This window comes from Anas platyrhynchos, chromosome Z, assembly GCF_047663525.1.
Source record: "Anas platyrhynchos isolate ZD024472 breed Pekin duck chromosome Z, IASCAAS_PekinDuck_T2T, whole genome shotgun sequence".
NCBI classification, from domain to species: Eukaryota; Metazoa; Chordata; class Aves; order Anseriformes; family Anatidae; genus Anas; species Anas platyrhynchos.
Genome location: NC_092621.1, coordinates 56,320,576 through 56,464,754, shown reverse-complemented (window position 1 = coordinate 56,464,754; position 144,179 = coordinate 56,320,576). Strand labels below are relative to the sequence as shown.

Here is a 144,179-nt window from a genome sequence, read left to right as displayed (position 1 = left end):
GGGAACACCGCTAGTCACAGGTCTCCAGCCAGACTCTGTGCCACTGATCACCACCCTCTGAGCTCGGCCAGTCAGCCAGTTCTCAGCCCACCTTACTGTCCACTCATCTATCCCACACTTTCTCAGCTTTGCTATCAGGATGTCATGGGAGACAGTATCAAAAGCCTTGCTAAAGTCAATGTAGATGACATCCACTGCTCTCCCCCCATCTACCCAGCTGGTGATGCCATCATAGAAGGCAATGAGGTTGGTCGAGCACAAATTCCCCGTGGTCTTCAAAGGAAGAGCCTTCTGCCTTTAAATATTTCCCCTTTGTTGATGGTACTTCCTCTGAACAGTTTTCTGATAGTTTAAGGCCACTCCGCAGACCAGAAAACCCAGTCAATAATTTTCTTGCATAACCTACTTACTGACTATTCATGATTATAAATTAATATGGTAGGATATGGAATGTTTCAGGTGAGTAAACACTGTATAAAATAAAATGAATTTGAAGAAATCCAGGACTTGTAAGCAGATGAGTCAGATTCATTCCATCATGAAACAAATGTGTCTTACTGGCAGAATCACTAAGAAGACCTGGGGAGCTAAAGATTGCCTTATAATGTTCTATCGGTCCTGACCTGTTGAGTTTGAAGGTAGAGAATATGGCACAGATAACCACCACTTGCGGTATTTGCCATAGTTGATTCCTTTGATAGGAAACTACTAGTCAAGTAAGATCAGAGAGAGCTTTCCTGGACATCCTGAATTTGGAACAGGCCATTGTCACCTGGAACAGTGATAGTAAGCTACTGTGCCCTCCATTTTGTAGACTAAGGATTTTAATGTTTGTGAGGGTGCCATAGCTGGCCCCTCTCTCGCATGAACATCTTTGTGGACTAGTAGGTGTACTGTAGTTTCTTTGATTTGGAAATTCTTCAGACACAAGGCAATCCTTTGTGTGTGAAAAAGATAGTAAAAGTCTGATAAATTTTTATTTATATTGCTCTTTTCTTCTTGCTAAGATCTACCTTAAATTATTGATTCTTGCTGTTCTTAATCAAACTTATACCAAGAGTCTAGATCTCCTCCTGTAAGGGAAGAATATTGATCTCTTCAGTTTCTGTGTTGACCCTGTAATCTTGACCTTCTTCCCCACCCTCTTTCCATTCTTGTGAGAACAACACTAATGTTCACTTTGATTGCAGTTGCTTTAAACTGTACATCTGGAATATAATCTTGAGTTACCATAGTCCCAACCCTTCTTAATACCAGATGTTGCTCGTCTGCCAAATGCTCAAGCAGCAGTTGTTCAGACCATTTGCAGTTCTGTGCTTCAGCCCACATCTGAAGTCAGTCTATGCACTGCAGAAAATCAATATTTCAGGAAGGTTTGCCTGTATTAAAGTCCTCAGACCTTCTCTGTTAGCAGCTCCATGAAGCTTCTGGCCTTTCTCTGAGATGTCATTAACAGCTGTCCCATGCCTTATGCACACATCCAGAATAAGATCAATTCCATAAAGAGATTTTAATAAGGCTACTAGAAAGCAACCAATACTTAGCCCCTTAGCTATACCGTAAAACTGCCTGCCCTGCCTTTTCTCAGACCCCCCATAGGCAGTTGCAGCTAACAGTATGGTTCACCCTGCTCTCATCTTACAGGAGAGATATGTGGCACAGATGCACCTGCCTCTGGCCTCTAGCATGGAACTTGTTTAGGGGTCTTTCTGCTCTTTTTGAACGCCATCACTATTCACGGTATCTAAGTTGGAGATAAGTTATTCCATTCTTGATTAAAAAGAATACTGACTTGCACATTAGAGCATCTTTCTTCACAATTTATTGTCTTCCACTGAATCCTCTACTTAGTCAAAATTGTACAATATGGATCAATTCAGATGGCATCAGTTCTGTATCTTAAAACTGAGGCTTACAAAGATTTTTCTCTCTCTTTGAATGTCCCATGACCTTGTCTGCCATTTTTAATGCAGCTAAACATTGTCCAGATGGTTTTAGTGCTAATGATCTTCCCAATGATACCACATAATGACCTGCTATTTGCAATATGTGAGAAACATGCTGCCTATCTCATCTGATCAAATTACTAATTTGCTAAATTATTAGCTTCCTAAGCATCACATTTTCCTATACCTAAATAACCTTCATAAATGTAGTCATGAAATAAATTAACTTTGAGGCCAAAATTATACAATAAATTCAGAGAAAGGGGAATAAAAAATCATTTTCTTGGCAAATTTCAAATTTCAAAATATGTACATGCAAAAAGTGCCAAAAAAAAAAAAAAAAAAAAAAGGAGTCAATGAATAATTTCAAAAATATTTAACTGTTTATCATCTGACAGGCACATTTTTTTTCAGTTAATTTGGTCAGGGAAACTTTACAGATGGAGTCTTTGTTTTTTTGCTTCGCCTCTTCATTTGCACACAGTACACATTTTTTACATGACTGCATTCTTTTCTTCTGAACATGAACATGCAAATAAAACTAACTCTTTACCCCCAGAGAAGTTTTGCAGAACCATAGTTACAGTTCAGACTGAATTATAACAACTAAATGGTTTTAAATGATACCCCATGTTCCAAACTAACAATAATCTCGGTGATGGCAAATTAAAGTTTCTATTGCTCAAAGCACTATTTAATTAAAGTAACTGCTCAAACTAAATCACCATAATTCAAATAGATAAATAAATAGATAAATTGGTTAGACTTTCTGGTGATTAAAAATTGGAACCACAAGTTGGAATTTTATTTTTTGCCTAAAATAATTCTATTTATCTTTTTCCAAAGCACAGGAAATTAGGAATTGGTTTAAAGCTTTACTGCTAAAATAGGACATGGTTGTGGACATTAGGAAAAAATAATAGGAAAAAAAAAATCTAGAGAAAGTATCTTGGAAAGCAAGGAACAAACATCTTATTAAATCTATCTCTCTATATATACATATAAACTGTTTGCACTTTCTTTCTTTCTTCCACCCCCACCTCCCAATATATTTTCTTAGAAATACCAGCATTGATTAATTTTTTGCTGTTATTGCATACTAGCATTATATTCAATCTTCTTATTCACATTAAGTTTTTCTCTACTTATGGGCATCTGCTTAATTCTATTATGGGGCGATTGCCTATGGCTAAGGCATCTGGATGCTGATGAACATTTATTTCACAAGAAAGGATCAAGCAGCCCTTGCCACTCAAGATAACACTCAAAAACATATTTTCAGGATTATTAGGGTGAAGTAATAAGGTGGAGCTATCGGAGGACATGTGAGGAAAAAAAAAAAAGTCAACAGAAGTAGCAGGTAAAACAGCAACAACAGCAAACAACAATAACAACAACAACAAAACACATTCTTTCTGTTTTGGTATATCCAAGTGTAATAAAATCTAAAGTTTAAGATAAACAAACTTGCTGCAGAGAGGCGGTTCTACTTTCAAAGTTTAAGTAAGGGACCTTTAGCAAACAAAACATGATTTGAAGGTTTGGTTTTCCTTTTATATATCTCCCATGTAGTTATAAGATGCTTCTTTAAGTATGCTTGTCTGTGCTCTTGAATAACCATGGAGATACTGAACCACCACTGTTGCATCTGTTATCAACATAAGCATATGAAAATTAAGTCTGTTTAAGTTAACACTTCCCACCTCCCCCCCAAATCATGTTGGGTTTTAAAGAAAATACTTATAATATTCAACAAGTACACGATAAAGTCCCAGTTCAAGGATAGACTTACAGCATAGGGAATTTCCTTTTTTTAAAAAACAAACAAACAAACAAACTATTGTGTTGTCAGCTATGAGTTGAATACACATACACACAAAAGCTACAGTTTGTTGGGTGTTTCTAAAGCAAGTAAAAATGTTAAAAAGCTCAGTTTTTGTGGAACTAGAATGACTTTCTATCTGGGAAATTTCTGAAGTCACTTATATATATATGGTATTGATGCAGAGGTAGTGCTCATCTGGTATTCTGTTCTTCCACCTTGGCAGTTACAAATTGGTACCTTTTCCCCGAGTCACCCCAAGCTCTCCAAATATAAGTGAATAAATGTACAATGTTCTTTATTTGCAGACAAAAGGTCTCGCACATGTTACATGTATATCTATCAGATCACCTATCACATGAGAAAACATGCTTCCCTTCTGAAAACACATATGTGGGAAAAGACTGGCTTCTGTTCCTACACAAACTTCTATGAACACCAGAGGAGCACTTCTGGACTAAGAATAAAATCCGCTCTCCCATATGGTCTTGCAAAGTAGGTGGCAGATGAGGAAGAGACAGAAAGAGTCATGTTCTCTCATGTTTAATTACCACCAAAAAGCTGGTGCCCAAATGCCCTCAGCTTCAATTCAAATGTTTTCTTTACTTCTTTTTATTGGAACAGTGACCCAGAAGCTGGGATTTGACTAAGACAAATGGTAGAAAGCCAGAGAATGAAGAAGGTTATAGAAAAACCCTTGTTTTCTATAACCCTGTTATAGAAAAAACCTTTTACCAATCGTAGACTCTGCCAAATGTAAAATCAATAAAATTATTCTATCTGCATTCCTACAGAACTTTATTCCTAATCAAAGGTCACCACTGTGAGAGTGGTGAACAGACAATAAACTATTATAAACTAAATAAGTTTCAGGGGAACCAAAATAATGACATGTCAAAAGGGTATTGACTACACTACCCTTCTGCTGATTCTGTCTTTAATGATAGGAAGCAACAGCTAATTATGCTTTTAGCATATTGCTTTTTACTATGTAAGGTTTTCAAGGAATTTATGCATAGAAAAGGTCAAAGCATTTTCTCTAAAGACAGGACTGAAGAAGGTCACAGTCCAGTAAAGAAATCTTGCTGCAGTGAATGATGCGTCCAGGATGAAAGCAAAGCCAAGTTTTCTTTCCAATATATTAAAAACACACTTCCAAAGGAAACATCTTCCTTTTTGTCTACGTATGGGTGAATTCCTACTAATAGTGTTGTAGTGTGTTCATTCTGCAAACTGTATTAAGAGCTAGAGACAATGACAAGTGTTCATAAACACGGGAACGCGATTTAACAATCCATGCTTTTGTATTATGCTTTTGTGCATGGAAAGGTAAATGGATTTGTAGGCTCCTATTGAATCTGACCCCCCCACCCCCCCTTTTTTTTTTTACCTGCAAAAAACAATGATTACGCAATAAAGGCAGTAGAAAGGCATTCTGTAAACTGAGTCACGCTCTCGCAAAAGGTCATCTTAGAAATTCCCACACTTACCAGGAACCTTCTACGAAAACAAATGTACTTGCCTAACAGCCACTGAATCCCCAAAACATCACATAATTTCTCATATCCATATTTTCCAGTGTTATTAATGCACATTCAATGAGCTTTGTTTGGGTTTTAAAACAGCCTACTGCAAATATCCCAGGGTTTCTGAGCAGTTGAATTCACTTGAAAGCGAATTCACAGATGCTTATATTCTTATTCAAAACTAAGTACATACTGATGATGCAGTATGGCCAGACATCCACACAGAGGTACAGAATCTTTTGGTCTGATAGAGATTTTCATATGTAATTTGGCCATGCTGAGTTTCAATGTTGAAGGGCCATGTAAAGTTGTGGTGCCTTACCCCTCCTTTCCATCGCTCCCCCTTTCCCCCAGCCTCCCCTCCACTAGTACCAGGAACAGAAAGCCAGGCATTAACAAAGGTCTTAGAAAATGAAGTAGAAGATTCTGAGATCGATAAGCAATTAATTGAAGGTGTAAAGGGAAAGTGTTAGCTACAGGTTTAACACAAAGAACTGATGGGAGAGTTGTGATACCGTAGGATATTGGACAGTAATTGGAGAACATAAGAAAGCCTGCTGGGGAGCTGAAATATTATAACAGGTTTTAAGTAGAAAATGGATAGGGCCTAATTTGTATACCATTGTTAGACAGGCCTAAAAGTAAACCTCAGACAGGAATCAAACCCCAAACAGGAACAATAGGGAAGGGAAATGTTCCTGGGAAACAGGGGCAAATTGATTTTTTCAAACTCTCAAGAAAAGGAGGCTTTAGATGCCTATTGGTGCTAACAGACACCTTTTCCAGATGGCCAGGAGCATTCCCACATAGAACTAACAAAGCCAGGGAAGTGTCCAAAGTATTGTTGAATGAAATTATACTGAGATTTGGTGTACCCTCACTAAGGTCTACTGACAGGGGACCACATTTCACTGCAGAACTGACCCAACAAGTCAGCAAAGTGCTGGGGATTGACTGGCAACAACACACTCCATATAGGCCGCAGGCAAGTGGCCATGGGAAAAAACATGAACCTTATGATAAAACAACAGATTGGTAAAATCTGTCAAGAGACCAATATGTATTGGTAAAGATAAGCCTCTGTTGAGATATTGTATGGAAGGCCTTACCAAATGCCATACGAAGGAGAAGATCTAATGCAAGGAGGAAACCAATCTTTGCAACATCATCTTATAGTTTGGGGCAAGCAACTAGAACAAATCAAAAAGAATGTTTAGGCATTAGACCTTTTAGTTGCCTCCCAAGGGGAAGTATGCACTTTAATAAAGATTAGTTGCTGTATGTATGCAAATGAGATGGGACGAATTGAGACTGATCTCTCTCTTTATATATGTATTTGGAAAAGACCAAGATCCTACATAAGGTAGCCCAAGATGACACCTCATAGGGTTTTGGAGAATAAATTTACCTGCTTTATAACCATCCCAAGGTTGTAGACAGAGTCTGATTTCCGCAAGTCATTTGCTGAACAACACAGTAGAGCTCAGAACAGGTGTCGTCAACAGACTTCAAGTGACTGATCGGCTAATTTGATGAGCTAATATGACTAATTATCTATAGCTACCAGGACTAACAGTTGGGTCCTTGTGGAGAAATGAAGGAGTGTTCAAATGATGATGTACTAGTTTTGAAGTCTACAAGGATATCCCACCAAGCTTTTGAAGGATAAATTCCATGCTAGGCCAATTGTAATGAAATTTTTCTATTATTTCTACAAAGCTGTCTCAGTTTGAAAATGTGAGACAGTTCAGTGTTGGGTAGTCATCTGTCTTAAAATGCTGAGAAGATGGGGCTGCATTCATTTCCAAACTGGCTGTCATAAAGGCCTTCACCTTTGCATTACACTGAGGCAGCGGTGATCTCAGCCTTATTGTATTTCCCTGCGTAATGTAGCTCCCAAAAGAGATCCCAAGGTCCAGAACAGACATGGAAATAATTGGTGGGTTGTAAGGAAAAATCATATTCCATTCTACAGCAACACCAGAGCTGTCTGGAGAGTTTAGGAGTCATCTGAAGTTATTTATGTTTGATTTGAACTAAGTAAGATCTTACTGAGTAAGTATTTATTAATAATTAATTATTTAATATTGCAAAACTTACTAGCACAGGTATTATGGTTGAGTTTGGGCCAGTGATCTTAATGTTGCCATGAAGATTTAAAAGGCAGTCCAGGGAAATGTCTTCCAAATATAGAATCATTAAGGTTGGGCCTTCAGAATCATCTGGTCCAACCATCTACCAACGTCACCCACTAAACCATGTCCATAAGCAACACATCCAACCTTTCCTTAAACACCCCCAGGGATGGTGACTCCACCACTTCCCTGGGCAAACTGTTCCAAAGCCTGACTACTCTTTCTGAGGAGAAATGTCTCCTAATTTTCAATTTAAACCTCCCCTGGCAAAACTTGAGGTCATTCTCTCTAGTCCTAACACCTGTGAGAAAAGGCCGACCCCCTAGATCCCCATAGATTCCTTTCAGGTAGTTGTATATGCATTACTACTATCTGTTTAAAACATCTGTTACTTTCACTCCTTATCAAGATGCAAGAGAGATTTCAGACAATGCAACTCTTCCACATCTGATTTTCTCCATAATTTTCATTTTTCATCTGAGACATCTCCAAAGAGGGCACAAGTTCATAAGAACTTCCTTCATTCTGCTATAGATAGAGTCTACTTACTGGAGATGATTATGCTATTAACATAGCAGCAATTTAAATTACCAGAAATATGTGTACCAACACTGGGGAAAAAGGCCACAGTATTAATGTAATTAATAATAATAATAATCATCATCATCATCTAGGTAGGAAATTAGTATTTGCCTAAACTGTCTGAGAGTTGTATGAGTCAGCTGAATTTCTGCTGATATTCAACTTACTGTTACACCAGCCAGGATGGACTATTTTATAAACAGACTTAAATAAACTCCATAGTGCAGTGATTACAAAAGTATAAAAGCCTTATTAAAAACGCAGATTAAATACATTGTTATTTAAATCTATTTCTGGAAGATGATGTTAATGTTCTCTTTTTAAGTACCAAACATAGTATTCACATTATTACAGAGCAGTCTTGGTCAGCCTTTGTAATTTTAATGAATCAACAACTGCAATAGTCTGAGTGCATGTGTATAAAAGGGGTTTGTAAGTATAAGTAAGCTCATGTTTCTTTTTCAGACTATGTTTTGCATGATTTCACACAAAACTGTGTTGCCATTGCCCATCAGACAGAATCCTGCCACAGAAAACAAAACAGGATTTAACTCTGCAAGGTATTGGATGACCAAGAAAATTATGTTTGAAATCATAAATGATTAAATTTTACTCAAAACATATTTTTTACTGATTCCACTACTAACACAGGAAGTCTCTGGAGCCAAAATGAAGAACATGAAACACATGGATTTCACAATGGAGGAAATAATGTGGTGCCATGTTTGTATTTGGCTATCTTACTACACTAAGGCACATATTTTCCTGACGGTGCAATGGAACGATTACAATGCAGTTATATACACTCCCAAAGTAATTACACAGCCCAGCATGACTGCATCTGTTCCCTCAAGAGACCTTTCTTGTTTTACTATGATGTTATCCTCTATAAACAGTTTTGGGTGAGACATTGAGCTAAATGAGGCTCATGAAATTGAAAAAACTTTGTACATAAGGAAAGAGGCTGGCCTTGTAGAAAAAAAAAAATCTGCTTAAAAAAAAAAAAAAAAAAAAAAAGAATAAATTATATCACTGTGATTTCCTCATCTGGATGAGAGAATGGAAGCCAGACTTTGTTGTAGACACAATGGCTCCCACTGGGATAGATATAAAGTCATCCAGCCACAAATGTGTCTCCAAAAGAGATGAAGTGATTGCTTCTCCAAAGAAGAATCCTTCCTATTTGCCTGCAAGTAAGAAATATGTGTGTTTTGTGCCATCCCTTTGGATATCTGCAGCCTTCTGTCCAAGATGAATCCTGAGGCCCTTTGAAGAGAGAACAGGACAACATTTTGCATCCTTCATTTTCTATAAGCCCTTAAATTATTCACATTCCCTACTAGCATTAGGAAGAACCCATTTCTGTTCCATAATTTCAGGGCTTTCCTCTAGAGTTGTAGTAAGTCTTCAAAGTGCTAATTTCTTTCACTTCCTCTAACCCATTGTTTCTCAATGGACAAGACCAAACAAAGGGCAGGTAAAATAACTGGTGTGATGCTGCTCATGTGCTGTCTATGGTAATTCCATAATAAAAGTACAAGAAGAAAAGAAAGTTCAGATCAGTTTCCAGAGCATAAATATTTGGTGTTAACATCCCTCCTTTCACTTTTATTCTTAAACTCCTACCTTAGCCCCTACTTAAAATGGCTTTCGCTTGCTTGACAAAAGTCCTGTGAATTCTCCAGTGAAATTAGTTTATTCTTTCTTCAAACTGAACTGAAGTTTCTGGAAAACCTGAAGTGATACTAAAGCCAAGAACTCCCTACAAAATGTCTTTGCATTTAGATGGAATCAGTGATTCTCTAGCATAAAGTGACACCTTCTTCTAAGAGTTAAATATTCAAAACTGAGATGTTTTGCATTTTTAACTTCCTTCCATAATAAGTATTACCATATTGATATTTATATTCATGTATTTTTTCACTCTATTTGTTCCATGTCTGATGAGTTGAAGCAAACATCAGTCTCCATTCCATACTTGCCTACACTAGCTGTTTATGTAGAAATATTCACTTGCTCCACACTTTGACAAATCTTGAGAATGTAAGTCAGTTAATCCTCTTGATCAATTTGGTGTTTAAAATCTGTTCAAAGTCATATATGCAAAAGCTAGCACTTGAGCTCACAGAGCCACATTAATGGTTAGTGAATCTACCAGGGGAGGTGCCCCGCTGGACACGCTGTTCACAAACAGAGAAGGACTGGTGGGAGATGTGGTGGTCGGGAGCTATCCTGGGCAGAGTGACCATGAAATGGTGGAGTTCTCTGTTCTTGACGAAGTAAGGTGGGGGACCAGTAAAACTGCTGTCTTGGACTTCCAGAGGGCAGACTTTGAGCTGTTCGGGACACTAGTTGGTAGAGTCCCTTGCAAGGCAGTTCTGAGGGGCAGAGGAGTCCAGGAAGTCTGGGCACTCCTCAAGAAGGAAATCTTAATGGCTCAGGAGCGGTCTATCCCCATGTGCCCAAAGATGAGCCAGTGTGGAAGACTGGCCTGGCTGAACAGAGTTGTGGCTAGAGCTTAGGAAAAAAAAAAAAAAGAGAGTTTTTGACCTTTGGAAAAGAGGGCAGGCCACTCAGAAGTATTATAAGGATGTTGTAAGGATGTGTAGGGACTGTGTAAAGATGTGTAAGGAGGACTAAGGAGAATCTTCATCCTTTACTGGATGCGGGGGGAAACTTAGTGAGGAGAGATGAGGAAAAGGCTAAGGTGCTTAATGCCTTCTTCGCCTCAGTGTTTAGCGGCAAGAACAGTTGTTCTCTGGATACCCGGTACCTTGAGCTGGTGGAAAGGCATGGGGAACAGAATGTGTCCCTCATAATCCAGCAGGAAATGGTTGGTGACCTGCTACAGCACTTAGACGTACGCAAGTTGATGGGGCCAGATGGGATCCATCCGAAGGTACTGAGAGAACTGGCAGAGGAGCTGGCCAAGCCACCTTCCATCATTTATCGGTAGTCCTGGCTATCAGGGGAGGTCCCAGTTGACTGGCAGCTAGCAAACGTGATGCCCATCTACAAGAAAGGCAGTAGGGCAGACCCAGGGAACTACAGGCCTGTCAGTTTGACCTCAGTGCCAGGGAAGCTCATGGAGCAGATTATCAGAGTGTCATCACGCAGCGCTTGTAGGGCAACCAGGTGATCTGGCCCAGTCAGCATGGGTTTATGGAAGGCAGGTCCTGCTTGATGAACCTGATCAAGTGCCATACTGGGTGGATGAGGGAAAGGCTGTGGATGTGGTCTACCTTGACTTCAGCAAGGCTTTTGACACAGTTCCCCACAGCATTCCCCTCAGGAAACTAGCTGCTCATGGCTTGGACTGGTGTATGCTTCGTAGCATATTCGTTTATTATAAGACATTGCACCTTTGAAACTGATGGCTTTAGTATTGTATTGCTACAAGGTGTTTCTCTGCCAATATTGGCCAGTAATATCATATAAGCTTGATAGTTAAGATTTTATAAGGCCACTTATGAGTTTCTGTAGCATGAAGTTCTAGTCCCAGAAGTGGAACAGCTCTTACTCATATGGCAAATTCAGAGGACCACCAAGCAAGCCAGACTGCTAATGTGGATGTGCTTAGGCAATAATGAGTATCTTGTTTTATATCTTTATATCTTGTTTAATATTGATGTATCAGGCATCATAATTTTGCAGACCCCTATTATTTGACACTCTTATAGAAAGTCTCTATTTTAGTTTTGCATACTGCTAGTAACACTTATGTGACACTAACCAAGAGCATGGAAGTGCATTTTGATGTTTGCCATTGAGCAGTATACAAAACAACGCTTATGTAGTAGTAATACCTTATATCACTGTATTGCAGGACAGATCACAAACAGAATCAGCTTATCTAACAGAGAGGCATAACAAATATAAATTCTTTTTGATTTAAAGATTCAGTGGCTCAGTGCCTGGATGACAAGAAGGATAAAGATCTCTTGATGTGACCTGTGTGTGACATGTGACAGGCAACTTTTTACATTTTTTTATGGGAAACAAACAAAAAAAAAAGCTAATCAACCAAAGATGGAAAATTTGAAAAATGACTATACCTTTATGGAAAACAATTAGCTGCCATTAATACAAATAGCAGATGTATTGTGTGTACTTGGTGCTCAATTCAAAGACACTGCGATGTCACTGGGCTTTAAAAGGAAAATCAAGACCATTTACTGTTTGCATATTTCGTATGTAATCAAAGGTTGAATACAATACAGAGATTCACATTCGCTGATATCTCTACTCAGACGAATGCTACTTGGTGATTGGCTGCAGTTGGCCTTCAAAAATTTAGTAAAATGATGCGTTTTTGAATGTACCAAACACAAAGCAAGTAATCAGTGATGACTATACACTAAACGATTTTGCAACTATAAGCCTGCAGTTATGTGTGTGTTATTCATTTCTTGCTTTCAATAGGCTGTTTCACAGTATGTACCTATCTGTCTCAAATATTTGTCATGTATGTTTAAGAATCTGGGTTAAATAATGCTAGTTTTCAAAACACTGAATGCACACAAAGTTATCCCGAGAAAGAGGTATGAAGAGGTAACAAGAGGAGTGAAGACTCCAAGCAGGGATTTTGGACTGGGCAAGGAATAGAAGAAACAGAAGAAATTTATGACCGAAACAGGGCAAAAACTGTTCCTTTTAGGAGTGGCGTTATTATAGAGCAGTTTGTGTCATGTATAAGTAGTTTATATTTTTAAAACATAGTACCCTTGCACTTCTGAAACAGGCCCCAAGCCAATCTTATCTGGTTTCAGATAACCATTATTAATCATCTCCTCTACTTCCAATGCTTCAGGAAAGAATAGGGGTCCATTATAATAGGTTTTATACAAATGGCTACTACAAAAATTCTCCAACTGTAAATAGCTCACACACGGAAATGGTGGGGAAAGAAAAATAATATTCTTTGTTTACTCATAACCATCCTCAACATAATTAGTTTAGTAATTTAAAGAAAACCCTGAGCTGGAGGAATTAATAGCTTCATGGTTATTCAAGTCATATGGCATGTGATATATTTCTTGATTACGGCAGGACTTGCTCCTAATATCTAAAACGTATTATGCCTCTGTGGCAATTAGGTATAAAACAGCTTCTGAGAAGTCTTTCATAAGCTACTCTACTTGTCATTAGTTCTTTAATTTTATGGTCTACGCTACTCAAATATGTGCATCATGATCACTGGCAAGAAAAATTCATAAACAGTACAAAGTCAAAGAACTGCATGTGAACAGTAGAGAATGAGCAACTGTCACACTGTCTCGGAAAAGATAAAAGTTATTGGGATCCTTAAACTCAGCTTTTACGTTTTTTTTTTTTTGTTTGTTTGTTTGTTTGTTTGTTTGTTTTTTGCTGTTATTTATTATTATTATTATTATTACTATTATAAAGGTAGCTTGAGGCATTACTATAATTATATGAACAGCAAATGAAAATCTTTGTAATCTCTTAGGACAACTACAAATACAATTTTATAAAGAGATGAATAGAACTTGCCAAATTCAATTTGTATAGACAACAAACAAGCAGCTGCTGCAAACAGCTTGCTGTCTGTTCATTTTCCATTTGCCATTTTCATTTAAAATGTTGTATGTCAGCTACTTTCTAGACAAATAACAGGTGCTTCTACAAAACAAATGGATGGAGCACCTGAGTAATTGCATACACTATGGAATTACACACAGCACAATAAATAAACAAACAAACAAACAAACAAACAAACAAAGCCCCCCCCCCCCCCCAGTGTGATCATTTTAAATTCTACCTGAGTAACTAGGTCTTTTTGTTCATATTTATTTACAGGAATTTGTATTTATTAAATTTGAGAAGTTACCTTATTATCCTAGATCACATTTAAAAAGACACTCTCTGTCTGTCTCTACATTACTGACTGTGACAATAAATCAAATAACAAAAGAATTCAAAATTCATCTTCCAATTTAAAACCGTACATATTCACTCTCAAAGCCTAAATTTACCAGCCCAGTTTTATTGATAGCTTCACTGTAAAAAAAAAAAAAAAAAAAAAAAAAAAAAAGGTAGGGGGAGGAGAGAGCGAAGCAGTACTAAAATGGTCTAAAACAAATCTCACTAAACCTCTGACATTACTGAAGAGAAACAATAAAACACTACCTATTTTCTGTTCACAAAACTCACAACAAAACCCTGAACAGATACCTAAGGATCAGGGAATTGGCCCACAAGGCAGACATCCTGGCGGGCGTCTGTTGTAGACAGCCAAACCAGGATGAAGAGGTGGATGTGGTGTTCTATAAGCAGCTGGCAGAAGTCACTCAATCAACAGCACTTGTTCATGGAGGACTTTAAATTCCTGGAAAAATGCTAGAAATACTATACAGCTCAAAGGAAGCAGGCTAGGGGATTCCTAAAGTGCATGAAGACAGCTTCCCAACTCAGCTGGTTAGTCAGCCTACCAGAGGGGGTGCCCTGCTAGACCTGCTGTTCACAAACAGAGAAGGACTCATAAGATGGACTGGCAGAGAAGAAGAACAGCATGACTGAACAGGGAACTTTTGCTGAGTGTCGGTGAGAAAAAGAGAGTTTATGTCCAGTGGAAGAAGGGGCAGGCAACATGGGGAGAGTACAGGGAAGTTGCCAACATATACAGAGAAAAAAACAGGAAGGTCAAAGCCCAGCACGAGCTCAACCTGGCCACTATGGTTAAGGATAACAAAAAATGTTTTTACAAATACAATTACAGCAAGAGGAGGAACAAGGAGAATCTTCATTATTTACTGGATGCAGGGGGGAACTGAAGATAAGGAAAAGGCTGAGGTTCTTAATGCCTTCTTTGCATCTGTCTTTACAGACAGATGTCTTTACTAGCCAGACCACTTACCCTTGGCATACTCAGCCTCCCAACCTGGAAGTCTGGGATGAGGAATAGAAGAAACCCCCCACAGTTCAGGTGGAAACAGAGACCTGCTGCTCCACCTGGACCGTCACAAGTCCATGGGGCCAGAAGGGATCCACCTGAGCTTGCTGAGGGATTTAGTGGGTGTGATTGTTGGGCCACTTTCCATCATCTATCAGCAGTCAAGGTCAACCTGAGAGGTGGACCATGATGACTGAGATGACTGGAGACTTGCTAATGTGATGCCCATACATAAGAAAGGTCGTAAGGAACACCCAGGGAACCACAGACCTGTCAGTCGGACCTTGGTGCCAGGAAAGGTGATGAAACCAGTGATCTTGAATGTAATCACACAGTATATGCTAGACAACCAGGGGATCAGGCCCAATCAACGTGGGTTCATGAAAGGTAAGTCCTGCCTGACCAACCTTGTCTTCTTCTACGACCAGGTGACCCATGTGGTGGATGAGGTGTTGATGTAGTTTGCCTAGACTTCAGCAAGGCCTTTGACATGGTCTCCCATAGTATTTTCCTGGAGAAGCTGGCAGCCCATCGGTTGGACAGATACACTCTTTGCTGGGTTAAACACTGGCTAGATGGCCAAGCCCAGTGAGTGGTGGTGAATGGAGTGACACCCAGTTGACTACTGGTCACCAGTGGTGTTTTTCCACTGGGGGCTGGGGCCCATCTTCTTTAATATCTTTATTAAAGATATTAAAATAAAGATATTAAAGATATTAAAGATATTAAAGATTATTAAAATTAAATTAAATTAATTAAAATTAAATTAAATTAAAGATTAATAAAATTAAAGATATTAAAGTGCACAGCTACATGGCTAGTGTAGCTGTGCACTGCATCAACAAGGTTCAAGTAATTCAGGTCAGTCCCTTTCTGCTTTTACTCCCCAGGTTTGGCTTGCAGGATCTTTTATCTGTCTTACAACATGCACTAACTTGCAAAAAATAAACTTGATCTTTCTCTGAACTGTATTTTTGGAATCTTTTTATATTAAAGACTTTAAAAATGAAAATATAAACAATTTTTCATTTTTTCTGCTTCTTCCTCTTCCATACTCTATTAGTACTCATTTTATAAGAGAATAATCTCAAGAAGTCAGTCTCTGAAAACACAAAAAGCTGCAAGTTTCAGATCTATGTTTGATCTGTGAGAGTGTGTGGGTAAGTTAGTTACACTTCTCACTTGTCAAAAGGAGAAAAATTTTAACCTCTCCCTATTTTTCCTAGTACTTGAACCTATTAGAATGATTATCACAACTAGAATGATTATCACAACTTTAACCCAGATTCATGAAGCTTTGTACTCCCTTACACTTTTCAGTGGAAAAACTTTGCTGATTTAAATGAGCCTTCCGTGAGCTGAAGTCTCACTCTTTCAAACTTCAAAACTTCAAAAGCAAAGAACAATCAAGGAAAGAAGTTGGCACTCCTCTGCAATTTTGCATCTGTTGTATTGAATAGTCTTCACATTAATCTGAATAATAATCCTTTCCAATTTGCTGATAAAGTGACATTAAAGGCAGTGACACATTCAGCTTGGCCCCACAATTAATTTTTTGGCACTTTAGAGTTAATGCATCATCTCTGCAGAGCCTCTTCCAATAAAGTTTTTGCTGGCAGCAGTGTCTGTCCTTGTGAGGCATTAAGATGGTGAGAGGAGTCTCATGATGTAAAGGACAGCAGTGAAATTGCTAGACTGTCAACCTGATGAGATCTTTCTGAAAAGAGCAAACAGTTCTGATTTAAATCCAGCTGGAATGTCATAGAGTTTATCTCACAACACATTGTTTATCTCACTCACAACACATTATGTTAATTAGATGGTGACAGCATCAGAAAAAAAATCAAAACAAACAAAATCTTTTCTACAGGGGATGGTTTAGGATAGGATAAGACAGTGACACATGAAAACCTCTGAACAAAAGTACATCTGTTATTTGGCAGATTAAAATATTAAGGATTTGTCCATATATTTGTTGTTGTTGTTGCTTGTTTGTTTAGTTTGTTTTTATCTCATATACATACGGTCTGCATAACCATTTATTGCTGACAAGTTTTCACAAAACAAAAGCCAGCATAGACAGTACCAGGCAAGGAAGAGCAGAACTTTCCTGTCTCCTTCTGTGCCTAATGGCAAACAAAGAACTGTCTCACTGAGTCAACAGAGTCAGAATGTGAAATTAGGGAAAGCAAGGGGAAATATAGGCTTTGTGAACTATAAAATCTGGAGTCTAAAAGCTGTCCATTTGGCTCAGTGAACTAATATTGTAATCTCTCTGACTGCTAGTGAATGCTCACCAAGTCAATGAAGAGCTCACATTGTCACCTGTGGATCAGCTAACAGCTCTTAATGTATGCTACAGAGAAATCAGATGTTACTGGAAAGAGTACTTGAGCACTTTACAATAATATTTAATTGTTTTTTAAATAATTTAAGATGTAAAGACAATAATTTAAGATGTAGAGACAACTACAGAATGCTGTAGAAGCCAGCAGGGGATGGGAAGGACTGAATTTGCTGGTGACCATGCAGAACATAAAACAAATGGAAATGTATCATGTTAACAGGGAAGTAGGTGAAGTAGAGAATGCCTCTTAAGGATTACAAGCCGCATGCCAGTAAGGGAACACAGTCAAAAGCAAGAAGGAAATGTACTGTTTTTTGAATCTGAAATGTCTCACTGCATGGTAGCCTGTGAGTTCAGCATCACCAACAGGCATCAGCTGCTTTGTCAGATTCTGTTTTCCATCTTCCTGAGCATGTGGTGTGCTCCCTATGAATATTTTCAACATGTTGATTCCAGACCAGCTGGCACAGTACTTGCTGCGTACTGAATGTGGCAGACATACAAAATTGTTTCCAACATAGTGAAAGGGCCCTCAGTAAAAAAAGTGGATGCTTTAAAAGAGGATTGTTTTGCCCTTCAATCCTTTTTGATAGTCAAGCAAGCTGTAAGTAGGAGCTCTATGGTTACCAATGGTTACTCAATGAATAGTGCACTGGCTCTAGAAAGTTTGCTGAGATTCTCCAAATGCTCTACCAGAGCATGTGCACCAATTTATTTATCACCCAGTTTCAATAAATAACTTATCTCATGAAGCAGAAAGAATAAAGTAGACTTAGGAAGATCTTATATATATATATACATGTATATATGGAATAAATAGAAAATTTTAAAAACACATACAAGCTCATTGTAATTTGTGCCATATACACATTAAGCACAGACTCTCTCAAGAGAGGTTTGCTGCCTGCCTGTGGCCCATATTCTTGACATCACAAGGAGGCTTCCAAGACTGGTCAAGCCAGGTGGTTACAGCTGAGGCCATGACAAGGAGACTCGGAAACATCAAAAGGGACTTTATATCCTTTGGAATGAGATGCTGAAGAGATCAGGAACACAAGCAGTGTTCTCATCAATCCTTCCAGTTGGAGACTGGGATCAGAGGAGGAGGCAGTGTACGGATCAGGTGAATGATTGGCTGCATAGCTCATGCCACAACCAAGGTTTCAGGTTCTATGATCTTGGCATGCTTTTGAGAGACGGAGCATTCTGACACAGGAGGGGCACACCTGACCACATGAAGCAAGAGCAGTTTGGGCAGCATGCTGGCTGGATTCACTAGCAGGGCTTTAAACTAGATTCGGAGGGGAGCAAGTAATATTGGGGGAATTCACATCAAATTGTAACTATGAATACTGTAATTCTGGATATGGCCATACTACTTGTTTGCAGAAGACAGGAAAGAGTCAGGACAGTTTTATAGAAACATGTTCTGTTGTATTTAGGAAATTTACTGATTTTGTAAACACAAACCACTACAAAATCTTAGTTAAATGGCTTATAAATGTGAAAGTAACTGTCAAAATTAATTGATTTTGTGTCTAAGGATAAACCATATGCCCTCCTGCACAGCAATGAAATTAGATTAGTTTCTGCAGAAGTACAGGAGTAAAATTCTCTGAAAAAAACTGTCCTCTATGCAGAGTTGATTTAGTGGGACAGTTTCTACCTTTTCTGACTACTTTATTATCTATTCTTCTGTACAGTAAGACAGAAACCAAATATCAGGGTGCAAAGACGATCCATACTCTAATGAACAAAAATTCCTTTCCATTTCCTCATATAGTCAAAATTTCAGTGACAGAACTGTAGAGCTGCAGAGAACATTAACCTTCTAGGAATGACCCTGTCAGACATACAACCACTAGGTCAGGTAGGACCTGATTCCCAGCACCTTTATGTGGCAGCATTAGACTGCAGTCATGAGGTCTTCATGCAGAACCAAATTCTCCATTATTTGTCTTTTCCTACACTCTAAATCCTGTCTTTCCTCATGTTTTTCCTTATAATGAATAAAGACAACAGGAATAGACAGAGAATTTGGAAATTTTCTCTTGCTCAGCCAAGACTTCAGCACTTACGTGAGAAAGAAGAGGAAATGAGAGGCAGATAGTAAACAGGCTGGGGAAGCTGCAACGGAACACATTCAGAAGAAAGAATGATGGATTAAGTCTTAGCATGGTACTCTACAAGTCATTCTTATAGTGTCACAAGTCTGTCTGTTGATAGTTACATAGCAGATCCTAACAGGATTTATAATATGTGGAAATTCCAAATTCAAATACATCATTTGTCCAATAAATTGAATTATAGTCTATTGGTGCTGCAGAATGATAGCTAGCAGAACAACTCATGCTTTTTTAAGCTTCTTAATGCAAGGGCAGAATGTTTGCCTACCCAGATTTTTAATATTTTCTGTATATGTTAAAAAAATGAAAAAAAAAAAAAAAAAAAGAAAAGACAAATTTATGTGTACCTTGGTTCCTTTTATTTACTGCTTCAATTTTCAGCTCCTTAACTGGGTTTTTGCTGTCACTGTCGCTCTACAGGTTTAAATCAACTGTCCCAGGTATGTGTAGTGGCAAGGCTTTTGTAGTGGGGGGCATAGGGGTGGCTTCTGTGAGAAGAATCCTGAAGCTGCCCCATGTTAGATAAGGGGCTGACCGCTGGCCAGAGCCAAGACGATAAGCGATGTCATTTGCATTTCTGTGAGAACAGATTTAAGAAATAAAAAAAAAGAAGTGATGAAAAACAAAAAGAGGTGATGGGCACATCACCAGAAAAAGGGGTAATGGGCACAAACGGGAACACAGGAACACAGGTTTGGACCAGATCACCTCTAGAGGTCCCTTCCAACCTCAACCATTCAATGATTTTGTGAGATAAAAATGAGACACTTTGCCCAGTGATTTTGTGCCTTCATTGGTGAAAACATGTAATTTTGAGAGAAATATAAGTTCTGTTCCAGGCTCTGGGAATAATACAATTAGAATCTAATTAGAGACAAGAATCTAATTAGAAAAATAAAATGGAAATAAATGGAAATTTAAAATATTATTCTATATTGTTTTTCAACATTAATTAATCTCTTTCCTGAGACGAGCCACACATGACAAAGAACTTGTCACAATTAGTGGCTTAAAACTCATCTGATTTGACTTAAGTTGTTCTGCATCACTCACACTAGCTCAGAACCTAAGCAGAAGAAATTTATGAATCTGAAGCTTTCCTGTTGTAAGACACTTTCTTACAGTTGAGATGCAACAACTAACAGTATGATGCTCTTGCCTCCTTTTTATCAGACCACAGCCCCAGTTCACACCCAGCACAGTTGGGTAATCAGTTAAAGAAGTGATTTCTGGTTCTTTATTGGACTACATTACTGTGTTACCTGATATACAGATGAATTTGAATTAACCATGTGCTATATTGTATAGGACAGTTTAAAATCTTTAGTGTCTCTAGGCAATGGAGTAAGACAAAAATGAGAAAACCCCTCACAGTTCTGATTCAGGTTTCCAGTAAAAGTTCCAGTCCCCTTTTCCGAAACTCCTCTTTGAATGTCACCACATTTCAATTCAATTCTTAATATTATCCCAGTGTCATGGGTGCACTTGGTTTCCTGCTGACCTTGTATCTGACTCCTAGTCTTACTGTAAGTTTATATTGCAGGAGTACATTTTTTTTTTCTTTAGAACTTTTTTTAAATCCTTTACTATTTTCACTGAAATACTTCAGATCTCCAAGTCAGATCTACAGCATGAAAGACTTTAGTCTAAAAAAGATAAAAGCTCCTAACTGTCACAAATAGGATTTTAGTGCAGAAATTCTTGGGCAACTTAAATAGACAATACGATGAGACCAGGATGGAATACTGTAAAGTATTTATTGCAAAGTATTGTAGATGCACTTAGAAAGAGTAATCTTTTATTTTTTTAAGGTGACAGCAGTTTCTCTTCTGAGGGCTAAATGTTTCTTTGACATCTTAAAGCATTATACTTTCTAAAAATATTTTTTAATTAGTCCTCTTGCCTACTGTCTGTAGGATCTCAGAGAATAGAATGTATATATATTAGAAGGAGGAAAATAAATCATTGTCTCCTGTGATCTTGATATCACTTTTATTAACGTGTAGTCTTAATCTCTCTCTCACGAAAGCCTTTGAATCACAGTTTGTAATGATGGCCTGATGACTCTTGTGATGAATGATTCTCACTGAATTCCTCTATTCTAACAATCATGTAGTGTGCTTCAAGACATGTTATTTGTTTTAATATACTTCCTAAATGTACTTGATTTCATAGAGCTATCTAGAATGAGTGCTTGGTTTAAAACAAACCACCCAGTACATCATGAAGTACAGACAAAAATCAGAACAGTCGCACACATGATAGAGACCTTCAGCCATCATGAGGTTTTGGTCTGCAGTGTGTTCCATGAGTGGTAGCACATTTTCAACGAAGCATTGTGGCTTTTCTCCAGTTCCCTAAAATGTGAATATACTGACTAGTAGAGAACTTCCGTGTGGAACTAAAAAATCTGGATGATATCACCAGCAGTAAAAGGTAAGGAGTTATGAGAAGATTAAAATATCTTTATGAGTTTATGGTATTTAACCTCTGTCAGTGTTTTATGGGTATCCAACCTTTTTGGTTTTTGCTTTTATCTAAGGTAGTTGGCTCAGAAATTGCAGAGTCCAAGAAATAGTTTAGCAATAAATAAATCCTGTTAAAATTCTTAGACCTCATTTACTTCATTAACTGACAACCATTCTTTATTTCCTCTTCATCCAAAGCAGCCTGAATGCAATAAAATTCCATGCATTCTACAACTAAAAACAAATTTAAAGATAACAAAAATAAAAACAAACAAAAAATGAAACCAAACCAACAACAACAAAAAAAAAATACAAACAAAAGGCAATGAAAAAACAACCCCCATTTTTTCCATTTTTCAGAGATTTTTGAAGAGGATAAGGAACTTTCATGAAAGGACAGAAAACCCTGAAAAGACTCTCTGGGAGTCCTTTCAATTATTATCTTTTTTTCATTGATGATTTCATTAATGGAAGAATTAGCTGTGTTTGAAGGTATGCAACATTTGTTCTTTTTTTTTCCTTTTTTTTCCAGATCTGTAGAGAATGGTTTACCAAGCTCTGCTGCAAGTGACAAGTTGATCGAGCTAGGAAAAAGAACATTTCATCAAGTCTTGGCAAAATAATTTTACACTCATTTCTACAGTACTAAATTTCTTCCAGTACGAGAGAACAACAGTTTTCCCTGCACTGAGGTAACTTATGTTTGTGTATGAGTTTCAGCATTGGTTCATTTTGATTTATACAATAATTTAATTTCCCTGTTATGAGAATAAACAAGGAAAAATATTAGATCATGGCAATGGACCTTTTGGTAGGAATTAATATAATACTTATATAGAACAAAATCACTTTTTACAAGTTCTCAAAAGAGAACTGTTTTTGTGGTTGGTTTTCTGCTTGGGTCTTTTTCCTTAGGCAAGTATCAAAAAATCAGTTAGTCTGATTATATAGAAGTCAGAATGTGTGCTTCTGAGGAATGGAAGGAATACTTATAACTACAGCACCCCTACCATCATGGTAGAAAAATCTGCTTACTTAATCAGTGTGCAAATTCTGCTGACAACTATGCTGACAGCTTTTTAAGTTGTTAACATACTTCGCAGAAGCGCATCCTGTGGTCCCAAACTGAAAGGAACTGGTCTTGAAAAAGAACATAATGAAACTGCATTATTGTTTCAAATATTACACTTAAAGTCATTTTTCCTTCTTTCCTTCATCTTTTTTCTATCTTCTCAGATTCAACCTGTTGACCTCAGAGTCCCTCCAATCACATCTATTCTACTCACACTGACATGGAAGAATTTGAAGAAACAGAAAGGTAAGAAAAACAGTCACTTGGGCATGTCTTTTTGCTGAAATCCTGGGGATATACCAAACTAAGTGACATCATGCACCAACATTTCTGAGAGGTGAAACTAAAGGTGAATGACCTGTTGATAAACTCAATCACAAGCAGTTGACAGATTTAATTATCTTGTCACCAGTTCAAGTGCTGCCTTATTGTACGTTTCACTGAAGCACAGGCTGACAGTAGCCAGAGGAACTGTGTCCCCACTTCTCCCATTTATCCATCATTAGTATTCATTCTGAGTTAAAAAAAAAAAAAAAAAAAATGTTTCTGGCACATTTATCCAAGTTGTCAGCAGAATTCCTAACATCTCTGTTACCTTCCAGGTGTCATGACTGCTCATTTCAAGTCAAGAAGCACTCATCTCCCTTAGTCATTTTTAAAAGCAGAGCATATTACATGCCCTGACTTTAATTTTTTCCCTCATGGCACACAAAGTAATTTCTCTTAGGCTCACAGTAGTTCTTCTTGTCTTCAATACTTATTACTAAGAGATCAGACTAAGAAGAGGAGAAAAAGAGTGTTTCTGACAGAGGCTTTGATACAAAGCCCTAAATTCTTAGATGTTCCCAGCTTCTCAAGATAAAGTACAATATCTGCACTTACTTGCTAAGCAGTAGTAGATGCACAAGCCCAGACATCAGAGATAACAAAAGCATCTAGAAGAGCTGTGAAAACAAACACCAATACAAAAACAAGGCATATTTGTTGTTGGTTCATAAAAACAGGTGGATGTTCTGTGTTGGCCAATAACGAAAAGTCCAATTACATTAAGTATCTAGGTGTAAGCAAGAACTGGAACTTGACAAACCTTCCCCTGAACCTGTTCTTTCCCACAGAAGGACATGCCACTGGGCACCAACTACACCTTCTTTAAGGTTCACATGGTACACGATATGCATCCATAATGATGCATCAGCAATATTCTGTTATGACTAAGTAGAGAAGAAGCTATTGTTTCAAACTAAGTTACAAAAACAGAAGATAGAGCAAGAGTAGCTTGGAAACAGAGAGAAGGCTAGTTTGAAGAACTGAAATTTTTAAGTAAAACAGAGAAAAGCTGGTCAAAAAGAGAACAACTACTCCAAGTGAGGAAAAGTCTGCCACTTTCATAATTTTTATCAGTGTAATAATTGTGAAGACTTAAAATTCCATTTATTCCATATGAAATGAGCCTATTTTCTACACATACTTAATGTTAGTTTGTAGAATTTGGCTGGTGTAGCCAGAAATCCACTGAAGATTATGAAAACTATTTTTAAGATTCCAGCTGCTTATGTATGCAAGAAATTAATCCAAAGCAGAATATCCTGAGCTTCATCCTTTTGAACTAGTTTTAACAGCCAAATGAACAGGTCTTGGAAAACACTATAGAAGCTGATTGTGCCCATTAAGTTTTACATGGACAGTGCTGCATATTCCTGAGCACAATGAACTGTTACTTTATCTATGGAGATGTTCCTCCAGAAGAGTATTCCTGTATTCTCATGTCTGAATAGAAACATGAGGACAGCATTGTGGTGCTTTCAGGGGCTGTATGAGAGAAGGATAGCTGTTCTTCAACTGTACATGCTGTATCTCTGGAGCTGCAAAATCCATTCTGAATACTTTTTTTTTTTTTTTAATAGAGTTTGTCCCATTTGAAATACATTTTTTAAAATAGTGTTTGCTTAGTCTTCATTCTTAAAATCTTGTGTTACCATTTTGCATATGTATATTAGCTATATCCAGTAACCTCATGAAACCCGTATGTATGTCATAGAAATTAAATTAAATCAAACAGAATACCTGGGCTTAAATTTCATTATTACCACAATGAAATAGAACATTGCCAGAGTTAACCCTCTGCTTAGAATACTTAAGAGACATGACACAGCTCTAAAGAAAGGGAGACAGTGGTTAGGATACTTTGGAAGCCAGTCAGAGACAGTTGATGATAATCCAACTACAAAGCAATCTGTTGGGTCCGACATTAACTACCCCAACATCTAATAAATCCCAGTACCATTAAAGTACCCAACAGAAATCATGCAATAAGACTACATTTATGCTACATCTCCAGGGAGTGAGCCAATGTCTGAGTGGTAGGGTGATATATAGGCCCAATTTCATTTCTCTGTATGGAGACTTGGCATTTTTTCTAGAGTAGTTTGCTTGTGGTTTGGGTTTGATACCTACTCTGTAGTCTCTATGTGGACATTCCCATGTAGTTCTTAGCTTCACAATCTGTAAGTCCACACTGGCCTGTTCACAAGTTTATCTGATACCCAAAGTAAGCTGCAATGATCTGCTTCAGTAACTTGCCCAGTATGTTTTCTATGTAGATATCTCATCACTCTTCTTCCATAAATACAACAACAGTAATATGTGACCATAGAGTCTTGATACAGCAAAGAAGGAAGCAAATATTTAATCATTACTGTTGCCAAAGTCTTTGGTAATGGTGGTTTTTTGTTTGTTTGTTTGTTTTAATAATAAAAAGAAAAAATTCAAGTGTTGAGGTACTTTCGAATGTAATCTCTCTCTTTTTATTAGAGACCACATTGTTAACTAGCTCTAATGATTGAAATCACATGACAAAAAATTTTGCCATTTGACCCATTTTAGAAAAACTCTCTATTGAGATCCATTACATCATTTTATGCAAGAGTAGCATTTAATAAACAAATAAAATTACTAGAATGGTCTTTTTTTTCTTCTTCTTCTAAAACAACAGTATTTAAGCTAGTTCAGTATTGACAAGCTTACATCATGCCATATCACAAGTGAAAGCAGATACACACGTGTAGATTCCCTTCTCTGACACCCAATATAAAGCGGCATTACATTGAGAAAAACAAATGCAACATTAAAACTGTAGAATCTTTTCTTTGTCAAGGATTCTGGAGAATTTCAGGGAAAGTAATATGATTTTCTTGATTCTCAGCTGACAACTGGGGATACGAAAGAAGACAGACCTTAGTCATGCAGTAAAGATGAACAGAATTACACTAACAAAGGTGAGTTCTAATGCTGCCCACTAGTAGAAATGAATGGATTTCTATTTCACTTGACTATATTTTTATACTTCCTTGGACTGTGAAGTAGCTTATTGTCAAGAAGCATGTTCACTGAAAACTATCCAAGGAAAGCACAAATAATACTAAAAGCAAACAACAAAGCAAAAACAACCCTAACAATAAAAAGGAGCTCTGTCCTGTTACATCTCCAGCTTAGTTCTCTTGAAAAGCAAAATTCTCATTCTTTTAGTGAAAACCACACCCTGGTTTCTGAAAGGTTGATTGCAGTCTAACTGCTTTCTGGTACATATGGTCAGCATCTGCCTTAGTAAACAATGACTAAAAAACTTTTTTTCTGTTAATCTTTAAATAAGTCTGTCCTCTTAATCTCAGTTAGCCAAATGGAGACTAACCTTACCTAACCTTATGGATATGAGAACAGTTATAGTGCCAGGTGTTACTCTGTAAACTTCAAATGTAATCACTCTTTGAACAAAACTACAAAAATTTCAACTATGGTCTTAAAAAAAAAAAAAAAAAAAAGATGTTATACGTGCCCTAGCATACCAAAAAGATGGTCTGTATTGAAATTAATACAATATTGATTCCTCAATAAATTGCAGAGTTACACTGTAGGAAGCTTTTAAATAAATAAATAAATAGTTTTCAATATGCCAACTCATAAAGCTTAATTTGAACAAATCTCTTTGTGTCATAGCAGTGCATCAGTGATACAGCAGCACTTATCAATTAAATTACTTCTCATTAAATTTTTAAAAAGAAATGAAAACACAAGAGTTAAAAACTTCAGTACACCTAAATAACTAAACTTAATAGATACAACTTTAAGACAGTACATAATTTATATATATAGGGAGAAAAACAACAGGAGAATACCTCCCATTTTTAATCAAATGGTATTGAAAGAGGAGGTGAGGCTAGGTACATCCATGACAGATGAGAGGAGAGGGGGCAGATCATCCTTTGGCAATGTACCTGAAAACAGTTTCTGCTCTAGTTTAGTTTCTAGACAGCCCTCTGTCTCCACTGACCACCCAAGGATCCTGGGGAGAATTGAAGTGCTGTATAACCTTTATGGCGTTGTCCCATTATCAGACCATGGGCAATCACAGGTGAATTTCTGATTAAAGGAAAGGGAAATTCTACGTTCCCCTAAGTGGTATCAAGTGCTCAGTACCGAAGCCCAAACCCATAAAGTCCATTCTTCCTCCAGATGATAACAACATAATTTGTTTTTCATAAGCAGGTTCTTGCTGATATTTGATTTAAACAAAGAATAGAAAAGCAGAGGATAAAAGTGTGTCACTTCCTTGCAAACCTAATTCTATTACTCTGCTTTCTCACTGTTGTTTTGACCAACATGTTTATTATTTCATAGAAGAGGAGTACTTATAGTAAAAATCTGAAGGAAAATGACATTTTTTCATTGTTTTTGTAATTGAAGTTATTGTTTTGCTACAAACTTGCAGTCTTCCTTATTCTTATTTTTTGTCCTTGTGTGTTTACATCCCTCAGGTTTGGGGTGGAATAAATCATCAGGTGGAATAGCAGGTGAGGAGGAGAATATTGGCAGACAGATGATAATGCTGCTTAGCTTTCTGCACAGGAGATGCTTTTCTGGGCAGCACATTGCCACCTACCAGCAGCTTGGCTGAGCAGCACATTCCTGTGTACGGTTGAAGCATTTCCAACTGCACTGAAATGCAATGGGAACGGTGGAAATAACATGCAACACTGCAAGCTGCACTCAGCAAGTGCAGATGGAGATCTCCCTGGGCTCATGCAAAATAAGAAACTAAGGGCATGAGACTACCACATGAACTAGAGAAAGCCCAAATTTCAGCATCAACACTAAAAGGAAATTCAGTCTATCTTCATGGTGGTTTTGTAGCTTTACTTTTAACACCTTTCCATGCACAATCACTGAGTGCATTTGAGAGACCAGTAGCATTAGGGTTTTTAAGTAGTTGACCATGTTGCAAGGAGTAGTCTGATGCTTAGCAATTGTTTAGAAATTCAGACATAATTAGGCAGTTCCTCCAAATATACTGTTGTGCAGCAAATTGTTTAGGAGAATGCAGCTACAACAAAGAAGCTTCCAGAAAAAATCTGAAAAATCTACCTGGCCATGTGATGAGAAATTCTAAGCTGCATGAGTCTTTAAAACGTGACCAACTTTTATTCCTTTCTTGCAGGGAAATAAGAAACTTTTTCAGTGTGCTCAGTGACCAAGGTGTATCTAGTTAAGCACATGGTTTCATAAATCCAAGCTCTTGAGGTGCTAGCTATTCTGAGAAAATAAGTCTTTGGAAATTTCTTTATGAAGTCTTCAATCTGAAAATATTTTATCTAAAAAATGTTACTTTTTAAAGTCTTCTGTGCATGAGCAGATTGACTATGAATCTCTTTTGTCACACCTGTAGAACTCTATTTACCATATATAAGCTAACAGTGACAAGCACTCCTTTGCTCTGTTCTGGGCTAAGAGCCAGCTGAAGTCAGCTGCAAGCAGCTGGCTTGGCTCCAGTGCACCTTACACTCTTTCCCACCATTGAATTATTACCAAATTCATCTTCTTAACAAGTCATCAATCCTTCACTCTGCTGCCCTGTGCTGCCCTGAGAAGCTGTCATCAGCCCAAGCTTTTCCTGTTGGTCTCTGCACATTCCCAAGTCTTTCCATTTTTCTTCCCAGCTGTGGATAACATATTGAAGAAGGATCCTGTAAACATCTGTGTCAGGTTTATCATTCATTTTAAATGAAATACTGTTTTAGTATAATAGCCAAGCTGGTAAACTCCTGACAGACTCTCTGAGATGCAGTTTCAGCACTAAAGCAAATAGGGAAACCAGAAGCTTCCTTATCAATTGCATTCTATAACAAAGAGAGAGACGAGAAAAAAAAAATGTTTTAACAGAGGGGAGCTTGCAGAATGACAGGCAAGTGGAAGAGAATCTACTAGGAAATGCTACTACAGGAGTGTCTAAAAATAAGTATTTCTATTTTAAGATTGAAAGAAAGCACAAAGTACTGCACGACTACGTCCTTTTGTGCAACAAACGTGCCAAAGATCTATTTTTTGATGTATTTGTTTTTTAAAGCAAATATTTATACAAATAAGAAAAATTGAAATATTGAAGTGAAATCTGCAGCTTAGGGGTTGAACAAGAGCAATTCAGTCCCTTATCTATAAGAACTGATTCACTGTCCTGGAACCGCCTCAAAATCCCAGTACATCCTACGCTTTCTTCCTCTTAATTGAGTAGCAGCAATAGTTTAGACCCATGGGCCATCTAGGTCGCAGCCAGAGAAAGGGATATCCAGTGCTATCCAACAGTCATTTGCAATATTCCACAAAGGAAAGAGCAGCCAGCCAACAGACAGTAGCCTGGATTTGGTCTGTAATTCACACTGATTAAGGGTACAACAATGATGACCTCTGTCTGATATCAACTACAGAACACTGACATCACTGTTCTAAGCCTTAGCTTTCAGTTTGAGATGGCTAGACAATAGCTGCTGAGAAATACTATCAGCTAAGATAGTATATCTTAACATACAAAATAACTTTAACTAAGAAGCAGAAAGATTTCTTGGATTTTGGCAGTCCTGGCTACCAACTTGAAAGGAAATTGTAAATATAACAAACACTCAGGATAAGACCTGAGTTTCGTAAGAGGACTGTAGATTCCAGCCAGATATTTGATTGAAACAAGGAGCATCCTTCTATCACTAAGTTTCGTTAGCTAATAAATTTTCAAACTCCTATCAAGCTGATGCAAGTCACACACAAAACACTGTTTTTGGTGGCCTTCCTTAAGCACAAGGGCGGTTTCCCAGATAATATTCCTCACAGCCTCCTCATCGTCTAGCACTTATCTTCTGTTTGACTTTGACTATGCTATTATAATAAAATGCATTGCAGAGCACTTTACCATTAAGCTTTAAGTCTGTGAAGCTTATTGCAATGATCTTTTTTGCTTGTGTTAAAGAACCATGCCAGATTTAAGAACATGACATCTCATGGCATGCAACTTGTCATTTGGAACACAAATGCATGTCACCGTATGTCTGGTCCAGAAGACAGAAGTTTCACATGGTGAAACTAGTAAATTACCAATATTGCAAGATGACCTCAGATAGCTTCACTGCAAAACACTCCCTTTCAGTAGACTGATTTAAGTAGTCAGAAACAACTTTCAGAGAATGAACCACCAAAATAAATAAAAGCCTTTTGTGTCCCATATAACTTTAAAGAACCAAGAGCCATATCAAACAGGTTGCACATTTTTTATCTCAGGTGTTCCTTGGTAAAGAAAATATACCAAGTTTATATTATTTCCATAAAAGGTCAGCTTCAGTGAAATTTCATTTCTCCAAGGCTAAAGAAAAGAAAAAAAAAAAAAAAAAAAAAAAAAAAAAAAAAAAAACAGAAAAAGAAAAATTAATCCAGGCAAAGTTTAGCTACAGTTGCATATTGTACACAAAAACTACTCTCCGCCTCCCACCCCTACATCCACCTTTTAAAAATCAGCTTGCCAGTTGCTATCTCCAACACATTCCTTGACAGTTGAGGCATATCTTCTAATTTTTGCTACTTTCTGAAGCACTGGACATGTGCCATTTGCAAGTACCTTTTAAAATGGAGTTCTCCAAGGACAGCTTATACAGCATGCATCCAAAGTTTTAATAGAAGTAAAGGCAAAGACAGCTATTTGAGAACAAGATATGGGTATTGATCCATTAATAGAGTTTTAATCTTCACATAGATTATGATTAGACATTTTTCCTGTTTTAATAATATATTACATGAAGAATGGAATAACATTATACTGAAAAAGTACATTTGCTTCCAATTTGATTAAACGTAGTCTGTCAAAAATACTTCATCTCCTCCAGTATTCTTCCCCTTAAATTTTTGTTTCTTTTGTTCTTAATAAGCACAAAGCCAAACGTTAGTGCCCTGAAATCCTTTAAGAAATGGAAATTCAATCCTCAGCACACATGCTTTTGTCACACGTTTCTGGTTTTATTTTATTACAAGCCACAGCACCAACACAAAGCTCGAGTACAAGCACAATATTTCATGACTGCTGCAAAGTAAGCAACAAAATATAAAAATCTGTTTAGTAAAAAACTCGAGCAGTGTCTGCCTAGCTATAGTGGTGCTTCAAATATCTTCGGATTAGTGCCAAAGTAGTGCAGTATATGATTTAACAAGCATTTCAAATGAAGTGTTTATTTCATTGGTTTTTTTATTTCATACACCATTCCCCCTAGATCTGCTAAAACATTTGAGAAACAGTAAAATGTAGTGGCAGACACACTAAGCCATACAACAATCTACTGAGGACTTTCTCAGACAGAAAGCTACACAAGGAACAATAATGAATAGCAAAGAAAAAAAAAAAAAAAGAATATTGTAGTATGTTCAAGGAGCCAAGGATGTAGGCAGAAGAGGAGTGATCTTTTGGCATAAGGAATAAATTTAAGAAGCAACAGCTTTAGCTTTTACATCCTGCCTCATCTGAACCAAGGCCTGTTGGACACTGTAGAAAAAATTCTTTTGATGTCCACAGGTTAGCAGTACTTTGCCTGAAGCCATCCAGGGGTGAAGCCTGATTTCTTCTTTGCTCAGGCTGCCAGCACATAAACCTGAACAGAAAAGGTGAGGGCCATCAAATTAGAGCAACAAATTTATTGATTCCCAGAACACAAAAGACAAAATACCAGGAATCTTCAGTAGAGATGTATCCCAAAGCAAAGAAGTAGGAGGAACATATACTGTGGAAGTGCTTATTTCACCCTTTCTTTTTCCTCCAAACCTTGTAGATTTACACCACACATAAAATAAGAACAATGATGCCTCTCTAAGTATGGGAATGGGAAGAGGGAAGGCTGCTAGGCACAATGGTCAGGAATGTGATTCCAAAGCCAAACATAAACACCTATAAGTTTGTGACAGATCATCTAACCAGACTGCTTCTGAGGAGTGGAAATAATAGAGGCTATCTTATAGAGATGCTTTGTAGTATTGATAATTCTCCAGGCTCTTATTTTTTCTTCACAATAAACTGCATTTATTAATGTTTCTGCATTTGCTCTGTTCTAAATTCCCTAACCACTTGCATCTTTTCCTCATGTAGGGTTCATTTTGAGGGTTCACTTTCTTTCTTTCTTTCACATACACACACATTTTTAAAAAAATGCAAACCACAATGAGCTGAATATTAGTTGGACTCTAACTACAACTCTACTAAGCTAGTAGAGTTTTCTGTGCCTACCAGCAATTGACATCCATGCCTTACTAGAAGTACATAATCTACAAATTTCATAGGCATGAGTAAGAAAGATGTCAGCTGTCCAGTTGCCTGCCTGTATGAATGGCTCTTCCCCTTTGTATTCTTTTTCAGCAAGGTTTTTGACCCATTCTCATCTACTCTTCCTATTAAAAATGATATAGAGGAAATTTGTTTATTCATTTCTGACATTTGTGGGAGTCTTGTTCATTCGTTACTAACAAAATAGAGCATGATTAGTCATTAGCATGTTGCCTAGCAATGGCAACAAAGAAAAAAATGAACCTCCAGTGCTCTGCAGCAGGCACAGTCCTTTGAAGTGTTAATATTAAAATTTCTGAGAATGCAACAGAGTTCCTGTGCCAGACAAACAAACAAACAAACAAACAAACAAAAAAGTGAGGAAGAGGCCTGCAAAAATGGAAACAGAAAGAGGGAAGGGAGACATTTCCTCAGTTTTCCTGAAATTTTTAATTGATATTACTCAATCAGTTGTTAGCATCATTATTTTTAATTGCTATTACTAACTATACAAATTAAATACATTATTTTGCAAACACACTAGTCCTTCTCTGAGAATGTGTTGAGAACAGCCCTGAGCAGGAAGCACCTCTCCTATGAAGACAGGCTGAGGGAGTTGGGGTTGTTGAGCCTAAACAAGAGAAGGGTCTGGGGGGACCTTACAGTGGCCTTCCATTACCTAAATGGGGCCTACAGTAAAGCTGGGAAGAGACTCTTTATCAGGCAGTGCAGTGAATGGGACACGGGGTAATGGTTTCAAATTAAAAAAAAAGGTACATTTAGGTTAGGTACTAGGAAGAAATTATTTATTCTAATGGTGGTGAGGCACTGGAACAGGTTGCTCTAAGAAGCTGTGGATGGGATGCCCCTGGAAGTGCCCAAGACCAGGTTGGGTGGGGCTTTGAGCAACCTAGTCCAGCAGAGGGTATCCCAGCCCATGGTAGGGGATCAAACATGATGATCTTTAAGGTCCCTTCCAATACAAACCATTCTATGTTGATAAGACAGGTGGAAAATTTAACCCCTTAACTAATACTCTTAAGCATTGAGTTTGGCTCCTAAATTCACTAGGAGAATATGGGAACAAACAGACAGACAAACAAACAAATAAACAAAACCAAACAAAAAAACACTTTGAACAGTCTTTCTTGCCATTTCACCTTAGCTGCAGTGACTCTGAATCTAAGCATAGTCCTGTAAGAGTTAGGAGGAGGTGGGAAGGAATAAATAAAGGAGCAATAAACAAGATAGCACTTTACTCTGAAATTAATTCAGATCCTATGAAAGAACAACCTTCACGTGACAGACTTCTGGGTGCCATAAAAAGGTGGTTGTTAGAATATTACAACAAATTTCCATAAGACTAGAAGCTTTGTGCTATCTCATTAACATGGCTAAAAAAGTAAATATCACTCCTGCAGAGGTTTTAAAAAATGTTAAACAACAATAACAATGAAGCTATGTTTCAAAAGAAAAAGCCAACCTTTTTTTTTTTTTTTCTGTGAAACAGATGCTAAGCTTTCCAACAAAATTTACTCAAAGAAAACAACCTTTTTGTTTTGAACATTAATTTATTAAATGCTCTTTTAAGGTTTTAGAAAATAAATACTTAGTGATCAACAACATATTTCAAACATATGGCTTAATTAAATCAAATTGATTTGTAATCTTACAAAGATACTAAGGAATAAAACTAGCTCCTTAGCATTTAGAAAGGTCGTTCTTTTTTCCCCTGATTAAAACTCATAATTAAATTACAGCAGCTATGTTTTTCATCAAGGAAGTAGTTAAATTACTAATTTTATATAAATACATTACATGCTAGCTCAATAAATTAGAAAGAACAAGGATAATCTGGTTAGAATCCAATTCAGAGGAAACTGTGGGCGGATGGCCATTTACATGAGAAAGCACAGGATAAATAAGGTTCATAAATTATTCACAGCTCACCAACAAAATTTAGGGCATCAAATCTTTTTAGAAATTAAATGAGAACTGCTGGCAGAGTGATTCAATTTATTCCCCCTGAAGGGAGAGAAAAAAACAATTTCCAATCTCCTAATAATTCTGATTTCTTTATTTTGTCAAAATTACCCTAAAAAGGAACCAGTGACACATCACACTGTCACCAGTACTGGTATTAACCGTCTTGCTACAGTTCCGATGTTTCAAGGCAGATAACATACGATTTTTTTGATTAAGTCTTTCATTTAATTAATGAATAAAAATGGCTGGTATTCCATTTTCTGTGTGAGTTACTCACATTAAATGGAATTTGGCCAATTCAAAAGCCAAATTTTTTTGCAGCTTTAGAAAACTGCTGGTAGTGAAGTAACAGTCTGCAACCCTGTCAGAAAAGCAGTCTGTGGTGTGCATCAGAACATTCTAACAAGCTGGTTTTTAAGCTGTTCCTAAATCTTCCTCTGTTCAGGATCTGAATCTACCACTATTATACTAGTGAAATGCTCCAAATTTAGGTGTTATCTTAAAGCAGAGTAGGGCTTTTCACCTCCAGAATCTTTTTTTTTTTTCTTCTTTCAAAAGAAGAAGAGCAAGACTTTGCTCTCCCTCCTTCCAACTAAGCTAAGGTTCTTGCTTCTTGTGCCGCAATAAAAGTTATGATTGTAATACATACACCATAGATGTTTGTTCATTGTCCTTTGTATTATAAAACAAAGAGTTTTATTTGAGGAGCAGGTGTTGCGAAGGTTTCCTGCTGAAGTAAGGAGCTGTATAATGCTTAGCTAGACACTATGAAAATTCCATTGCTTAATGTAACAAAAAAAGAATCCTCTCCCCTTCCCTCCTTCTGCATCTCAGTAGCCTCTTTTGTTCAGAAAACACAGCTGCAAAGTTCATGTAACCATTTTCTGATAAGTTGTTAAACTAGTGTATCAACACCCTGCCTTCCTGTCTCACGCTGGGCCAACATGACCAAATAAAGAAAGAAGTTGAACCACAACGCCGAGGAAGACTACGGCCTTCATCTTCACGACCACCAGAGGGACAGAGACGACCCCCTAGCAACAGTGCGCGCAGTCGCAGAACATACCCGGACGTGCTGCGTAATCCTGAAATCACCAAGATATAAAAAGGGACCCTGGGGGGGGGTGAGGTGCGCGCCGTTGGTGGAGCCGAGACTCCCCGGCCGCCCAGCGCTGTTTTGCTTGCTGTTGCTTACTCAATAAATTCCTTTCTATTATTAATGCAATGCTCTCTGAAAATTAATTAAGAGGGAGCTTATAACAAATTTGGTGCCGTGACTCGGATGAAGGCAATCTGATTGAAAGACCTTCGGAGGGGGCGCCCCGCTGATTTCAGCGGCCTTCGCTAGGACTACTTTCATTCAAATCCTTCACCGACGAACCCTAAATTCGGCAGCAAGCAAATAAAGCCGGCAACCCCTAGTAATCTTTGTGCACGAAGACCGAACGAAGACTCAGGAGTGAGTAAGTATAGGCCGGTGATCCGTTCGGTTGGGGTTGGGTATCCTGGAGCGTAGCGTTGTGAGACGTCCAATTGCGGACGAAGCGAGTGCGGACCCCTCGGTAGTGCGGTTCCCACATCCCGCGAGGGACTGGGCCACGAAAAGGGGGAAGCGATTTGTGTGTGTGTGTGTGAAGGCGCTCCAGAAGATGGGACAGAAGAAGAGTAAGCCTTCTGGTCCCATGGGCAGGGTAACGTCTGATGTTAGGTTACCCTGGGATTAATGATTAAAAATTGGCAGGATTCCCCTTTTAGGCGGGGAAGCAATAAAGTAAAAATGATACATTATTGTGTTGAAGTTTGGGGTGGTAAACAGATTCGAGGAGACCACCTTTACTGGCCTGTATTTGGGTCCTTTGAAGATTGGGTTTGCCAGGCCCTAAATATTTATGTAAACTCAAAGGAACCTTTTAGTTTGGAAGAAAGTGAATATGGACATTTGTGGATCAGCTTGGAAACTCAAGCCGATTTATATCCTCTAAAAGAAAAAGGAGGGGATGGGAGGCAGAAGAAAAACCGAGAATTAGAGATACCAGCCCCACTGTCTCCCTATATTTCACCACCACCACCTGCAGCCCCTCAGACTCCCGGGCTTCCTAATCTGCAACCCCAGGGAGACTCTGATAGCGACTCTGACTCTAGCGTTCAGGGACCAGTGACTAGGAATATGTGGCTGTCCCCATTAACTCTGGGGACGTCCAAGATTTTAAGAAAGAGACAGGAGGAGGGTAAGCGAGCTTTAATGGCAACTGGCACAATGTTTCCAGCTGCTGAGGGATAATTCTAACTGGAATAGTAACTGTACATTGTATATTGTATATATAAAAGCCCAGGCATTTTTGTTAAAGTGTTCTTTTATACATATGTTAATATGTAAATATGAAAATATAAGAACTGCCATTGAGGTGTATGTTTAAGGGAACAAAATTTTCCCAGGCATATTATCGGTTCATCAGGTTTAAATGTTCCCAGTGTAATTGTCTACAGGCAGTTAATTTCCAGTGGTCTGATTTTACTTGTGTATCTATATATTGTGGATTTTGGAGGGATTGGGATTGACTAGTAAAGAGCTTCTAGGAAAACGGTGGAATATTAACCACTGCAGATTACAATAGGAAAAGTTCAAAGCAAAGAAATCCCGAGGAAAAGCCCCCTAGGATGTATACTAACACATTGGAGGGATATAGTGGGATAAGAGGGTACAGAGAGTAAAAGAACCCTTATTAAATATTGTAATCAGTGGTGGCCACTTTATAAACTAGAGGATGGAGCGGAGTGGCTCCTAAATGGAAGTATTAATTATAACACCATATTACAGTCAATGTTGTTTTTGTGGAAAGAAGGAAAACAGGATGAAATGTTGTATATTGATGTTGTTTCAGCATCTTGGAGGGAAAAGGTACGGAATTAAGTTGGCCCCTGACTGAGCCTTTGATGTCGGCATTAGAAAAGTAAAGGCTAGAGAAAGATAAAGTACGTGTTAAAAGGTTTGTTGAAAGTGTTAAAGGTATTCGAAGTTGAATGAGCAGGGAAAGGTGATGTAGGCATTATCTAAGTAACAGTCTAGAAGTTTTGGTATATTTGCATATTTGCTGTGGTGTTTGTTCAGTTTCCCAAGCATCGGGGAGGGGGCAACAGCCTGCTCCACCAGGGGCCTCTCCAGCGGCCGCAGGGGGGCTTCAGCTCCAGCGCCTGAAGCGCCTCCTCCCCCTCCTTCTGCACTGACTTTGGTGTCTGCGGGGGGGTTTCTCGCTCTCCCAACTGCTGTTACTTGTAAAGTATCAGGGATTAAATTAACTAATGAAACCCTAAATGTGATGGGGGTAGAAGGGACTGGGATAACAGTGCCACTTTTGGGGGATACCAAGCTGAGACTAGGGGATAAAATGATCACTGGGCAATTATTGTATGTATCCAAGGCAGAGACTAACTTGTTGGGAAGGGATTTGATGATTAAATTGGGCATTCAACTAGTAAATTGTTAGACTGGAATAACAGTGTTATTAATGGAGTGCTCTCTGGCCCTGAGAGCAAACATACATGTATATTCACCTCTGACTGGAAAGACCCTGAAATGGGGGCGGAAGCAACAATATAGGTGAACAATTTTACCTCAGGGGTTTACAGGGCCACCTATCTATTTGGGTAAATTCTAAAAAAAAAAATATTTTGGAGCAATTACAACTTCCCAAGGAGGTATTAATGTTACAAATATGTGGATCATTTTAAGGAAAATCGATACTCTCTGATGGGAGAGAAATGCTGAATAAAGTGATAATGAGGCAAATATTAACTGTTTTACATCAGAAGAGTCATTGGGAGGTGCAAGCAATGTGTGATGTTGTTCTAAGAAAGCATGTCTGTGTAGGAATATATACTTTAGGGAAGCACACATGTAGAGGATGTACTATATGTCAAAAGGTAAATAAAAAGGCCTTCTGTAACCTATCTAGAGGGGGACGGGAGCCAGGGCTTTGACCTTTCCAAAGTATACAGGTAGACTTTACTGAGTTACTTGTTTGTCCTAATTGACCACGTGACTGAATGGGTGTAAAGCTTTACTGCAAGGATCAAAGCAGGCCTTAGAGATTGAGTGGGATTTTCACAGCCCCTGGCACCCCTCCTCTTCTGGAAAGGAAGAGTGAATGAATGGTGAAATTAAGAAACAACTAACAAAACTTGTGCTGGAAACTAAGGCTTCTTGGGTAAAATGCTTACCCCTTGCACTGTTAAACATATGGACACAGCCCAGAACTGATGTAGGAATTTCTCCTTTTGAAATGCTATATGGTATGCCCTATGACTTGGAACTGCCACTTGATCACCCTCAATTCTAATTAAGACTTGGAAAGAGACTGCTTTAACACCACGATGGGGAAGGCCCCTATGTTGTTTTGCTTACCACAGAAACGGCTATTCGAACTGCGGAGAAAGGATGGACGCATGCCAGCCGTGTGAAAGGACCAATCCGGGAAGGTAAATGGGAGGCAGCTCCAGGCCCTGACGACTTGAAGCTGACACTAAGACGGACTCGATAAGTATTTTATATTATCTGTGTATCGTGGGAAGGGGAGGAGGCCCTGTTTCAAAGGCTCCCTAGTAGGTTCCCCTGAAGAACACTGCTGCTGCCAAGAAGAACCGATACCTTGTAGTTCGCTGCAACCGAACTGACAAGCGAGGCAGAGAAGTGAAAACGGTGGGGGACTGAGGGGCCGACAATTTAGATGGGCTCCAACCACCTCCTACGATACATGGGAGTCAGTATCATCGTTTTGGTCAGCTATGGGTCTGCGCATCCCCATCAGCCTTTTAAATGGAGCTTGATCAGATGGAAGGATCAATTCGTCATCCAGCAAACAACGACAGCGGGTGCTCCCAGTTTCCGCATCACATTATGTGACCTGGTGTCAGTGCAGCCATGCTTTAACCGATCAGGATTTTATTTCTGCCCAAGTTCTAACCCAGGAAAGGGGTACTGTAATTACCCGAGCATGTATTATTGTGCATACTGGGGGTGTGAAACCATTGCTATGGACTGGACACTCGGGGCTGGTCGGAATAAATTCTTACAAGTGGGATATGGGCCGCAAGGTTGTAACCAACAAGCAGGTCCCCGTTACAGGTGGTGAGGGCATGGTATAGGGTATACAGGAACCTTCCATGGAAATAAAGAAATTTGCAAGGTTCTATATATAAATATAACAAACTTGGATGATACTAGCTGGGTACTAGGAAAAATGTGAGGTGTCAGATTTTACAAACACAGAACAGATAGGGGAGGACTCATACTACTGAAAAGGAGGATGCTGATAGGCCCCAGGCAGTAGGACCAAATGAGGTATTGTCAGAAAATGTCCAGGGAATCCAGCCTGCGGAAAATACTACACTTCCAACCCTCGGCAGCCCTACGAGCTCAGGTAAAGCCGAGAATGATAACATAGCTGAGAATAACATATGGGGGGGTCATGAATGCCAGCTACAAATTATTAAACAAAACAAACCCAAATGTAACAAAACACTGTTGATTATGCTTTAGTATAAGGCCTTCATATTATGATGCTATCGGGAATCCTGGGGAGCCCTCCTGCACAAACGAGAACAGCCCTCTACATTGCAGTTGGGGAAAAGACATAAGGGTAACACTAACACAAGTCACTGGAGGTGGTAGGTGTGTGTGCACGGTTCCTAGTGGGAAGTGTCACCTATGTAATATCATGGAGAATGGAAAACAATCAGCCAAGTGGTTAATCCCAGCCAACAACGCTAGGTGGGTTTGTTTGTGAGTGGGCATAACTCCTTGTCTATCACTAAAACTCTTTAATGTGTCTCGTGATTTCTGTATACAGGTGATAATTATACCAAGGATTCTATACCACCCTGAGGATTATATGTACACCCAGACACAGTGGCAAGGCATCATCTGGAAAGATGGGAACCATTCACGGCTCTAACTTTGGCCACCCTAATAATCCTGGGAGGAGCTGGAGTGGGGACCAGGGTAGCCTCATTGGTTAAACAAAATCAAGAATTTGCTTCTTACACATTGCTGAGGACGAGGACCTGACCCAAATTGAACAATCCATCTCGGCCCTGGAAAATCTATCAGGTTGCTTTCAGAGGTAGTGTTACAAAATCATAGGGGATTAGATTTGGTATTTTTTTTACAACAGGACGGGCTGTGTGCAGCCCCGAAAGAGAAATGCTGTGTGTATGCTGATCACACTGGAGAGGTAAGAGATACAATGGCAAGACCCAGGGAAGGGTTGAAAAAAAAAAAAAAAAAAGGAAACGGGAGAATGAAGCCCGACAGAGCTGGTACGAATCTTGGTTTAATTATTCACCTTGGCTTACTACTTTATTATCAACAATAACAGGACCTTTGTTGTTCTTAATAATAGCACTAACTTTTGGACCATGTATTTTTAATAAATTGAATGCGATTGTAAAGGGACATTTAGAAGCGGCACATCTAATGCTTATACGTGCCAAATATGAGCCAGTAAGTACTAACGAAGAAATCGAGGAAACATTAGTTCTTAGTAGTCAAGCATTGCAGAGATTCAATGAACAAAATGAGTAACTAAAAGAAAAAGGAGGGATTGTAATACATACACCATAGATGTTTGTTCATTGTCCTTTGTATTATAAAACAAAGAGTTTTATTTGAGGAGCAGGTGTTGCGAAGGTTTCCTGCTGAAGTAAGGAGCTGTATAATGCTTAGCTAGACACTATGAAAATTCCATTGCTTAATGTAACAAAAAAAGAATCCTCTCCCCTTCCCTCCTTCTGCATCTCAGTAGCCTCTTTTGTTCAGAAAACACAGCTGCAAAGTTCATGTAACCATTTTCTGATAAGTTGTTAAACTAGTGTATCAACACCCTGCCTTCCTGTCTCACGCTGGGCCAACATGACCAAATAAAGAAAGAAGTTGAACCACAACGCCGAGGAAGACTACGGCCTTCATCTTCACGACCACCAGAGGGACAGAGACGACCCCCTAGCAACAGTGCGCGCAGTCGCAGAACATACCCGGACGTGCTGCGTAATCCTGAAATCACCAAGATATAAAAAGGGACCCTGGGGGGGGGTGAGGTGCGCGCCGTTGGTGGAGCCGAGACTCCCCGGCCGCCCAGCGCTGTTTTGCTTGCTGTTGCTTACTCAATAAATTCCTTTCTATTATTAATGCAATGCTCTCTGAAAATTAATTAAGAGGGAGCTTATAACAATGATGTAATCCTTATTTTTCCACATATACTATCAAGGCTTTATTAAATTAAATCTTATGATTAATATGGCAGTTACAGAAAGGAAGCTGCTGTCATCATACAAGGAAGCATTTCCAGAACCATTACTCTCTTCCTCCCTGCCCTGCCTTCTTTAAGCCCTTTCCTTCTTCATGCCCACACAGCTTACAGAATCTGTCTTCAATAGCTAGTTAAAGCCAAGAAATATCTAAAAGGGAACGAATTGTACCTGCTTCTTCAATGCCTGAAGAAGGTGCAAAGTTCTGCAAAATCTGTGAAGTGTGAAGTATAGGAAGGTATTTGAAGCACAAAATCTGTCATGAAAATGAAACAGGCTGAAAAGGCTTTGTTATTTTGAGGCACCTCACAGGACTAGTCAGATTAGTGAGTTAGTCCTGCACAGAAGCTGTTTGATTTGTTTAGAATGTAGTAATTTCTTACCGTATTTACAGTACCCCCAAACCATGTATTTCTTCTCTTTCTTTTAGGAGGTAAATAATGGACAGAGAAAAATGGCTTCTCCTTTCCCGTACAAACTAAGCCTGGGCCATAAAAACAAAAACAACCACAGATTTTACAAGTTTCTGAAGTTGTGTATTTTTTAATGTATTTGTTGTATCTGCACATACGGATTCGGTATTTATGTACTTGCAGACTGTTATGGTTTAATTTGACAATTCTCATCTTTCAAGTGGAAAATTTTTAATGATGTGTAAAAGTCAAACATAAAATTGTGAACAGGATGGGTTTTTTGTTGTTTGCTTTTTTATTGTTGTTTTATCTTTGTTTTTGCAATCATTTTTAAGCAGGTTTCTTGAAAGAATCTTCCCTTAGTCCTACCCATACTTAAAAAGGTTTTTCTATTTGTCAGTGTTTGCTTCATTTAAACAAGCTGGTACCTAGATTTTCTAGTGCACTTCAGCACACTGAAGTCATTCTGACTTCAAAAATTAATCTACCTGCCTGTCTATTTCATGAGTAATTAGTTACCAACTACTTTTATTTAGAAGCAAAACAAAACAAAACAAAATGTAATGTGTGCAATGAAGTGACCTGGATTGTTTTCTGATAGATAATCTATGCAAGTAGATTGAGGACAGTATTTGCCCTAGACCTCCACTGTAGAAGAGCAAACTTGGCTAAGATACAGGCCTATGGCACCAGGTTTCATATTGGTCTATGCAGATTATGAGGTATTTTATCCTACAGAAATAAATTACTGTTCTAAATCTTCAGAGTACAGAAGAACAGATTGGAGTGCAGTTTTGTTACATTCAACAATAAGCAGCCCCATATCATTTTAGAGCATCTAACGAGTTTTTCCACCCTCAGCCTTTGACAAAGATTTCATTTTACAGACTTTTTACCTGTTGAAATCTTTTGGATACAGAACCAATGACTTGATTGATTCTTCTACTGATTTCTTGTGTAAGTTCATCCTTTGTATAACAGGAATAAAAAAAGATGAAGCACATAAGAATTCAGCCTCACCTTCACAACCAAAGTAGATTGTTTGCTGACTCTCAATGTCCGATATGGACTGTGTGGATATTTGCCAGGCTAGACTTAAACAGCAGAATATGAAACGTCATAAAGTCATATTCTGTTTCAATTTTTCCTCTTCTCAAAAGACTGACAGCAGAAGGTGGTCAAAATAATGGTATTTAACATGATCAAATGATTGCATCTGAACTTCCCAGCTAACCTTCTAAAGGGGCTAGTGCAATCTTTGGTTTGGGGCAGAATACAGAAAAAATAAATAAATTTTATTGAAAATTATCAGTGCACTTATGCTGCAGTCACTAACCTTTCAGATAACTGAAAACCCTTTCCAAATTGTGGAAACTACGTTAAAATACTTGAAGTCTTCATGGATTCTTGCCTGCTAGCTGTCTTAATCTCTGCTAATACAACTGTATACTTCTAGGCTACTAGCCCTGCTATGGAATGTGACAAATTAGTATTTTAATTTGGGACAGTCACAATAGCAGCTTCCACTGGCTATATGTATATTTGGTAATCATCATTTTCAACTCAGATAACAAGAACTGGAAAAAGAGTCAACCGCTCTGAGCAACCATATATTCATGATATGTCCATCCCTGGAGATATTAAAACTTGACTGGACAATTCACTTAAAAAGCCACTCTAAACTGATCTGGCTTTGAATATGACAGTTAACAAGATGTCTTTCAAAGACCAAATTGTATAATTCTGATTTCTGTTTTGTACAAGTCCAAGCAAACATTCCCAGCAAAGACATAATTTTTTCCACTTACAGGTTTGGTACTATAGAAATGGAATGTAGGAGCACACATATTGATGTGATAGAAATACAGAAGTTCCTGTATTGTGCCTTGAATTGGTGTTACAGCAAGACCACAGGGACAGACTCTGAAGAGTTGAAGACTTCTAACAATATATAAAGGCAGTTCTCAGTGCTTTTATATTCTAACATATGATGTTTGGGTAGATATTATTTCCTCTTTTCATTTTCAAAATGCATCATTTTTCTCTACTCCTGCACAGAATTTGATACAACATGGATTTTAAGATATTTTATCTGCTGTATCCTAAACAAAAATTAATTTATTCTTTTCTATGGGTAGAGAAGGAAGGAGATGACACTGGCCTAAAGCACTTGACTTTGCCCTGCATCATGTAATATTTCAAAATGATGCAATAGGAATTTTCTTCAGATGGAATCATTCTGTCATCTGGTCTTAGCCTCAGATGTATCATAGCATCTATCTTCAGTTCTCAAAAATGTCCATGTAATCCCAATGGAACAATGATCTTTGAATCACAGAATAGCAGGTGAGACTGGATACAAAAGAGCCTTTCAGCTTGTGCTCACCAAAAGTGTTATGACTATATTTCACAAAACCATCTTCATTACTTCTTTCCTATTATGTCCATCTCTAGCCTCTACCACGCCCACAACTCTTCCTCTTACTACCACAAACTCCGTTTTGAAGCCAGCCTATTCTATCTGATCACAACTGATAAGCACTGGCTGTTGACACTTGTCTCAGCTCAGCACAATGAGAAGCCAATGACAAGATAAAAACAGATCTGTTCGAGAAGCAACTCAGATGATTTTCCAGTGGTACAAACTACAACTAAATATACACTCTTCCTTCAGTTGGAAAGACAAAATATATGAGCCAACCCTTGACAATCACAAACATGAGCTTTGAACTCGGCAACCAACACTACCCTATTAGCTTGCATATCAAACACATTTCCAGGGGTTCATAGACAGAGATCAGAAAGCCAGTCTAATAAATATAGTTCTTGCCTTTGAAGTTGGAAGTGCTGAGGCCTACTTTGATTTATTTTTGCTAACAGAAACTGCACACGTTGTTGAAAGGAAATAGTTTAAAAAAAAAAAAATCAAAATAACAACAAAAAAAACTGCTGGACTGCTGCTGGAAAGAAAACAGAAGATTACATGTATATGATTGATTACTAGCCAGCTACAGTACATTGCAGAGCAGCCATAACAATTGTAAAACAAAATAAAATCAAGATGCATAAAAAAAAAAAAAAGAACAGACACTGTCAGAAAATAGAAGTGATGGGCATCAAGGGTTCACTTATTCCTTGATGTTACAAGTGATACTGATGCACAGCATCTGGAGCATGCGCTGCCAAGTTCCTGCTATAGTTTGAGTAGAGAAGATGAAGGTTCCCCTCAGCTGCATTCACTTCCAAAAATGTATTTATATATATCTCAAAACACTACGGAAAAATAGAGCCAATTATTCTGAAACAGAAAGGCCATGTCCTGGCTCAGTACCCATACAAACATAATGGATTATCCAGTTGATTTTAAAAGGGCTTTAAAATTTATGCCGCTGTTCTCCCTCTATTTTCTACAAAATTTTCTCTGCAAAGGTTTGCACTCAGCTTCAGGGTGGATATAAAATTCACACCACCTTATCTCCTTCCCTCAGCTACATCTGAAGCTGTGCTTAAAACCATAAATAATCCCATCAAGATGACTATTTTACTGCAGGCTTTCAAACCTTCATACACATTTTAGAAAACAAGGACAACCTGTGTATTGATTACTGTTTTGAGGTTCCATTTTGTATGGACCTAGCCAATTTTTTGGAAGGGTCCTCAAACCAGCTGCCCAGGTACACAGAAAAAAATCTGCATGGAAAAAGAAAGAATTCTTTGTACACTGTCCAGCCAGTTTCCTGCATTATCTGCTCCCTTGTGACACCTACCTGCTGTTGCTTCTTTACTTTCTGTTCAGCATCACGTGTTCTCTATCTACTGACTGTCACTGTAAACGAAGCAAGTTATATATTTTTGAATGACACTCTAATTTTCAGAGCAAAACAGTCAAACTTAGGGACAAGGCTGGTGCAGGCCAAAAGTAATATTCCCCCTCTGCTGTACAGGTGACAAAGCACTGGCACAGGTTGTCCTGAGAGGTTGTGGGGTCTCCTTCCTTGGAGATCTTCAAAAGCTGACTGGGCATGGTCCTGGGCAGCCTGCTGTGGCCGGCACTGCTTGAACAGCAGGTTGGACAAGATGACTGCTAGAGGTCACTTCCAAAGTAAAATAGTCTGCAATTCTATGAGATGTGAAATAAAGTAGAGAAGAAAAAAAATAAGTCCAATTTGGCAGGAATTTTGGATGATCTTCTATTTGTCAGAGAGATCAAAGTAACTGTTTACTATAAGTGATCAACTCTGCACTAAGGCAACAGACAATAGCTTGTAGGTGTTGGCTTCGTAGGTGTTTTTGTGGCTTTCTCCTATCACTGTCTATAACCAGAATAAGCATTTGCATGACTATATGAAAGAGGATTTTTTTGGTTTTCATCTTCATCATTAAGAAAGAAACCACTAACAATTTACAGAGATCACAGACAAAGGAACTAAATGACAGATGGTTCTGATTTTTAAGCGGCACAAAGTACCCCAAAACATTGGAAAGTAGAATTTACAAAAGGCCTGGCTGCTCAAACTAATGCTGAAATTGGTAAATTTCAGTCCCACAACTGATCATTCACCTGTGATACTACACATAGCTTTACAAGCAGCACCCGCTTCAGGTACAGTTTCAAAGAAGCACATTTCAAAAGTTTAATATCCTTTACTCAGGATTCATTTTGCACTGTTATAATTAATTGTGTGTGACCTGTACATAAGCTTAAAAGGTTCTAAGACATATTATCGACAGCTATGGCAGGCACAGAAGATTCTGAATATTGCACATTAGAAACTATTTTCTCCTTACGTTTACACCTAAATTTAGCAGATTTGTTTTATAGAAAAAGTTTAAGTACATGCCTGTTTGTTGAGAAGCCTAGATTACAATTTTTTTCTTTTCCAATCTTCTGTTGCAGAGGTGGAACAAAGCGGTTGGTTGCTTCCAACCTTACTGAACTGATTCCATCTGTTTACAAAGAAAACAGCTTCACTTTTTTCCTCCTGGATGAAAAACAAGATTTTGTTTATAGCAGAATGGCATAAACCATCTGCAAGGCTCCTTCAGATCAGTGGGAGTGATTTAACTTCCGTTCAGTACAGCTGTAGATCTTGTACAAACTTAAAGCTGCTTTCATTTACAATTCATAAAGGATTGACCCCAGTTTTCCAGATGGATGTATTTGCTGAAAAAATGTGTCACAGTCTTCAAAGGCTGTGATTTTGCCATAGCACACACTCGTTCAAGTTATGACCTATTTTATGCTACTACCAGTTCATAATAATTTAAATAGCTCTGACTAATTTAAACAAAGCAACAATAACATTAAAAAAAAAAGCCCTCTCAGATGCCATTAGTATTTATGTAAGGTATCCTTCAGCTAGTGTATGTATTTTGATAAATAGATTTTTCATTTAGTTAAAAGAAATATTAGGGTACCCCAGTAAAACAAGCCAAAAGTGAACCCATGAATTTGCAAAGTTGCTTTATAATTTGTCATTTCTGCTATTGGATTTCAAAACATATGTGGTATTTGACAACAATAAAACAAAATTAAAAGACCTTATAGTATACTGGGAATTATGCACTGATGATTGTATATATTCTAGAAAACAGCTTTATTTGTTGTTTTCATAACTACACACATTTATAAAACAACAGCAGAGAATCAGGAGGTAAGTACTGATATAAATATTTAGGTGTATCTCTTTAAATAAAAAGCAATTAGCCTTGATAGTAATTTTGTTCTTCTGTCATATGTGAAATGTTGACTAAGATAATGGATGTCATTCCCATATGAATCATTATACTTACATACTTACAGAGGAGAAAGTTTCTTTGTTTTAGAGATAACAACACTAAATTGTGATCCTACTTGCTTAGTCTTTGCAGACCATTGAATTTAATCAGAAAATTTTGTCTGACAATTCCAGATATTTAATACACATACTGCTGAGAAGCAAAAAATTAAATAAACAAACAAACAAAAATCTGTAAGATCACTAGGACTACTAGTATAATATACAAAACAAAAAGTATAAATATAGTTTTAGGATGAACAAGTAGATGTTTTACATTAGTACGTTTGGATGTCGGCATTCACACTGATCAGTTTAAAATGGCTTCTGTCAGAGAGGTAGAGATAAATGAGCTTTCCTTAGTTGGCAATCTTGAATCTGAGTATTAGTCACTTTTTCATTTCCAAAGTCATTCTTAGGGAGAAAAAAAAATGTTTTGTTTATTTATATATTCAGCTGTTTGAGACATTTATGCATTAATATAGAAATTTATGCGTTAATATGGAAAAAGCATTATGTTTCAAACTGAATATGTGTATGTAGAAAAAGCAGTAGGAAGTTTTTATGATTAGAATAATCAGCTAAAATGAAAATAAAATCTGTAACTAAAAGAAACCAGCAGAAATCTTTGAAAATTGCTACGTAAACTGGTCTGGATGGATAAGTCTGTATGCCCAATTAGCAAGAGGGCAAAGTTCTGATATGGACATTTACTGACTTGCTTCATGGAAACGCTTCTTCTTCAGCCAGCATACTCTCTGGTGTTAGAAAGGGCCAACTGCAGTGTGCTGTTTGACACCTATAGCAGTAACACTTTGGTATAAACATAAGCTATCAAGCCAATAGCAACAAAAAAAGTTAAATAAAAATTCACAGGAGATAGTACATGCAACCAGTGCTTTGATGTGAATTTTTAGTTTTAAGGCCACGGTAGCTGATAAAATGTTAACAACAGAGCTATATGATACAGCTTGTAGAGTGACCCAGATAGGAATAATCATATTTTATGACACCTCTCCATCCCCACTACCTCTGGAATATAGGGTAATCCAGAAAGTATTAAGAGACCCATTTGAATTTCCTCTCTGTCACAGTGAAAATCACAAGGTACTAATAAATATTATATCACAGCCACCCACTATAAGTGTTACTATAACCCAAGGCACTGTATGTCCTTCTCTACTAGCACCATAAATAACTGATTATGACACTCTAGGGAAGGTGGGTGGTTATTTTCAGTTATAAGTAGGATCCATGTTCAAAGAACAGATTACAGATAATTATGTGTGCATTTATCTCTATTAATTATTCATTAATAATTATGCATGTTTATGTCTCCTGTCAGCTCAGCCAGCAAATCACTGTTTTGAAGACAGTCTCATCATAAGACAGCTAGAAGCAAAATGAAGGCTTACACTCCTTCTTTCAACAAACAGACACTATGCATTTTGTAGAACCTAGATATCTTCTAAATCAAAGGGTGTTCTACCTTACTGAAGTTTCACCTTCACATTGTAAAATGCAAAAAGCTGAAACAGGAATATGACCAAAAACTTACATGCTTTCCTGATATTTAAAAAATAAAACATCAACATACATGCATATGCAAAATAATAACTACCAAACAAACAAAAACACTTATTATGAATATTTGAAAGGGTCAAGCCAAAGAATTACTAGAACTTGACAAAACAGTAACAGTCCACAGTCACTTTACTGCAGAGTACTGAATTTCTTTTTAGATATCACTGAAAAGGAATGAAAAGGAATGAAGGGTACATCTGTCTTTTTTCCTGTTGGAAAGAACAGAATTTTTTTGGAGCCATAATTACTAGAAATGAGCAACAAAAAGGGAACAGGTCCTTCATATCACTCCCACAGTCATCTATGCCACAGAACCACAAGTTCCAAGTCTGCGCTTACCAGCAGTAGCTGTAATGATAATCAGCCTCAGAATATTGCTGTGTCAGGACAGAACTGAAAAATACGATGATTCAGCAAATCATGAAAAAGTTCACTGCTCTGTCAAGAGAATGTGACAAGATTTCACTGTTACATACTTTCCCATCTACTTCAATGATAATGTACATTTTAAAAATAATCTAGTTTATATTAATTAATACTAATTAAATATAAACACTTTACCAAATCAGAGCTATTGCTAGATAAATTTATTACATAAAACAAAGTGTAGGCACTTTGTAGGTACTGAAATCTCTAAATCTTGTTAACAGTATGCACTGAGCATGTATGGTGAACGTGTAACAGGAAACTCTGTACCACAGCATGCCAGAAGATGAAGCATCTTATCTGCACAGTCCCTTCTCAAGCTGGTGAGGGGCCTGGAGAGCAAGTCCTATGAGGAGCGGCTGAAGGAGCTGGGCTTGTTCAGCCTAGAGAAGAGGAGGCTCAGGGGTGACCTTATTGCTCTGTATAAGTACATTAAAGGAGGCTGTAGAGAGGTGGGGGTTGGCCTGTTCTCCCATGTGCCTGGTGACAGGACGAGGGGGAATGGGCTAAAGTTACGCCAGGGGAGTTTTAGGTTAGATGTTAGGAAGAATTTCTTTACTGAAAGGGTTGTGAGGCACTGGAACGGGCTGCCCAGGGAGGTGGTGGAGGCACCATCCCTGGAAGTCTTCAAAAGACGTTTAGATGTAGAGCTTAGGGATATGGTTTAGTGGGGACTGTTAGTGTTAGGTTAGAGGTTGGACTCGATGATCTTGAGGTCTCTTCCAACCTAGAAATTCTGTGATTCTGTGATTCTCAGGACACTTCCCCAGCTGGCTCCAAAGGCAGAGTTGCTCATGGAACTGCCACCTAGGCTGGCCATGACAAGGTGCATGTGGGAAGATAATTGGAAAGTCCCAACATGCTAGTCTTGTGATTTCACTACTGAATTAGACAGTGAGAATCTGCTCTACAATTGTGCACTTCAAGCTTTATCTTTTAAAACTAATCTGAATGAGGTAGGTTTTTGTTTTTATATTACCCCATCAGCTGAAAAGAGTTTGATCAATCATTCTATCACGCTGTCCTAACTTGGAAAACCTTACCTCTGCAGTCATTTACACAGAATAAGCAGATTCACTCTGCACAGACATCAACTGACATGATAGTTCAATCTCATTTCTCAACTTTTTTTGCTGGAAACAGTCTCTTTGTACTGTTGAAGAAAATTCCCCTGGAATATACTACTCAATTTTATTCAAATGTACTGTTACTTTTCAAGCATTTCCAGATAAACATACCTTCATTTTAAAAACAGCAACATAGTAACACAGAACACACAAAAGAGGAAGCCGGTGCGTAAAGGACATATGCCTTCAGTTATAAACCGAAATGATAAAGTTATGGGAAAAAAAAAAAAAAAAAACTTGCAATGCTCTCTTCTTTACTCCACACCAATACATGTATAACTGATTAAAAGGGAAATTTATTATTTCTGTAGCTTCATTTCTTCTACTCTGTTAGCACAGAATTTTGTTTTACTTCTGTTATTAACAAAAATGCTTAAGAATAGCAGTATTTATTATACAAATCCTGTTGCTTAGTGTGTTTTCTAATACATTTACATTAATTAGGAGGAATTTATGCTTGCACAGAAAATTCAATATATCTTTCCCTGTTGCATTTTGTGTCTCTTAATATCTCTTAGTTTTCCTCCTCCTTTTTCTTCATTTCCAGGAAGTTTCTTGATCTTTGACTTTAAGTCAAAATCTTAAAAGTTTTGGCTCTCCTCATCAAATCATCATCATCATCTAGAAGAAACTGAGAACCATAGCTTGCTTTAGTTTTTTGAAAACATTTTGGGGAAGGAATGGAATAACAATCATTAAATATTTGTAGTCATCAATATAAAAATAAGCTTTGTTTCTACTTCATTTCTCTCATTCATTCTTCACGAATCTTCACCCATCACCACCACAACTAATACTTCATACTAACAGCAGCTGCTTAGCATATTCTTTTCTATAAACTTCTTGTGGAAAGCTTTACCTGAACCTTGTTATGTAACTTAACATCAACTTTTCCTCACAAGTCCATTTAATGACATTATTACTTGCAGTCTTGGAAGCAGAAGGCAATCTAATCCTTGTCTTTCGGTTCTACTCAGTATTTTCCCCAGTGAACACCTAGTCTGAGTACAACGATTTACAAATACTGAGCTAGTGTCTTCCTACACCTCCCAGTTTGTCTCAGAAACTATCCTTTCTGAAGGTCTTATTGCCTGGCATAGGACGCTTGTGCAATTGCTAGGCCGTCCCTTGTGAAAGCAGTAACTAATGCTCTTCTTTTAAGAAATGCAGCATTCCTCTGAGTTAATAAATACAACTTACCTTGCCTGAAATTCCCTTCTTTTAACTATTCTTGCCATCTTCTCCCAAGTCTGTAAAGCAACAGAGGCCATAAGTGAAGGAAGAAGAGGATAAAACATGAATGGAAACACAAATGGCAGTCACACACTGTGCAAGCAGAGATGCACTTTTCACACTGTGGGAGGCCTCAGTAGCTGTTCAAACAGCAGGGTCTGAGTAAATCTCAGCTAGTCTGCTATGAAGAGAGCTATTACTCCCATTTCCAGGGAATTATAGGCTACCTGGTATAAGAGACTAAGAAGCAAAAGAGGATGATGTCTCGAACTCTCAGCAGAAAAGGTTGTAGCCACATTTTAAATTGGCCTAGAAAAGAGCATCCTGCAAAAGCAGGAGAGCACTGTTCCAGGGCCAGCCTCCTGGAAACCATCTGAGACATCTCTGCATCTGTGGTCCTGCCAGTGGGCAGAAGGGAAGGCCTTAGCAACACCTTTCTCCAAACACCTTTCTAAAAGGTTCTGCACATGCAAAGTAATGGCTACTGGCTTATAAATGTCACAGCTCTGAGGGGCCGTGTGTGCACCCACCACCATCACAGACAGACCAGAGACATCACTGGAACCACGGGCAGTGATCCGGACCTTTCCCTCTAAGTCTATCGCCCTCTCTGACACTCTCTCTCCCTCATATGTTGTGGGCCATTCAGCTCTTTGGAAAATAACAAGGTGTAAATAGCCCCCGTTATAAACAACTTTCAATCAGTTTCAGCCAGAATAGCTTCTGCTGTCAATAAAACTTTTCAATCAAACGTTTGGTGTAACATCACCTTACCGTTGCCCAAGGGTACTTCGAACATCAGCACTCACCAAGAGGATCATCCAGGACGTCCCCTCTGGGCCTCCACACCTGGGCTGCACCTGCCAGACAAGAGCTGAAACCCAAAGGGAAAAACATCAAGATGGCCAGCTTGCAGCCCAGTCATGCTGAAGTGGATATTAAAGTTGTGTCCTGTGTCTGACAAGACCAAAAGTTTCTTAAACAACAGCATACCTGCAGGAAGAGTCCCCAGTTAAGTGTCCTGCTGCACAATGTCAATTCTTTGCCAAATATAAAGAGAAAAACAATATATCTGAAGCAGTGTGTCACTAAATAACCCTAATTCAGAAATCGAAAACCAATTTTAAAGTAGCAAGTAAGTCTAACGAAATTTCTGGGTTTTTTTTGAAACAAGACCTACAAGAAGGGTTTCCACTCAAGATAGCAAAGCAAACTAAAACCTTAATTAAACAGCAGACCTAAGAGAAGGAAATAAAACCAGCCCAAAGACAGGAAACTTGTGTAGGTTACCTGAATCTTACCTGAAAGGTTAGAGGAAAGGAGGTAAGGAATCACATGGACTCACTGGAGATGTTAAAAATAAATGGATCCAGGGTATTTTGACAACTTAGCCTATTTTTTAATGTGGTTATAGCTTGTTTTGTGATTACCTGAAATACATGAATACGGATATGCATGAGATTTTATGCCAGACCTCCACAAATCCACAAATGAGTTCACTGTGAACTTCTACAGAAGAATTTTTTTTCTTCTAATAGAGAAAATAGTTTACTAAAAATAAATTCAACTGGAAAATACATTACACTTCTGAAGATCTAGCATGTTGGAACTTTGGATTTCCTGTCAAATGTCATTGAAGCATGAAACAGTAAGATTTGAATCCTGTTTTAATTGAAAATATTGCTACAATTTCAACCAGGAAGCTGCTAACAAAGCTTTCATAATAAAGATTTTAAAACAAAATTGTTTGTTTCTAAACTCTACACATGCACTCAGTTTTATTTTGACTGAAAATGTAATTATATTCTTAAAGTCAAGAATTATATTCTCTTAAAACTGAGACTACTGCTGAATTATGCCAGTTATACAGCCATTTCAAATTCATATTGAGCTTTTTTTTTTTTTAAGAGAAAATAAATACTTCCAAACAATCCTTTGCTTCAGAAAATATAAGCACCCTTTCATGATAAATTTATGTGTGTGTGCATGTACAAACACATATATGCATGAAAAAATAATTCTTCCCACAGTACTTGTCTTCAAGAATCTCACTGATCAATCCCTTATTCTATCATGGCAGCAACTAGGAATTAGTTTTACGCCTTGCAGTAGATGACACCTTTTGTGTTAATCATGCTACAAAGCTTAAATTTTATAGCTAATAACTAAAATTCAACAATGTGAGGGATATGCTAAAGGCCACTTCAAACTTCAGAACAGCAAATCTATTTTCTGCTCATGGTTAAGTATATTTACATTTCTGGAGGCCTGAATAAAGAGGTCCTATTTACACAAAGGGTCAGCCATTCCTGAACTCTGCATATTGAATGGCATATTTTCTTTTGTCACTCATGGTATGGGTACAGGACAAACAACTCAAGTTCAGGATTTCTACAGATATTCTTTACTTTTTGCAATGTGGAGGTGTGTCATTTCTCTGTTGTTAATGTTTTTAATTCAACAACCTTCTAAGCAAAGAGGAAGTTGTTACATAAAATACAAGGACAGCAGTAACATGAAACTACTTAAATTTACAACTGAATTATGTTGTGATATTATTGCACACAGACATGAATTCAAGCAAGAAAATGACACATTTAATAAAGCAAGATGAATAAAAATAAAAATAAAAAATAAAATAAAAATAAATATAAAATATAAATATAAAATTTGCAACTTGTCGTGACCGCACTTGCACTTCCTCTCAAATCACTTTTGAAACCTGTTTTCATAACTCAACCAAAACTCTAATCTTGACTTCCAAAGCTTGAAGTCATTTTAAAGAACAACCAACAAATCAAACAATGAACAAACAATTCACAAGAATCAACTCACTTAGTTTGCTACACTGTCCTGGGTTCAAATGATATGACTGAGGTTGGGGAATTACACATCCAATATTGGTATACTACAATTTGAACTTTTGAATTTTTTGAATTTTTGATTTTTTTTTCATTTTTGTTTTATTATTATTATTATTATTATTATTATTATTCCTATGGCTTCACAAAGATGGAAACAATTTTGTTTCAAGGAAAAAAAAAAAAGTTTTTCTAGTTAGAAAACATTCTGGTTTAGGCCACTTACTTATTCACATTACACTAAAAGGGACCTCAGCATTTCACATGCTTCATTTCTCAGCACTATGACAGGAAAAGCTATATCTCTAGGTAGTCCTGACAATGATATTTCTAGAATTCTAGTAGGAAAAACTCTAAAAACTCATGGTCACATGTAGCCCATTCCTGTATGATTCCATTACTTTTTTATATATATATTTTTTCTCCTAAGGTGTTGTCTGAAGTTCTTTCTTTCAGTTTATATCTGTTACATATCTTAAAATACATTGCCCAAATCTGAAATGGACACCTTTCTCTGTGTAGCAGACTTTTTTATGGTCAAATATCTATGTTTCTAAATATTCAGAATTTTCCTAAACTTCTTGGACTAAGCAGCTGCAATTCATTCACTTGTACCTAGCAGATAAAGATTTCTAGATCTCTGATCATGTTCATTTGTAGCTTTTGAGACACTGGGGATCAACTATCTGGGGGCTTGGCCAGAGTAATTCAGTTAAAATTCAAAGCTGAACTTTGAAAAAAAGCAATGCTGAGCACTTCCATTACCAGGGCTATAGCTCTGTTCATTCATCAGAGAAACAAATTTGCTAAACATTCCTTCTCTCAGTTAGTTTTTTTCTCTAGTTAGTTTGTTATTAAGCAGATAAATAAACAAATCTAATTCTTGTATATTATTCTAGCACTGGCAATTAAATAATTTCTTTCACATTTTTGTGTTTTGTTTTGTTTTTTTTTGTTGCTGTTCTCAAAATCATGTTATTTTAAGTACATTCCATTTGTTCTATTTTTCCTATTTTTGTCACTTTGTTGACTTCTTGATTGGACAAGTCTGTCGCTAAAAATGAAGTTTTCAAACCATACACCTTCCTTGTTCTTGCTGTATAAAAGTTGACCTACAGTCTGCAGTATCTAAATGTTTTATTTTCCACTTTCTAGTTAGGGATTAAATTCCAGACCTCCTGCTCTTAAATTTTCTTTGAACAGAATGATCCCTCTGGCGTTATTCTCATACAGCACATTTCTGAGTTCCTTGAAATCACCTGTAACCCCTGATGACTCTCATGGAAAAGCATGCTTATGTGTTAAAATATGTATGCTCAGAGACAGCTAGATAAAGAAGCCCACTTTACCATGCAACCTTAAATCTGTGTGTGTGTGGTGGTTCTACTGTGCTAGGCAGCCAAACACCACAACCGCTCTCTCACCCCACCCCCCCAATACAGTGTGCAACAGTGTTATCCACCTTTTCTAGGATGCATAACTTACAAGCATCACCTGCTATTAACAAGTAAGCAAACATTTTCAAGCTTGACATTTCTTACAAATTGCTATAATTGTCTCATACGCAGAAACAGAGAGAAACCTGCCTCAGTTGTTCTGTTCATGCTCTCTAATACAACAAAACAAAACTAACCAAGCATTTAATTTTACCATTTAACAAATACACTACTTACAAACACAGAGACCACAATACTGGCTTGTGAAATCAAACCCGATCTCGTGCTTGATTATTTATGTTTCAAAATCTGTCTTCCCTACTGAGACTCTACAGAGAGGTTCAAGTCATTGCAAGTTCTAGTGGAGACTATTGCCTATTCATTTGAAACCACATACGCATATTTCATCTATACAGCTAAAAAAAAAACACCCATGAGATGGTAAGGTCTTGCTGTTTTATTACAGGGCTGCCTATGAATCAGTCGCTATACAGACAAAAAAGTTTCAAAAGTCTTTTATTATCTCTGAATCAGAAGTGATCCAAGAATCAGCATTTTCTCATTTATCTTCCTTCACTGAACATAATCAGGAATCCTCACTGATCAACAGAATTATTTTGCGTAGGTTGGCACATCTGGAAAAAATGGATTGCATCACTCTTCATGCTGATAAATATTTTAAATTACAAACAAACTTTGGTTATCATACTTATCCACTTATCCAAAGCATAGAGAAGCATAACTAGAAACATGGGAAAATGATATGCATAAAAGCAACAGACAAATGCAGCAAGCATAATTTAGGTGATTTAAAATGTAAGGATTTGGACCTAAGAAATATTCTGCCAAAAGTCTGTAAAATTTGGTTTTATTATTTACTGAACTATAAAATACAAAGTTTAGAAATGTAAATTTTGCACAGTGCAGATGACACACGATGTGAAAGTAAGCAAGTCACTATCACATTCCTTCAGAGACTGATGACGTCTAGTTGCATGATGAATGTGCCTTAGGGAGGCTGTGGTAAGCTCTCATAGGACTAACATGAAGATCAGTGTTTGCCTTGTGGCAAGCAGGTGTTGGAATAATTTGTTAAGTTTTCCTTTACGAGCACTGTGAAAAAACAATAAGGCTATGCAAAGGAATAGTAAATGTTGTGAAAAAAAAGGAAGCTGATTATGCTAGGTGAAAGGCCACAATCTCCTTTAAGCACCTGCAAGAACAACTGCAAAAATGCTGATGTTTATGAAGTAGCCTCCTGGGACTATAATGAAGATGTCAAAACCTCAGGCGGGCAGCCTTTCTTTAGTCCCCTTAAACCATCTGTGGATACTGTGTGGAGGGGGGGATGATCTCACAAACCATGTAATCACAAATTTCGTGCCTTTTAGTCTCTTAAAACAAATATAAAAACAAAGATCAAAGCCACCATCTAGACTGTGCTGATTGACTTTCTGAAGAACAGCCCAAAGCTAGCATAAGCAAGCATTCAGAGTTCTAAACAATCAGTATCAAAAAAGACTAAACAAGAACATGTTTATCTACCAAATATCTTCTTGTATCCTTTTTCTGTTTAAATCTTCAGCCAGCTGGACATTCAATTTATTGAAAGCATGCCTTCATTTACTAAGAACATGAGTATATTCTTATGGATATGAAAATATATATTTATAGACAAAGTAGAGAGAAAATACATATTAAGCTGTACATAAAATGAGGCAAATGGCTGAGAAAATAATGTACTCAGGCAGTGCATCAGCTGGTTATCTTTATTTTTTCTTTCTTTTTTTCTTTCTTTTTTTTTAAAATTGAAAGTTTTTATTACAACTTATTACATAGCTTGTAAAGTAATGTAAAATCTCTGATGTAAAGTCTTATATTTCATATTGAAATGCAAAGAACCTGGACTTAAAACTACCACTTAAAAATGATATTTTTATGGAAACTTGAATCCTATCACTGTTTTTGATTCGAAGTGTTCCGAATCATTATTTCTCATAATTACATGCAAATTAACATCTCATATGAACACATGGATTTCTATTTTATTTCATTAAGAGACAGAAAATAGCAATCACAAACAAAAAGTAACTGAACTCTTTCCAAAGTCTGAAAGTCTACAGACAAAATTTGCTTTGGTCTTTCAATAACCCAAGCACTTGCCCAAATTTTTAATCTTTCTGGATCCTGCTTCTCTGCAAGTCTTCCAATGTTTTTGCTAGACACAGCCTGATTTCATATGGCAATAAATATTTAAAACAAGAACAGACCCAAAAGCACAGATTTCCTGCAACAGACACCGAGATTTAACTCTTAGTTTTTCACTAATCCAGGAGCTCCAAACATCAAAAATAATTTACAGCCTTTTTTGTCTTGGTCCCCCATTAGCTGTGCTAAATGTCCTTGGCATCAAGAAATGAAGTAGCCATTTGCACACTGTAGTATCCTTTGAATGGTTGTAAACCAATAACACATCAGGAAAGCTACGGCTTTGCATCATTAGATTTATTGAACTAGCAGGGAACCATTCTGTTGCATGACTGAAGTCACTATTTGACTAAATAAACATTTAATGGATTTTAACTAATGTTTCATGCCTACATCACAGCTTACTACTATTGCAACTATACATTTCAGTCATTTTTCTTTTTTTTTTCCATAACTGCCTCTGATTTTCTTCAGTCTAAACAAGACAAACTATAAAAAGGTCTTGCTCTGCCAAACTGCCAACCTGCATTGGTAATTTACATATTAATAATTACATACATAAAATAGTAAAGCATTACTTAACACAATTCATTAACAAAAAGCAGTTTGCACGTTGCCAGAGTTGAACATCACACCAGAATTGCAAGACCTGTCACCTTTACATTAATATGCAATGCAGGACTTCAGCAGGTGCTCTACCTCCTGAAAGCATTTTCATGAACAATTCGTCATGAAAAGTACTCTGATGGAAATATAATTTGCAATAGAGACCAGTGAAAAAATCAGATGTTGTCTCTGGCAACTGTACCAAAATTTCCAGTCACTTGTATGGGTCCAAAAAAAAATCAAATCCAGTTCCATACCCTCACGTCATATAAAAAGATAAACTTATTAAGTACTGTCCATAAGGATATGAGTGTTTTTATCTGCTTTTCATGAAAAACAAAGAAAGAAAAACACACGCACCCTATCCCAAAGTATCACCTCTCTTAAGGCTTGAAATTTGCTTTTAATTGAAGTTTTAACACATCTGTGCTCCATTCCTACCTCATCTCTGTGTGCCAGTGGTGTCCATACAGAAACACATACTTCATAAGAGAAAAAGAAAGATGATGACAGTTCCCTTGATCAATTTTTAGCAGGCTCCTCTAGGCAGCTGTAGCTTTAATCCCTTCTTGAAAAGGAATTGACTACTTGCTAAGTAACAAATGAAAATGATCTGAGCACTGGGGTGTTGTTTTGCCCTTTGTTCCTAATATGCTGGAGAAGAGGGAATTTTTTTTAAAGAAGAGTTTTCCAGGCCTGTGGAGGGGCAGAGTCAGAAACTAAGACTAAATCTGTGAAGAAGTGCATTAAACAAATTTCACCCACTATGAGGGTGGTGAGGCACTGGCACAGGCTGCCCAGAGAAGCTGTGCATGTCCCATCCCTGGCAGTGCCCAAGGCTAGTCTGGATGGGACTTCGAGCAACCTGGTCTGGTGGGAGGTGTCCCTGCCCATGGCAGGGGTTGGCACTCGATGGTTTTAAGGGCCCTTCCAATCCAAACCATTCTGTGATTCTACAAATTGTTGGAACTGTACTGTAGCATTCCAGCCAAGCTTTGTGTACTGGGTACACATGGTAAGGGTTTGGCTGCAGGGGTGAGCAGAGCCCAGCAGCTGCCTCATGTCAGAGCAGAGCTAGCTCCGGCCGGCTCCAAAAGGTTCTGGCTGGTGGCCAGAGCTGAGCCAGAAAGTTTAAATCACGAATTTAAACTTTCCACTTACCACAGCAAACTTCTATGCATGTCACCTGTTGGTTGCTTAGATCTCTTCCTGATGCACAGTAGCGCAAGGCTCAATTTTAAAAAGTCCCTTATTAGGAAACCAGGATGAATGTGACAAGGAGGGAACACTATCACTTCATTCTTTCTCTAACTATCTCCCATTCTTCACTTCTAGGGCAGGAGGCTCAATTCACTACAGGCAGTAAAAAAAAAAAAAAAAAAAAAAAAGGCAATAGGCTGTAGCCACCAGGAAAAAAACAGCTATGATGGAAAGCCTTCAAGGTAAAGCATTAGCTCCTAGACCTTTTTAAGTCCAGTCAACTGATCTTGTCATAAAATGAAGATGAAAGACATGGTCAATACAAATTCAGAAAATGGTAGAACAATCTGTTTCTTCAGACACAGAACGTCTGCATCCAGCTATGGTTTACAAGTAATCCGATGTGCACAGGAGGATCAGATGGAGCAGTCAGTTTACTGCAACACTACTTTTCTCAACTTACAACTTTGTAAGTGCCTTGTTTTATCTCTGCTTGTCAAGCCTTTTGTACCAGGTATGTTTTTGTACCGTGCCTTCTGCCTATTCAGGAGAAAGCAGAATGATAAGGACAATATGTTTGCTTGTCTACTGCATGCTACAGTAGACAAATCATGGAAACCTTAAACCTGGAAGTTAAAATTTTCATGAACGTCTTAAAAACAATAATAGGAAACTTTTTTAACAGTTGCTATGATCAATCTAAGCACAACTTTTAATTTCCAGACCACTTGTTTTCAATTTTTCATTTCTAGACTATGTCTTTCTAACTTTGGGATGGGAAGTGGTCAATAAAATTAAAAAGAATCATGGATGGATTGAAGATGAATTAATACTGATGAAGATATATTTGTATTAACAGGCTGTGAGCTGTGTCTATTTTCAGATTAAAGGTTGCTATAAAAAAACGAAGCCAGCATAAGTTTAAAGCCTTCAAATATATTTTGGGTATTTGCATAATTACACTTGCAAATTAAAATTCCACTATTAAATACATATATATACAAGCACACCTTTTTATTACTTTTTTTTTTGTTTTTTTTTATGGATTGGCACTGGACATTTTCTGTAACAAATCTTTAAATGACATTTAGATGTAGAGCTTAGTGATATGGTTTAGTGGAGGACTTGTTAGTGTTAGGTCAGAGGTTGGAGTAGGTGATATTGGAGTCCTCTTCCAACCTAGATGGTTCTGTGATTTTGTAAAATATGATTGACCGTGATTTTACCACACTTATTACAAACAAATATCATGCCAAGCTTATTACATCAAAGCACATATCTTCGTTGAAGAAGATAACCACAATGCAATTTTAACATTTAAATGATAGTACCCAGCACCTCAATTAACCTAGTGCTCATGGCACTGAAAGGAAAAAAAAAGACAAAGGAACTCCATATGCATCTGCACATTTCTTAGCAAACAGCAAATTAATTCTGAGTGAGCAGTTTTGAAGTTAGATACGTCGTGCATTTGTGTCTCTTGGTAAGAAGTCAGTTTCTCTCGTATGCATGGTTAAGCTACAAAATAAGGAATTACCAAGCACCTGACCTGTTGTATGTCCACACAGATATGGAAATCAAGCTGAACTGTTTGCAGTTTCTATCTTTTCTAGAAACCCTAACAGAACACAATGAGGATAACACAGGTTTAATTCCTATTTTCCAGACAAATGGCAGTCCTCCCTCTAACACAGTCTATACTTACGGGTTTAGCTTTAGACAAGTGTACTTCAGAGAACTGAAAGGATTGGCCATCTTAATGGTAACAAAGGAATTTCTCAGAATTACTGACCACAGAGATTCAAAGGAGCAAAGAGTAAGAAAAGATTTTGTAATGGTTTGTGTTCTCTAGGAGACCACAATCTCTTTGTCCCCTCCTCCCCCACACCGCTATAGCCAGAATTGCAAATGGCTCTGTAAATGTTAGGGAGAGCTTTTCTGAAATCAATTCTAATAGCTTTGAATATAACTATAATCAGATTTTGTTTAAAGCTCTTGATATGTTCTTTGCACAGGATGGCTATCGGGCACATATAATTGAACATTATATAATAAAGAAAAAACACATTGGCTTTTTGTTCTAGGCACTAGTTTCCATGGACTACTTCTCATTGTATATTACCATTTTCATAAAAGCAGCTCCAAACAGTTGCAAAGACTTATATACGTAGTCATTTTTTTGCAACGCCCCCAAGCTTTAACATTTCAGTTGTTCAGAATCTTACTGGCCTATGCCCCTTTCCCCAACAAAGGAAATAAGGGCACAAAAATAATTTCTCTTCTTGTTTTCTAATGTCTTAGAACAACACATATTCTACGTACACCTGAAAAGGCAACAAGTCACCAAATTTCAGGAAGCATAAAGCATTTAAACAGGGAAGTCATGCATACACTATTTGGCATGTGTGAAAACCAATCCATTTCAAACATTCTTATCTGTATGGAGAATTTAGGCACTTCAGAAATTCCATGCAAATGGTCCAATACTGCTTTCACCAGGTTCTCTCTTAAATAATGTGAACTAAAATATATGTTAACCTCATTCATCTCCAGAATCACAAAATTGGTGCAGTTTACTAAAATTTTGAATGAATTCTCCAACTATTTCCAACACTTGCTTGGAAACAGAGCTGAGAGTGACACCTTACCAAATATGTTTCATTTAGAAAAGATTAGAAGACAAAACGTAAGTTTACTTCAAGGAAGTACATAAATTCATAAATTTTAAATTAGTTAGAAATATTACTACACACAAAAAGCAATATACTATTTTGAATAAATTCCTGGTGCATTACTAAGTAACTTTAGGTAAAATAATGTTTATCTAAGAGAAACACGGAATTGCTTTACAGGCAAGGAGTAACCTAAAGAGGGGAGGCTTAGTTGAGATATAAAGAAGAAATTATTTGTTCTGAGGGTGGAGAGGTACAGCAACAGGTTGCCCAGAGAAGCTGTGGATGCACTTACCCACAGAGAAGATGTGGAACACTTCCCCACCCCTGGAAGTGTTCAAGGCCAGGCTGGATGGGTCCTTGGGCAACCTGGTCCTTGGGCACCAGGGAGGTGTCCCTGCCCTTTTCAGGGGGCTTGGAACTCAATTATCTTTAAGGTACCTTCCAAACCAAACCATTCTATGATTCTGGGGTTCTCGCATCCTCTTTCCTTACTACCCTTTTGGAAGTCAGTACTCTTCCAGACAGCTGCAGGCCCTCTTTCCACTTACATTTCTTGGAACAAAAACAAATTTTCATGTTGAATTTATGTCTCACTTTTGAGTATTTGGGCTCCTCAGTGTTGTATTTGTAAATATTTCATTTCTCTGAGTTTGCCCTTTAAAAACCAAGGGCATTAAAGATCTCTTCCTGTTTACCCATTTAAGTTAAAGCAAATCAATGAAGAATCATAGGATCTAAAGTTCTTTTGTTTTTTCCTAAAATTTTTCTTAATCCTCAATATCAGGTTTGTCATGGCAAAGAAATCAATGAAGATACTGGTTGAATGTAAGTACCTAGGCTATTGGATTATTACTACCATTTTTTTCCCCATAATCCATATTTAGAAAGCTAAAATGTCATATATTACTAGAATGAACACTCCTATCTACTTTTTTCCCTTTAATACTGTTAGAGAGATCTACAGTTTCCAAAAACTACCTCATCAGAACTTCCTTAGTATCTCTTCCAGACTTCACTGACTCAAGAAACAATGTTATTGACCACACATCTTAGCTTCCTTTCTATTTTCTCTGAACATCATCTTAGTTTTTGTGATTACTTTCGTTAGTTAATCTATAGAGCTGGGGTTCAAGCAGATCAAGTTCCTATGTCTAGACATATGTTCCTATGTCTATTAGACTTCCCCCATTCCACACGAACACCTCTATAGTGGCATGCTGACCACAGCTAATTAATAATCAAATCCATTCTTCAATGGAGTTACATATCTGGTTATCCCTATTATCGGTATTTATATCTTCCTTTTTTCCTTGCCATTTCTCCTATTACTCTTTTGCTATTTTTACTACATTTGCCATTTTCTTTTTTTAATTCTTCTTAAGTACTAAGTTAGTTTAAAAGAATTCATTACTTCTTCCGAAGTCTCATTTTTGACACTTTCTTTTACTATTTTTCCACTCTCAATTTGAAGATTACACTATTGCAGTGGAATCTATCCATCATGAAGGGCTTGATTTCGTTGAATGTTACCTTGTAGTCAGGTATTCTAAATGAATCTTGAAGTGATTTTTGTTTCTTTTTTAACTTTTATTTATTTATTTATTTATTTAAGGGGATTAAAATAATTTCACCCATATAGCCCCAGCACCTTTCCTAATCTTGGGCAATTACTCGTTAGAGCAAATAATTGTCATTTGTTCCAAGTACCAGTCTTTGCTAGTAGTGACATTGTTACCAGCTTACCGTCCCCCTCCACACTAGACACCCAAAATTTTCTTTTTAAGTGAAAGAACATCCTTCTAGAGAATGGAAGTTTTTACCCTGACATCTTTTAAAGCACTGCTCCTTTATTTCCGTCTTACTATTCTAATCTTACTAATTACTATTTAACCCCCAAACTACTCTTTCCCATTACGTTTTTGTTTGTTTGTTTTTTTAACATAATTTGCAAATTGCTTTCAGCAAAGCATTAAGGATAATGTTATTTCATTAATTTAAAATTAGTCAAGGTGATTCTCATGATATTTTCTGTTGTTCTTATGCACAAATTGCAAAACACAACTTTTATTAGCCTCACACTGAATTACTTAATTACAGGATGAAATTATATTCAGTAATAACAACTAAAGCACTTAGCCCTGTTCAAGAATGAAGTGAAAATCATTTAGATTCTTGCAAGTGGGTTCTCAGAGTTCCAATACATTTTTAAAGATACTTTTATATCACATAAAACGCATTCTTTTATATGATAGGACAATCCATAACAGAAGAAAATCAAGATCTTCATCCACTACAGCACTCTTCACTCTGAAAGAGAATGTCATGCTATAACCATTACAAAGAATTTCATTATTCTCTCAACCACAGCAGCCACCCAGTGGCTACTCTTTTTAATACTCAGACACGCATAAAACCAGGAATTTAGGAGATGGTCAGAACCTGCAATTTTCAGTGATAGCCTCTTGCATTAAATATTCCTTTTATGTGAAAGAGGAAATAAAGCCATCAACATTTTTTCTTTGGAAGCAGACTCTACACAAACATTCAGAAGAAGAGGAAGAAGAAAAAAACAAAGATATGGATGTAAATGTTGTGAGGCTCTTTTGTCATTACTGTTTATATATATTGTCTGTTTGCTTTTCTTTAAATAAGAGACTGTTAATAAGAAGATATATTGTTAATAAAGTTTTAATAGGAAAATATTTGTGAGATAGGCTATTTTTTTCTTTAAACTATAAATCTAGAGAGAAAAAAAAAGTTATTAAATGGAAAAAAGTTATTAATGGATGTTAAAAGTATCAAGAAATTTAGACCAACAGCACTGACAGATGTTTCTGAACTACATTATAACTCGTTATGAAAGTTTTGCAACAGTTCTCGATCTTGCAGGAACATAAGAGAATTTATTTCATGCCTTATTTAAGTGTCTTTTTGCGTAGGTGCCAGAAAATGGCTTCATATCCAAAAGCTTGCCTGTTTTTTTTTAACTGTATTGGTCTAGCTAAAAATGTTACTCTCCCTGCCATTTTTGCCTTGAGGATATCCGTAAACCTTCACAGTTTCAATATTAGTGATTATTAGACACTTTAATATTTATAAAGCAATTATATACAGCCAAAGAGGAACTTAAATAATAAAATTCATTTAAGATGACAAGAAGCATGAAGTTCTTCATCCACATTCTTATGATCTTCCAAATACTCTACTTGAAACCACTTCTTTCCATTTTCTAAGTTCCAAGTTTAACAAAATCTGTGTACATAATGTTTCAATAATGAGGAAAACCTCTATAAAATTCAAAAACTATAACAAATATAAATTATTATCAATGAATAATGCATGTTACTACCAGACAAGAAGTGACAGACGATTACAAAGAAAAGAACCAATACACTTTGTTGTAAATGGCATCGGTTTCTGCTGTGCATACCTAAGTATGTTGGAAGATATATACTTATTGTTACAGGAGTTCCCTCCAGCAATCTTAATATTTGGAAACTGCTATAGTGCACTCTCATTTCAATTGAATGAATGCCATTCTTTGATATTCCTGTATAAGAAACAGAATCAGGAATGATTCTTTGAAATATAAACTTGTGTAATAATTTTGCATTCTTTCACGTTATTACTAGCCTCTACAACTGCATTACTTGTGCTTTCAGTAAACTGATAAAAATTTTTGCCATTTCATCTATAATGATAATGATCTCTAGGAAACAAAATACATAATTAAAAAATCATAAGCTGACCTTCAATGTATGTTTGACCAAAGTTTGGAATTTCTCTTTGAACTGAATCTGATAATTGTGTTCTGTGCTAGAGACGATCACGTACAGTCAGGACTATGCTGCAGCTTCCTTGACACAAAGCTACACAGTCAGTGTCACCAGTCTTCCATACATGTATAAGACAAGCCCACTTTCTGCATCAAGCTGAGTGAAGGTCTACATGAAGTCTTTTAGCAGCACCTACAGATTCCTGTTTTTTTTTGTTTGTTTTGTTTTGTTTTTCTCTCAGAGATAGCCACTTCTTTTTGTCACATTTTCTGCTTACTTAAATTTCTTTTTCTTCTCCACCACTATTTGCCCCCAACTTCAAGTTGACCCATTTATTTCTGCCCATTTTTCTTTGTAGAGGGTTCAGAACCTCTAACTGAGAACCCAGGAATCAAACATTTTGACACACCTACTTGTTGGTAGACAAGTTTGACACCTGGAATTTACTATATAAATATAAATTCAGGTTGAGGAACTGGTATGTTCTCCAAAGCAGATTGCAGGCAACACACAAAAAGTTAATGGAAATATGTAATTTCTTCATACATCATCCCTTCTGATGGAGGAAAGTAGTTACTAACTTGTCTTATCTTTGTTCAACTCCTTAACCTGTAACTATTTGCTCTCAATAATTTATATTTGACCTTAATCACGTTTCAGTTCTAACTTCCAATGAATTCTGATAGACCATATTACTGAAAACATTTGCTTAGTGTTTACATCATTTAACCAAGGCTACGGTCGATAAATATTAGCTAGCAGTAGGCCTACAGTCCTAATTTTTATTTTTATTTTAATTCCTTCTGCTGGACTACTGTACTACCTGAAGCTATGACTTCAGCTTTTCCACTGCAACATGCTTAGCCACTGACAGACTAGGCTGTTGTATGGATAATACCCTTGCCAGAATTTTAAACCCTGCCCAGTGAGATTCAATTTTTATTGGACATTGGAATTAATAATGAAATCAGTTCTTAACTGAATTTAGCAAATCCCAAAGACCTTAAATTCTCTAATACTTGATTTTTTATTTTCCACTTGGAGTTTCTGAAACAAAATGAGAATAATATTAATAAAGTAGTGGAAGTAAACAAAACCAAGCATTAATATTGGATTAATATTAATGATCCAATTAATGGAGCAGTTTGTCATTCACTGATGGATCATCAGATTAGCCATAAAACATGCAACATGTTACAAAGAAGGGTTCAACATATCCACTATTTAGAATAAACAACTGATGTAGTGTATGCCTCTGTATCTGATGTACGTAGTGTGTAAGTGAATGAGAAATTTGGAAGAAGCAATAAAGTAGAGTGAGCCAGAGCACAAGACGGTATGAGAGATGAAGAGGGACAATGTGACTGTGTAAGAAAAAGACTTGGGCAAGCACACAAGACTAAGCATGAAGAAGCACGTGTGAGAAAGACAGAGCAAGAGAGCACGTGCCCATGACTGAACACAAAGGAGCATACAGAAGACTGACGGACAGCAAGTGAAAGGGCAAGAGCCAAGACAATGAGAGACAGCAAGTGAGCCAGAGGTAAAATGAAGAGAGTGCATGACAGAGAGGCACATGGGGGAAGGGGTGCACACCCAATGATGGCATGAGAGCACAACAGAGATACAGAGCGCAAGGTCTCTTCTCTGGTATCTCTTTTCAGCACATTATAGCATCCAGATATTTTCTCATATTAGGAAAAATCAGGCAATCCAGTAAGCCTGAATGTTACCCACATGAGTGATCACCACTCAAACACTGTAACTTCACATAGCATTTGGCATGAAAGGCAAATTACTGGTTTGGAAGGTGGGGGGGTTAAATCTGACAGGGAGCTAACACACACACAAGTGAAAGAGGAACTCTTCACACGCTACTTTCGTGTACAAACAAGAATTTCATCACAGTGGAGCAAAAACATATAGTAGCAATAGCACAGGTGTCCTATGATCAGCAATATCAACAATAAAACCACAATCTTACCAAAGACAGGAGAGAATATTTAAGGTTTTAAAAACAGAGTCAAAAGTTAGTAATTATTTAAAAAAAAATGACTCACCCACTCACCTAGTGCATTTTAAATTGGAGAGCAAAGTTAGGAGAAAGACAGCAGCTGTCTCTTTCACCAATTACCTGCCAGTGCTAAAGATCTTAGACGGGGTATTTGGGGTTAGTTAGGACAAGCAGCTTAGGGGAAAGTTGTCTGGTTTCAGTGTATGTGCTTCCTGCTCTCTTTGACAGAGAAGACTGACCTGATTTATTTATGTTTGCTTGCAAGTGGAAAGAACTGCCCACTGAAACACAAATAAAGGAATACAGTTTCCGCATTTTCAGGTATGAGATGCTGTTTAAGGTAATTTAGACCACAGGACAGAGGAGTAACACATAAAAAGAGTAAACAGAATAATACAAAGATACATTAGCATTATGATAAATTTAGGCAGAGCAAAGAAATCAGAACCTAAAAACTTAGAAGTTAACAGCACAGTAAGATTCAACATTTTGGTGGTGGACTTACTAAGAAAGAAGTTTGGATTAAGATTCTGCTTTGCACATTTGGAATGATAAAAAACAAAAAGGTAGATAAAAATACTATTAGTTAAATATTTTAATTCACACAGTACACAATTCAGCATTTGGATTCTGCATTTGAATGAAAAGTACTATTGAAAAATACACCCAACATCCAACAATATTAATTGGATTAAAACTTGACTGTAACATTAAAAATAAATAAATAAATAAATAAACACTTAGTAAATAGCCTTTTCACAATGGAGCCACAATTTTAGTCACTGTGAGATTTATTTATGGGTAGTCTGTCAGTGTCAGGTCAGCTTGTTCTTTAAATAAAGGGCCTTATCAAAGGATACCCTAATTAGGGCTTAATGTCCTTGAAGGGAGGAACATTCTGAAAGACTGTCAGCTCTGCCAAGGATTGTTAGCCATTCCCTCTAGTCCTATCACTAGTTACCCAAGAGAAGAGACTGACCCCCAGCTCCCCACAAACAATCCCCAGACTTTTCTGCAGAGCATTTGAATTTTAAAAATAAGATTTTCTTGTTTTCCTAATTCACCATAGAAGCTAATAGCATGTTATCTTACACCAGTTTTTAGAAAAGATCACGTACATGCACAGAAAAGGTGACAAAAATGTAATGTCAATCTATCATAAAGGTTTTTAAGATTTCATCTAACTTGACAATTGGTAGATTGCTCACCTCCTGAGAAAAATACCTGATGTCAAACATGTCAGTTCTCTTAGCAATAATTTTCAACATGCGCACATCTCTACTTATTTTAAAAATAGTTTATTTGATGGAAAAACATTTTAATATTTTTCCCCATTATGCTAGAAGAAAAGTTTATTCTCCGTGGACTTTCAGTCATTAACAGAAACAACCACTCTCTAACAAAATTTTATAATAGCAATTTGAAACTATTATCCAATTTGTTTTGTATGTCATGAAGTGTGGATGATCTCCTCCACAGGTTATGTGGCAACAATGAAAACAAAAAGTTCCCCAAAGTTTTCTAACTACTTATCCAACTTAATCACATTATGATTTTGTATAAGTGGAACATATTAACCAGGCTTTGAATGCAGAATTTAAAGAAAGTACTACATTCGCATCCACAAAATGCAATGCAAAACTAAATTTTACTGCATTAAGAGAACTGCTTAGTCTATCACTTCACAGTTCAGAAAAAACATAGAAGACCCAGAACAGAATCTTGATGCACTTCTGTTTTAAAATGCAAGTCCTGACAACCTGACAATGTTTCATGTAGCCCCTTTATCTCAAAAAATATATAATAATAATAAAAATTAAAATTAAAAATCTTTCTCATATGAAACTTGAGCTATCCCAGAATGTATTGTTTCATTTCTAGCACACATGAAATATAACAAGATATTGCACTTTGGTTGCCTTTTAAAAACAGAAGCACAGCAGAACTCAACATTATCCATAATCCTTTCATTCACATATTTCCTCTCACCTCTTTCATTTTTTAATCAGAGAATTGAATTATTATTGGCCTTAAAAGGCTGATACTTTACCACATCTTGCAAAGTACAAAAGCAACTTTACCTTTTCCCTGCTGCAGCCTGCCTTTTGTTCTTCTTAATCTTTAGATTAGTCATTTTTAAAATCTTCTCCACTGTGAAATCAAATAAATACAATTAGATAACATTTCATTTACTGGGGCTAGCATACTTTATTATATTAACATCATGCTCAAATTTTTACTCTAAAGTTTATTTTAAAAAATCCATTATTTCTAATGATAAAAGAACATATAGTGAAGGCATCCAGCATCTACCACACTGTGTTGTGTTTACGAGGCAAGGTTTTGGCAGAGATTGCCCTCCAGACTGTGGAGAAGACCACAGTGAAGCAGTCCTCCTGCAGACCACGGAGGCCCCTGCAGCAGTTGGTTGTGCTCTGAAGAATGCTGCTGCCCATGGAGAGCCCACACAGGTGTTTTTTTGGCAGAACTGTGGCCCAAGTTGGGCCCATGTCTGCTGCTGGAGGACTGCACCCCACTGGAGCGTTCTTGAAGAATGGCAGCCAGGGAGAAAGGGGAACTCGTTAGGAGGAAGGAGGGACAGAGGCTACCTGTTACGAAGAGACCACAACCTCCACTGCCAGCCTCTCGCACCATTCAGGGCTCAGGGTGCTGAGGTGGAAGAGCTGGGAGTGAAGTTGAGCCTGGGAAGAAGGAGCAGGTGAGGGGCAGCTGTTTTTGTTTTGTTTCTCACCATGCTCCTCTATTTTTACTTGACAATAAACTATAATAAATTTCCCCTAGTCAAGGGGTTTTTGACCATGATGGTAACTGGTGATTTCCATGTTCTTATCACAGGTTAGGAGCTTTTCCACCCTGCCCTGTCAAGGACAGGGTGTGGGAGGCTGGAGGAGGCTAGGTGGGCACCTGGCAGTTGCCACGGTCAAGCTGTTTTACTGGTAAATAATATTCATGGTGTATTTGGGTGACCCCCGAAGAGACACTCCAGAATACAGACCCAGGTCTGTATTTCCATGAAAAATACATGCCAAAACAAGCTCATTTTAAAAATGTTACCCCCTTTGCAGAAACATACCTGTCTCTAAAGGGAAAGAGGAAAAAAAGAAAGAATTAAATGAAGCATTTGCCCTGCCAATAACCATTATTTATTAATGGCAACACCTCACACATAGTCTGAATTAATCATATTGCTTACAGAGTTTGCATTTACTGCAAGGTAAGTTTTAAATTTTTATAGATGGTTAAAATAAAAATGTATCCTAAATTCTCAGAAAATTGCAAGCACAGAGGAGTAATGACTCTAAATTTCTTTATGAGCATTACGTGGGCAAAAATATATGCTGGGTTTTGACTGCGGATTGGATTCTCATTAGAGAGAATACTTTTCTTTTTTTTTTTTTTTTTTTTTGAGCAGAATAATCAGGGTGTATTCTTATAGCTCCCTTTCTACCTCTACAATTACTTTAAAATGTTGTGAAGACTCAGCTTCTCAGCACAAGCTAAATAGGCAGTTCTTTGCCAAGATCCCTGTCCATTGTGCATTCATGAAAGCAAACATGAATGCCATTGATCCCAGCAGGAAGGCTTGCAGGCTTGACACACTCTGTGCCAAAGCAAGGGCTCTAATTAGTGATCCTTCCAGCTGGACAGTAAAGGCCTTACCCTTCCTTAGGGAATAATAAGACAGGCAATGTCTGAAGTCCCCAAGTAAGCTTTATAGAATAGGGAGCATGCAGAGAACTGCATTAAAGGCACTAAACCAGCCGACACAGGTGACCGAACAGTGAACTGTGCACTTGGCAATGAACAGAAAAATGCCTGCTACACAAGCATCATCTGGTCTTTGGTTCCTCCTGTTTGCCTGAATTACTGTCAGAATTCAAAGGACTGTAATGGATGGCGCAACTATTTAAAAGAAAGCAATAGATTTGTTGCAACAGTGATAGTTTTGAATATCTTCAAACCTTTTCTTCAAAAACAATGCTTGTTGACAATATAACATACCAATTCATAACATCACCATTCTTTGCAGAATAATGATAAAAAACTCATTAGCAGTAACAGGTTTTGAAAAATAGGCAGCATGTGTAATTTCAGTACTTCAAAACTGTTAGCAATAAAGTCACTTTTAATTATATTTCTTTATAAAGAAAAATTATCTAAAGGATAAAAAATAAAAAGTCCTTTCATAGTAAAGATTACTAGCACTAGACTGCAAACACTGTAACCAGAGAAAAGCACTTGTACATATATGCAAAGTGTACATCTAGGTTTCTGTATATAAAAGATCTTATACAACTTGTTTTATTGCATTGCTACTTCAGAATTCTGACAACCACAATATTCAAAATGAGAGTTTCACTGAAAAAGCAGGATCTACTGAAAACAGTGGCTTATTTAAACATACTTTACATATAAGCGCATGAAATGTATAAAGAAGCATTGACATCTTGAAAGATTACAATGCCAAAAATTGCGTGAAGCTACAGTAGAAAAAAATCCAAATGGTATATGCATACCCATTGTATACGTCAAATATCTATTAACAAATTCCCAACGAAGATAAATTCCTCCTCTGTTAAAAAATAAAAATAAAAAAATCCTAAGTTAACACTTTTAAAAATAAACTAGAACGTACAAGTTTACACCTTTCTAATCCAACCACATTTGCTTTTTGAAAGCAAATGCAAATTCTAAAAGTGAAATATTAAAAGTATTTAAAAATGAAAATTTTTCATTTAGAATTATCATCCTACCTTGAGAACTGCAGTTTCTTTAGCCAAGCAAAATGCTTGGTCCTTCTGATGTTTGTTCCATTTTCACATCAAGTGGATATTAATTTTAACTACTAGCTTTCACTGAGAATCTTTCATTCTTGAAGAGATATAAGAAAATTACTTATTGAAAACAAACAAGTCTCATTTCAAGCTAGCAGCTTATAGCCAATAGTTTTCTGATTTTCTACCTTTTGTTTAATACTGGTTATTCTTACTTGCCTGAAAGACTGCCACATTTCTCTTATCAGCAACATTATTATATTTTTTCTAAAAATAAGATTAAAAAAGAGAGGAAGAAAGGCTGTAAACAAAAAGCTGTAGAATACAAAGGCAGTTACAAGTTGGCTTCACAGCTCCTCAAAATAAATACTGAAGGATTATGATTCTGTAACCACAATCAGGATCTTTTTTTACATCAAAGCTAGAGAAAAAGTAATGATATTAGCGCTTTGGACTCTAAATGGAACATACTGTTATTGCTGGGCAATAACTGTCCTTGTGCTGAGTGACAAAAAAAAGGGGGAAAGGCGCACTTCCCCTCCCACATTCCCCGTATATCTCTAAAAATAAAGGACAGGTGAATATTCAAGGTGAAAATCAATATAATTTTTAAGAAAGCCAGGAAGCCTTTAAATTACCTGAAGCACATTCTGTGCTCATTTAAAGAACATTCTGTATGCAGGCTGTAGTAAGAAAAGTATCTGCAGAATTAAGCAAAAGATCAATGAACAAATTTTCAGTGTACCACAAACACAAAGAATCCATAATGTAATAGTTATAAAACAATTGACTTTATGATTGTTTAATATTATCACAGGCTCATAGAGATGTATATTCAAGGTATTAAAAGGTTGAATTAAAGAAGGTCACATTAAAGTGAGGACAATAGCTCTGAATCTCAAAAGATTTAGTCTAAGAACGTGTTGGAAAACTAGAGATTCGTAATAGTTTTTTCAGCCTGTTTTAGCATGTTTTCTAATACCATGAAGTCTTATGACATATTTAAAGTCAGTTTAAAGCTTATTTTTCTTCATCAAGACAATAAAGTGTGTTTTTCCTACATTCATGCTATCTATAGCACTTTGGTTTGCACTTCTGGATGCAGCGCGGCTAGTATGCATTTTCTTCTACATTCACTAATGAGGTGGTACAAAAATAAAAATAAAAATAAAAATAAAAATAAAAATAAAAATAAAAATAAAAATAAAAATAAAAATAAAAATAAAAATAAAAATAAAAATAAAAATAAAAATCAGGGAATAAATTAGGAGACTAAAATGCAACCTACAGTGAGATGCAATCTACAGGTGGGGAAACATAAAAATTGACAAGTATGTCAGCGTAAATTGATTGTTATGCTCTGGTAAAAGACGTATTCAAGTGGAGAGAATATCTGTCCAGGCTTGGAGTCAATCATATGCAGTCAGTAGAACCTGGCTCAAGCAACAAACCCAGTTTCTGACACTAGGTCCTTACTGCTTCAAAAATGAGCAGCTAGGTTCATTTGATGCTAGACACTGCCCCTCTGGTAGTCTACCCAGGGCCTAGAAGGGACATACCTCCAATCTCTAATGACCTAATAGGTGGGCTGGCAGGAAACTGGCAATCCAGAAAATGACAGGTCCAAGTTTGAGGTTTGATAGGAAAAGGAAGGTTTTGAGAGCTCTCGCTTTGTCACAGCCTGCCAGTTTTCTATGCCCAGGAGAGAGCTCTACTCTTTTTCTTCTCATGGTTTTATTCTCAATCTGAACACATAGAAACTGGCTTCAAAGTCTCAATTCTCCCCACACTGTGATCAAATAAATGAAGTAGTATCGAGGCTCATTCTGATCTCTCCACTCTAATTTATATACCAGAGCTCTCTAAATGGCATCTGACAGACAAACTCCCTCTGCACCCATGTCTCTGGCTGGACAGCAATTCAAATTCAAATAATAATAATAATTAATAATAATAATAATAATAATAGCTCTCTGTCTTTCCTTCCTTTTTTGAAAACTAAGCAGTTATCACAATGACAAAGAGAAATGACTGCCCTCCTTAAGACATATGCAAACAACCAGACGACTGATGATTATAGAATTTGGCTTACAGAACCTTAGTAACCAGTCAGAAGAACTGCCAATGGCATATACATGTATACAATTTTACCGCATGGCATCAACTTGTACCCACCTCTGACTGCCACACACCTTAAGTTAGCACCACTCAGTCTGCAGGAAGGGGCTGTTACCTGCAAGAGTAAGACTGCCTTTAATGTTAAATGTTTAATGTCTAAAAAACACACTACTGTGTATAGAACTTGTTGGAAGTCTCTCACCATACATAAGAAACTTAACTAGCTTAGAAAACGAGCCAACCTTTCAGACTTTATGTTTATCCCTACTACTGAGAGCAGTACCACCACGATGAGGCAGAGCTGAGAAGCCTGCATGTGTGGAAAGAAACCTCACTAATGTACTGCACGAGCACGAAGCTTTACATACTGCTCAACATGAGCATTAAAATAATGGTGTGCTTTGCAAGCCCTATAGTTTTTAACAAATAAAAGAATCTGAAAAGCTGAGTTAGTAAGTATTTTAGGAAAGACTTAAGTGTTAAACATTCTGTATTACTGAATTAAAGCTGAAAGGTTCCCATGTTATCCACTCTGAAAATATCCACTACCCTGCTTTACAGCCTTTTGGAGGCTGTTTTCAGCTACGATGGGGGAATAGACCCCAGCTAGACCTCACACATATCAGACAAGCCTCAACTCCAATGCAAAAGGAGCTGTCTGACCACCTACTAAGGCTCACGAAGTGACTAAACACTTCCTTGACAAGTGCCAAATGCTGATCTAAAATTCCAGATATAAACATGTAGGTAACATAGAGCCACCACTGTGGGCTCTTTATACATACAGCAATTACTTTTTTTTTTTTTTTTTTTTTTTACTAATTCAGACACCTTAGCAATTACCTAAACTATAAACTGTAAGGCTCCCACAATCTATTCCCTTTAGGTTTATTACTAATTTTCATTTGAAACGGAACTCCTGAAGCAATAAAACTGCTAAGCATTCATATCTATCTTGAGAACAGTAGTTTCCTAAAACTACTATGAAAGAGCCCACTATATGAACTGCACTGTTCAAACCTTACATTAACCTACAGGTTTTGGGGATTTATAAAACTCCTTGCAGAAGAGCGTGCACCATTTGTACACTTGGCATGGATTCTGCTATTCATTAGAAAAACTTTATAAACACTGAGTTTTTTCTGACACCACAATGATCATTCATGTACATACACATATACACGCATGCATATAAAATGGGTGAAACCTATAATGCTTAAAAATACAAGAAATTGAATGTACTTATGTGTATTCTTCATGATGTCAGCCAGGTCCTTAGAGGTATACTGACCAGTCAAAAATAACAGTATTTTTTACAGTGCTTATTAATAGTTACATCAGTACAGACTTCTAGAGAAGTTTCATGGTTAAACTTCTGACTTTAAGATCACATTTTGGTTTTTGCTTTTTTGTTTGTTTGTTTGAACCGTTCATCTGGTCATGCTGAAACTGAAGATCTGATTTCACAAATTCAACTTTCCAGATGCCTTAAGAGCCAAGAGTTAAATTATGGATAGCCTTGCTGTCCGCTATATTATGCATATATTGAAACAGCCAGCCTCTTAATTCGCTGATTATACAGGGAGTTAACATCCCCTTTTTTTGCATGGAGTTACCTCATTTGGATACTCACGTTGTAGTCACATATTCCTCATGTTTCTAGCAGAAATACTTTATAGACTAGTCCTTATAGGCTGCTTATGAGAAGGACTACACGAGGACCTACATGAGAAACCAGAAAACCATTTCTCTGCCATGCCATCTTGCAGGAGGGAGGAGGAAAGCACCACCACCAAAGAACACCTCAGCTTCATCTCCTGTTTTCTAAAACACTGCCGCCCCCCAGAGGCAGCGGTTCGCGAACTGCATCTCTGTCAGCTAAAATTTGCAAAATTCGAGCAAAATTTGAGCGCCTGAGAAACATTGCTGGGCGTTTTCGCGTTCACCGGTGCAGACAGAGTTACCCTTGATAACACATATTGGAAAAACAGCCTCCGTGAGCAACATCACACCGCAGGTTAGACATGGTTTGTTCCCAGGTACTGCCACCTAACCGCACACAGATGGGATGGCTGCAGCTGTATTTCTGCCTCTTTGGGCCCCGCTATTAGTTATGGCAATAACGGGGTGTCACGGCGAAGAAACGTGTCCGCCCCGGGACTCGAACCCGCAACCTCCGGCTCTGGAACCGCCCCGCCCCGCCCCACTGCCCTCTGCGTGCGCACCGAGCGGGGCTGCCAGGCGCATGCGCACTGGGAGCCTCCACCCCCCCCCCCCACACACACACAGAGCCTCATGGCCGTGGGCGGTGGCCGCGCATGCGCAGTTGCAGCCGGGGGCAGCGCTCTGGGTGTCTGGTGCCGTGGGTGGTGTTCCCACTGGATCGGTCTGGGCAGATACACATGCAACACAAGTAATTCTTTTAGAGTACAGCGAGGGGTTAAGCCATCACCTTAAGTCTTATCCTGTCTCGATTCGTAGAGGCTTGTTTTGTCTCTATTTTGAGTTGTAAGCGACTTTGCTACCAGCTCGGTATGCGAAGATACATCGGAGGATATGCGTCTCTATGTAGCTGCCAGGACCCAAAACAGGCTCCGCCGGTGAGGGCGGGGTGGGCGTGCGCATGCGCGGTGCGTCCGCGTGAGGCCGGCCAGCCCTGTGAGGGGGGTGGGGGCGCGGCCGCCATGGGGAAGCTGAACGTGGCCGTGCTGCGGTACCTCAGTGGGCAGCACTTCAGGGTGCTCACCGCGGTGAGATGGGGACAGGGGGAGGGGGAGGGGAAGGGGAAGGGAAGGGGAAGGGGAAGGGAAACGAAGGGAAGGGGAAGGGGAAGGGAAGGGAAGGGAAGGGAAAGGCGCAGCTCCCCCCCCTCCCCTCCCGTCCCCTCCCCTCCCCGCTGATGCCGCCGGCCGTTCCCTCTCGCCCCCCGGCAGGTGGAGATGGGGATGAAGAACCACGAGATCGTGCCTGGCAGCCTGGTGGCGCCCATCGCCAGCCTGAAGCACGGCGGCTGCAACAAGGTGCTGCGGGAGCTGGCCAAGCACAAGCTCCTGGCCTACGAGCGGACCAAAAGTGAGTGTGGGGCCTGCGCTGGGAGCCTCATCACGGTTCTTCTGCGCCACAGAAGGGCGGTAGCTCGGTACATTCGGGTGTCCAGGGTGTTTGTGAGCCCCGTCTCGCCTTGGGGCTAGCTGGGGAATGTGAATTCCTTCAGCAACAAGTGGTGTTGCTGGTTTCTGAAATTCATGGATTCGTTCGTCCGAATTCGTGGATAAAATAAATAATTGTTAGCTAAGGTAGTATTTAAGTTCACATAGGGATCAACCCAAATGTGTTATAGTCTTATAGCAGACAAACTAGAGCAGACTGCAAAAGCCTTATACCTTCAGCCAGTCAGGAACGATCACTAAAGTAGTATTTGTTCTGTCCCATTCTGTTAGCAGCATTGGATTTCCTTCAGTCTTGCACTTGCATCTGGCTTTGCAAGCACAATGTGGGAGTCTTCATGAAATTCATCTCCTTTTTGTCTCCATTTTTCAGACCATTAAGGTTTGGTTTAGGTCTTTAAAACAAAACTGAATCCTTGCCGTGTCTCCTAAGTAATCATCTTTCAAAGTAATCCTATGCAATTTGAACCATTGTCACTGCCTGCGTTACCAAGGGGCTAACAAAATGTCTACTTTTTATCCAGTTAGTTTTCAAAAAGCTTGCAGGAATTTAAACTTACTGTCAAGTTGGGTTGATGCTAGCCAACAGTGAAAATACTATTTGGGTGTTGTGTACCATAAGCAGGAAAAAAAAAAAAAAGAGAGACCAAAATGAAACTTCTTTTAAAAGAAACACATGCGTAATATGGAATTAAATGTTGTGTAATTTATTTTTACCTAGCTGTCCAGGGCTATCGGTTAACTAATGCAGGATATGATTACCTTGCCTTGAGAACTCTGTCTTCCCGGCAAGTCATCAGTTCTGTTGGAAACCAGATGGGTGTTGGCAAAGAATCAGGTAATTTAAAAAAGTGTTTTCAGTATATAATTTTTTTTTAGAAGAAACGGGTCTGTATTTTTGCTAATTTGTTGGTGAATTTACTTTTGGGCCCCGGTATTGGTGAATTTACCTTTGGATAGTCATATCAATTAATCTGTCAAACACCAAAATTTATGGTCGCTTCAAGTTCTGTGTGAGTCTTTTGACTACATCTGATTTTTTTCACAAGTGTTGTTCCACTTTGACCACTTTGTACAATTCTTGGATGGCTCCTTAAAAGGTATTTTGCAAACAGGTGACAGTTGTCTTGTGACTTGCAAAGAATTTGGAAGCCTTCTGTCAAAAAGATTAACATCAAATTTTTCATCCCACCTAAAAAAAAAAAAAGTAATATACAGTCCAAACTATTGGAGTGCTATCTTGGTTTCTCATGCTCATATGTTGATTGTAATTTGACACAGCATGTCTTTTGTCATTAAAAAATGACGAAAAAAAAAAGAAGAGGATTATTGGGGACAAATGGTAAAAATGAAACATAGCCAATTGCTAACACTGTTTTAAAGTAAGAGGTACCTTGAGTTTTCTGTCCAGTCAAGAGAAGTCTTTTCTAGTGTGCCATTAAGTTACTTCTTATCCCCTAGTCTGAAATATGTTTCAGATCAGATGGATGGTTCAACCAGATGGTCTTGGAGGTCTTTTCCAACTGTAATGATTCTATGATATTCTACTAGTGGAGCAGCATAATCTCTTCACCAATGATTTCTTCTTGTTCAGATTTGTAATACATAATATACAAATTTGTTTGTCTTTTCTGTTAAAAGAAGTGTAGTAGACTTTGCCATTCCAGAAATAGTTACAAGAAGTCAAGTAACAGATTTCTCACTGCACTGTTTCATTATATACCTGTCAGATACCATTTATTTCTCAGATCTGTGCTGCTGTTTTTTCTCCTAGATATTTATATTGTTGCAAATGAAGACGAGCAGCAGTTTGCAATGAAATTGCACAGGCTTGGAAGAACTTCCTTTCGCAGCCTGAAAAACAAGCGTGACTACCATAAGCACAGACACAAAATGTCATGGCTGTATTTATCCCGGCTAGCAGCAATGAAAGAGTTTGCCTACATGAAGGTAGGTGGTTGTTTGCACCATATTAACAAGGATGTAATAGTCTGGAATGTACTTCTCAGATTATCTTCTCATCACTTCGTATTTGCAGTGTATGTTAGGATGTATGCTTTTTATTTGTTTGTTTCTAGTGGACTTAAAGTATACATTTCAAAGAATGACAGTGATAATGCATCTTGTATACTTTCAAGTGATAAAATCAAACTTTGCCATGGAAGTCGTATGGAACTGAAGCAATTTCCATAAAATTTCAGGTGAAGCTGTCCAGTCATCTGAATCTTAATAAAGGCAGTGAATAAACTATCACCATTTCACTTAACCTTGTCTTAGAAAAAACAATGGAGAGAACTTTCCTATATGCTAGTGAAAATTCGTGAAGTATCTACTAGTATTTTAGTCTTGTCAATTTAGATCACGTCCGCAAACATAATTACGGAGTATTTGTTAGGTCTGTAAGCGGTGAGTTTCAAACTGGGAGGAGAGCACACTGAGAGCAGCCCTGCAGAGAAGCACTTGGGTGTTCTGGTGGATGAAAAGCTTGACATAAGCCAGAAGTATTTGCATACCAGAATGCCAACAGCCTCCTGAGATGCATCAACAGAGGAGTGGCCAGCAGGTGGAGAGAGGTGATTGTCTTCCTCTGCTCTGCCCTTGTGAGGCCCCACCTGGAGTGCTGCATCCAGGTCTGGGACCCCCAGCACAAGAAGTATGTGGAGCTGTTAAGAGTGGGCCCAGAGGAGGACCACAAAGGTGATCAGAGGGGTGAAGCACCTCTCCTGTGAAGAAAAGCTGAGAGTTGGGGTTATTTAGCTTGGAGAAGAGAAGGCTTAAGGGAATGCTAATAGCAGCCTGCAGTACCTAAAGGGGGCCTACTGGTAAGCTGGGGAGGGACTCTTTTTCAGGGAGTGTTGTGATAGGACAAGGATTAACAGTTTTAAACTAAAATAATGGTAGATTTAGATTAGATATGAGGAGGAAATTCTGTGCTCAAGATGGTGAGGCACTGGCACAGGCTGCCCAGAGAAGCTGTGGATGCCCCATCCCTGGAGGTGCTCAAGGCCAGGCTGGATGGGGCTTTGGGCAGCCTGGTGTAGTGGAGGTGTCCCTGCCCATGGCAGAAGGGGTGGAACCAGGTGGTCTTTAAGGTTCCTTCCAACCTGAGCCATTCTGTGAATCAAGTGAACGATTCGGTAAATACGGTTAGAGCAAGCTAACAGAGCTACAAAATACTATGGCCTACCTTTAGTTAATCTTTAATGTAGTGTAATGCTGGATATTAATATTTAAGAAGAAACTTTTGCCTTACTGAGACTGAGTGTGGATTACCTGACCAGGCCAAATTGTATTTACAAGAACTGTGGAACCTTTTTCTAACACCCTATTCCCAATTATCTGCTGGTAGTTTCTTAAGCTAACAGACCAGATACGATTCTGCTGTTTTTCTATCCCGTTGTGTTTTCCTGCCACCTGCAGGATAACTAAACTCTGGAAAATACAGAAGCATAGTTAGTAGTGAAAGTTCAGATTGCTCTTCCTCCTTAAGCACATGATTTGATTTTTACAGTTAGCAGTTGAATAATGTGTAGGATGCTGCTTCCACAATGGTGCTTAACTGCTTATCTTATATTTGTAGTTTGTCAGGTATGTAATGTTTTCTTAATGGTTATCTTTTATTTTTTCAATATGTTGTCTCTTTCCAGGCTTTGTATGACAGAGGATTTCCTGTTCCAAAACCTGTAGACTACAACAGGCATGCAGTTATTATGGAACTCCTTGATGGCTACCCTTTGTAAGTTTGGAAGCTTGAAGTCTGTTTTACAGAAACCCTAACAATGATAGGTTCAGTAAGACAGCAGGGATGATGTTTTTCCTTGTCGTGTGAGTCAGTTCTGATCATGCTGAATAAAGCATGAATAAAGTCAGGCCCAGAACGGCTAGGGTTCTGCTTCATTATACTTGGAGAAATCGGTGAGAGAAGGAAAACTAAAAAGATACTCTCTTTGTCCAAAGAGACTGGTGAAATAGACTTATTTTTTTTTTTTTTTAAGTACGGAATACATCAGAGGAGCAATGTGATACAGAGGTTAGTTCTACAACCATTTTCTACACAAAAATTTTATGTTCTATATGTTATCTATTCAATGATATTCAGTATTGAGTTGTATATCCTTCATGTTCTGAGCTCCAGTTCATGATCCATGATGTGGTAAAGATTCAGGTAGGATTACAACTTGTACAACTTGCCATTCTAGAACTTCTGTGTTGATTTTTTGGGGGGGTTTTGTTTGTTTTATTTTTTATTTTATGTATTTGTGTGCATTGAACGCTGTTTTTTGCTCAAGGAAGATTACTTTTCTTCAGTTTTTCAACATCCAGAAACATGAAAAAATGTTGAATTTTGTATGTGAATGAATGGCTTGTTTTGTTTCCATAGCAGAATGCAAAATAGCTATTTGATACTCTATATAATGTACAGTAACAAAGGTTCAGTGTAATTAGTCCCAAAGTATACAGTTGAAGAGTTACATTGAAGAAGTGCCTTTTAAGACTTTATTCTATCCCGTTTCCCCGCCTTTGTTAAATAGTTCCATATCTGTCCTGTAGACAGAAAGCTTTAAAGTTACATGTGAGCATTGCAGGTGAGGTTTACCATGCTATCCCAGTTCTGCAGTTTTAACTAAGCATTTCCTGAAGGAGATGCTGTACTAGATGAGAATTTTTTCAGGTGATCAGCATCTCAGAAGATACCAGTTTAGATGACTTCCAAATTCAAAGAACAAATGATATATTTTATGATACAGACCTCTGGCTATAAGAAATGTCACCAATTAATTTTGCTGTTAATATGAAAATATTCAACAGCAGCCTATTACAGAGCTGCTAGAATTCCATTGTGTTTTGTTTGTATGTGCAACTGATATGTTCTCATAACACTACAGTGTTGCATTCAGGCCAAAATATATCACAAAATAGCTGTAAATGACGGCTTCTTGACAGCTGTATAATAAGACAGCTGCCTATTTATTCTGCTTGTAAAAATAAGGTGATGTCTATTCTGTGCACTTTTGGGGCAAAACATATACTTTGCTTTTATTCTGGAGTTTATGCTGGAGTATATTCTGGAGTGCTTTAAGCTTTTTTTTTTTTTTTTTTTTTTTTTTTTTTGGCTTTGCCTTATCCCCAGCTTAGTCTTGAAAACACGTTTTTTGTGAGGCATTTGAATGGCATTTGAATACAAGAAGACCTAAGTTACCTAAAACAATCCAGACATAAAAATTCGCTGATCCTGAAAAGGCTGTCGTGGTTTAACCCGGCCGGCAGCTAAACACCACGCAGCCGTTCGCTCACCCTCCCCCCTCCCTCTCTGGGACGGGGGAGAGAAATGGAGAGTGAAGCCCGTGAGTTGAGATAAAGACAGTTTAATAAGACAGGAAAATAATAATAACAAAATAATAATAACAATAATAATAATAATGATACAATGGTGATAATACGAAAGTAATAGTATGTACAAACAAGTGATGCACAATGCAATTGCTCACCACCCGCTGACCGATGCCCAGCCTAACCCCGAGCAGTCCGGCCCCCTCCCCCCGGCTAGCCACCCCTATATATTGTTTAGCATGACGTCAGATGGTATGGAATACCCCTTTGGCTAGTTTGGGTCACCTGTCCTGGGTCTGTCCCCTCCCAGCTCTTACTGCACCCCCAGCCTGCCCGTTGGCAGGACAGAGCAAAAGGCTGAGATGTCCTTGGCTTAGTATAAGCACTGCTCTGCAACAATTAAAGCATCGGGGTGTTATCAGCACTCTTCTCATCCTAAGCCAAAACACAGCATTCCACCAGCTACTAGGAAGAAAATTAATTCTGTGCTAACTGAAACCAGGACACATTGTTTAAATTAGGCAGCATAACCATCATGTTTGATAAGAGGACAAGAGACAAAGGGCTTTAGTTAAAACGAGGGATTTAACCTGGAGATAGGAGAAGCTTTCTCCCCATGAGGGCAGTGTGGTGGAGATTGCACAGTATGTTTCCATCCCTGGAAACTTTCAAGCCCACATTGGTAGAGCTCTGATTAGTCTCATCTAATCTCAGAATTGACATAGCTATGAGCAGAGTATTGGAGTAGTAACCTCTGGAGATCCCTTATGACTCAAATTGTGACCCTGTCATTCTCTCAGATGTAACTCATATGCCTTGTCTATATTTTTAAATTAATTCCTTCAGGGTTCAGGATATTTTCTTTTTTATTTAACTTTCCAGATGCCAAGTACACCACATCGAAGACCCTGCTGCTGTCTACAGTGAATTAATGGATCTAATTGTAAAACTTGGCAATCATGGTTTGATTCATGGGGATTTCAATGAATTTAATCTCATACTGGATAATGATGATCATGTCACTATGATTGATTTCCCTCAGATGATATCAACATCACATCCAAATGCTGAATGGTACGTACAAATGATGTATGCAAAATAAACCAGTTAAGTGCTGATAACAACAAATAGTCAACATGATTTGTTTTCGTAAGCCTGCTTCAAATTCTTTTTCTAATGTTTTCACCATACACTACAAATGCAATTTGTTTCATGAATGAGTAGAAATCTCCGTAGGATAAATGTGTAATTAATTGCTTCTCAGTTAAAATTATTTCTTTCAATTAAGAAATGAATAGAAATAATCTGCATTTATGTATGTATACCTACACGTGTACTTTTTCACTTGGAGTCACTGATGGTTATTAATTTTCAAATAAAAGGCAAGAAAGTAGAGTAAAAGTTTGTCATACCAGTAGACTTAATTTCCTTGATTATTGCATTTTTACAATTCTGTATTTTTTAAACAGGTATTTTGACAGGGATGTTAACTGCATTAAGGAGTTTTTTAAGAAACGCTTCAACTATGAGAGTGAGCTCTTCCCATCATTCCAAGATATCAGGTAAAAAATGCCAGCTGACTCTTAGTTCCCCCATGTTATGGTAGTTACGTTGGTTTTCTGAGAAAAATGGATGCCTCTGAGAGATGATTTTAGAAGTGAACAGGGGGAAAAAGAGCCTAACTATGCAATTTGAAATATTTTTGTCATTCTTACAGTAAAAAGGATCCATACTGTCTTCATTAGCAGTTACTAAAAGTGGTTTCCAAAAACTGAAGCACGTCTTAAAATCTGCTGTCTCCTTTGTCTTACCTCTTGCAGCTAGGGGACAGAGATACATCCAAATGCCGTAAATGTTACAGTGACGCAGAATTAGTTTCTCTGACTCTTAAAACCATATTTAACAGTCCTGGGGTATCAAGTATTAACTTAGTTTTTAATTTTAAATTTAATTTTCAAAATGCTAGTACATGTGGTGACCGCCTCTTCAAATATTATCTTCAAAGTTCTCCTACTGTAGTTTGTCCCTTTTGAAAAGCAAACTATTTTCTCACATATTTTAAGAGCAAAGCTGCTTCAGTTAAAAGGGTTTTATATCACTCTGAGCCCTTTCTCAAAGGGGAATTGTCTGTGTGTGTGTCCTTCATCGTTCTGTTTGCACAAGCATAATTTAAGTATTATATTTGTTAAAATCAAATTGTTTGCTTTCAGTAAGTGCTGATTATGAAGATGGAATCATCTTGTATGAAAGTCTGGTTCTGTCAGGCTACATTCTGCTAACTACCCAAAGCCCTGCACTGTAATATGTTACCTATGTTCCAATGGAGTATACTCTTTTTGTTAATAGCATGGTAATTATAGTCTAACTTGATAGTATTTTTAATCCAAAATACAGCATAATGATTTGATATATTAAAAGAAAGCTCACTTCTATTTCTTTCAGGAGAGAGAGTTCTCTTGACATAGAGATTGCTGCCAGTGGTTATACAAAGGAAATGCAGGAAGATGATGAGCTGCTTTTCCCAGAGTGCTCTGATGAGGATGATCATACCACAGAGGAGAGGGAATTTGTAGAAGATGCTGAAAGTAACGCCAACTTCCTCAGCCAAGATAAAGAAAACAATGCAGACTTCGTATATGAAGTGGTTTCTGAAAGCAGAACCTCTGAAGACTTGTATCACAGTGAAGATGCTGAAGCCACAGAAAGTAGTGAAAATTCACAAGGACTGAGTATGTCAGAGTTGAGTTCAGCCTTAGAAAAGGTTGAAGGGCAGCCTGTGCTTTCGAAGTCCAGTGAAGATGCAGAGAGTTGTGCACTTGGTTTTTCTGAGCACAAAAGAATACCTGACAATGCTGCTGAAAATCAGACAGAGGGCAGCAGTGATAAGGACAACGATGAATGCCCTGATCTGGTTGACTTGTCAACTTTAAATAAGGAATTGAGACCTTACAGGTAAATACTTATATTTACTGTCTAGTGGTGTGGTGAAATTTTCTTCTTTTTTCTTTATTTCTAGTAATAATGTGAGTAAAAGTTTTTTTTTTTATATTACAATGCTGCTGCTGCTAAGTAGTTTTGACAAGTGAGTTTATAATTAGAGTGCTCTTTCTCAGCCTCTGCCCCTCATTCGGCTGAAATTAGCAAGAACAAGCTCTTTGGAATATATTATTCAAATATATTTTACTGAATGTCATACTATGTGGCTTTTAATGCCTTTACTGACACACTTGGAAATTCCTTCTTACCTTTAAGCTAACCCCTTCTTATATAAAATTCAAACTATTAGTTTGCAAGCTCCCCGTGTACCTGAATGCATATATAAAGTTCATATACCCTGCTTTCTTTTTGAATTTTTCTTTTTTCATGAAATTCTACACCTAGGCAATGTACAGAATCTGAATTAATCTTTTTAGTGTTCTGAAGCTTCTTTGTCTTACACTACTTTGTGTAGTATGTATGTGGTTATTGCACTATAATCCTTCCTGTCATAAAATGTGTTTTTTGAAATAGTGTTAATATTTCAAATGTAAGTGTTCTTTCTGTAGTACTCAAATGTTCTGCTAGCACTTTTGATTGTATATCAAAAAAATGACTGAAACATGATGCTCATAAAGAGAAATGATGTTTATCTCACTGAATGGAATAAAACACTAATTTACATATTTTAGAAATGAAGACAGTATGGTTCATATTGCGGAGCACAGAACAAGAACTAAAAGTACGTCAGCCAGCAGTGTTGGGAGCTGTTCAACCATTCCACCGGTAATTATTACTGCTACTGTCTAGTTTACTCTGATACCATCTTAGGACGTAGCTGTTGAAGATATTTTTACAAATACCTAGTTAGCAGTAACTGTCTTTAATTGATTACTACTATGTACATCTTTGGTTTGTAGTTCCATGTTCACAGAAAATAGGTCTGATGCTTTCTACATGTTTACAAGTGAATTATATCCAGTGCTGTACTTCATGTGTTGTTCTTTGCTCTTTCACAAAAGCTCTACTCCGGCATTAGCAACTTGAATTTCATTTCTGTTGCTAGAAATCAATTCTGTTGCCCATAATTAATGTTTTTGTATTTTAAATTTGCATGCTTGAGTAAAGATTTAACTTGGCCTTTTTTCATCTGTCTTTTTAACACATCTCTTACCACATTTCTGAAACATATATATGAATTCATTGTAGTCATGGTGTCTTTGGCAATATGAATTTGACTTTCAGCATTACATAAATCAATACTTTGTGGCAGAATTTTACATCTTTCTTCATCCCTACTCAGTATACTATCCAGTATGGCTACCTCTATCACATTTTAAAGAGTGTATCTAAATTTTAAATGGAAGAAAGGCCAGTTTTATGCATAAATAAATGTGTTAGGGAACAGCATGTTTGCAAGTTGTGTAAAACTTTTACAGGACTTCGTGTGAAGGGAAGAGGGACTTTGTTAGTCATCCCTTATCATCCCTACAATTCTTATTGTAGGACATGGCCTTGTGCCTTATTAAGGAGAAAAAGAATTAGCCTTGAATTATGAAATGAAGTAAAGAAGAGCTAGGATAAATGCTAGGATAAATGCTAGGAATCGCCTGGCTTCTGATCCATGCGATACATATTTTTTCCCTTTCAGTTTGCTAACCTAAATGTGTAGGATTTCTTTTGGAATCGCCTATAGATCCCTATTTGAAATTATATTTCTGTACACCAGTAGGTGGTAGCAGTGGTCACTCACTGTAGAAACCTTCCTGATTGTTTAGCGAACATGTGTTTTTTCTGTAGGCAGACACATCAAACTTGTTAAAATATTCAAATGGCATTTAAGTACCTAATATTATGTTCTAAAAGAAAGATAAAAGCAGAAGCAGCTTTCAAGAGATTCAGCCACATAAACATCCTGTGTCAATTTACTTTGTGTAATCTTTCCATTTATATGCTCTTACGCTAAGTAAAATGTTTCTGCCCATTGTTAAATCTTATTTGAACTTTTGAATACTAGAACTAAAGAAAGGATATGCATGATGAGCTGTTTGTAACATCAGAACGTGATTGCAAAACTAAAAACACAAAAGGCACTGCAGTAAGACCCACTGAGCTTCTTAGAGCCAATGCCTGTTACTGCTTCTAGCACTTCTCTGTTGTTTATATAGCTTTCTCAATGAAGAAACACATTAAAACATAAGCAGGTTTCCAGATTAAACACACAGAAGGAATTCATATGGGCATGTATAAACAATAGCAGTAATAGCAGTAGGTGCAGTCATAGCTGGGTGACTGTGCCAAAAAGAAAGCCTTATGAGTTACAGACAATAAGCTATTCCAGACAAAATAAAATGTCTTGTTGTGCTTGTACAAATCTTTGTAGGGACTGCTGTAATTTAATTACAGGAAATAATGCAAACTATGCAAAAATTTAAATAATAAATGATAGATTTGTTTATTCATTTTGCTTACAGTCAGGCTTAGGATGATGGAGAGACTAGTGAGACTTGCGTGCTGTGGTTGAGCAGTAGTATTTTGTGCATTTACATTTTTGCATAGTGAAAATATCTGGTATTTGTATTGCAAAGTTTCTTCTAGCGAGCCTTGTATGAACTGTGAAAGAAGTCATCTGTCCACTGAAGTGGGAGAAGTAGAGAAGCCTTCTTTCAGAGCTCTGCCTATAAAAAGCAGAGGATGACAATTGTCTTACTGACAGAAGAAAAAAATCAGTGGCCCAGTTTAAACTAGTTCTTACCAGCTTTCCTCAGGAATTTCTTCTGGAATATTTTTAAAGAGCATTCACAGATTTAATTTCCAAAATGCTCTTGTTTAAATACTGAGTTCTGCTAAGCTTCCGAGGAAAGAAAGACAGATCTTATACTACTCTTTTTATTCACATTTTTGATAGTCAACCTGCATGTGGTAAAGCTTAGGAAACTACTATTCAGGTGAATACTATGTAATTACTACAGCATTCTTACTGAAATCAGGATTGGGTACCTGGATTTATTTACTACCTTGTATTTGCATAATTTAGTTGTATTAGTCACAGCAGTTTTTAAACAGTGCCAAAATAATTCTTTCTGGTTCCTGACTTAACTACCAACTTACTACTTAATGTGCTGACAGTATCATAAACAAAAAACAAGGCAAGAGAAATTGGGGTAAACGCAAAAGAAATGTTACTAGATTGTGGGGTAATTTTGCACCAGCATGTACCTCATGCTTCTCTTAGCCCTGTCCTCAGGTGGAAAAAGGGGGAGAAAACATGATGATGTAAAAAATATTCATGGGTTTTGATAAGGACAAGGAGATCACTCCTTGTGCTGGAGCAAACTCTCTTGGTCCTTTTTCTACTTACAAGATGTTTGTCAAATCTCCAAGCACAGGACATTATCATTTTTGCTGAAGGCATATGTTTTGCACTGAAAAGTACTGGTTCATTATGATTCCTGAATGAAAGGCACCTAAATTCTGCAAGATATCACCTAAGATGCTTTTTATTAGAGCTAATGCTAAAAGAAAAAAAAAAATAGCACAGGTGATCATACACCCCTTTAAATGCTGGAGCCCTGACCCGGACTCCAAACCACATAGCTATACCGTAGACCTTGTCTGTAGCAGAGGTTCTCCCCTTTCACTCAGTTGAGATAATTACATGATTTTCTTACAAAGAAACAACTCTGCTTGCTCAATTTCTGCTGTTGAGAAGAGGTGAAGTTCTTATTATAACTTCTTTCTGCTCTGCTAAATAAAGGCAAGACCACAGAGCAGTGGTAATCACTGGAACCAGGCGGAAGCTGCCTGCAGGCTCCTCTGTCCCAAGGAGCTGGCTGAGTTTGCCCCAGGCCAAGGGATTTGTGCAGCCCCACAGGGGGTTCTGGGGCCACACGGTATGGGCAGCACAGCACAGGGCAGGCCTGGGCAAACTCAAGTTAACCCTGGTGTGGATCACCAGCTGCTCAGCGCATGGTGGTCTTCTCGACAGGTTCACTACCACATGTTCATGTTAGTACTGAGAATATAGTATCATTATGATAATGTTAGTACTAAATGATGTTCAAAAAGTTCTGATACTGAATCGTTTGTTTATTTGTAGGAACTGGTGAAAAGGAAGATAAAACGTCAGCTGACAAAACAGCAGAAGTCTGCTCTGAGGCGACGACTACAGAAAGGAGAGGCAAACGTTTATACCAAACAACGTCGAGAAAATATGCACAACATTAAGTCAAGCTTGGATGCAGCTAGTTTCTGGGGATAATTTATCATAGCTGCCACAGAACATGAGAAAACTCACAGTACATACAGCTAAAACAGTTACCTAATAACCAAGCATCCTTTTATACAGTGGAGGAAAAAGTTCTTAATAATACCACGTATTTTTGGAAACTAATAAACATCATGCTGGTTCCTCTGGTTTTGTTTGCATGATTTTATTTTGTGTTCCTAGTTAAAAATATTGACTGTAACTTAAAATAAATTAGTAGTACTAGGTAAGCTCATTTAAGTACAGCATTTCCAGCAGTATCTTGTTTTAGGTCAATTTTACTGTTTTTGTATAGATTAAGAATCTTCTGATGTGCAGAGGATTCCTCTTTAAAAATTTTCCTTTGTTCCTACAACATAAAATTTAAATCTGAAATTCTGCCCTCAGGTTACAAACAGATATTTGTTTGATTTAATTAAAAATCAGAAGGAAATAAAAACTGATAGCTTTTAACACTCTAAAATTTCTTTTGAACCTGTACAAGGATCATCTTTGAACCAAGCAATTCTTATTGTTTTTCCTTTCACTCCAAGGTCTTGTATAGATCTTGAAAAGATCTATAGATAAAAGGAATAAATAAGTGCTGTAGAGATCTGGCAGTCCCTCAGGTTTTGAATTTGGCTGTGCAGTTAACAATAAATTTAATTCATTTAACAATTTACAAAAAGTGGTGGGCATTCTGAACTTCTCTTTTTAAAAAATATTACCATGTATTTTTTTTATGTTATTTTGGGTCTCTGAAGACCTAGAAAAACAAGTATCTTGATGTATCTGTGATTTAGGTGAAGAGCCTTCCTAGAGACGTATGACATGGTAAAGTTTGTCATCAACCCATAGTTTGCAACGTTTTAAATCTTTTACTTGGCTGGGGAAATGAGGAAGTTTGGATTTGAGGTTGATTTTTTACTCACACCTGATACTATCTATATTCTACTTTACCCGAACTGAAAATCAGCTTTTAGTCTATTGAGAATTACAGCCTCTGTCCTGTCTTGCAGCATGCTCTGCTTTGAAAGTTTTCAACTTCTGTCTTTTTGCTCTTACAATAAAAAACCTAGTCTTAGCTAGCAGCGGTATACATTCTTAAAAGCATGGCAGGCCGGTGCAGAGATGTAATAGATAAGTGTTTCTTTTAGCATCAAAGCTGCAGGAAGGTCTGGTGACAGAAGTAAGGAAGTCCAATTAAATCTTAAATGTGATTGTTATCAAGGTATGTAGGGCTGTTTCCTGATGCAAATAGCTCTTTTTAGGACGGGCAGAAAAGCAGCCTAATTGAATTTAATTTTATTTCCATTTTAAATGTAAAGGGAAAAAACATATTTTTATGTTTCTACACTCTTATCTGTTAAGGGGTTGCTTCAGTGACTGCTTAATAAGATTTCAGTTGAAGCTCTTTGCATAAGATGTGCACGCACTTTTTGGCTTCTAATTTAGAGCTTTTCACAGTGGGTGAGTTCTTTCTGGTGCATGACCTTAAGTCTGTCTTGGTAATGGGTTCCAAAAATATACAAAGCCTGTCCCATTTGATTGTGCTCCATGAGAATAGAAAGGATGGAATGATGGAAATCCATGCTGTTTATTTTCAAAATGTTCCTTTAAAGCATCCATTAACTCTTTTAAAGGTATTCTAATGGATGGCTGTAAGTTATCATTTTCATTTACTCTGCCAGACGAGACTTTTCAGAGAGTAGAGTAAGTGAGGGAGTTACAGCTTAATATATCTTTATTAAGCCTTTTTTTTTTTTTCAAAGCAGCAGAATTCCTGAAATATCTGAAGTCATCAAAGGTCGCCACAAAGTTTACACATGGAATGAAGTTTAGAGTTCTCTTTAGAGTGAACTTGGGAAGGCCTTGGGAAGGCAGAGGTTAAGACAATAGCATTATTGATTATCTTAGCAAATTCACCTAGCAAGGAATGTGCGGGTAATAACAAAATGGGTTTTAAATGTTTTAGTAAACAAACACAATGTTAGTTCATTAATTTGTAAACAAAACATGAAGATAAAGAGTAGATACACCTTGTGCATTGCACACTCTATAAATGAAACAGTATGTACTGAAACTTGCAAGTGACAGAGATAAAAGGTTGCCTAGCAATTTTTCACTGCTGCATCTTTAAAAAGAAAAAAAGAAAAAAATAATAATTTTTCTTTGGGAAAGACTGTACAGTAATTAAAGAACACACATCCTTACTTTTGGATTTTTTCCAAATCAAAAAGAAGACTTTACTGGAATTGAAATAAAAGTAAGCTGAGCAAAGCAACTAGTATGTACAGTTTATGGCTCTTACACAAATGTGTGTGACAGCAATGTATTTACATTCGTGCTTCAAGCTTTTGCCACTGCATCTGTGTCTGTCTTGATTGGAGTGCCTCTTCAGACCTCTGCATATCCCACAGGTCCTTTTAGATGTAAACAGTTTAATTCACTGGTATTTTAATACATTTATTGTATAGGTAGTAAGGAAACTGCTTTTCAGGAAACCAGATTCAAATTGGGTTAACCTAATATATCACAAGTTTAATTTTGCTAATCGGATTAATTTTCTATTTGCCATTAATATCCTTCTTCTCCAGTTACATAGTTACAGGAAGAAAAAAAAAAAAAAAAAACAACATACTTTTTATCGAATTTGTTGTTTTTAAACAAGAGCCTGCATGCTGCTTTCAGGCTATCACGTTTAGTATAGCTTTACATAAGTATTTCCTTATATTTGCAATCTTTTCCATAATTTGAGGGTTTGGGTGAGCAAGAGAGTCTCTTTATTCGTTTGGTATGAACCAGAGTGGTCTTTGCCTCGGCACATCGCCAATAAACCGATGAAACAAACTTCTTTCTGGTGATTAGCTTCTCTCCCTGGCCTGTAGGTGGGTGTGTTTAGCAGAAGGAAGGAGTAGGAATGCGCCTGTCAGCCTGCCTTTGCAGCTAATTAGCTCAGCATACAGCAAAGATAAGCAGTCCGGGGAGGTGGACCCTGCGGAGGGTCGTGGGGTTTGAGGCAATGCCTGATTGGGAGACGTGGGGAGATTCCTCAGGAATCCAGCGCATCAATGAGCTGCGGAAAGTTGGTACAGGACTTGCCTGACTCAGGCATGAGGGCAGCGTGTGGCTGCTTTCTGGAAAAGCAGAGCAGAGATGGACAGAACCTTGGAGTCTCTGCAACTTGTAATTGCCCAAGTTCTGCCTCATCGAGACCCTGCCCTGGTTTTTAAAGACTGTAAGTACCAAAGATAATGATTTTATTTCCCTGATAGTGAGTGTATTTAATTCAAATGTCTGTTGTACCCAACAAATTAAGAGAGAGAAGTAATTAACATGCTTGTACATGTATTTGTGTGCATACCACAAACTATCATTATTTTATCTTGCCTATTTGAAGGCAGTGTTGCTGCTTATTTTTTAAGTTTGCATTTCAGAAAACTGATTCACAACTTTTACTTAGGATATTTAATTACATTCTAGTAACATGGTAAAAACTTTACTGCTTGACAATTTTGGAAAACTTTATGCCAACTCTCTTTCTGTGGTTAGTTCGTCCTATAAATTACCTTTCTTAACTGTAGTACTGCAAAATATCAAATATTGCAATCTTTGTGTTTACACAGATAAAGTGCAACAGGCTGCTTCTCAAACATAAGACGTTTTCCTGCAAGTATATGGAATGTGATTTCCCTCCCCCCCATATCAGACTTGACTATGGATGCACTTTTTAAACCTGGCCAAAACATTTATTCTCTCTTTCTCTCTCATTTTACAAACTATCCCTTGTGAAATGTTCTGAAGTACCTTTCAGTAGATGGCACATAATAAACTGGCCTGATGCATCCCTTGAAACAGAGTTCAATGCAACTCACATCATGGAAATATGAGTATTTAAATTTGAATTTATGATTTGAGTGGGGCTATGCATGGAACAAAGTTCTATTTAATTAGTAATTTCTTAGAAAATACATCCACAGATTTCATACAATGGAAAAAACCCTCTTCAACAGATCAAATGAAACAATAGTTAAATTCCATTGTTCTCAGTTTTCTTCACAGGTGAATGAGATCTCTTGATCTCGTGCCCCCAGATCCGGTCCTACATAAACAATTTGATTGTAAAATTAGTATTTTGCTGGGTGTCATTTCAGTCTGAATTACTTAGTCAATCATTTAACATGCAAACAATGCTGGAACAATGTTAGATTTTTAGAAGGGAGTTTTATTTATTTATTTATTTAACATTCACGTCTAATTGTAATCTCCTGTGTGACCTGAGGCACACTGCAGAGACATTTATTTAATCTCCACTTCATTCTTTTGTCAACAGCTCTGTTAGAGTTAATAAAATCAGTCTCATACAGTCAACTGTTGCCTTCTAAACTTGCTGTAAAAGGAATGAAGACTTAAAGACATGGCTAGTGATGGACCCAGGGGAAAAACCCATGTACATCTGCATTAAACAACTCCACTTGCCAGATTCTTATGCTCATAGCCACACTGAAAAGTCAGAGGCTGACCCAGTAGTTCCCTGGGACTAAGTTGGATTTACTCTTGTAGAAGGATGCTACTCTTGTGTGAATGTAGCATAAGGATCTGTCCCAGAGCTTAGGAGTCTGACATCTGTTTCTCAGGCCACCCTGCAGGAGGTTTGTATGCTGCTGGGTAGGTTTGTATTACTGTTGCAGTCTTGGGACCTCGTGGAGCAGTCTGTGAATGTACACACATCACAGGAACAAAGAATTTGATCGGGGTGCAGTGTGGGGGGTGGGCTCGAGGAGAGGGGCATTCCCTTTCATAAGTTTCCACTGGTAACCAGTTCCTGCAGGTCTACTGACAAGGCTTTTATTGAAAGTGTATGTACAAGCTGCTTGGACAATGCATTTGTGACCACCCACAGATCTAAGGGAGGGAGAGATGATTAAATAGAAACAAAAGTGCGAGTGGATTCGAGTAGGTTTTTTTTTTTTTTCTACTTTAGATTTTCTGAGGTATGAAAAGAATTTTGAAGGCATTCTAATATAAATTTAACCTATACAGGCTTGAAGTTGCTGTGAGTGTGTGCCACTAATTCTGACTGGTGACAGCCATTCATAGTGCTTTGTCTGTAAGTCAGATGAGAATTTACATGCATTCTTTTTATCTTCAGCAAAAAGTCATCTTTAGATCTAGGTGGTGTCCATCTCTGACTTTTAATCAGATTTAAATACAGCAAGCAAGTATTAGACTAGAAAGGACATAGTGTCTCATGTTTCCCCATGGGACCACGTCCACATCTCTTACAAACGCATTACTTTCAGACCTTATTGGAAAGAACAAAGTAAGAATGAAGTCCATTCAGGATCTACTTTGTTGCAGCAGCATCTACCCTTTTCACGATGTGGTGTGACTCAGTATGTCAACAGGACTGAGTTTTGCTAGGGCAAGATGTCAGAGCAAGTCTGCTCATCTCTGCTCAGCACCACATACACTTCATACACTTTTTGTTCCCATTCCAACCTAGGGGTCTTGGCTTGCACTGTCCCAACACTTTGTTCTGTTGGGAATGTCTCCACAGAGGGCTTTCTTCAGCAGCAGCAGGGAGAGACAAGATGTTCAAAAGTCCCTGCCCTCCTGGGTGCAGCTTGCAGGAGCAAATACAGTGAGTGGTGCTGTGCCTGCTGCAGCAGTGCTCCTTCTGGGCTAGCGTCTGCCCAGCAGAGGCAGAGATGATGGGATTTGGGAAAGATGCAAGATCATGGCTGGGTGCCCTGGCAACAAGACAGCAGGGATAGTTTGTTTCTCACAAGTCCTCCCTGCCATGAGAATGCTTCATCCTTATAGTGGTAGGCAATCTTTGGCAGAGAGCAGGGGTCTGAGCAAGGCCCCGTGGTGCAGGCCTGTCACCAGCCCACCGATGGGGGACGGGGAGCAGTGGGCTGCAGAGGGGCTGGCAGCTCCAGCAAGAATGGGACAGGCAAAGACATGGAGGAGGAAGGCAAGAAGAAGGAGCCCAGTGCTCAACTCATGCTACTGCAAGAGTTGTGTTTGCTTTTTGGTGTGTGTGTTTCCCTGAACTGTGCGCTGTATGTAGCTTCCATCCCAGGTAACACAGGAATCCTAAAGATAATGCTTTCTACCATGCAGACCTAATTAACCCCAGCACTGGTCTAATCCATATGCTGACCTTATTACAACTTTGTTTTCATATCAAAAAATATTATGGTATCAGGTAAGAGTTACGATATATCTTGGAAAAAAGCTAAGTACTTCCAGAAAGTCTTTTTAAGCCCTGACTTGAATTTATGGTTCCTAGCTGGATTGCTGCTTGGTTGGTTTGTGAACATTTAGCAAAGTGATTTTACATCAGCTGAACAGCACTGTGTCTCCATTTCTTTTTACTGGTAGCAACAAATTGCACATTTTCCTTTGCACGTTTTACCAGCAAAGATTTCAGTTCAGCAATAGATGGACAGATTAGACTGTAGAGTTTTTAATAAGAAAGTATGTTAACTTATGGGGAACTGTCCATAATTTTTAGTAGAATCAGCCCAGCTCACTTATCTTCATTTAACATTGAAATAGATTTGTCAGTGGGTACCATACTAGCTCTCTGATACAAGCTTTTAAATTGAAGTGCACTATAGCCAGAGTAAGTCAGTTGCCTTTGAGAAATATTACAAGATTAAAAGTTTTATCAAACAAATAGTCTTTTCCTTTCTAGATTAATGTTATTATTACTATACTATTCCTGTGCGAATCAGTTATACTTCTGATTATCACAAGAGATTGACCAATTTATAATTCTTTATTGCTATCTTCAGATATTGACATTATACCAAAATTCTTATCATTTTCCCATGTAATGCTACATAATGTAGACCAAGCCAAGCTGTTCGGCAATGATTAACAGTTGTCTTCAGACTATCAGCTTAAAAACACCTGACTTTAGTATGCCTACTCATTCTGTTCCAAGTGATAACCTGCTTACTCAATTCATAACGCTGCAGGGATTGACTTTTTGCATCAGTCCAACGGTGGTGTCAGTGAAACCCTCCCAGTCTCTACCCTTCCTTTCCCTAGCTGCATCTAAATCTGCTGTGACTACAAACATACCAATGGTTCACAAAGCCTACACCATTCTCTGAGCTGCTTACCTCCAACATCTTCTTCTTTCTTCTTTTACTTGGTAACACATTCAGAATGGCTCTCATCCAGTTCATTTATTTAATTTTATTTTGTTCTTTTTCCAAATCCTTGAAGTCTAGGAACTGTCAGTCAGTGCTGTATCTAAGGTTGTCATTGCCAATTAAAGATGTTGCTTCTCACAAGTGGAATCTCACCCCACAATCAAATCTTCTTTTCCTGAAACAACATCTTTCTACTTTTTGTGCTTTTTAAGGTTTTTAGACAGAATCACCTAGTAGTCCACTGCTAGATCAGCTCACTCATATAGCATCCAAATCCATCATGGAGAAGGAAAAATGCCCCTGAAGTCCTCTCAGCATATTGTTGGTGTCCCAGTACATGATACTTGTTAATGTTTTTATATATATTTAACAACATACCTAATTTAATTGGGTTTAGTAAGGATATGGGGCTTTTTTTTTTTTGTACATATACATGGAGAACAGAATAGTATAGCACAGGGAACAGAATAGAATAGCATAGGGACCAGAATATCCTAAAAAAATCACTGCTAACATGCTAATACATAACATAATATATATGATAAATGCATAGTAAGATCATGGGAAAATTAATTGATATTGCCTACTCACATTTGTACCTTTTTTTTCCTAAAGCTATTATTTATATGTTTAAAAATATGCAAAATAAATCAAAAGAGAAGCAATAAAACCTTCCCTCAAAACAGCTGGATCCCACTCCAGTTGCTGCTTTTTTTTTTTTTTTTTTCTAGAGATTTAAACAGTATCTCTTTGCTAGCCTGAGCCCAATTTAACAGCTTCCCTAAGATGTATGCATTAAGTTACAAGCCTTAATAGGCTGCAGCTGGGGAAGGGTGCACTTGTAACTTATGAACTTTGTTTAAACGATATAGTTTTACTGATTATGTGCCATGGCTTGATTTAAGACATGTAAGGGAACTTTACTAGCCTCTCACTGAAGAATCTTCTTTAATAGATTTCATATTACATATTTCTTTCATTCAAAAAGCTTGTATTTTTCTTCTGCATTCACGTATTAAATTAAATCCACGAAGGCAGTTAAAAGGACTTTTAGAAACAGCTGTTTTAAGTTTTAAAATGACAAAGTAGGTGGTTATCTTGTGTGTGTGTTCTTTATGCTCCACTCTCTCGGCAGTGAGACGTTGTCAAGTATATGACTCCATTCCACTTCAGTGGCAGAGTCACTTGGCTCCCACTCCGATTTGCCCTTCCAGTCTTGGCCAAAACACCCCCCTCCCAGTTGGCCAGCCTCCTGTTTATGGCATTGTTTGTTTGCCTTGGTTGAGGTGAATGCCTAGCCAGTATTCTTAGCAGTAATTCACAGAAACCTGGAGCTATTTTTTTTCTGGCATCAATGCAGTGCAAACTTACTGACATAATCCAAGTTGGAGAGTTCTGTTTTCCACTTAGAATGATATTTAATTTGACTCACAGATTTCCTTGAGCAGAGGCAAGACAGTTGCTACTGAAAGGTGAGAAATTGTCTGGAAAACAATGTTGTGTTATAATAAATGTGTTATCATTTAATCCTCTTTCAAACACAGTTCACATCAAACTGTATTTCTGAACTCTCAAAAGAGCTCAGGGTTCATTTAGGGTAAATGCAGCTGTATAACCCACATATTCGTTGTTCCACAGAACTCGCAGCCTGTCCTAAATTCAAATATATATATATATAAATAAATAAATAATAAAAAGTCCTTAGAGTCTAGGAAAACTTCAAGATCTCTACCAGGATTTGCACTTAGGGACAGCTTCATTTGGTACAATGCTCAGCCCCTGGGCAAGAGGCTTTTCCAGCTGAGTAAAAAGCAAAGTAGAGAAGAAAAATCATCTTCTCACCTCGTAAATAGGCATTACAGCCAGCATCAAATAGACTGTTGTGGAACCATTAATATTCACAGATGGGAGAGTACTAAAGGAGGGTATATGGAATTCTTGCTCTTGAACTTGGTGATGCACATACTACTATGAAACTCTAACTGAGAAAGATCTGAGGTATAAAGTGGATAAAATATTGTCTGAATGTGGTCTTGGCATTGCCTACAACAAAATCAATACTGTTAACTAATTCAGCAACTGACAGTGTACAAAATAAATTGTTTTAAAGCATGGATGATTTAATCCTGAAGAAAATTGTTTGTCATTGCATACAAATACTATAACCATTATCTTAAAAACTCAACCACATCATAGGCATCTTTCAAAATACAAAAGTCAATTACAATGAGAATGTCCTTTCAAAATGAGACATAAATTACAGTATTCTGCTGCATTAAACCATGAATCTTGTTGTTTCATTTATGTACTTCTGAAAATTCTCATTGTTTTCCATACTGCATTTTTAGACTTAAGCCAGTTGGATGCCAAATACTGATATACAGCATAGAGATTGAACAACATTCTACCTGGAATGTTTAGAAATGAAGGCAAACAATGCATGTGATTACAGGAAAAATGAATATTGAGATATCTTAATACAACATTAGTAATCATCATATTAGTAATCATTAGTTACTATCTTAGAATAGTAACTTAGTATATTTGATTGTGCATCTGATCATATGTATACAATTTTCACATCTTCCTAAACTACTACAAATCCATGTGATACATAATGAAGGAAAAAAAATAATAGTGGCTGTTAGGCATAAATAAAATCTTTTTTTTTTTTTTTTTTTTTTTTTTAGTAGAGAACTGTTTTCACACACACAGAATTTTTACAAGTTTAGCTGAAATTGTTTTAATTATATATTTGAAATTGATATGCTGTTTTAATTTCATGATGATAAACATACTGATTCAAGCTAAACAGTTGAGTAAAATAAAATTAATTAAATCAAAACATAAAGAATTCTTGGGGAAAAAAAAGTTTGAGGCTTTGATATCATGGCTGCATTCTGTAGTTTAACCTGATGCATCTTCATGTTCATCACTGTTTTGAGGTGCTAGTTTTGGCTAGGATTGAAAAAATCACAGCAAAAACTGCAGTGATAATTTGATGCTGCCACTACATATATACCACCAAGTATTTCCTGCTACCATCCTCACAGCTAAGCCAGGTTTTATGTTTATCCAATTCAGTACAAACCCAGGCACTTTTAATTACTTAATTACAGAGATATCCAGCTGCACTGTGGGATAGGCACATAGCTTTCATTTGACAGAAATTCTAAACAGAATAAAAATGATGCTGCTCAGCTACTGTTTCTGTGTTAGTCATACATGTATTAGTTTAATCTACTAGCAGCTACTCACTGCTTAATAGTCCTCTGGTAAAATATTGCTTTACCTGTAAAATTTGAGACAGCTCAAAGCATGTTTCAGGATTTCAGGAAAAGAAGGTAAATATATTTCTGCTGGTATATTGCAGTGAAAGTAGATACCTCTCTATAGCTCTAAAAAGTCTTTTGAATATTAGTTTTCAGAGTGGAAACTTTCAGCCAAGTGAGAGATGCAGGCTGTCCAAATGCTGAATTACCATCAAAAGGACTCATGAACAAGAATGGAAATTAAAACAGAAATTTTACACTCTGAATTCTTAATTTCTGTAAAACTAACAACAGAAGAGAAGCAAGGATCAGACACACAGCAATTTAGGTCACTTATTGCTACCATTGGTACTAAACAGTTTAAATACCCGTTTCTTTTATAGACCACTATACCAGTATAATTTCCTCTTGGTAAGCAAAAGCATGCATGATATTTATGGGTAGTTTCCCCTCCGTCAATGAGGGGCATAGGATACTAAAATCTAGGGACTTGGACTGGACAAAACATGAACATGCTTGGGATTTCCCTGTGCAGCTTTGCCAATTGCATTGTACATCTTCTTAGAAGACTCAGCAGTTTTTTACCTACAAAATAATCGAACTCATCATGATGTGGGAGAAATCAAGCTTTATTAAAACCTATTTATTTATTGTTTTACTAAAAGTTGTATCATACAGGCTGAATGATGAGACCAGAAAGAGTACTGTGGGTTACCTACACCACCAAATTCGTTATTCCTGTGGACTTTGCATTACTGTTTTTAAGGACTGCACTCTTGGACAACAGTTGTTTCAAAAACCAAAGCACTTTATGGAAACATCCTAAATCAGTGATATTCTTAAAGCTGATACTTTCTGTTGCTATCTATTTCAATACCAGTAAAGGACTGAATGTCACCAATACCATTCTCTTACTGAAGCAACAGCTCCTACTGAATTGTCGTGTTTAAACTTGGAAATTTTACATTCATGAATTTTATGTTCAAATATCAGTTTTCACTTAATGGGTTTAAAATTAGATTGTTACCCAATGTGTGCATGCTCTGTGGAGCAGAAGGTCTCATAAAAAAGAAAAAAAAAGAAGAAAAAAAAAACACTCAGATGTTTACATCAGTGAGGTATTCAGCCAGAGACCAGTTTCTGAAGGTGGATTACCATTTGGAGTCCGTACTGGTAGCAGTTTCCCTGTCTAGTAGACCAGTTTTTCTCCCACATTCATCATCATTTAGAAAAGCAGAAGTCAGTTTCTGTGGTTAAGAGTTCCTCAATATTTCAGTTTTTTTCTCACAGCTGCACTGCGACAGTGGTTATCCCAACGTGTTTCCTGTTACAAATACAAAATTTATTCAGATAGCTTTCTTCTTTACGGTGAAGCAATATTCCAATGCCATGAGAGTTCTGCAGCTTTAAATGCCCAAAATGCCAGAACTGGTAGGAGCCAACACTGCTGCTGCATCCGTGACACCATCCAGTGGCACAGCAGTGTGCTCCAAACACCCTGCCTCGCCTCCCCAGAGCTCAGACCACGCCACCCGCACTTCCTCATGGCTTGAGCACAGCAAAAAGGGAACTGGTGATGACCACACTCTGTGTGTCTGCCCTTGTCATGGCTAAATGCCAAGAAAAGCTGTTGTCTGTGAGAGCAGTGCAGCTGCCAGAAGTCAGGAAACAGGCAGTGACAATATTGGCGCTCACATTGCTCACCCTGCAGCAAACAGAGCAGTGCCCTGTCCATAGATTGCATGTGAGCTACTACCAGGGTGACACTGTCTCAAAATGGATCACTTCTACATTATTCCACTACTAACAAGGTCATTTAAATTTAAATTTTCAAGTGAGAAATGATGAACATCATACACAGCTGGTTTTTTGTTTGTTTGTTTGTTTTTGCATAGTGTTGTGGTTTAAACTATCAGGCAGCTAAGCACCACGCAGCCATTTGCTTACCCTCCTCCCTCCCTCTGTGGGATGGGGGAGAGAATCAGGAAAAAGAAAAAAAAAAAAAAAAAGAAAGAAAGAAAGCCTGTAGGTTGAGATAAAGACAGTTTATTTGGAGAGAGGAAAAAAAAAAAAGAAGAAAAAAAAAGGAAAATAATAATAATGATGATAAGAGTATTAATACCACTAATGTGTACAAAACAAGTGATGCACAATGCAATTGCTCACCACCTGCTGAACGATGCCCAGAAAGAAAGAAAATTATCTCTAAGCTACACATGGCTCTGTAAAAGGAGTCTAGATAAACTATACTAAAATTCTTTTTGAGTCCAAGCCGAAAAGTGTTGAGAAAACCCCAACACAGAACGTAAAACTTTGGAGTACTGGCTCAATAGTCATGATGTCAACTGGATTTCTGGTTTTCACATTTCTATTTTCACATTAGCCTGCAACTATTATCATCATAATATACAACACCTTTTTTTCCAGCTACTTCATAAAGTTTTGCATTAAAAGTCAGCTGCTTTCCTTGCATGACCATGTGTTTTTGTTTTTTGTTTTTTTTTGAGAATGGACAAAGAGAAATCTGAGTATAACATTTTCTCATGTTTGAAAGTGAGCAGCTCAATGGCTGCTGTGATATCAAAGTTCCAACACATTGACTTAATAGTACAATATTGCTGACCTGCAATTTATGTACTACAGTAGCGTGCAATCCCAGAAAGTCCAAAATTGCCACAAAATCATATTTTTCACACCAGCAGAGATAATCACAGACATTTTATTATCAATAGTAAATGTATCAAGCTCATATGTCTGCATTTCTTGTGTAACACAGAAAACACTAAGATGAAGGACATGTATGCATCCTACATTCAGCATTTTTATGTCTTTGACAGTGAATGTCGTAGCAATATTGCAGGAGTTCTGGGAAAGCAAACAGAAGCAGAAGGCCATATTCCCAAGTGAAGGCATCATTGTGTATGAATCACTGAGCTCCCTGGGCCCACCATTTGTGAGCTATGTTACCTTGCCAGGAGGAAGTTGCTTTGGTAACTTTCAGGTAAGTGTCAGCTTCCAATCTTTGCCAGGGGAATTTTATCTATTTATTTATATATTTATTCAGGAAAATTCTTTTGCCATAAAAGATACAGGACAACTACTTCTGTAACAATGAATTCCACACTTGACTTTTCCAAACTCATTCTGTCCCAGCCCTCACCGATTTAAGAGACAAGGTACCTGAAGGAAAACAACACAGAGTTCTAGGAATTAATTGAGTACGGAATGATTTTACCAGTCTTGTCTCTGGTTTCCAGTCATATCTACAACAAAGTGAAACATTATGAGTAACTCAAGCATTTCTGTTAGTTGAATCTAAGACCAAGGCGTTTGTAGTTTCTCTCCTTCAGAAAACAGTAATATCTTTTACGGTGGAGAAATAGCTTAGTATTTTATTTTATTTTATTTTATTTTATTTTATTTTATTTTATTTTATTTTATTTTATTTTATTTTATTTTATTTTATTTTATTTTATTTTATTTTATTTTATTTTATTTTATTTTATTTATTTTATTTATTATTAAATGGGAAGGTATTTCTCACCATAATGTAATATGCAGCATCCGACCCATACTAAAGCTGTGCTAAAATATACAGAACAGGGATCAAAACTAACCAGATACAGATCAAATTTCAATTTCAGTGAAATAACAACTGAAGCTAAATTTGACACCTTCAGTCTCCAGAAGGAGGAAGGTTGTCTTGTAAAGCACTCTATCCTCTATCTTCCTTTCAGTAAATAACAATAGCTTAAACTTTCGCTCCATCAGTATTGACACTATGAAACACCTACTTACTATGCAGGAATTAGGCCTGCACAGAAGGTCTCAGAATAGCAGTTGAAGAACAATCTTCAACAAACAAATATTGGACACAGGATTAGCATTCTTCCCAGAACATCAGTTGCAATTTTAGTAAACTACATCCAAGCCCTGCTTTTTCACTAGGAAATAACAGCCTTTTCACGGACTCTTCTGAACATTCCAGGACTATTTTTCCTAATGATTCAGCCCTCACTATGAAACTGTTGGAAGTACAGTTCAGAGTTGCTCCTAGAACTTCCTGAATACCAAACATTTCAGGAACATGTGATGACACCAAAGCAAGATAATTTTGACATTATAGTCTTTAAACTGTGATGCAAGAAAGGAAAACAGCATTTTTTATTTTATTTTTTTTTACAATTTTGCTCTTTGCTAAAATCTTACTCTGCCTTCTGTGTCATTGACTTTATACATATTTTTCCAACCTTTTATCAAGACCTGCTCCCTCCTTTTTTCTTTTTCTTTCTTTTTTTCCTTAAAAAAATATATATAAATAAAATAAAATTGAACATGTTCCCTGTGCTGAATCAGGTATTTCTGTTATATAGCTGCACTGCATTCAGTCAGGAATACACTTCAGAAGCATCTGACTGATAAAGAAGCTGAGGCAAGCCACCTTGACAGTGCAGTTCCCATGATAATCTGTTGCAGACAGACATTAAGAGATTGGTCCTATTCATGCGTTCAGGAAAAAAAAGAAAAATATATATATATATATATAAATATATATAATTAATATATAATATATGGAGCATACAGAGGGGTCTCACTGAAAATGTCTCAAAAAAGACATGTACTGAATAGGTTTAGAACAATTTAGTAATGAATTGCCAATATCTTAATTTAGAGGTATAATATATTTCAGTGTCCAGATCACTTAAAAGCTACTGTAGTTATATTTACGACACCACTAAATAATGGTAAGCAACACAACGCAGGACAAAATACAAATGTCCCTGCTTAAGTCTTGTTTCAAATAATCCTTAAAATAATAATGTTCTGAATCCTTATCCCAAATCCTTATCTTGCCTAAAGACAAGCAGATATGTATTACATTATATACTTCATGGTACTTCACAGTCAAAAAAAAATGTTCATTTGCTTAGATCTTTTAAGGATTTACTCTCCCATTTTTGTTCTGGGTACTTAATATCAGGAATCAGATACCACGACTAACTCTGAAAACTGCAATAATTTTCACTTATGACAAAGGGACCAACATAAGGCCCATCTAATCGGCCTCTGGCTCCCCTCTTTCTGAACTCAGGCATCAAGCTGCTCATGGTTTTAGCATATGTTTTTGTTTTTAATACCAAAGGGAAATATGCCGAATATTTTGACTTTATAAATGCAGTGAAAAGGGTTTGAAAGTCAAGCCTAGCTTTCATCTTTGCAAGTGAGATCATCTACAGCAATGAATTCTTTTGAACAACGGGTTTGTAGCTCACCAAAGGATAGAAGCACTAAACATTCCCTGAACTGATCATTCAAATATCAAATTATTGTTTTCTCATGTACTTGCTGGCATTTCTATGCTACTATTAATCAAAATTAGCTTTAGAAGGAAAGATTACATCTTTTATTAGACTAGAAAATATGGTTGAGAGCAAAAAATAAAAATTACAAGATTTTGAGTGCATTAGCACTTTTATGAATCTGAAGGACTTGAGTACACACAGGTGTATGCAACTAAAATCTCATCCTTTTTTTTCCACTTTAATGGAAGTTTAACTGATTAAATAGGTCACTACCTAGTGAATATTCCCTCAACTACATCCATATATTTTTCTCACAACAATATTAATACTACCAAAAGTACTACAAGTTTAAAGTAGAACTGCAAGCACTACTTTCACTAAAAGTAAAAAGTACACAAGCTTCAAAATGTATGTAATGGGAGTAGTCATTGGTGACATTCATGGTGGTACTTTCAGCCCTTAATCAACAACTTGTGGTGTGAAGAAAATGGTCATAGCTAAATACAGTTTAAGAGATGTAGAATAAACGTCCCAGACAGATATCTGAGACAACATATTATTCTTTAACTTGAATATTGTTTTGAGCTTCCCACAGAGTATAACAAAAGTCTCTGTGACAGTGTCACATTTTTCAGCTTCACAACCAGGAGGCTAAGAAAGTCACCTTTTATTTAACTATCTTTTAAAGAAAATCTAAGGCTGTATTATCTTCTCAAATACTAACTCTTCAACAAGATGTATTATGCATGCCTCTGCATTATTTTAAATTTGCTTGTCCACTTTTGCGACAACATAAATAGTTTTGCACCGAAACTAGAATATGAGTCTGGAACACGGCTTCCTATGTCTTCATCAGTACAAAGAAAAAAAAAAAAAAAAAGGCAATACAATAAAAAAGCCAGGTAAATCCATAAAGCTCCAGTGCTCTCCTTCCCTCCCCAGCTCCAGGTTACAAGTTGTTTTTGTTTTTGTTTTTTTTTCCTGAAATTTACCTTCATAAAGGTATGACTAAGAAAATAAATAAATAAATATTAATAATGATAATAAAAAACACCTTTTTGTGCAGCGATGTCACTAGTTAAGGTCTCAGTTCAATTCTTATTAAGGGGCCAGAAAACAGCCATTTAAAATCAATGAGTACTGTCTCCCTGATCTTAAAGGTTTGAATAATTCAGTAGATGCTTCAATGTTTTTTTCATGTGTATAAATAAGACAGCAAATATGGGGCATGAGGAAACAGATAGCATAAATAGTGTAGTATTTGTTGCCAGTATTGCCTGCAGTCAGCAAGGACCAATTAGGCTTTCTCACTGTGCAGCAATACACATTTGATGTTTGTTACAACTTGCTGTCCAAAAGAATTACATGAGGCACAAGTCAAGGTGAGGCTAGTGTCTAAACTCTGACACCACAGCACTACAAATGGACAAGGAAAATGTTAGTTTTCCTAAAGTGGCTGGCTCATATTGACGATCGGGTAAAGAGGCCTTGAAACCTTCCCTCACTGCTGCCATAACAGTGCCAGCAGATACTTGTGTGGGCTTTCAGCTGCCTCAACTACCAAGCTGTCCAAGATAGCTGAAGTAGTATTTTGGAGCTGCAGCAGTTCCTGTCCTGGATGTCAGGCTTAGGAAAGACAGCAGCAGAGCAGGAGGGACTTCCTTTTTGCCACTAAGGACAAGCGGGACTCCTTTTATTCATCCAGGTGGACACAGCTGGATAGCCAGCCCCTAGAAACATAGGGAGTCACTAGAAAGGCTATTGAAGTCTTTCTAGTAGGTAGTCTTTCTGAAGGTAGGAAACTTCACAGAGGGCAGGGGAAGTCTTCTGGGTCTGAAACATTAGGACCAATGTTTTGGTGTAAATGATTGCTTCACACACTTTATTGTACAATGTCAATTTTTTAACCTCCCTTTACAGGCCTTTTCCTCTTTTCTCCAGAATGGTTGAGGTTGGAAGGGACCGTCTGATCCAACTTCTGATCAAGAAGGCCCACTAAGAGCAGGTTGCCCATGACTATGTCCAGGCAACTTTTGAATATCTCTGCACCTGTCTGGGAAACCTATGCCAGTACTTGGAAACCTGCACGGTTGAGAAGTGCTTATGTTCCAGACCGTGACCACTACCTCTTGTCCTGGTGCTGGGCACCACTGACAAGAGCCTGGCTCTGTCTGCTTTACACCCTCCCACCACCTTCCCACTGAGCCTCATCTTCTCCAGACTGAGCAGTCCCACTGCAGTTTCACTGGTTACAGGGATGATGCTTCAGTGTTTCATGTCCTGGCAGGCACCCAACAGGAGAGGAGACAGCCAGGAGGTACCTGGTTTTGACTGTGATCCTCTAGGGTGATTTCAGGTCTTGCTGTGACTGGCAGCAGGAGGCAGTTTTTTTATTATCACGGTGCCCTGGCAGCACAGCAGCAGTCTGCATGGAGCTGTCATGGGATTAGACAAAGCCAGAGCTGACTTGTGCACCTTGCATGTGCTCACATTGCGGGGGGTAACTGACCAGCAAAAGTGCATTTTACATACACAGAGTTTGGCCAGTAGCATTCGTGCTTACAGCACCATGGCATGTGGGAGGTAAACTTGCTGTTTGAGACAGATAGCGATTATCCAAGTAGAAACAGGTTATAATGAAACATTGATGCTTTTTGAATATACTCACCTACTGAGAACAAAACTATCATCTTTAAGCTAAATGTTACGTTCCTTGTTTTCTGCTTTTCAGAAGCACTGTGATGTACCTGCTTCATTGTGTCTTGTTCATGGCCAGCTGTATTAGCCCAGTCAGCGTCATCTTTTCCCTGTGGGGACCAAGGCTAAGGCTTCTTTATCCCTTTTCAGCTGCAAATATCAAAAGTCCCTAAAAAACAGCATGTAAGAGTGGGCATGACTATCAATATTTCAGTATGTGTTACACCATAACATCACAGAAGAAATGTCCCCTACCCTATCTTTCCTGGAGGCTGAAGCTCCTGAAGAGCTAGACCACTGGTATGGCTGGCTGTGAGATCTTTGCTGCATTTTCCACCACAGCTTCAGCTTTGGATAATGCAACACTTCTTTGTAAAACTGAGCCAAAGAGTCACTGAAATCTTTGCCCTCTGAGAAAATATGTTAAGATTTTACCATTTTATTCCCCAGCAAAAATGAGCTCTAATCAGTTTCATCCTTTTAGGACTGAGAAGATAATATATAAATTAAAGGAAAAAAAAAATCACAGAGAAATGTCATATGTCATCACTTTAAAGTATAATCTCCATTTTTGTATTCGTTCTTATATATCCCATTAAATTTAGTAAATTTTAAGTTTTTTTTTTTCTTTTTTTTCACTTCTTACAGATTTGTAAATCTCTTGATCTCTCAAGACTTACCATTTGCCTATAAACGTATGCAGACTGCTCTGCTGGTCTTACTTAAAAGTGAATAGTATTCTTTTATCTGTCATTTTACTAGTTTTCATCTGCACAAAGATGGTTTAAATCCAAATTCTTTGGCTTGCTTTGTATTATAACATTTATTATTGAAATCACATAAATCCAAGTTCTGTTCTCAGATTTTAGTAAAAAAGAGTCATGTGCAACCTGCAAGAGAATCTTTAAGCATAATGAAAGAAAAATACAGTGATGAAAGACTTGACCTGGGCATCTTCAAACAGCTATAAAAGCATTAGATATTTTGCACATTCAAGGAGACAGCAGCTTCTGAGACAGCATGATAGAAATAAAATAAAATAAAATAAAATAAAATAAAATAAAATATAAAATAAAATAAAATAAAATAAAATAAAATAAAATAAAATAAAATAAAATAAAATAAAATAAAATAAAACTCAATTTCCTTCCAGAAATCAATTTTTTGTGAACAAACTTGTAAAAAATATTATTTTAAATGGGAGGTTAAAATGGTTTTCTTTAAAATTAAAAATATATATATATATTGCCCTAAAATAGAACAAGCATTTTAAACTTTACCGTTCAGAGTATTACACTTCTATTTTCACTGCATATAATACAATTAGCAGTTTGTTTGATGGAAACCAGTTATTACATCATAATTAGAAGCCTCCCAGTATTAAGGAAATACAGTGAATTCACACCATTTATTAAAGTGGATAGAAGCAATCCAGCAGAATTAAAGAAAAAGTGTTAGCTACTGAATATGTTAAGGCCTGGAGGAATAAATAAAAAAAAAAAAAAAAAAAAAAAAAATCTTGTAGAAGAATCTGTGAGTATTGTTGTAACTGAACACAAAAGAGTATGCAGTTTATCATTTCAAGTATTGCAAATGAAAATGGATAATTAGTTGATGTATTAATTAAAGTAAGATAAAATCTCCAAGTACAGCACAGCTTGCCAGCCATGAAGAAAGTTAAACACTGGAATTTTAAAGGTGTTAATCAGTGTTTCTTGCCATCTGAAATACATTCAGGTATTTTTTAAAGACTGCCTTCCTTCATGTCTAACAAAAATCTATTCAGCACATCTTTACAAAGATGGCTTTGGTCTTGATAACCATGGCAGGTTCTGATTTCCCCTGTTCTTTGAGTCCATGCATAATATAGTAGAGGAACACAATCACACAGTGACTTAATCATACCATAATACTTCATTTCTATATTAAGACAATTGAAATCAAATGTCAATTAGTTGTTTTGAAATACCAGGAAATTGTGTTATAATTATAATTATTACAGCAAAATATAATATTTTTCTCACCCCATTCCCAAATGAATTATTGTGTATACATGCAGCTGGTGGGGTGGAGAGGCAGCAGCTGGAAGAACGGACAAATCAGATATCGAGAGTGACTGCTTTTCATTGCAGCATCAGAGAAGGGCCCTGTCTGGGACTGATTCACCAGCCAGGACAGAGCAGTAACTTAAAACAGCACAGAGCATCTGCACTCTGCTCTCCATCTTGAGTGCCTTAATTGCATGTTCAGGTCTATACTGCTTCCCAGATTTGAGATTCCAGAAAAGTTTCACCCTTTGGTCAGGTTAACATAAATCTTTGAAGGCTTTTTTAAGCCTGCCTGAAAGCCCAGGGTGCAGTTTCATATGGATTTAGTTCACATAAGCCATTCCCTGTAGTTGCTGAGACTCTTTTGAGACTCTGAGGTATTTTTGGTACTTTGGTTTTTACTTTTCTGTATCCATGAACACAATTCAGTCTTGTAAAAGCTGTGACATAATTAAAGACTTGGGCTTGATGTAGGGTATGTGAGAGTCCTGGTGACATATGTAATACAAGAGGTTGGGCAGGATGAAGTGGGGACGTCATCTGACTTTAGACTCCACAAAACTAAACTAGCAGTGTGACACTTTGTCCAGGTCACCCCACAGAGTTCATGTTTAAGAATTTCCCCTACCTCCTAAGTGAAAAAACCCTAAACTTATTAAAATTATGAATGCATTGTTTGCTTGTTGAAAAAGCTAAGAATTGTTCATAACTTTTTACAAAAACAAAGCAATTTAACATGAGCTGGAGCTTCTGAAGATTAGACTTACATGTAATTAGTGAGTAGCCCCCTGTAAGCTGTGCAAGGACAGCAGCTACCAGCAGCTGGTAGCACAAGCAACTGCCAGCTTAAGCAGCTCTGCAGCAAGGTGGAATGAACAACAGTGGGTGACAACCTTGTTTCAAGTTGTCCTTTCCAGTGGTCAAACCTTCTCAAAATTCCTCACAGTATATTTGGTTTAAAAGAAATGAAGCACAGAACCAGCAAGAAATTCAGTGTCATTCTACTTTACGGATGGCAAATCAGACCCTTGTTTTGAAGGAAAACATAATAAAATAAAATAAAATAAAATAAAATAAAATAAAATAAAATAAAATAAAATAAAATAAAATAAAATAAAATAAAATAAAATAAAATAAAATAAAATAAAATAAAATATATTTTCACTGGAACATTTTTATTTTTTGAAATTTATTTCATTCCCAACTTGGCTGTTGCTAAAAAGTTTGATAAGCAGTAAATTAATGCAGTAACTATTTCAATAACTATTTGAAATTCAATTAAAAGCTTACCAAAATTATAGAATTTTATAAAATACTTTTTTACTTAATCCAATAAATCTTATGAAAACTTGTGATAAAGGAATTTTCTGGTTGAAGTATTGGTTTTCAGAAGTCAGATTTTGTGAGAAAAGCAATTAATAAATAATAGAATATAATATAAATCTTTTTTTTTTTATTTATTATTATTTATTTATCTTTGTGGTATTGAAAGGCAAAAAACATACATAAATGCAATGGGAAATACAGGCTTCACCTGAGATCTGCAAATTTATTTATGTGCTTTTTCAGAGCTGCTTAAGCAGAGCAGAAGCAAGGCGAGATGCTGCAAAAGTGGCTCTCATCAACTCTCTCTTCAACGAACTTCCCTGTCGCAGGATCACAAAGGAATTCATCATAGAAAGTGTTCGGGAGGCTGTTTCCTCAACCAGTGTAAGTACAAAACAAAACAAAACAAAAAAATAAATCAGGGGAGAAAAAGTGAGTGAACATAAGTATGATTCTGTAGATCATCATATCAAAGCTTCATGTAGCCTACTATCTCTCCTCTACCATTGACCAACAGATAGCACATGTGAACAATGTTAATGAATGAAATATACATGATTATTATTCTCCAAAACTGGTGGATTTTTCACCAGCCAACAAATAAGCTTTTAGTGATTTTTTTTTAACCTTTATGGTAGTAAAGATTGTCCAAGTCAATTGTATATTTAATATAGTGGTATTAAAACATCATTTTTGAAAAGCTGTTTTAGTCCTTAAGGTCTGATTATGATTTGTTTTCTCTAGTATGCCTTGATAAAATATTTGCAGTTCAAACCACTACAATGTAGCAAATATCATCTGAGGCTATTAGAAATCTTTTAAAATGAAAATACTGATTTGCTAAAAGGCATGTATCATAGATTAAGGAAAGATTAACTGAATTTCCTTGTGTTTGCAGAAGACATTTCTCCGAATAACTGTGGAAATTATATTTAAAATTTTAGAAACATCACTATTGTATTTTGTGACATGATCTGTAGTGTTCACCTTCTGAGCAGAAAGTGCTGTAGTCCCTCATGAGATGTATTTGGGGAACAATGTAGAAACAGATGAGTGTAAGGAGGTCTGGTCTGTATCTGTTTTACAGATGAAAGAATAGTTTTCTTTTCCAGTATTGTGAATTTTATACATTTTAGAGGGACAAAAATCCATAAAAGTTAGGAAAAATAGAGCATGATTTATTTGCGTATGCAATTTAAAGGGAGTTTTGATTCAAGTAATTTATCATTTTTTTATGGAAATTTTTGAGGTAAAAGGTTATATGCTTCACAGAGTTCTGCTTGGATTTCCTTAGGGATATTTAAAAGCCAGCATAAATATTGCAGCAGTGGTGTGTTAACACTACAGCATCCAAAAGCCATAAATTTACTTGCAGTTCAGTGGAACCATATTGGGTAGAAATCTGTTTAACTTTCTGAAGTTGCCATTGAACACCTGGGGTTATGCAAAGGAATCTGTCCAAAATTATCTCATTCCTTTTTCTAGGTTTTTCCCTGCAAAAGAGAGGAGAGAGAATGAATTTAAGTGAAACTCAGCCCCTTGCTCTACCTGGCTAATTTGTGCAGCTTTTGAATTCTACCGAAAAATTAAATGTAGAACTATGGACCATGTCATCATGCTTCATCAATATGGTCATAGAGATACTTTATTAAATGTATTCATTCCATAGACTTACATTATGAGATGCGAGACCTACTCAGCATTTGGGTACTAGTAATGAGAATTTCTTAAATGCCTGAAACTAGAAAGAACTGATTTAACTGAAGGGGCATTTTATTGATTCACCTCAAACAGTTATTCTTAGGTATAGATGGATGAGCAACAGTACCACAGAGGTTAGTAAATCCTGGAGCCAGGAGATGGCTCTCCTATCAACAGAGCACTGGGGCTGCAAAGATGAGTTAAAGGGCAGCAGGGCATTAACATAAGAATATAATGTACTGCTGAGCCACCAATCACTGTCAGTTTATTTCAGAAGTGCTCAGGAGGGATGCTGCTTTGGTTTATAAGAAAACCAAGAATGGCTTCAAAAATCTAGACCCTCATTATAGTCCCATTACAGTCAATTTATGTTAGAACTGTCAAAGCAAGAGAGTATTTTATCTTTTTGACTAAGGAGAGAAAAACAAGTCTGGACAGAACAATAACAAATTGTATCTCTTTCTTTTCTGCATCTCCTCCTTCCCCAGTCTTGTATTTCCTTCTGTCTTTACACCTGGTATAGGCCTTTGTAAGAGCTCCAGGATGACCAGCTACCTCACCTATACAATTTTTATTTTTTTTTTGGAGAGAAATTAAAACTTCCTAGTAGCATTTTTTCTCCCAAAATTATGTCTTCTTTACAATAATGCCATCTTTTTGGGGGAGGTAGAAATAATCAGACTAGTGGCATCCTGGCTAGATAGAAGGAAAAGAACTATTGAGCAGGTAGTGTGAAAATCACAACCCAAAGGAAGGGCACATCAGATAAATATATATGATATAAATATACACACACACACACACACACACACACACATATATATATATATAATATGTATATATATATACACACACGTATATATAATATATATGATTTACATATATCAGCAGAAAAAATATTTAAGGGACAGTAGAAGCTGCATGGGAGGCTAGCTAGGAAAGCCTCTGGAATGCTAAATGCATACTGCAAAGTAAATATTAAAGCATTTATGATTAATCTCACAACTCCTTTCCTCCTACCAGTGACCAACAGGTCATTAGGCACTTTAGTACTCTGATTTGCTGTCACTCTGGGAAGACCCAGAAACACATAAAGGCATTGAAATCTCCAATGCTAAATTTGTCAGCGTTTAAGGAGAAAGAAAACAGGACTTACCAGTTGCTAGGGTCATTTCACAGTAATCAGATGGTACACAAAACACTAGTGAAAATAATAACATCCAAGGTAACTATGATTTACAAAAAAAAGATTCCCAAACTGTTTGCTGGGGAAAGGAATGGAGGGGCATTAAAAATGTCTCAGGATTGCAATAATAAAACATGTTAACTATGATATAAAATAAATACCATATATAAGTATAAATACATATATATATATATATATAAGTATAAATACATATATATATATATAATTTATATTTTATAAATAAAATATAAAAGCAGTTAACTATAAGTTAAAACATAACTATAAAATATGCATCACATCAAAAAGCAACCACTTGCCTTCTAACCACATTCTCTTGTTTCTTCCCTCAGGGTAACCTAAAGGATGCTGATGACCCCAGCACTAGTATTGGAGCCTATCATTACATGCTAGAGTCAAACATTGGAAAGACAATGCTGGAATTTCAGGTATCAGAATAACAGTGCGGCTTCTGCATCATTCACAGCTGAATGAAGCAACTTAATTTCATTACTAATATCTAACAGAGTGATAAAATGCCCTCCTCTATTCCACATCCCAATGAAAAACATGAAAATAAATCTAAATAACTTGAGAAAATACTCTGAATACTATCCTTATGCTGGACTTATACTGGACTGGTGCATTCTAGTGAGAGAGCACCTGACTTCCTGCACTGGAACTTGAAAGAAAACCTAGACGTACAGTACTGAACATGGGTGAATAAATTGTCACACAGTGCCTAATGTAGCATCTAAGTGCAAATATTCTTGTAATTCTGGTCATTTCAATGGAATGTTGACCACTTCTAATACTCTGTCAGAGCTTTTTCAAAATTTTACACCAATTGAAAAAACTTTTCAGATTTGAGAAAACACTTCAGAAAAGACAGTCAAGACAATATCAAAATATCAATATCTAATATCAAGACAATAACAAAATCTCCAGTTGCTTTTTTGCAACTTTCTAAATTAACCAAACTGTACATAAAACCTCCATCCACAAACAGTTATTTCATATAGGTACCAGTGTAGGTACATATTTCTGGGTTTGCTTTTCCTCCATTTGATGAAGTATGAATTGTGGTGATGTCATATAAACCTTAAACAGCCTGCAGTATACTGTAAAGTTTTGCTTGAGGTTAACAAATAACACAAGTTAACTGGAAATAGGTGCTATATTGTGGGGGCCATTCTGCTTCACCTTACTGCTGCAAGTAAGGTGACACACACAGCCACACACATATTTCAAATGAGTGGAGAGTGGGAGCAAATTTTGGAAAATAGTATGAATATTCCTAGAGCGTGCCCATTTTGAACTGCATGTTTCCAGAAGCCTCTGCATTCTGGCTGAGTTATAAGTAACATCTCATTGTGTCATATCTAACCCAGAGTGAAAAATGTCATCAGAGGAAAAGCTGCCCTATTTATTTAATATCATAAATAATGATACTGCAGTGGAAGTAGTAAACTTTCAGGAGAGTTGCTGTGGCTTAAGTTACATCCTTAAGATGTCCAATCTTACCCCTTTGCCTGTTCCCAAGATGCACTTCATGCAGGGATGGAAGCCAACAGGAGATATAACTTTAAAAAAATCAGGCCTTGAGAAAGAACACACTCAAAACACAACAACATTTAAAGGAGTAAGATGCTGTGGCCTACAAGAAGAGAGTTTTGTGAAAGAAAATATGTTTATAAATCCAAATCCAAAGTTATCCTTAATAAACTTGAGAGTCTTTTCCTCACCACTTTGATAAGTAAGACAAAAAGATCTGAGTGACTCATGGTGAGTGACTCATGGTGAATGGAGTTAAATCCATCTGGAGGCCAGTCACTGTTGGTGTCCCCCAAGGTTCAGTAGTGGTGTCAGTGCTCTTCAATACCTTTATCAATGATCTGGACGAGGGGATCCAGAGCACCCTCAGTAATTTTGCAGATGATACCACATCACAATGAAGGTTAGGAAGTAGGTAATTTAAAGCTCTAAATACCACAGCACTATGACTACAGACAAGGTTGTAGTGGTCACCTAAAAGTGAGTAAAAGCTTCTTTGTAGATCAATCTTAAACCTATATTGCTTAGCATATGATTATGTGTGACCATTGTGCATGCCTGCAAGTGATTGCATTCCTGGAAACCTCACAAGTTTCACAGCAGGCCCCTGAATGTATACAGTTGTTTAAAGCTTCCAGTGTGGAAAGAGGAGGTGTCTTCCTTTTTGATTCAGGATCCTCAGGGAGAACTTTCCTTTGCATGTGCAATGCTGCATGCTTGGCAGTCAAGTTTTTTAATTGACGGCACATCCCAGAATATGTGTGAAAACGTAACAGCCTACTCAGACATAGGAGATCTAAACCTCCAAAGACTTAACCGTCTTGGAGATAAATCCCTCAGTTTTACGTATTTACATCCCCCACCCCCACCACCAAATTTGGTTTTTCAGTGCTGAGCTGTGCTGCCTGTTTGATTCCTCCACAGGCCTAGGAGGGTAGCATAAGACTTAGTAGCATGGTTTAGTGGTGGACTTGTCAGTACGAGGTTAAAGCTTGGACTAGATGAGCTTGGAGGTCTTTTCCAACCTGAATGACTCTATGATTCCATGATTTTTAGTACTCTACTTGCATCAAAAGAAGAAAATCTAGTTTTCAGCTCCCTGGCTATAAGAATTTCATTATAACTTCTAATGGGATTTGGATTAATTTTGTTCCTTTATGTCATCATCTTTAAATACCAAACCTGTTCTGTTTCTTCTTTCTCTGAAGTAAAAAGGTGTGTTTTTTGAAAATTTAATCCATAATCAGTATGCTCCCATTTTGCAGGAGTTGATGATTGTCTTTCAGCTTCTGCATTGGAATGGAAGCCTTAAAGCCCTACGTGAAACAAAGTGCTCCCGGCAGGTACGACATAACTAGCATCTAAAAGTTGGCTGTGTGAGTGGGTAACTACCCGAGGTTAAAATATGTAAATATATATATATTTTTTGAAGTTCTGAATTAAAGTATTTTTACTTTATTTTGATATAAACAGGACTTCAGACAAAGCTAAATTTTAAAATGCATTTATGTCTTCTGTATTTGTCCCTTGCTATCACTTCAAGAAGCCATAGGCTATTTCTCAGTTTTATCTATCAAGAGACAGGTTGAAAATTCACTTGAGAAAAACTGTTACCCCAGCATGGTTTGATATCTATTTTTGTGAAAACTTTGGGAAATGCATTAGATTGAAAATTTTCAAGACATTTTTTAACTTACGAAATTAAGTTTTGTTCTGTATTGTAATCTACAGAAAAAAAGTATGCATTCTGAGTTTTCCAAAGGGGAGGAAATTACTTTTAGCATTTAAAAAGTTACCTTTCTTCAAGAAATGTCATCATAGGCAAATTTAGTTCCATCCTGACATTTAAGTCTCTTATAAAGAAATCTAATATTTGATGGACGTTTTATTCCCTTTTAGTGATCAGCTTATGAAAGATGTATAGAATGTTACAAAAGGATTGCTGTGTAATTTTTGTCCAGAGCTGAATTTTTCTTGAGGAAACAGTTGGGTAAAATAATAATAATAATAATAACAACAACAACAACAACAATAATAATTTGTAACTGACTTCCATATCTGTTGTCACTTTCCTGAATAATAGGAAGTAATTTCCTACTACTCCCAGTATTCCTTGGATGAAAAGATGAGAAGTCACATGGCCCTGGACTGGATTACGAAGGAACAAGAATCTCCAGGAATTATTTCCCAAGAGCTGCAAGTGGCTCTTAGGGAACTGGAGGAAGTCAGGAAAGCTGGGCAAGAACTGAGGTTCTACAAAGAAAAGAAAGAAATACTGAGCTTAGCACTGAGTCAGATCTACAGTGATCAGGTTACCACTTCTTCATGGGACGATCAAATGAGCTTGGCCCTACATGGCTATCAGTAACCTTGAAGAAGGTGTTTGACTTCAAACTGTAACATATTTGTCTAGGTTGAAAATATCCCATATGTAAATTGGTAACATTCTTTCCCATGGATGTTTTAATTTCTGTACCTAAAAGCACTGATGTCCTTTTCATTTCTACTTGGTGGATAGAAATATTCTTCAGGTCAAACCAAAGCTACCATGAATATTTTATGTAGTACTGGTACTAAGATATATGTAAACATAAATGGAGACAAACCACAGAAAACTTTTATGGTACTCTGGATATTGACCTTGATATGGTACTCTGGATTTGGAGTTCTGCAAAAAGGCTCTACATTTTCCTTGCTGAAGATGTAAAAATTGTTGTCAGAAACCTACAGACTGTTAGCAATAAAAGACAAAAAGGGCAGTTTAGGCACTGGTACGTTTTTACTCTCAGACTCCTTCACAGCATCTGTGTATCCTCTTGGCAGTTCATTTATTCTGTTTATTCAAGGGTAGCAAGAATCTTCCAAGCCAAAAAATAATAATAATAATAATAAAAGTTGCACACAACTATTACTCTGGATTCCATGTGCTTCAAAACTCTGTTGCAGCCATCAAGATATTACAAAGCAGTAAGGACATAAAGATGAGCAAAAATTAGCAGACTGACCAGATTCTGTCTGGTATGGATGCTATGTGATAACAGTCTGCCAGTCAGACTTTTTCTTTATGTGCCTTTTCAAACTTACTTGCACTGCAACAAATGCCTACTGAGATTCAAGATCTTTCCTTTCCCCATACTGACTGCCAACATAATTCCTCTGCCAGAAGGTACTGTTCCTGGAGCAAAGTCAGCAGCATATACCTGTATCAGGCATGGGCTCATAATAACCAGCATGTTATCTTAGCAGATGATGAAGGCAGAAAGGTGCTAAGGCACTGGACAACTAATCTGAGCACATTTCTTTCTAGTTCTGCTTCTCAGAAGCTTCTGACAGAAGAATGGACACCTGGCAAAGCTGTAGTTTAAATCAACTCAGTAGTAGCAGAAGTAATTTGTAATTTAGTAATTTTAAACACCGTCTATTTCCACATAAAAGAGATAAATAGTTCACCTGGAAGAGAAACAGGTTGGGGAAAAATCATTTTTTTCCCTGTTGGAAGTGGGCACACAATTAAGTCATGTCTCATAAAAAATAAATAAATAAATAAATAAATAAATAAATAAATAAATAAATAAATAAAAGGGAAACAGATCAGCAGTAATAATCCTCCTGCAAACCTGTTCACACCACTGCTGGGGAAGTGGTCAGCAGTAACAATTCTGATGCAGAACTATGCATACCACCGATAGTGAGAGGATGTGGGATGGCTATACAGTATAGATGCCCAGCACAGGGGGAGCCAAGCTGTCTTTAGAGCCTACCTACAGAAATCACAGCTTGAAAAGGAACAGGAGTAGTGCAGAATTTGAGAAAATTGTGATGGAATTTTATTTCTGAAGGAAGAAAAACAGACATTGCTGTGTTCCTTTCTGCCTCCCTCTTCTTGTCTAGAGTACATTAATTTTCCAGAGGAAAGAAAAGAAAGCAGTCTCCCTCCACAGCAATCTGAGATCTCTGCCTAAGCTGATAGTGGCACGGACTTTAAGAGTCTTGGATTCTTCCTTTATGCCCACTGAGGAGGGAAGAATCTTAATTTATTGGCAGGAACCAACAAGTCCCAAGAGCAGAAAATAATTTTGAAGCAATATTGTTATGTAAAATGAAAAATAGATGGGGAAAAGAAAAAAAAAAAAAAAAGTTGGCTATTGAGCAATATACTAGTTAATAAGAAACTTCAATTTTTGTTTCTTTTGAATGACACATCAAAAGAGTGTACACAGCTGGCTGACTATTACTCAAAAACCATGTTTTATTAACTGGATGAGTAACTTTTTCTGACTTTTAATACTTTGACAGGACCATTTTAAACATACTCTTCTTTCAGGACATTCCAAATATACAACAATAAAGTGAAAACAATTTTCATATTGCATCAACAGATTATGCATACCGCCTTGTGCATTTAGGTTGAGTAATTTATGTAATGGTTTGTCTCCCATCAATGCAGTAACTAAATTATTTCAAACAGCAGATTATACACAAAGTACTGGGGAAAAATGGATTTTTGTTTGTTGATCAGCTGAAGCAATAAATAATTACACTACAATGGATTGTCTGGTATTTCACCATTCAAGCTTTATTTTTCCCGTTAGCTACTTCAGCTCTAAGGATTTCTACATAAAATTTCTGCACATCAAAGCACAGACTAATAAGACAGAATCATAGAATCATAGAATCATAGAATATCCTGAGTTGGAAGGGACCCTTAAGGATCATCAAGTCCAACTCTTGACACCGCACAGGTCTACCCAAGCCACGTCCCAGCTCCCTGTGCGCTCTGAGCTAATGGGAAGACACAAACTAGAGGTTGCCTTTGACAGGTTGCATTTAACAAGTACTGCCTACTTTCCCATTTGTGATCTCCTCATCTCACTCCTGTCTCTACTCACCATATTTTTTTCTTAATATAAGCCTTAACACGACATAAGCCCAGTTGTGGTCAGCACAGACTATGCTCAGGTACCTAGCAGAAGATATGTGATATGTCCCTCTGGGTTACATGCTGTACATCTAGCATGGGTTACACGGGTTACTCTGACATTACACTCAATAGATACATAGACACCTGCAATTTCTGGAAGTAACCACGTGTCGAGAGAACCAGACTCCATCCCAACATTTCTGTAACAAAATACAGCCATTTGCCAGATGTTGGGAAGATGTATAGTCATTTTACTGTGCAACCACATCATTCCTTCAGAGGGACACTCAGGTAAAGGATGCTTTGAAGTTTCATAGAATAAAATCATGTTCAGGGCAGCTGAGAAGCAAAGGTTATTGTGGTTTCTAGTATGAGCCCTCTGAAGAGTTGCCCCTCTTGCTCTTAGCTACTTGAGGAGAGAATGGTACATGCATATTTCATCTGTTTACATCACAGAGAGATGAAGTTGTATCAGGAGATGTAATGCCCTGAACAGAATGGAATGCGTCCAGAAAATTCAGAAGTGATGACAAAAGTTTGCTAAATAAACCAGCAGACATGGAAAAACAGAATCCTTTGACCCCAGATGCACACTCCTGTCAGGAAGCTTTTATCATTTACTTTGGATTAAAATTGGCAGAGAAGGCTCTCCCACCAGACTATTTCACCATCTGTTTGTGAAAATATCCAGAGTATTTTTGCCTTCACCTATTAACAAGAGGTATAAGGAAGCTCTGCTTTTCCACATTAATCCTAGGTATTGCTCTTCTCACACACATTAAGAGCTGGATTTTCAGAACCAAAACATGTGGCCTGAAAGAGGAAAAAAGAAAATCAGTGTAAATGTTGTTGCTCATGGTAAGATGCAGCAGTTTACTGTGTCTTAAAACTTATCTCTCTTTTTGGTATATCCCAGTTAGTACAATATTAACAAGAACGACTTTTGGAAAAAAAAAAAAAAAAAAGACCAAACACTTTGAACACATTGAATGTGTCAGACATTTGATGACAGAAGCTGTCAAAAACAGACACCAGGCTTTTGCTGCCTCTATAGATGGATGTTCACTACTATCATCTATGACCTCAGCCCTTTTCAAAGAAAAACACTGCATAAGACTGATGATCTCATCTCAATGAAACCAAAACTCTAGGCATATTTGATAATGTTACTAAAGTCACTAAACTTGGAGCACTTGAGCCTGTTCCTCCTGGTCTTAAATTCATTGGCCTTATCTCCCTCCCCCATCCCCCCCCCCTCTTTTTTTTTCCTTGAAGTTTAATCTTTGTTTTCTCTTGGTCAAGGTATTTCCTAATTTAAAGGAACAAGTAAGTAGGAAAAGGCATGTAAATCACAAATATTTGTACTCTCTTTGTGTGTACTTATTGTATTAATCTTTTAATTATAGCTGAGCTTTAAAATTACATATTAATCCAGATTCTTCCTCCTCATGTTAAAGTGTCCTGGTTGTAAGATATTGGCTTTCTCACTCTTCCACACATGTAAGTTTAGCTCTGCCCTTTATATGCATCACTTCCATTCACAACTTCTCCACAGCTTTGAGCTCCTGTATGATGCTTCCTGCAAATCATGTATGGAGGAGCACACAGTAAACTCCAACTGTTTGCTAGGAAGTATAGATATAAAACCAGGAATTATTTCCTGTAATCTGGAGGCCAGCTAGATTCACAGCCTTCTTGATTATGACAGCTAGAAAAAGTTGTGGTACTAATTGAAAAAGCATGTACATTAGATTAATCTTGACATTTACTTTACTTTACTGTAAAACACAACTCAGATAAAAAAAATCCATGCATTAAGAAGTCAAGAAATACAAGTAATCAGTGTGCCATATCAGACATAAAAAATGTCTGAGATTCTGTACAACAGTGCAAATGGTAAGGAAAGGGGGTTTTAAACACACAATAAGTGAATTCGCCCAAGACAGCAATTGTAACAATTATTCATGAAGTGGCAGAAACCATCTGTCAAGGACCAAGAATTCCCTGTGGAAGGCAGGGTACAATGTATAAATGTATTACACATTTATCTATATCTATCCATATATGATTATATATATATCTACACATCTATCTACCTTTGTCTATGAAATATTTATATTTAGGAACATATAAAAAATGTTTCATAGATTTTTGATTCTGGTCTGAATTGTTACATGTAAAATATATAAGTTGCCTACAAGGCTTTGCAGTGCTCTCCTCCCCTACAGAACTCCTGAAGGGTGCAAGTTTTCTGCTAAGGCAGTCACAGAAGAATGATAATCCCCTATGCAAACTTTAAAACATTTAGACACCCTTCTCTACCTTCTGGCTATCTCCACTGTGATTTTTTTTTTCTTTTGCACTGATTGATGAGGCAGGTAAAAAGGTTTATCTTATTTCATCAACCTGTTCATCAACCAACCAATTGTAGAACACTTATAAGAAATAAATGAATACATACATACATACATAAAGCATGGTACTGAATGCACTAAGATGAAACTTACCTTAAAAATAAACATCAGTATGCAAATGCCCTCCAAAAACGTCTTTTATCACAAATTGTGGAGGGAACATCCTGTCCATTAAATAAATAAATAAATAAATAAATAAATAAATAAATTAGTTAATCTGTGAATTAGAATTTACTTTCCCTTTTTATATTATACAGGTATTTTACCTCAAGATTTGAAGGACATAGAAATTGTAAATCCACTGTAAATCTATGCCCTTACTATGAATCTAATTAGCAGCATAAAAAGTCTTACTGTTACCTGATTAGATTCTGAATCACTTTGGGTGTAGTACAATTGAATCATTAGTGTCTGTGCCATATTATTCCTGTTTTGGAATATGTAGTCAGAAATATCAGAACAGCTCTCACCCCCAGAACACATTTCAAAATACGGACTTCTCAGACAGCTGTCAGATGCAGACTGGTCTGAGCTCCACAGATGAAGAAATGAAAATGTGAAATCTAAATAAGTAGCATATTGACTTAGCTTACTACAAAGCGAGCACAGGAAATTCTTTCAAACAACATGCAAGTAAAAATAACCAGTAAGTAGCAGGAAAATGTTGGCTTCTTTCTTTCATGCTGATCCATTGTAAGCATTACTCCAGTCACCCCTTATTGTTAAATTGAAAAAATACTGCTCTTATATTACTTTCCTCAACAGAGAAAAGAAGAGTCTGTAGCAAAACAGGCAACACAGGCACTTGTCAGCAAATCTCAAACTGCAGGCTGTTCATCATGAAGTCATGATCTGATCTGGTCAAGTGCCACTGTAGAATGTATTAAGTTTTGCCCTCACCTGTTACCTCCTTCATCACTTTAGAAGGTGAAATGAAACCTTTTCAAGGTAAAAAAAAAAATGAACAATTAGATATATGATGCAAAACATGATCTAGAAAATAAAATTCTGAACATTCTCCAGTGTAACTTCTCCAACTTCCAGATACTACAAATGGAACTGGCTGGGAATCTGGCAGTGACTTTTGTTTTTCTTTCCCCCCTTTAGAAAATGCTTCTTGGTTCCAAAGGGAGATGAAAAGCCATAAAACCTGACTGCTTCATCCAATACAGTGTTGCAAGTCACTTCTAACAGACAACAGGAAGACTCCATTATATCAGTCAACAATGAGGTTACTCAATCCACTAAGGGATAAAAAAAAGAGACCTCAGTTTATGCACAACTGAATCATTAACCTTTTCTACAAAGCCAAATTTTTCATAAAGAAGATTTACAACTGGTGATTGTCAAAATGTTTCAGTATTTAGGATTTCCTTGGGCTGTGGAAACGGAAAATTTCAGTATACATACACTTAAGCTTCAGTCTCTCATTTCAGAGGTGGATTGTCTAATCTTTTTGGGCTTCTATTTGTGACTAGACAGAGAAAAGAATTTGAAAACAACATTTTATATCTGAAACAAATTCATATTCCAAGATAAATTGAGCCCAGACTGAAATTCACTTTGCAACTCCACATGGAAAAGTAGGAAAAACAAAACAAGACAAATCCTTCAGCACTCACTGAATACAGGCTGTAAGAGAACTAGAGAGTATATCTGAATTCAGATCACTGCCCCAGACAATTTCAATTACAGATAAACCATACTGACAGATCCCACAGCTTTCAAGACAATATGCATTTAGATATAACTATGCTTACATCCTTTTCTTAACATCAGATCTATCCATCAGTTATTGCCTTCTTCTAACATATTTCAAAACTGTTACCGTATATCCAAATTTAGCCCTCATGAGATGATACAAACCCATGTCCTTCAGTACTTCCCTTTTAAATCTTTGATGACCATTATTACTCATCCTTTAGACTTTTTCCAGGAAAGACATATGCTAATTTAGTGTGACATCAGAAGCTAAATAGAGTGGTTTGGTTGAAACCTTACCAATATAAAGCAGAACAGTTATTTTCTATGTCTAATCTAGAACACTCTTTCATACAGATCAACTGGAAGCTCAGTGGGCTGAAGGCGTTTGCAGCTGGATGACATTCTTGGGTGTTCTGGGTGTCCACTGGCTGCGTTGTAGGTACCTCTAAATAGTATACAGTGCCTATAAACCCCTACTTTCAAATCTCCTGCAGGCTGATGGGGGAGAAAAATGAGGAAATAAATCATTCTGTTAAAAAGCTGTCATCTCCCCCCCAACATGCTGTCTTTTGTAAATTGTCACTGTGCTGGGAGTGCAGTACTGTACTGGGATGGAGTTAATTCTTTTCACAGCAGCCCATACAGTGCTGTGTTTTATATCCGTGACCAAAGCAATGCTTTATAATGTAGCAATGCTATCAAGCAGTGTACCAGGTCACAGGTTTAGCTCATGGGTAGTAATGCAAAGTTCTGTCAACAACTGAACTCAGGAGGAATAACTTTCTTGTGGATTTCATTCTTAGTAGCTTTTCTCACGTAGAATAAGAGAAATAAAAAAAATAATAATAATAATACTCAAAAAGTCCTCAGAAATAACTGCTTGAGATGGTTATGGAGTATAGGAATTGCAGATAATGTTTTTCATGAAAGGCATAGCAATCATATCTTTTTGTATAACCTGGTCTCCAAAGATTTGGTACAGAACTCTTCTTTGCTGGGCATCACCTTCAGTACACATTGAAACAACAGGATATTAAGGCTTGTTGTGGTTTGACCCCAGTAGGATGCTTAGCACCACACAGCTGTTTGTTCACTCCCTGTCATTGAGATAGGGAGGAGAAAAGGACAAGTAGAAGTGAGAAAAAGTGTGGGCTGATATAAAGACAGTTAACTAGGTAAAGCCAAAGATGCACGTGCAAGCAATATGAAATAAGGAATTCATTTGCTACTTCCCACTGGCGAGCAGGTGTTCAGCCATTTCCAGGAAAGCAGGATCCATCACACAGAATGGTTACTTCTGTACTATATTTACCACAGTGAAATTTTGCATGATACTTAATTCAGCAATGATACCTCAGAGCTGCAACTTTTGACAAAAGCTGTTCCACACCACTTATAATTTAAGAAGACACATTCTTTAAAATAATAATAAAAATAAGTAAAAATAATAAATAAAGCTAATTTTTAAAAATCAGAAAGTAGACTCCCCCCCAGAGGACATAGGACATTATAAATCTTACTAAGAACAATTTTAAGTCTACATGTATTTGACAAGTTGATGCCATCTCTTTCAGAGTTATTTTAAAAGTTGTTTAGTGATACAGTTCTAAACCATCAGTATCATAGAGTCATAGAATTATAGAACCGTAGAATGGCTCAGATTAGAAGGGACTTTAAAGACCTGGTTACAGCCCCCTTGCCAAGGGCAGGGACACCTCCCACCAGATCAGGTTACTCAAAGCCCCATCCAGCCTGGTCATGAACACTTTCAGGGATAGGGCAGCAACAACTTCTCTGGGCAACCTGTTCCAGTGCCTCACCACCTTCAAAGTAAAGAATTTCTTTCCAATAGCTAGACTAAACCTACATTCTTTTTGTTTAAAACCTTCCACCCTTTTCCTATCAATTTTATGATAGGACATGTTTTTTTATAAGGCCCCTTTAAATATTGAAAAGCTGCAGTGAAGTCATCCCAGCCTTCTCCATGCCTGTCATTACCAGTTCCCCCTCCTCATCCATCACATGGGACACGCTCTCCTTGGCCTTTCCTTTCTGGCCAATGTGCCTGTAGAATCCCTCCTTGTTACTCTTTGCGTCCCTTGCCAGGCTCAGATCCATCTGTGCCTTGGCTTTCCTGATCCCACCCCTGCACATCTGAACAGTATCCCTGTCCTCTTTGCCAGGCTCACATTCCTCAAGACCACAAACTCAGCCAGGCATGGTCACTGCAGCCCAGACTACCTCAGATCTTAACCTCTTTAATGAGTTCATCTGCATTGGTGAGCACCAGGTCCAGTAACACTGGTTGGTTTGCTTAAGACCTGGACAAGGAAGTTGTCCTCAGTGCATTCCAGGAGTGTCCTGGGTTGCTCACAGCCTGCTGTGTGGCTTTCCTAGAAGACATGTGGGTGGTTGAAGTCCCCCATCAGGATGAGAGAGTGTGAGAGTGACGCTTCTTGTAGTTGAAGACAGAAGGCCTCATCAATGGGCTCCCCTTGATCAAGGGGCCTGCAGTAGACCCCATCCACAAGGTGCCCTTTATTGTTCTTGTCTTTAACTTTTACCCACAAATTTAGGAACTACTTTTTGCCTTGGTCAAAAAAAATAAAATAAAATAAAATAAAATAAAATAAAATAAAATAAAATAAAATAAAATAAAATAAAATAAAATAAAATAAAATAAAATAAAATAAAATAAAATAAAATAAAATAAAATAAAATAAAAGTCTAAATTGCCATATCACATTATGTATTCCTCAATTTTCCAGTTACGCTTGGGATAACAAAATGCTTCTGGTACATCACTCCTAACACAGAGAACTGAGGGATCTGTAACATCCAGGCCAATAGGACGGGAGTAGGTCATGATTACTCTGTGATGGCCTAGAGGTCTTCTAAAAGCTGCAGAGGTGACTATTAGGCTATGCACCATACTGACAAGTTTTCCACTGGCCGATAGCCAAAACTGGGGGGGGGGGGGGGAGGGGGGTACATGTTTTTGTCATCATGAGAAGCCTCTACATAGGAGTCAGGGTTTTTTTGGTGCCTTTTGGCTCTTCCCAAGAAACTTCCAAAATTATGAATTCAGCAAGAATCCAAGTCACAAGGAGGGCAAAATTCCTTTTTTACAGCCCACTGTGTCATTGGCTACAAACAAGCACATCTCAAAAAAAAGCCAGGTTAACACAGGGGGAGGGAGAAAAAAGAAGAAGAAAAAAAAGGAAATTTAGTATCTTGCCCCCTTCCCAGAGAAATGAAATACCTTATAATCAGGAGCAGCTGTTATTTGATCAGGTCTGCTGCTAGCACCAGTGCAGCTCTCTGCTGGCATTGCTGGCAGCTGGTTTGGCTGACACATCAGTCTCTGAACAGCTCTTGGAAGCCATTTATCATCACTTCAGGAAAACAGAGGACTCAAAACTCAGGGAAGGGCTCACGTACTGCTTGTAAGCTCTGTGCCAGGCAGTAAAAGCAGTGCAGCTGTGACTGATGAGCACTTCCCTGCGCACACGCTTGCTCACTCCCATTTCATATCTAGTGACTCGTTCTAAATATTCTCTCCTATGTGCTTGTTAGCAGTGCCTATCTCAGCAGGTGGCCTTGGCTTCCCGGTGATCTCCACCAGAAGATCTGCGTGCACCAGGTGCTGGATAAACCTGCCTCCATGCCCATCGTTTGGGGATGTGTGCATGGCAAGGACACCACTCTGTGCTCTCCAGCCTCCTCTCTGGGCTGTTTGTCACAGCTGACCCATGAGAAAGCCCATCCCCAGCTGCTAGTGAGGGTCACTGTTGGAACTGCCAACTGTTTTCAGTTCCTGAAAAATATTTTTTTTTTCCTCCTCAGGAACGTAATACATCATGGGAAAGAAATCATGCCACTCTCTCACCTACCCAACACACTCCACCATCCGTCCAAGTTTATATTATTCCCCTCTTCCTTTATCTCACACAACCTACATGGGCAGTTTTTGTGCTTACCTGCCACACTTAGATAATAGACCTAGGTAGACCTACAGCAGTTTTTGGCAGTATCAGCAGACTGGTGGCTGAAAAGTGGATTCCAACATCTAGAGCTAAACATCAAGCTACCTCACACATTAAAATGTACAGAAAAATAAATAAACAAAATAGCAATAGAGCTGGTCTGAGCATGGAGTCCTGTAGGCCAGCACAGGCTGTGTTTCTCACTAGCACTGTGTGCTAGTGCTTTCAGAAGAAAACACTTCTTCGCTCAATAGAAGTGGGTCTGCCTTAATGTGAACAAAGAATGAGTTGTACAGCTCTTGAGGTCTTTATAGATTTAACATTTTTAACTGGGAGGTGGTTCTGATCTTCCCATTGGTCTGTTTTCCTGCCCACCTTTAATCTATGGGCAAGCAAGTGTTTTTTTTCTGCTCTGGCAGTGTTTGGACTGTGTACGGTCCCTCCTCAGATGCTGAATCTTGCATTTTGCATAGAACATATACTAAAATTCAAACCTCACATGATCATCAAGACTGGATTTATTATGCAAGTTGTTACCAGCTTGTAATGAAGAAGAAATATGGCAATAATCAACACATTTAAGTTCCTAATAGGCGTGGAGGAGCTGATGACTGGGCTGCTTTTTACAGGATGTTCTATACATAGATTTACAACAGGGCTACAGGGAAGGCACTTTCCTGGAGCAGATGTAGCTGTGATACAAGGGGGAGCTGGTGCAATCACACGGGTCACACAAAACTGAGCAGCAGTGGGACAAGTTTACACAGCAGGTGGCCAAAGAGAGTCTGGGACAGCAACTGCACTTTCTTTACACCCTTCCTGCATCCACCGCAATGTCTTAATTAACTGGGTAATACACTAATGTTATCATTAAGAGATTTATGAGAAGGTAACAACAGAATTAAATATTTAGGAGAAGTTGCTGTATAAAGAGAAATCCTGTACAGCATCATACTTGGAAATTTATTCACTGCTGTGAAGCAATTTAATGACCACCACCATAAGCTGAATAAATTACCATATTTTTCTCACAGAACTGAGCTGGCATACAACTCTTTGGGTTTCCACTCCATCAGTAGATTGAAGCAACACCAAAAATTCAGACATTTAAATCCCTCCCCCACCATTATGGCCCTTGTGACAGATGTTCCAGATCTCCCCAGGAGTCCTGCAAATTGTGTTTACCACCCCTTCCTTCTTTAAACTTCCAAGTAGCATCTCCATAAAAATCAGTAAGTACAAACAACAGTGTAATTTAAGAGTAATTACAAGCATACATATCTTTCTGTACAATATACCCAGATGTGGAACAGTAACTTTTACCATGTGCTGGAATGAAGCAACTGTGAGAAACATGATACAGGAACTCTGAAGTCCAGCATACAAGTCCGGATGCATGAAACTCATACAAAAATGTATGGTTAGTGAGACAGCATTGTTTGAAATTTCAGAGTGCAATGAAAGATAACATCTTCCAGCATTGGAAAAACCCAGTACATCAGAGGAAGGAATGTTCCATCTAATAGAGAACAGGTGAAAACAGGGAGACATCAAGAAGAACTCACTTTATGGATCAAACTTCCTGCAGCCCCTATGTGGTAAGCGAAAATAATTAATGCCACCATCATGTTTCATGCAATCTTGGTTTTATAATGCATGGTCAATTCTATCTGCCTCAGTCACTGCAAGATATTTCAACCTGCTAGGAATATTTGAAAATACAATGACAAAAAATAGATCACCACTGGATGTACAGTAAGTTCTGCAGACAAAGGCTCTAGGATGAGATGTTAGTGTTTAGAGAAAGAAGAGTTTTTGTTTAACACCAAATATTCTGATATAATTTAGTAGTTTACTGATTATTTGAGAACAGAGGAGCATAAGTACACTGTGTTATTCTGTTGAAACAGTAATTAGGTGTCTGTAGACAATAGATTGCGTGTCAGTTTATGTCAGGAGCTTAACTTTCCCTGTAGGTGCAAGTACCCAAACACATTTTTCTGTTCCCAACAACAGATTTTTCATATATGGTCAAAATTATTTCCTTTATTCCAGCTCCTGTTCCTGTCTCAGCCAAAACCAGATTTGCTCATAAACATAACACCACTGCTCTGAAGTAGGAATCCACTGGTTTCTCTCTGTAATACGTTTGTCTGGTTAAGATAAAATTGATACACTTTTTAGCTCAGCAATTCAGAACCATATAACCTATATATACCCCTTCCTGGAGACCAGAACCTGCTGTGCCAATATTCATCTACATGAAACAGAAGAAAACAAGCTATAAATACAGTGTGGAAAGAATAGACCTCTCACACTCACGCCAATTTAGTATTCTATGATATTCAGGGCAAACAACAAGTTACTAAAGAGGTGTGGAAATTTTGCTAAAAGAACAGCCTTTGGTATGCAGTGACTCCCTCATTTCTTCCTGTAATTTTGTTATAGCCCAAGTTAAAGAACCAGCAAATTAATGTATCATCTTGCCAAACTTGCAGCTAAGGATGGAATCCTAATTTATTTTTTAAGCTCTTTAGTGAACAGCAAGTCTTTCATTTCCATATATATTGACAGAATCTGAGTGGAAGTGTTAATATTTATACAAGTTATCGCACAATTTTAAAAAAGATCAAGAAAGCAAAAAAGAATGCTAAAAGAAAAAAGAATGTTTTTGATGTGCATGACAGACATAATTGGTCCCACTGATTTAGGAATGATGCCAAACAGCCCTGAGCACTATTCACTGGCACCATCCCTGTTAGCTATTCACAAATACAAAGCAGGTTTCAAGTGGTGCAGGATGACAGGAATCAGAGAAATAAATCCATTAGAACAAAACTGAAATTTGAAATGCATGACAAAAACCAGTTACAGCTATGAGTTATGGTGTTGTCTGTGAGGGTCAGCTCTACGTGAAGGACCTCAATAGGTTTGCCTATTGGTTTAACTGTGGCCCTTTCATCCAGTGAGCACACCAGAATACACAGTGGTACAAGACGGAATTAAAAGTGAGTGGTGAATCAACAATCTGAGTCATCTATGTTCAAAATAAACCTCCTTGTTTACAAAATAATAATAAAAAAAAAAATACATCATGCATAGTCTTCAACATCTTCCAAGAGAGTGTGTCCTCACCTCCCCAGCCCTGTTCCCTATAGCTCCCATGCTGCCGCTGCACTGAGCTCTGTTGTCAAGGATCACTCCATTCCTGCTTCCCATCTTGACACAAACTGCAATAAATTACTTCAGCCATCCTGATGTCCCTTGGAGAGACAACACACTAGGACAAAAGCAATCTAGAAGGTTCCTGGAGTTCACTGATAACCTCTTCCTCACAGTAACAGAGGAGCCAACAAGGAGAGGTTCTGTGCTGGACCTCATACTCACCAACAATGAGGAGCTTGTTGGGAATGTGAAGGGTGAAGCCAGCCTTGGCTGCAGTGATCATGAGATGGTGGAGTTCAGGATCTTTGAGGCAGGGAGAACAGTGAAAAACAATCTCACAGCCCTGGAATTCAGGAGAGCAGACTCTGGTCTCTTCAAAGTTCTGCTTGGAAGAGTCCCAGGGGGTAAGGCTGAAGAGGGGCTCAAGAAAGCTGATTATTGTTCAAGGATCACCTGCTCCCAGCTCAGGAGACATCTACCCCATTGAACAGAAGGCCAGTCAAAAATGCTGGGAGGCCTGAGTAGATAACAATGAGCTCCTGGACAAACTCAAAAATACAGAGGGTGGAAGCATGGACAGACAACCTGGGAGGAATACAAAGACATTGTCTGAGCATCCAGGGATAAAGCTAGGAAAGCTAAAGCTCAGATGGAATTGAATCAGGCCAGGGATGTCAAAGATAACAAGAAGAGCTTCTCTAAGTACATTAGCAACACAAGACTAGGTCAAGTGTGGGACCCCTATTGAAAGAAATGGAAGACCTTCTTACTTAGGACAAGGAAAAGGCTGAGGGAGTGAAGGCCTTCCTTTCCCCAGCCTTTACCTGCAAGAATACCCCTCAGGAATCCCAGCTTCCACAGACCAGGGAGAAAGGCTGGAGCAAGGAAGATGTCCTCTAGATGGAAGAGGATCAGGTCAGGGAATACACAAGCGAACTCAGAACAGGTAAGTCCATGCCCCTGATGGGATGCATCCATAGATGCTGAGGGGGCTGGCAGATGTTGTTGTGAGGCCACTTGCAATAATCCTTGGTTGACCATGGTGAGTGGGAGAAGTGTACAGAGACTGGAGGAAAGCAAATGTCACTCTTCTCTTCCAGAAGGGTGGGAAGGAAGATGTGGGGAACCGCAGGGCAGTCACCCTCACCTCGATCCCCAGGAAGATAGAGCATCTGATCCTGCAAACCATTGGCAGGTGCATGAATGACATGCAGTAGAGAAGTGAAATTAAGTGCAAATATGAATCAAGAGATGCACAGAATTTCACTAAAGTTATGTTAGTGTACAATTGAGACACAGCAATAAGAAGAGACACCTTACCTTTTATGCCCTTTAAAAATGATGTCTCTTTCCTGTTTTCCTGAGGGGGCATAAAGGGGAAAGAGTCAAAAATGGTTTCCAGCTGGACTGCAAAGCAAAAAAAATAATAAAATAAAATAAAATAAAATAAAATAAAATAAAATAAAATAAAATAAAATAAAATAAAATAAAATAAAATAAAATAAAATAAAATAAAATAAAATAAATAAAATAAAATAAAATAAAATAAAACTACTTTATTTATACATATATTGCTGTATGAATATCAGAATGCAACATCTAACTACTGGGTTTTTTAAAAAGTGTCCAGAAAGAGACTAAGATGTTTAAGAATATTAGCAAATGGCACTCCTCCTGCCTCCTCCCACTAACTTCTACCCTGAGGAAAACTGAGGCGTTCTCTTCTCCCTGTGATGCCTCTACTTACTCTGCATTTTGATATATAGATCTCATTTGTATTCATACTAAACGTAAGTGTTAATGATTTCTCTGAAAGCCAAGACAGAAACCGAGAACACTTACATCTCATTGAATGCAAACTGGCATTCTGTGTAATAATATGTGGGGAGAGCTAAGAGTGGAAATATTTTGAACATGCATTAAAAAGTGTTTTGCTTCTAGTGGCTGGGAGGGTTTTGTATGTTTCCCCAAAAAGGCAACATCTATTTTTGAGAGCTAAAGATACTGTGCTTCATTATAACTCAAAGCATTTGCCCTCCAACTTTGTCACAAAGGCTGGAAATTAAAACACCTGCCACTGATTTTTCTCTGACCTCTCAAGAGCACACATGCCTTTGTGATAATACAAGCCAGGCAGGCCTCAAGGCCTCTACCACTCAGTCACGGAGATTTTCCTCTGCCGCAGAGAACAGAGAGATTTTCCTCTGCCCTTGGAAGCTTCCAGCTTATTTGCACTGTGCTGATACGTATCTGGGCCTGCGGCCGGACTTAAATGTTCTCGTCTCCCTAATGAGCTGCATGTTGAGATTTTCACTGCAACGCAACCTACTGGCTGCTGTGGAGCTACTTGTGACAATTTATCCCAGCGCAGTACTAAGGAGATGGCAGGTCCTGCTAGGTTTTAACACAAGCAGCTTTACTCTGATTGTTTTGTTCTCAATTTACTTTTGGCCTGCAGTGGCTAAGAAGACGCTATTTTCATATTAGATATATGATCTCTGGCAATTTCATGTCAATCAGCTTTCTGAACTGTAGTTCTAGCCAGAGATTTAAGCCATTCAAGTCTCTCACTATACTACTTATTTATTTATTTAGATGGAAATATCAGTAGTCACATACGGATTTTACTGGAATAATTAAGAGTTGGTTTTCATTATGACAATTTAACTTGGTGCTATCAGTTTGGCACAAAGCCATGCAAGGCATATTTATACAGTACACAGATATAGAGTAGCAAGAGATACACATAAGGTGAGGCAGAAAATCTGGCAGCTATAGTAAAATCACTTAAACATTCAGAAACAGATTCACCTGACATATAAAATAGGAAGCGTGCTTAGCCAAAACGTATCTGGATACAATTCCTGCCTCTTAGAAACTGCTTGAAAGATTTCTCCTTACCTTGTTACCCTAGAGAAGCAATTGGTATAGTATCTTGGATGTGCCTGAGCTTTCCTCTCTGTGGGTTAAAAATGCAGGCTATGCATCTTTATGAGCTCAGTTCCTTTTTTCTTAGGTGGTTAAACCTCAGCAGTGATGGAAAGGGGTTGAGGGATGAAACCACATTACAGTGCATGTTCTTCACCTTCCCACCAGCAGGAGTGAACTTGCATCTCTTGTTACTGTGCCACAAACCCTTACCCAAATAAGCATGTTTAGGCTTTGTAGCACATTACAAAATAATTAATTAATTAATTAGTAAGTCTACGGGTTTTGATTTACATGCTGTACAGTACATTCACAAACATTATAAATTGACACAAAACCAGTATATGGGGTTTACGTGGCAAGGGTTTAGTAGTGGAATAGCTGCAGGGGTGGCCTCTGTGAGCAGAGCCCTGCAGCTGCCCCATGTCGGAGCAGAGCCAGCTCCAGATGGCTCCAAAAAGGAGCTGCTGCTGGCCAGAGCCGAGGCAGGGAGTGCTGCTGGGTGGGCTTCGGGGGAGCAGATTTAAGGAAGGGGGGAAAATACTGCTGTGCAACAGCAGCCGAGAGAGAGAGGATTGTGAAAGCGTGAGAGAAGCAGCCCTGCAGCTCCCAAGAGAAGGGCCGCAGGAGGGCAGGAGGTGCTGCAGGCAGGCAGGCAGCAGCAGTTCCCCTGCGGGCTGTGCAGGGAGAGGCCCCTGGTGGAGCAGGCTGTCCCCCTGCAGCCCATGGGTCCCCCATGGAGCAGATCTCCACGCTGCAGCCCCCCCATGGGTGGAGGAGCCCCCGCTGGAGCAGGTGGATGTGGCCTGGAGGAGGCTGCGGCCCATGGAGAGCCCCCGCAGGAGCAGGCCCCGGGCCGGAGCTGCAGCCCGTGGAGAGGAGCCCACGTGGAGCAGGGGCAGAGAGGGACCGAGAAGGAGTGGTGGAGATGAAGTGCTACAGACTGACCACAACCCCCAGTCCAGTCCCCCTGTTCCCCTGCGCTGCACGGGGGGAGGAGCTGGAAGAGCTCAGATGGGGGGAAGGAAGGTGGTTTTGGTTTCTTTCCTTTGGTTCTCACTTGTCTAGCCTGGGAGTAGTAGTAGTTAGGCCGGAAATCTTACTGTCTCCCTATGCTGAGTCTGCTTTGCCCATCACGATCCTTGTTGAGCCATCTCCCTGTCCTTGTCTCAACCCTTGAGCCCTTTGCATCGTATTTTCTCTCCCTTTCTCTTTGAGGAGGGGGAGGGAGAGAGTGGCCGTGATGGAGCTCGGCTGCCCACCCACTGAAAAGCACTGCAGCTGCAAAGTACTGGAAAAGTTTTCAGAAGCAACAAGGTGTTTAACAAGGAAATGTATAGTTTCCTTTTTCAGGCTTCCTAAATAATTGGGCTTATTTCCTATTCCCAACTCGGAGGAGGAGAATTGTTGATTTCACCTTCTTTTTTCTTCCTTGGAAATCAAAGGTGAACAGCTCTAAAAGTAAGGGGAACGTATCAGAAGCAAGCTTTTTTTGGCTTGTAATCCTTTCTTAAGGAAAAGATTTCTCACACGCCTTCCCCAGATGTAGGGGGGCAGAGAATAATTTTGGAACTACTCCAATTCAAGTCAGCTTGGGGAGAGTGGTACTTCTCTACTTGTTTCTGAGACATTCGCATTAGCAACAGAGAGTGTTGTGTTGCCGCTGCCAGGGGCCTACGGTGATGACTTCAGCAACAGAATTGAATGATGTCACTGTGACACCTTGGTAACAGCTGCCTCTGAGCAAGTTGAGCGAGGAGGGACAGAGAAGTGTGCTGGATGAAACCACGTGAGGACTTGTGGATCCCACGTTGAGGTGCATCGAGAGGGCCCACCCTTCTGTAAGTGTTTGGATGCTTCATTTTAGATTTCTGTAGTTTGTGTAAAGTCCTTTCACAAGCATGAAGTTTGGTACTTTGGCTCAGTGATGTAGCTGCACAGAGTGACAGGTGCAACATGTGGCTGAGGGCCTCTGCACGTTCTCTCTTTCCCACACACGATCAAGAAAGAAGGGTAGACAAATAAGAGTGTGCTGTGGTCCTGCCATAGACCTCAAGTACGACAGCATAAACAAGAGACTTAAAAGTAGCCCATCACATGAAACTTCAGGACAGCAATGCACTTCATCAGCTGGGCTGGCCTGTTGAGTGGACTCTCTCAGGATGGAGTGTATGAAGATGCACTCCATCTGCTTTCAGATTAGCACTTGCAGTGAGCAAGCTGCCTGGCCTTAACATTTTTCATTTCATTTTTCACCCGACTTTTGCTGGTTCTTCTTGGTCTAGAAAAAAAAAAAAAAAAAAAAAAAAAAAAAAAAAGTGAACTCAGATCAAAATAGAAGGATTTCCTTTTCATTAATTCCATGTTCTTAACCTGACAGGTTTGGTTATTGACATAGAAGGGACATATCTGGCCTGACTGCAACACCCATGCTCGCAGTGTGGGACAGTTCTCATAAAGGTGATTCCATGTAGTTTCTGGAAACGAAGACATCAGATGGCAAAGGTAATCTCCAAAATTTTTTTATTTTTTTTTTTTTTGTGCTAATGCAGGAAAGGCAAGTAAGAGTAAAAGTAAGAGTCCAGATAGTGTAAGAAGCAGCAGCTGTGAAGGAAACTTCCTTCTGGCTGATATGGCTCCATATCTAGTTGTGGAGGTCATAGTGCAGGTGGAAGCATGTTCTCGTCCAAATACTTAGCTCTCTGTTTTCACAACAGGTCGAGCAGCAGAATGTCTTTGAAACAACTGTGCCTATGACCAAGTTCATGCATCGTGGTAGACAAGGTAAAAGCTCTGGACAAGCAAAGGGGAGGGATGGATGGGCATGCAATACGATCACTTCAATCTTATCTCTCTAAGAAACCTTACTGAGAAAACAAAACAGAACAGAACAAAACAGAACAGAACAAATGAAACAAACAGCTAGCTTGCTGGAGACATTGTCTGGGAAACAGTGAAAACACTTGCAGACAAAAACATATCCAAGGACTAACACTTTGAGCTTGATTCTAAACCAACATCCTCAACTCAAACTCTTGTTTATGTTCATTACAGACTGGTAGAATAACATGTCACATTTGATGACTTTGCAGCATAGATGTCAGGAATGCAGCTTGGGATCACCTGCTTCTACTTAGAGTTCAGTCTGAAGGGATGAGCAAGTAATTGTTCCTGGGCTGATGGAAATCTGTTCTAAAGTCTGTTTTCTAACACTCTTCTAGATGCTTCTCTGTCCATCGCTCTGACCTGCCAACTCTGGTGCAAGTGTGCAGTTGTGGCAAGAGGGATTTCCTAGTCCTGATTTGACCTGGTGGACACCAACTTTCCTAGTCAATTGCCGATGTTGCTGAGGAGGCAGCAGTATCAAAGCCCTTGTTGATGAAGATAGAACAAGTCTGGGGAGGCTTTGGCATTTCTGCACAATGCTGCTTCCTGATTGTGACCCAAGACGCAGATTCTGAACTAGGCAAAGTAAGCTAGAGTAAGCTAGACTGCATGTCCTGGTCATTTTCTTTTCTTTCTTTATTTTTCATTCGTCGCTTGTAAGAAAATCTAAATCTTTCAACCATTTGTTTGAAAGCACAGTTTTATGGAAATGATTGTGGGTGTGCTCCTTAACCTTGTTTGGAACCTGTTTAACCTCGCTTCACTTAGAGGAGACCTGTGCTCAAATTTATGCTTACCACGATCAAGTGGCATCCTTTTTCCTTTTGGTATTCTTGACTTTGGCGCTTGCAAGTGAGGTTGAAAAGAGTTCTCAGGATGATTCTTCTTTTCCTTTGCAGTATCCCAAACTCCAGATTACATCTGATCTTCATCTCTGATCTGAAAAGCTTCGCAGGCCAAAAGAGAATTGAGATGAGGAGTGAAATACAGAATGCTGGTGAATCTTTCCAGTTCCCACCCATAAGTTTTGTGAGAGAAGCAGGTGCGTTGCTGTAGTGGTAGGAAGTCAATAAGATAAGGATCATGCCCGTGAAGGCGAGTAATGGTAGAAAGATGAAGAATGCAAGGCCCTGGTTAAAGACAGTCTTTAGGCTGCTTCTGGATCAGCAGTTTGTTTGGTTCTTGCACAGCCTCATCTCCACTTGCTTAGAAGCTGTGAAGATGGGAAGAACACTTGGTGTTTTTCATCCACTCTCAACCTCATCTCCATTTCCTCCGAAGCTGTGAATATTGGAAGTACACTTGGTTCTTCCAATGATGTGAAGAGCCAAGTGTCTTGGGTCTTCCATCAACTCAGAGATATCAAGAGAATAAGGTATTTGCTTGATAGGACAGTACTTAATGTAGGTATTTACGAAGTGAAGAAGAACGCTGAAACCAGCCAAAGCCCTATCAGACATGGTAAGGCCATGCTTCTGTTAGGAAGTAATTCAGAGTGCTTCCATGGTGTACTTTGGACAGATGAACTCTGGTCCTCTGGACTAAGCACCCCCAAGGGACAATTCTCTGAAAAATCTCTCGGAATGATCTGTCCTTATCTCTTACACTGTAGTCTCCATTAGGAAAGGATAAATATTCATTGCCCATGTGGAAAGGAGCTCCTCATGTAGTTGTTTCTAACCAAGATCTCCTTCTTGTGTTCTGTTGACAGAAACCACTTGGCGAGCCAAGCCAAATCACCGAAAATGGAAGTAGTGGAACTACTTCCAAACCGTGCTGCTGCTTCTAAACCAAACTGCAGTGTAGGTGGGGACAGAGCAAGGGGACACAACCCAGCCAGGGCGAAATTGAAAGTCACCTGTCTGAGCCGCGGAAGGAAGGAAGTCAGCGCTTCCCAGTTTGAGACTGTTCCCTGACTGGTCCCACAGCAGCTGGAAGGCTTCCGATTGCTGCTGATGGATTCCCATGGATCAGCCAGTGACACAAGCTGCCAGAGCGACTGAAGCGATGTGGAGTTACGCTTCTCCCCCTTCTGCGTTCAGATCCGTGAAAGGAAGGAGAAGAGGGGAGAAGAAGAGGGGAGAAGAGAAGAGAAGAGAGGGGGAAAGAAAAGGACAAGAAGGGAGGGAAGGGGAGGGAAGGGGAGGGAAAGGGAGGGAAAGGGAGGGGAGGGCAGGGCAGGGCAGGGGCATGTAGGGCATTGTAGGGGAGAGTAGGCTAGTGTAGGATAGTGTTGGGATAGTGTAGGATAGTGAGGGGAGTGTAGGGGAGTGTAGGGGAGGGGAGTGTAGGGGAGGATAGTGTAGGGAGGGGAGTGCAGGGGAGGGGAGTGCAGGGGAGATGAGCATAGAGGAGGGGAGTGCAGGGGAGTGTAGTGTAGGGGGTTTGGGGGAGTGTAGTGTAGGGGAATGTAGGGGAGGGGAGTCTAGGGAGGGGAGTGTAGGGGAGTGTAGGGGAGGTGAGCATAGAGGAGGGGAGTGTAGGGGAGTGTAGAGGAGGGAAGTGTAGGGGAGCATAGGGGAGTGGAGTGGAGTGTAGGGGAGGGGAGGGGAGTTTAGGGGAGTTTAGGGGAGGGGAGGGGAGTTTAAGGGAGGGGAGGGGAGTTTAGGGGAGTTTAGGGGAGTTTAGGGGAGGGGAGGGGAGTTTAGGGGAGGGGAGGGGAGTTTAGGGGAGGGGAGTTTAGGGGAGTTTAGGGGACTTTAGGGGAGGGGAGGGGAGTTTAGGGGAGTTTAGGGGAGTTTAGGGGAGGGGAGGGGAGTTTAAGGGAGGGGAGGGGAGTTTAGGGGAGTTTAGGGGAGTTTAGGGGAGGGGAGGGGAGTTTAGGGGAGGGGAGGGGAGTTTAGGGGAGGGGAGTTTAGGGGAGTTTAGGGGAGTTTAGGGGAGGGGAGTTTAGGAAAGGGGAGGGGAGTTTAGGGGAGGGGAGGGGAGTTTAGGGGAGGGGAGTTTAGGGGAGGGGAGGGGAGTTTAGGGGAGGGGAGTTTAGGGGAGTTTAGGGGAGTTTAGGGGAGGGGAGGGGAGTTTAGGGGAGGGGAGTTTTGGGGAGGGGAGGGGAGCGGAGGGGAGGGGAGGGGAGGGGAGGGGAGTGGAGTTTTGGGGAGGGGAGGGGAGGGAGGGGGTGGGTATTGGTGGGAAGTAAGGAATGGGCCAGGGAGGGAATGGGAGGGGAGGGGTGTGCTACCCTAAATAAAATGGCCAAAGAAGTGACATTTTGGATCTGGAGCCAAATATGTATGTTGCCATTCATTCCACAACGCGATTCATCCCTGCAATCTGCGTTTTGCACAGTGCCATTAAGGGTTTGGCATGCACAGAGGTGACTGAGTATTTTCAGAACTAACTTTCCTTCCTAACTGATTTGAGACTTTTGCTGGTGTTATAAATGGCTCAGTCTTCCAAATAGGGCAAGAATCAAAGTTTACAATGTATGAAAGGAACGCATTTCCCTTCAAGCTCTCTATTGACACGAATTGCTAAAACCTTCCTCACACTGGAATGCAAAAGATCAGGTGATTGGTTAACGTAGGGTTGGCAGCTGAGCAGGGGAAACATCTTCAAAACTTCCAAATATTTCCCCTATGCAGAACTCCAACTCCTTCTTCTCTGCTCTCTGCTTGTGAAAGTTTCTGTCACCTGCTCAGGAAGCAGAAGCAGTCAAATGGGATTTTGAGGGATCCAGCTACAGCATCAGTGCCAGTTAGAGGAAGCAATCAATTCCCAGGTAGTCCAGGCTTTGAAGAGAGTTTAAGCAGCTTTCCAAGGAACATGTCCAAGTGCAAAGCAACCAATTGATCTGACTCTCCAGTGAAAGAAAAGGAAGTGCAGAGCAGCAAATGCTTGAGAGAGGGCAACCTTTTTGAAGCACAGCCATTTTGGGCCGAGACCTGTTCATGTGCTAGGCAGTCCCAGGAAGCGTCAAAGTGTGAGCCGTGCTCTCCATCCAGCACTGGCGTCCTGCACTTTCTGGAGGTTCTTGATTCTGTAATCAGAATTCCAACAAGCTCCTCAACAGCGTACAGATCCAAAACCCACAGACCCAGATCAAACAGCCTCCCATCTGGTTGTATCATTGTCAGGCATGCATTCTTTTCTAGTAACTGGTCCTTTCTTCCTT

General features: G+C 38.1%; 2 protein-coding genes and 2 long non-coding RNA genes across 7 annotated transcripts; 2 read left to right on the top strand and 2 right to left on the bottom strand.

The window, feature by feature from the left end:
* Positions 1–47,824: 47,824 nt before the first annotated feature.
* LOC140000680 (uncharacterized) lies at positions 47,825–78,667 on the bottom strand. Of its 3 annotated transcripts, XR_011805811.1 has the most exons (11): positions 78,541–78,667; positions 77,722–77,810; positions 76,163–76,203; positions 74,609–74,671; positions 73,950–74,067; positions 71,256–71,325; positions 53,700–53,828; positions 53,208–53,272; positions 52,366–52,415; positions 49,952–50,050; positions 47,825–48,442 (listed from the first exon to the last, which is right to left on the bottom strand). It is a non-coding gene; the product is annotated as an uncharacterized lncRNA (long non-coding RNA). The 3 variants fall into 3 exon arrangements; XR_011805810.1 differs by lacking the exon at positions 78,541–78,667 and having other exon boundaries at positions 77,722–78,294; XR_011805812.1 differs by lacking the exons at positions 73,950–74,067; positions 78,541–78,667 and adding an exon at positions 73,713–73,768 and having other exon boundaries at positions 77,722–78,294.
* A 16-nt stretch (positions 78,668–78,683) lies between these two features.
* Positions 78,684–91,979, top strand: RIOK2 (RIO kinase 2). The gene is made up of 10 exons (XM_072031210.1): positions 78,684–78,838; positions 79,022–79,160; positions 79,977–80,093; positions 81,030–81,205; positions 82,903–82,991; positions 85,469–85,660; positions 86,056–86,148; positions 87,029–87,538; positions 88,255–88,348; positions 91,662–91,979. The coding sequence occupies exons 1-10, from the start codon at positions 78,773–78,775 to the stop codon at positions 91,821–91,823; spliced, it is 1,638 nt and encodes a 545-aa protein (XP_071887311.1). The 5' UTR covers positions 78,684–78,772; the 3' UTR covers positions 91,824–91,979.
* Positions 91,980–94,689: 2,710 nt separating this feature from the next.
* Positions 94,690–120,972, top strand: LIX1 (limb and CNS expressed 1). The gene is made up of 6 exons (XM_038170923.2): positions 94,690–95,046; positions 105,090–105,253; positions 113,870–114,010; positions 116,864–116,959; positions 119,330–119,407; positions 120,148–120,972. The coding sequence occupies exons 1-6, from the start codon at positions 94,965–94,967 to the stop codon at positions 120,430–120,432; spliced, it is 846 nt and encodes a 281-aa protein (XP_038026851.1). The 5' UTR covers positions 94,690–94,964; the 3' UTR covers positions 120,433–120,972.
* A 1,848-nt stretch (positions 120,973–122,820) lies between these two features.
* Positions 122,821–135,638, bottom strand: LOC119714477 (uncharacterized). 2 transcript variants are annotated; one of them, XR_011805813.1, is made up of 4 exons: positions 135,575–135,638; positions 125,493–125,563; positions 124,409–124,564; positions 122,821–123,798 (listed from the first exon to the last, which is right to left on the bottom strand). It is a non-coding gene; the product is annotated as an uncharacterized lncRNA (long non-coding RNA). The 2 variants fall into 2 exon arrangements; XR_005261727.2 differs by lacking the exon at positions 135,575–135,638 and adding an exon at positions 130,366–131,428.
* Positions 135,639–144,179: the final 8,541 nt, after the last annotated feature.

Bases quoted from the DNA above. Each gene is read 5' to 3' on its own strand.
- RIOK2 (XM_072031210.1), top strand. From the start codon at position 78,773: ATGGGGAAGCTGAACGTGGCCGTGCTGCGGTACCTCAGTGGGCAGCAC. The intron at 78,839-79,021 runs GTGAGATGGGGA...GCCCCCCGGCAG, and splicing joins ACTTCAGGGTGCTCACCGCG to GTGGAGATGGGGATGAAGAA. The intron at 81,206-82,902 runs GTAGGTGGTTGT...GTCTCTTTCCAG, and splicing joins AAGAGTTTGCCTACATGAAG to GCTTTGTATGACAGAGGATT.
- LIX1 (XM_038170923.2), top strand. From the start codon at position 94,965: ATGGACAGAACCTTGGAGTCTCTGCAACTTGTAATTGCCCAAGTTCTG. The intron at 105,254-113,869 runs GTAAGTGTCAGC...GTGCTTTTTCAG, and splicing joins GTTGCTTTGGTAACTTTCAG to AGCTGCTTAAGCAGAGCAGA. The intron at 119,408-120,147 runs GTACGACATAAC...CCTGAATAATAG, and splicing joins AAACAAAGTGCTCCCGGCAG to GAAGTAATTTCCTACTACTC.